The 142,643-nt window shown below is 53.2% G+C and overlaps 1 protein-coding gene across 1 annotated transcript; it reads right to left on the bottom strand.

Moving 5' to 3' along the window:
- Nucleotides 1-42,190: 42,190 nt before the first annotated feature.
- Nucleotides 42,191-105,837, bottom strand: TUBGCP3 (tubulin gamma complex associated protein 3). The gene is made up of 22 exons (XM_032881105.1): nucleotides 105,622-105,837; nucleotides 96,554-96,661; nucleotides 92,773-92,840; nucleotides 88,483-88,560; nucleotides 86,971-87,188; nucleotides 84,771-84,943; nucleotides 82,662-82,780; nucleotides 81,900-82,025; nucleotides 80,915-80,983; nucleotides 80,457-80,589; nucleotides 79,667-79,833; nucleotides 66,358-66,468; nucleotides 65,957-66,065; nucleotides 62,839-63,022; nucleotides 61,001-61,136; nucleotides 60,212-60,280; nucleotides 56,418-56,553; nucleotides 51,326-51,414; nucleotides 51,073-51,204; nucleotides 47,546-47,686; nucleotides 44,614-44,730; nucleotides 42,191-42,349 (listed from the first exon to the last, which is right to left on the bottom strand). Exons 1-22 carry the CDS (start codon nucleotides 105,695-105,697, stop codon nucleotides 42,191-42,193), a joined length of 2,718 nt encoding a protein of 905 aa, XP_032736996.1. The 5' UTR covers nucleotides 105,698-105,837.
- Between the last annotated feature and the right edge of the window lie 36,806 nt (nucleotides 105,838-142,643).

The raw sequence follows: 142,643 nt of genomic DNA, 5'->3' as shown, positions 1-142,643 counted from the left end.
AGAAGGAGAAGGAGAAGGAGAAGGAGAAGGAGAAGGAGAAGGAGAAGAAGGAGAAGAAGAAGAAGAGGAGGAAGAAGAAGAAGAAGGAGGAGGAGGAGGAGAAGAAGGAGAAGAAGGAGAAGAAAAGAAAGAAAGCAGAATTGAAATTGTAATTGTGGATTTGTTCACCCTTTCTTTTGGTTTTACCAATGTTCATTTCATGTACTTTGAATCTCTTTCATTGCATTTCATCTGCATACATAAAAATATGGAATTGTTATATCTTCTTGGTGAATTACTGCTTTAACATTAAGAAATGATTTTTGTCTAAAATTTAAGTAGCCCCTCTTGCTTTCTTTTGATTAGTATTCACCTGGATGATCTTTTCCGTCATTTTATTTTTAACCTACTTGTGCTTTATATTTAAAGGGGAATTTTGTAGGCCATGTACAGTTAGGTATTGCTTTTTTATGTAATCTGAGAATTTCTGCTTCTTGACCATATGGGATATGGTGTTAAGAGGAACTTTAATATCCTTGCCTTCTAATTCTATCAAGTATGTCATTTCTATGTCGGTTTTGATTAATTCTTCTCCTTATAGGTCATTTTCTTATAGACCGTACTTTATTGCTTGTTTTCATGCCTGCTCATTGTTGTTTGGATGCCATATACTATAAATTTCTTTTTTTTTTTTAGTGTTGCATATTGTATTTTTAAAATACTGGCAAGCTTTGCTCTTGAACCAGTTAAATGACTTTGAAAGGGTTGATCCTTTTGAGGTTCGCATTTAAGCTTTGTTAGGTAAGACCAGGCAGCACTCACTCCCAGGCTAACGTTCCCTGATACTGAAGCCATAAAACTCAGAGTACCCTCCCCTGTGCCTTGTGTATAACGAGGCTTTTTATGTGTTCCAGTGGGGAAGCCGTCTGTTTCTGGCCTGTGTGAGCTCTGGAAATTGTTCTGTCGCCCTTTTGGGGGGTTCTTTTCTCATCCAGCTTCCCATCGCTTCTCACTGACCCATACTCAGCTGGAGACTCAGGGCAACCTTCTGCAGGTCTCCCAGTTCTCTGACCTCACTTGCTGTTTTGGCCTCTCCCAGTTTCATCTCCTGGTGAGGCCACAGGGCTCTGCCTGTGTCCTCACTCATCATGCCAATGAAACTCTCCAGGCAGGAGCAGGAGCGATCATGAGGAGCCCCGTGTCAATTTCCCTTCTCAGGGATCACTGTCCCTGGCTGCCTGTTGTCTGATCTGTGGGCAATCATTGTTTCATGTATTCTTTTCTGGTTTTTAAATTAAACTGGGAGGATGAATCTGGTCCTTGCTACTCCATCTTTTCCAGGCATGAAAGTTCAAGTAGTGGACTTTCACCCATGGGCTTCCATGGGGAACGCTGTAGCTATGAAAGCCCAGGATTTCAACTCTCTCAGAAGCTTCAGGACAGCCTGGGAGGATTCTTTCCCAGAAGGGCTTCACACCATCTCAGTGACCTTACACAAAGCTGCTATGCCTCACTGGGGTCTCAACTGCAAATGGAAAGTGAACATTTCCCACAAGCCTCATTGGATGCATGGATGTTCAAATGGAACCACACCCCCACAGGGATGGTGTAGATGTTACCATTGTATGTGAAATCCTAAAGGCTACAGATTATACTCCACAAATAAGCAAAATTAAGTTGCAAAATTTTTATGCTTATTGATGAATTACATGTTTCCATAAGTCAGTCAGCCTAAATTGTCTGCCAAATTTTCCTAAGCAATTTCCTCTAAAAAAAAAAAATGTAAACGTGGCCTGAAACATTCAGGGAGAGTATGATGTTGGCAACAATCTTCGTGGTATGGATTTCCACTGGGATACACAGAAACGGAGGGCAACCGTGACCTCCAGGAGAAAGCTGGAAGTGCGGGGTCCACTGTCGGAAATGGCCTTCCTTTCTGCAGACATGCTTCTTCAAATTTTAAAATTCTACCATGACCTTATAATACTTATTACAAATATGAATTTGTTGCCTCAAAATACTTGAGAGTACTGTCTTAACAGCCTAAAGCAGCTTGAAACCTCTGCGGAAAGTTTCCCTCTCTTGTTGCTGGAATAACCAACCACCTGTGTGATTTCCAGAGGGTCTGAAAAGACTTCACGACCCAAAGCGCCACTCCTGACGTCTAGAGCGTGCCTGAACTTTGGGTTACCAGCTAAGTGTCCCATGGGACACATGTCATTCAGTGCCATAATCATTAATTTCCTATTGGCATTAGCCTTGACAAAAGACTCACTCACTCACTCAATGAGTGCCTTCTGAGGACCTGCTGGGTGCTTCCCGGTAGGTGAGGGGTGGCTCTTCTCTGAACACCCGCAGAGCAGTGGGAGACGCAGACCAGCCAGAAACAACTCGGGACTCACATGTGGGACCAAGATAAACATGCTAAAGTTAAGGATTTTCTTAAGTATCCTGGCTGTGTTAAATGGAGTTTTGGGAGAACTTCAAGGGGGTGCGGATCTCCTGGATACACCTTGAAAGTAGGGAAGGTCGGGAAGGAGAAGGGCGAGAGCACCCTGTGGGCCACAGCTATGGTTACATCCCAAGAAAAGGAACCTCACACACTGGGTGCTGCTTTGCATGGGTCCTCTCCCACCCCGCTCCGTGGGGCCAGCGTCTACCCCGGACCCGCCCCATGGACCCAAAATCTGCCCCTCTCCCCAGCGCTGAGACCCCACACAATATTGTGAGACCCCACACAATATTCACTGGTAAAAAGGCCTGGACAGGCAAGGGTTGGGGTTCATCCTTTTGAGGAGTGAAAGGTCTTCGAAAATATGCGCCCAGATGCAAGGACAGCATCCAAGGGACCAGAGGGAACCATGCAAGCTCATCCTCAGTGGAGAAGGAGGAAACAGAGAAAGTTGACAACACATGTCTCCACCAGTGCCCACGAGCCACACACACTAGCTTCTGGGCTCCCTGAAAACCTTTGAAGTTGAAAAGGAAAGTTTGGGTCACGCCTTCATGACTGACCAAATCTTGATCATTGTACTTCTTTTCTCCCCCAGGAAAGAAGAATTTACAAAACGAGCAATATAAAAAACTGTCAATTCTGGACAAAATCCTTCAAAACTTTGGGAAAACTTCAGGTAAACTGGAATAATAGATAAGTGGCTCCTTGCACTGGGACATCCCCTGCTGTGACGAGAAGTAAACCGTCTGCTCCAGGGAACCGCTCTCTGGAGGGGCAGGTGACTTGGTCCCTGGGCAGACTGGCAGGGAGCTCCCAGTGGGTTTCCTGTGTTGTCACTGCAGGGCTCCTGGCCCCCCGAGTCCAAATCCGAGGAGTCAAGGGCCACATCCTGGGCATGTGGGGCTGCCGACCTATACCCCACGGCCAGGCCTGGGAAGGTCCCCAAATCTCACTGCAGGCGGCCTCCCATCTGGGGCTGAGCCCCAACCACTGGGCATCCCCGACCCCTTCCCTTTCAGACAACTTCCTAGCTGCTGGAGTTGGTCCACGAATTTCCCCTGGTGGCTTCTGCCCAGGCCCCATGCTTCTCCCTGGAACCTTCCAGAACACCTCTGAGCCTCTTCTCCAGGTCCCCTCCTGTCCTCCCAGCCTCTCACAAGTAGACTCTGTAGTCACGCAGATGATTTGAATCAACTCCTCCAGCCTTCTAACCACCACACACCCATGATGTACCCTAAGACTGGCTGGTCTGGGGACTCATCACACCCTAATTTCGAGCTAGTATTCACGAGGACCTGCAAGGGTTCGTAAATGTGGCTGCTAAGCCACACGCATCGGCTCCTTGTAGATCCAAGCACAGGACCAAACGTTTAAACCTGGCCGGCTTCATGCACCTTCCACTAGTGTTTGCTGAGCACCCGCCCCGGGCCGGGCGCTGCTCAGGGGGCTCGGGATTGCACAACACAGACACACGCAGCCCCGCCCTCGCGGAGCCCACATTCCAGGGGACGGTTCGATGGCCTCTCTGCTCCAGCCTGTCGGGACACTGCTGGGTCTCCCCCCTTTCGTCGGCTCCTCCTCCAAGCTCCGGATCATGGTCACTGTGGCCAGCCTGCCCTCTCGCCCTCCGTGTAGATGCCGGCCAGGACGGAGTCCCAGACGCATCCCTAGAGACCTCCCGGTTGTGCGAGTGGTCACCAAGCACGGCAGGAGCCACCCTGACGCTGCGGGGCCAGAGCCAGCCCTGGGGCCTCGAGACCCCAGACCCCCCAGTCTGCACCTTCCCGCAGCAGGCCCCCCAGTGCAATCAGAGGTAGAAAGGGAGGTGAGCGGTTGCTCCACTCAAGGCAGATTCACCGACTGGGCCTGACACCAGCCAGTTTCTGCTGCTGGGACAGATTTCGTGAGAGACTTTGCCGAACTCGCAGTTCCCGGGGACTGGAGAGTTCTGTCGTGAGAACACAAAGTCTCCGAGGCCTCAAATGTCTCAGGCAGGGCCCTTCCACCCGACGACGCCCCTGCAGGCCGCCCCGTGCCTGGACTTCTGGGGGATGGGCAGCGGACGCTCCTCGAGGGCCGGGGCTGCTCCCAGCAGTGTGCGGACAGGAGGGCCCAAGGTCCTTGGCCTCTGGGAACCTGATGTCACAGGCGTGGGTCCACAGCGGGCTGCCCCCGAGGGGAGGAGGGCCCCGCCCCGCCCAGCAGCAGAGCTCAGAGGAGCCCCCACTGGCTTTGGGGGCAGAAGGCAGTGGCAGTGAGGCATTAAAGGGGGCAGTCTGGCCCCCCACCTCGTCCTCCTCTCTCTGCGCTGCTCCCCCGTCGGGGTCACGGCCTCGTGCTCCCCAAGATCCTGCCGATTCTCTCCCCCACCTGGCCCACTGCCAGCCTCACCTGAACCACACCTTCCTGCTCCCTCTGGCCGCGTTAGCCCTGACCTCTCCAGCTCTGTCTTGTGCCCTCCATCCTCTGCGTGTCTGTAGGGTGCTGTCCATCCCGCAAGCTCATCCTCCCCACACCCCACCCGGGACTCTCTCTACTCGCGGCTCCATCCAGCCCCCACAGCACCTACGACTGTGGTCCACAAGCCAGGGGCGCTGGAGGCCGGCTTCACACTTCTCCAGTCCCTGCAGAGGCGGGACTCCCCAGGAGGGTCCGAAAGGCAGGCTCGTGGGAATGAGCAGGGCTCCTAGAGTTTCAGAAGGAAACCTCTTCTCTCCGAACAGGGAACTCTCTCCAGTGAGCGGACGAGGAGGGCGAGGCTCTGAAGGGCTGCAGAGGGCGGTCAGCGCGGCCGTCTGCCCCGAGGGGCCCCCTCCACAGCACATCCGGACTCCGTGAGACCCCACAGCCCCTCAGGAATAAAGAGTATATATGTGCACATGTTGTTAACCACCTCGCACACAGAACCGTGTCTTATTCACGCAACTCCAGTAGGGTTCCACTATTCATTAAGTTAGAGGGGATGTGGGTTTCTTTCTTTCTTTCTTTTTTAAGGAAACAATAATTATTGAGTCTGAGAAAGAAGAGCTTCTTGAGGTTCTTCCTCTTTTTGAACAGGACGGGGTTTCAGGAAGCTTCTGAGAATTCTGTCCACGATGAGCCTGAATCAGCCCCCCACACCTCCCTCCCATGGCAGCACCTGGCAGACCGCACACGCACGTGCACGGGACACACGCACGAGGTCCATGCATCACAATGCATACCGCACACGGAAACACGGGCTGGGTCTCGGCGGTGTGGAAGGTGACCCACGGCAGTGTGGGGGGGACCAGAGCTGCTCTTGCAGCAAGCGCCCTTATGCAAGCCCCTCTGACTGTGGGTGGTTATCCCTCTGCTGGACTCCTGAGGTGAGGCTGGGAAGAGCCATTTGGGGCAAATGTGATCACCTCCTTTCCCCAGAAAGGCAGGTCTGTGGAGGCCACGAGTCATGTCTGAGAACAGGCTCAGGGAGAGAACTGCTCTCCCAAGTTACAGCTTTGGCGGCGGATTGGTATTTGTTCTAGAACACAGATGGAAAGTGACTTAAATGGAGCCGTCTCATTTGGGACTGCTGCTGCACGTGCTTCTCAAGAGAAACCAAAGTCCTCTCTCCTCTTTGATGTCCTCAAGTCAGCAGTAGCATGGAGGCCCGGGAGAGGGGGACCACAGGGTTGAGGCTTTCATAATCCTGGGATCCACACTGAGGAAACGGAGTCAGAGAGAGAACGCTCAGCTGCCTCATAGCCCGGCCAGCGGCAGAGCCGGGCGCAAGTACCCTGACTCCTGAGCCTTTCCCTCTCTGCACCAAACACCTTTCTGCCCCCGAAAAGTAAACAGATATCTCAGTGGGGTTTTTTTGGTTTGTTTTGTTCATATAGTTTTAGTTTTTCTGTTTTGTGCTTGAATCTCACGAAACATTCTCAGATTTCTTTGTGATTTATACGCCATTTCCGTGCTGAAATGCCAGTGCACACCCTCAGCACAGTGTGTGGGAGGGAAGTGTCCGCTCCACGTGTCTCCACTCAGAGGTGCTGGGAGTTTTCTTATCGCACATGGTCATGTGGACCCTGGTGGAGCCTGTCCCCAGAGGGATCTCCCTTCCCAGTGTGCTGAAGGCATCCTTGGTCCCAAGCAGGACCTCACAGTGTTTGTCCCCAGGGGAGCTTTGACAAAACAAAACGTAAAAACATCATTTACCAGCCCCACCCCCAACTCCTCTCCCTCATTCTCTTGGATCCCTGATTATAGTGATTTTCAAAAGCTGAAATTTTAGTGATTTAACAGTTTGAGCCCATCAGAACAGAACGTTTCCTCTCAGTGACAGCATCGAAGCCCTCCAAGTCAGACACTGGCTCCCAATGTCCCTGAGAGCCATATAGTGTCCAAGCCCGTGTCTGAATGCCATAGGGGAGGACAGTGAACTTTCGGGAGCTTAAAATGCAGCTGAGAACTAAATGTGTGAACAAAAACATAAATACCAGTATTACCAGCAAAAATCAAACGAGGAGTTGGTGAAAGGACACGTCCCTGTGCTAGAGGTGAGCCTCCCTCTGAGTCCAGAGTCAAGTCAGGCAAGCACTTCACGGACAAGATGGCGCCTCTGAAGGTAAGAAGCCCAGGGAGGGTGGGGCACAGCCACTCTGGGCACGGTGACCCCCTGATACATGTTATGGGTTGGAAAAAGTTTTAAAATAATGCTTTATCCTGTGATTTCAATTTTGGAAATTTATTGAGGCGTGTCTTGTAGCCAAGCATGGCCATTTTTGGTGACTCTTCCATTTCAGCCTTGGAAGAAGTGTGTGTCCTGCAGATGTCCGGTGCAGTTTCCTACCAAGTCATTGTATGGTTTGAATTTTCTCCTTACTGATTAATCTGCATCGATCGGGTCCATCAGTGTCTATGGGGGGTGCATTGAAGTCCCCGATTCTGACCTTTAGGGACTTAGTCTTTGGTAGTTCTGTCAGTTTTGCTTTATAGATTTCAAAGACTAAATTATTATATCTTTCTGTTGAAATGAAGCCTTCATTGGGTGACATGTTTCTCTTTATCTGTGTATTTCTTCTTGCCTACAAATCTCCCCTGTTTGATATTAACAACATGAATACACTAACTTTCTTCCGGTTAATGCTTGCATGGCATGACGTCTTCCAACCTGTAACCTCCAAATTTTCTGTGCATTGTATTTCATGTAAGCTCTTTAAGCACTATATAGAGGATGCATTTTTTTAAATTCCATCTATCTTTTGCTTGTTAATTATTTAATCCATGTATATTAAATGTGACATGATACAGCTGGATTTATATCTACTACCTTCCTATTTGTGTTCTATTTGACTCACATGCAGGAATTTTCTCCTTCATTACCTTATTTGAGTTAATGAAGTTTTTTTTCATTCTATTTTTTCTTTTATTGCATTGTTAACTATATTTTTTTAAATATTACTTCAACAGCTTTGTTAGAAATTATAATATGCATCCTAGACGTACTATAATTGAAAATAAATTAGCACTTTTACAACTTCCTAGGAAATACAAGGACAGGAGAACCTTTAACCCCACTTACTAACCATCTTTTGTATTTGTTTCATTATGAATCCATTATGAATTTCATTATGAAATACCACAGACATTGTAGTTACAGTTTTATACATATTTATAAATATACATATATTTATACATACTTACCTTTTCTCATACTCTCTATTCTGTGGTGGATTTTTAATGCTTCCAACTAACAGGATATTCCTATTACTAGAGAATTCCTTTTAGCATTTTAGTGTGAGTCTGCTGTGTATATTATCAGGCCTGTATTTTTCTGAAAATAGCTTTATCTTCATTTTTGAGGAATATCTTTTACTAAATATAGAATTCTGGGTTCACAGCTATTGTCTTTCAGTGTTTCCATTGTTTTGTGCCTTCCATAGTTTCTACTGAGAAGTCTGCTGTCTCCATCCACGTTCTTGATGCTCCTTTTCTCTTCTGGCATTTTAAAGAATTTCTGTCTACTGATTTCAGATTTACAATGACTTTGTCAGGGTGAATTCCATTGCATTTGTTATGTCTGGGGTTTAGAGTGACATTTGAATCTATGGCTTGGTTTCTTTTGTAAGTTTTGCAAAATTCTAGTCTATTTTTTTTTCCAATAATGATTCTAAGTGATTTCTTTCTCCTTCTCCAATTTTACATGTAAAATCTTTTTACTGTGTTTCATATGTTTCCTATAATTCTTTTTATTTTCCATTCTTTGTTTTCTTTTATCCAGATATATTCTACTGACATACTTCCAGATAACTTACTCACTTCAGCTGTGGCTAATCATCTACTTTTTACTAAATTTCAACCACTGTGTTTTTAATCCTAGAATTCCCATTTGATTCTGTTTTGTGGGTTCCAGTTCTCTGTGAAGTATGCCATCTTGTCTATTTTACTGAATTATATCAGTCATAGTTATTTTTTATTTGTATTCAGTAACTCAACAGTAACTGTAACTCAGTAACTCAACTTCAACAATAAATAAGTTGTTATCTAGGAGTCTATTTCTGTTGCCTCAACTCTTGGTATGATTGGTGCTTTCTGACTGAAGGCTGGACATTGTGTCGTGAGACACTGCAAGGACTCAGGAGGGCCTTCATTTCTGGCATCTAGTTATAATAAGACATGATCATCTTGAGTTGTTTTAACACTAGGTTTCAGTCTTCATAAGATGTGGTCTATTTCCAGTTTCTCTTATTTATTTCTACAAGAGTTCTGATTTGAATCAGAATTTACAGGGCCTTGAATTTTATTTTTATTTATTTTTATACTACAAAACTGCTTTTAAATACTCTCCTTAGCCACTTAACCTCTTGGCTACCACTTTCTACTCACCTCATCTCTGCATGTGCAGCTGAGGACTTAAAGAATGCTTTAGAGGGGCAAACAGATAAGATGTGTAGACTCACTACACTTCACATGCCTTCTCTCTGACCCACGTCCTGGATGCTTCAGAAGCCTTGAGCTCACATTTTGTATTCCTAACCCTGGGGAATTCCCGAAAGCCATGTAGAGCCTGATTTCTGCTCTGCTTCTCAGCCTCTCTGTGACTGTGTAAGAATTAGCAAATGCCTCATGGGGAAGATGGGCTTATAACATTTTTTAAAAGATTTTATTTAATTATTATTTAAGAAAGAGAGAGTACAAATGGGGTGATGGGGCAGAGGGGGAAGCAGGCTCTCCATTGAGCAGAGAGTCCAATGCGGGGCTCGATCCCAGGACCCTGAGATCATGACCTGAGCTGAAGGCAGAGGCTTAACTGACTGAGGCACCCAGGTGCCCCAGGGAAGATGGGCTTAGAATACAAAACTCACATCAGTGAATTGTCCTTCTCTCTGGAATCTTGACCCTTCAAGTTCTTAGTATGTTTCTGATGTACACACTTGTATTTTTAAACAGGCTTTCCCATTGTTTTCGGTGGGATACCAGGTCCACCGTCAACAGCTCACCTCCTCCAGAGGTGGACCTCTGAGAAACACTGACTGTCCTGGGCAGTAAAGAGAGGAAATGAAAGAAAAGGTATTATGGGTAAAGATTTACAAGACTTATTTATTTTTATATCTAGAAAAACAGCACAAAACAGTACTCCCTCTTGTAACTTGTGGTCTTTCTGATCTGAAAATAGTGCTGCTGGCTATCATGAGGAAGCACTTTGAGTACCTTCCCAGAGGTGGGGGGTGGACATTCCCTTGAGTCATTCACTGTCCCCCATTCAGACCAGTCTACCCAAGAACCCCCCCCCACCCACCTGCCAGACTTGGCATCATGCCTCCTGGGCCTTCAGGTTGTATAATTATCAGATTCCCAGCTAGATGTGTTTCAGTGCCTGCTCAGTATGCGTCTCAAAGAAAGAAGGAAAGGCAGACTCCTGCTTTGCTACTATGTGCCAACCTAAAGATGTGGAGAAAATTAAAAGAGAGGAACAAAAAAAATGAAAAAGACAGTAAAGAATCTATTTAATTTGTCATGCAGGAAATTTGTTGTTAACCAGCGACAGCTCTTAAAAGTGTGGAAAGAACCCTGAGGAGGCAGGTGAGGACTTTTGTCTCTTCTGGTACAAATATAAGTGGTTCCCCAGGTACGTCTGACCAAAACGCAATCTCAAGGAATTTTACCCTTATTTAGGTATCTATTTTGAATAGCATGGGAACGGATTCTAAATAAGGACAAATTTGATTGAGAAACCCAAACTACAGAATGAACAATGTTAGTTTACCCATAGGTAACCCAACCTGTCAGCCTGGAAGAGAAATTCCAGATCATGGGCAGGTGCGACTATCTGTGATGGTGGTGCTGAGTTGCAATCCCTCCTCCCTGGTTGAGCTCCCAGCCAGCAACCCTTCCAGGCACAAGGTCCGGCTCCATGAGTTCACCAAGCAGCTTCCTTCTGCACAGCACCTTGCGTCTCACCCTGGTCCCGAGTCTGCTCCTTGGGTTCTTCCGTCCCATCTTGGGGTTCTGCCCCTGGAGCACTTGCCCTCACCATGGCCCATATTGGCGCAATGTCCAGAGAACCCTCAGTTCATCTGTCGGCAACGAATGAACACGTTAAACCACGTAGAGTTCGGGGTACGGCTGACGGCCGCTCTCTCTGTATTGGTTTGTGGTGGGTAGTGTCCGGATCCACCAGTGTGGGGCTGTGGCCAGCCAGACACTGAGGTGTGACACCCTGCAGACAGGCTGGAATGGCTGCTGAAGACTTGGAGCCCCTTTGCTCCTGGGACACTCTCTGCAAAGGTAGTTCCCTTTGGGGTTGCTCTGCTGCGCTCCTCTCCAGCCCCAAGTGCAGTGAAGCCCTACCCTCCCTGCAGGTGCCAGGAGGCAGCTGCTTAACTCTGTGTGTCGGACTGGTTCCTCCAAACGAGGCTCCTGCATGAGCAGCACCCACTATCCTGGGGTTCCCGTCAGAAGCAGAAGCATGGGAGCCTCGGTCTGAATTATCCCGGGTGATCCTGGCTGCTGCCTCGGGCTCTTACACTTCCAACACATAAACCAAGACTAAATGCCGCAGACGGTCCGGGCACGAACTTGTGTCCGAGATCCCCCACTGTCCTCTCTGGTTCGGGGAGGGTGTCAGCTGCCCAGGTCAAGGCTGGGCTTCAATGGACACATTCCAAACCTGCATCTTCTGAGAACCACACATCAGAGGCCAGGAGTCCACGGTGTCCTCTGGGCCTGCAAAGGTGTTGGTGAGAGACTTAAGACTTGGGATGAGCAGAGGGGACACTTAGGAAGGAAGTAGCTGCAGTGGTCACTGGTCACGTGCACAGCCCAGACGCTGCCCAGGTGCGTGGTCTCCCAGCCTCTTGACTCAACACCCCACAGCACACCTCACTGGGTCACACAAGCACCTGCTTGGCAGATGGACCCATTCTTCCGGAAGGTGCTGTTGCTGTGCCCAGGTGTCCCCTGGGGCGCCACACCCTGGCTTTTGTACAGGAGAGCGATGGGGTGCAGGGGCCTACCCTGTCTCCTCAGCCTGGCAGCTCTGTGACCCCACGGACAGGGCCCCACCCACAAGTGACCGAGCTAACGCTTCCCAGCCTGTGGTGGCCATGAGCCCCCCAGATGTCGCTTGGGTCAGCGTCCCAGGACTTCACTGTCAGCACCGAGCAACAGCATTGCTTTGATTCCAAACGTGAGCCTGCCTGCCTCTGGAGCGTTTTCTAGAAGCAGCGCTGCAGGGATGGGTCTGCTCTCGATGGCGAATAAAGCACGGAGGTCGACCAGTCCCACTGCGTGGCCGCCTTGGAAAACAACCCGGAGGCCTTTCCCTCGTGGAAAAGGTCGTTTCTGCTCCTGGTGGTCCTTGCTCTCAGTCCACCTTGGAGAAGGAAGCAGCCCTGGGCAGCCCCGCCGCTGCCCGGCCGCACAGGGAGCGCACACACACACCGGGATGCCCGACGCACACGCGTGAGTGCATGCGGAGGCAGCCTGTCCCCATGGCCCATCCCGGCGCACTTTGGGACGTGAGCCTGAGCGGCTCGCGTGGAAATCCGCCAGGTCCCCACGATGGCCTGTCTCAGACCTGCCCACTCAGTTGTCCCCTCCATGAGGCCAACACTCGAGCACTGTGTGGCCGACACGCCCTGCCATGCTCGCCGACATGCCCGGCTCACCCGGACGCCGAGCGCTAGAGCGAGTTCAGCAACCGCTTTGTGTAAAATAGCACAGAAGACGCTCGAGGCTTTGCAGGTTCCACGGCTTCTCCTGCAGTCAACGCCGTGGCCGTCACGGCCAGAGACAGTTCACAAACGGGGGACTGTCCGGCAGCGCCGTCTTTCAGAATAAAGTCGGGCTCGGCCCCCAGGCTCAGCTGTCCCGCTTGGAGCCGCGCCGTCCAGCAGAAGATCGGGACAAAGGACACCCCCTCTGCGGACACTCCCCGGGGCAGGGACCACCGGCCCCACCAGCCCGGCGCCCGTGAGTCACCCATGTGAGTGAACGATAACTTTATGTTTCACTTAAGTCACATTAGTTTAACAGTGAATGACCGACGTGGCCGGTGGCTCCCAGACGGCGCGGCCGCCCGAAGGAGACTCCTAGGACTCGCTTACCGTGTCCCTGGGTGCCAGGGCCACTGTCCCCGTGCCCCTGTGTCTGTCATGTCTCCCTAAGGCCAGAGACGGTTCGCCGCTCGTGACAGCCGCAGCAGCTGCACGGTTCACGCGGGGAGCCCGGAACGCCGCATGGGTGTGCAAGAGGCTGGCGCAGGGCGCGGGGAACCCTCTTAACCCACTGAACCACCCAGGTGCCCCGGAAACCCTTTTTAAAGACGTTACTTTCAAGTGGCCAAATAGATTTGGAAAAACGTTAGAAAATGTTCTGTCGTGAAGCAGGCGTGTGGCGTTTCCAGCTCAGAACGACGGCGCGCGTGAGCCCCGCGCCTCACAGAGGCAGCTCTGAGCGCCCCGGGAGGCAGCCCCACAGGGACGCGCACCCCCATGCGCATGACGGCGGAGGACAGGCCCCGGGTCCTTGGCCATGCCCCGTCGCGGTGTTTCCCACTCAGAATAGGAGACGAGGGCTCGCCACTCGCAGGTTCTGAGGACCAGCCGAGACAGTGAGAAACGGGAACGCCCGGCTTGTGGGAACATCTGGAACCAATGGAAACTGACACCCCGTCCCACCGTCAAGGCCAACCACATGCCTGGTGCTGTCCAGGGGTTTCCGTTTGGCTGAGCGCAGACCACGCAACAGACCTGTAGGGACACGCTAACCCCTCCCGCTGTCGTGCCCCACCCCACTCTGTCACCCGACCTCACACACCCACAGTCACACACACACACCCGCTGTCCCTCCACCCCCGACCCCGCCGTCACTGTCGTTCTGTGAGGGACACGCACGACCGCGCTTCGTTACCTGTCCGAGTCCCCCAGCAGAACAGCCCGCAGCGCGTGTGCGTTAGAGATGCTTTCAGGAGACGGTCTCGCCCGCTCCAGTGCTGGTGCCTCTGACGTGTGCGGGGCGGCAGGCGGGAGGCCCGGAAGGGAACGGAGCATCCCAGCCCGGAGGCCACCTGCTGGCAGGACCCGTCTTATTTAGGACCCTCGGTGCTCCTCTGAAGGGTTTGGTGGGACTGCGCGGCCCACCCACACCATGGGGCCCCACCACCTACCCAGACCCTTCCAATTTACCCGTTATTCTCCCGTAAGAAGCTGTCTTCCCAGCCACCTTCCTACTGGTGTTGGACCCAAAGTCTGCATCCATGGCCCGGCCATGGACCCATAGAATCAGCCAGCGCCCGCCCGACTGCGGTCACCCCAGAGCAAACGGGGCCTGGAGGCGTGGGGAGGCGCTGGGGGGCAGGCTGAGCCTGAGGGACCACGGGCAGCACCCGGGGCTTGGCTCCGTCCCTGACCTCACTCTCTGTCCTGCGCTGCCTCTCCGTGGTTCGTCTAAGAATGACAGCCGCCCTGCCCTTCCGTAGTTCAGGAGTCAGCCCAGCTGAGGACGGCCACGTGGCGAACCCTGGTGGCTGGGGACTCGTACTGGACAGGCATCCTCCACTGCAAGGGACACATGTCCTCACCCCACACCGCCCACCTCCAGTGATGGGGTCAGACCACAGAGACGTCTGCCCCAGGAGCGGGCCCGGAGGAGCTGGCTTGTAGGTGGACACAGCCTGGATGGCACAGCCCCAAGGCTCACCCCAGAGGCTGAGCCAACGGGAGAGGGTCTCAGGGGACCCTGTCTGCCCTCAGGGTCCGTGTGACTACACATAGGGTGGTTACCCTGTCTAGGCCTTGAGCTCGTCATCTGCAAACTGGGCCGATGGCCGTTGGCCTGTGACGGGGGCACAGGGAAGGGGCTCGACACCCAGAATCACAGCCATTCATGATTCTGGACCGGACACAGTCACGATGCACAGTGTCAAACCTCTGGTGACGTTCTGCACCCTCCTCCTGTCTCCGAAAAGGCTGTCAGCCGGGAAGGGCCTCAGAGAGCCCTACGTGAGGCCGGCCCACCCCTGGCCAGCCCAGGGTGGAGTGTGGGGACGGCCACTCCGGCCAGCTGCTGAACACGCACCCTGCCCGGGTGTCCCTCCATTGCGTCCCAGAGGACATCGCAGAGCCGGACGCTGACCACAAATCCGTGGGGGGTCTGGGGGACAGACCCCTCCCGTAACCGCTACCTGCCAGTTTCCCTGTTTCCATGGGAAGTTGCTTTCTCCACATCCCGCACCGACCCCAGCCAGACGGCTCCTCCCCCGAGGGGCTGCACCGTCCCTGCTCCCTTCCCCTTCTCTCCAGTCTCTCCACCGCACGCGGGGACAGGCGAGGGGAGGGCTGCACACTACCAGCCCCTGACAGACCAGCTGCTCTCTCTGGAATCAGGGACCCATCCTGGAGGCAGCTCACAGGTCATCTCGCCTAGTGGCCAGGTTGACGTGGGGGCTGACCCACGGTGTGGCCCTCTGTCGCTGGCACCCAGCCACCCACCATCCTGTGGGGCTTTCTGCTGGGACCAAACTGAACTGCCCTCCCGTGCTCCAAGAGGTGTGTGACCTAAGGGGGCTGGTCACTGGAGAGGTGATACGTCCCCTCAGGCTCTGCTGGTCGGCGCACCTGCATGAGGGGCGTGGCTTCGGGTCTCAGTTGGTCACACATGGAGCCCCTGCTTGTCCGGATCCCAGCTGCCCCGCCAGCTCCAGCTGAAATATCCTCCAGAGCTCTACTTCCATACCTACGCACGCCGGCCGGGACAAGCGAAAAGCCAGGCCTGCATTAACTTGGGCCGACCTGTTCTTAGTCCTGTGTTGACGTCCAGGTGCTACAGAAACGTCTACTTTTGGGGAAAGCAGGCATCTCATCAACACAATAGCAACCCGGAGTGACGGACCACGCTCTGCACGTGGGGTCCTGCACGGGGGGCTGGGGGCGTGGGGCGTCTCACGGGGGGCTGGATGCATGGGGCGTGTCACAGGGGCTGGGGGCACGGGGCGTCCCACGGTGGGAGAGCATGGGGTTTCCCACAGGGGGGTTGGGAGCATGGGTTGTCCCACCCGTGGGAAGTGTCCTCATGACAAGATCGCAGGCCTGGGCAGTCTGTCAGCAGGGGGCTCAGCGGTCAGCAGGGGGTGGGCCGCCATCCACCTCATCCAGCCTCGGGTTCTGACCTGAAGAACAGAGTCCTGTCTACACAGGGTGACCACCACCTCCCGGGTGCACCTGCCAGAGCACATCTGGTGCCGCCTCCAGAGTGGCTGCCCAGAGCTGAAAGGACCCGGGAACACTTTAGGATGTGTGGGAACAAGAAGACACAAGGACTCAAGGTCTTGGCCGTGCAGAAGCAGGGGAAGGGCTCGTGCTGTTTGGTCTGGACCGAGACCACACGGGACACAGCGCTGAGTTCAAGTGTCTTCATAGCTGACAGTGGGGTCGAGCTTGACTTGCTGGCCCAAGGGGTCCCACAGACACGGGCACAGACACCCCAGGCCGCTGGAGACAAGGTCTTCCCTAGGACATCCTCTGAGCCCCACTGCACTCGGGGGGAGGGGAGACCCGTGCATCCTCTACTCCTTCCCTGGCCCCTCCCTGGGGGATATGGAAAGTGGAGTCACCCCCCTGCACCGCTCAGTCACCAGCGGAGGACTCTGGCCCCTGAAACATGCCAGCGAGCTCAGGGTGGGCCCGTCCTTCAGGCAGGACAGCAGCCCCTCCTCCTGAGGGGGAAGGGTCCTGGGGACGGCTGGGCCAGGCCCCACGGCCGCCCTCCCACCTCCTCCCTGCCCGTGGGGCCTGGCCCAGCCGTCCCCAGGACCCTGTTCCACTTTGTGTCACGGGCTGTGCCCACAGGCTCCTTATTACACCTGTTCTCCACCCGCCGGCCCCGCACGCCTGCAGTGGGATTGGGGTCCCTCCCGGGGCCTGGGTCTTAGTCATCCTTGCTCCGCTCAAGCCCAGCACAGGGCCTGGGATTTGCGTCTGGGTATTTCCCTGATTTTGGATAAGCTTTTCAGTGTCTGCAAACCTCAGCTTAATTTTTCTCATCCGTAAACTAAGAATCCATTATGATCAGAATAGGTATTTGTTGCTTTGCTGGTTTCAGGTGCCCGGGGTGTGGCTCCGCGCCGGTCACTGGGGACAGGCACCCACTGAGCGCTCCTTCGGGCACACTCAGCGTCCCCCCGTCTCAGCGAAAGCGAATCACGGTGCCTGGGGCAGTGATGAGAAGTTCTCCGCTGCTCCTTGGGCCTTCTGGACGGGGGCACCATCCCGGATGCTCGGGCTCTGCCAGGGGCCGCGCCGCAGAGTCCAGCACGTCCCTGTCCCTTGAGGGACAGAAGGCCCGACGGCAGCAGAGCCCGGCTTCTGAACCAAGAGGCCTGTTTCATGATCTCGTCTCCTTCCCGCGTTGGTGTCCCCAGACGCCCGGGTGTCTTGCCCGGGGACCCGCGTGGGCTTCCATGAGCCCCAAGCTGTAAACACCGGGAAACGCTTTAAATGGACAAATTGAGTTTTACCAACAACATGTCTTTCTGGCCCCGCGACGGCTGACTAGTGCACTGACTAAGCTCTGCAATCCTTGGTCTATTTTTAGACCCTGATTGACGCCTTCCCGTTGGATCTGATTCAACCCAACATGTGCGGCCGTGCGGCTGAGAGTGAGCACTTGCCCGGCCCGGCTCCGCGTCTGCAGGGGCCTGACTACAGCAGGAGCAGGGCTGAGTCCGCAGTCTTCGCGGAGCCGGCGAGAGGACAACGGAAGCCTCTAAGGAAGGAGGCGCGGAAACCAGACCTGAAGACACCAGACATGACCGCTTGTTCACTCACCAAATCGCACCTGCTCCCCAGCTGTGGCGGGAAGGGCGGTCCCGGTGGCGGGAACCTCGTGAACCAGGGTCGGAACTGGGTGGTAGGGACCAGGGCAGCCAGCAGACCATGCCATGTGACACTGACCACGGCGGGACGTGGGCATTGGCTGCCCATGGCCTGTGACAGGCAAGTCCAGAAGGTCTGGGCCGGGCTGACAGGGAGACCCCATAATGCCCAATTATTCCAATGGAGCCCCAGGGCTCCCGTGGCTTCCAGCTCCCGGAAAAGGCACAGACGCCGTGGAGAGGGGGCGGGAGAAGCCTCAGCCGCAGGCCGGTCAGGACATGCCCTCCAAAGGGAGCATCTCACCAAGACCGGCCATGGGAAGAGGCCGTGGGCCCTGGCAGTGCAGCAGGCTAGTGGGCGTCCCGACGTGGGGACCAGGATGGAGACGCACTACTCAGAGGGCAGACAGCGATGGCTCTGAGCCGCCCTCAAGCACCCACTGACCCCAAACTGCCCCAGGAAGGTCAGGGCAAGGCAGGGACACCGAGCAGCCCCTAAAAGGCCACGCCCACTACTTGGACCCTGGGATGCGACCTCTGTTGCAAGCTTTCCTGCTCTCCCCCTGGGGCCAGGTGCCCCCGGAGGAAGGGCAGCTCCCCCATAGCCTCGGAACCTGGAGTGGACCCCCATGCAGTGGCGGGCAGGGGGGTGAGAGCGATGGGGGCGGCGGGCTGAAGCACAGCTGGAGCGCGGAGGGCACGGAGACCACGGAGCCGCTACCGCAGGAGGAGCAGGGGGGAGCAGCCAGCCCCGGGGGCACGTGAGCACCGCTGGGGCGTAAGGACACGGCACCATCAACACCCTGGCCTCATCCCCCACACCCCTGCGACCCCCCACCCCACCCTCCCACCCTTCACCCTCCCTCTGCAGGGACATGGGACTGCCATTGGCCAAACCAGATGGGAAGCCGCGGGCACAGGCGTGGTTTCACGGGTCCCTGAAAGGCAGTGTGTCTGCAGCTGGGGCTGCGAGCAGGGAGGGCAGCGGGTCTGTGGGGCCAAAGGGAAAGTACCGGCAGAGTCACGTCATCGGCGTTCACTCTGTCCTTTGAAGAGCCACATGTCCTCTGTCAGTGTCCTGGGGCAGCCATGACAAAGCCCAGACCAGTGGTTGACAAGAGAAACATATCCTCTCACGGTCCTGGAGACCAGGAGCTCGAAATCGGGGGGGCCGCAGAGCCACGCCGCCCCCACAGGCTCCAGGGGAAGAACCTTCCCTGCCTTCTCCAGCTTCCCCGCTGGTGGGGACACCTCCTTCCTCAGGAGGACACCCACCCTGACAATCCAGACTAATCTCCCCTCAGGAACCTTAATTACACCTGCAGATCTTATTTCCAGATAAGGGGGCAGAGGACGCAGTAATTTCCTGGGGATGCGTCTTCAGGGTCCAGCATTCCACCCGCGCAGTCCCCACCGTGCAGGACACACAGATCCCCAGGGCACGTCAGCATGGTCCTGCCTCCAGCCACGGTGTCCTGCTGCAAGCAGGGGATGCCTCCTCTGACCTCCCGGCATCCAGGGAGGAGCCCACGAGAGGGGACGTCGCCGTCCACCAGGAGAACCGGCCTGCGTGGCAGCAGGAAGCCAGCAGCTGGCACGGGAGGGGCAGGAGCATGTGGACTGGGGGGCAGGGGCCAGCGGGTGCTCCCCAGCAGCCGGAAGAGACAGGGCAGCCACGTGGCCTCAGGTGCTCCCCATCGCGGCAAGAGCACCACCACTCAGACCCTGCTGGGAACGGCCACCAGCTCTCCGTGCGTGTGGACTGGCCTCTGCTGTTGGGACGACACGTGGATGAGCCAGCTGGTGGGCCTCGGCCTGGACACAGGCTCAGCAACGAGCAGGCCCCGCCGGGCTCCAGGGGGCTGCTCCTCCCGCGCCAACCTCCCCGCGCCCCGGCCTGGGCCCCCACAGCATGTGTGCACCCCTGTGCACTCCTGCCCGCGGGGCTCACCTGAGGTTAAGCCTGGGGCACGGGCTCCCGAGGGGGTGCCCAGGCAGCCGCCCCTCAGCGGGGCCGACCTCCTTCCCTGGGCTGACGCCAGTTGAACCGCATCTATAACCTGCCGAGTAACAACCTCATCAACGAGACGTGAAGAATGAATCGTTTGGGGACACGTGGATCCTGGCACAAAAGGCCACCCACGGGGCCCGAGATGTGACACAAGGGCACGCAGATGAGCGGGCCCCGGTGATAGCACACCAGCCCTGGGAGGCCGCGAGGCCGGGAGCGACATCATCTCGGACACGAGGCGAGCTTTCTCTTCCCTCTTCAGAGGAAATTAATAAAAATAGTTGCCGATTATTATGAAAAAATATATATTAGCTCCTGGAGTGAGAACTTAAAATCAGTTACTTGTGGGATGACGCGGCACACGAAGAGGGAGCGGCTCCACGTTGATGGGCTGTAGGCGAGGACAGTGGGGCTGGGGGTCCCTGAGGGGCCGTCGGCAGACGCCCCACGCGGGGAACCAAGCGGCCAGCTCCCGCCGCTTCACCCGGGGAGACTGCATCCGCGTTAGGCTGAGACCGCACCTTTTAATTCCATGAAGCCTAAAACACACAAACACTGCCCTCCGGGAGACAGAATGTCAGTCTACAGTCACCCACATGTGCGAACGACGACCAGCAGGTCTGGGCTCCCCTCTGAGAACCCCCAAGAGCCAGCCAGCGCCACGCCACTGTGCCCTCTGCTCGTCTCGTGGACGCGAACACCGGCCACGGGCCATGGGCGCGGACCACCCGGGCCTCAGCCCGCACCAGCCCACGGCCCTTCTTCCAGGTTGAGCCCCAGGAACATACAAGATACACAAGCCAGTCGAGGCTCAGGGCAGGACCCGTACGCCGAGGGAAAGCAATGAAGACTTCTCACCCCGGCCACCCAGCCTGCAAGAGGTCTGCCGCCAGCAAAGGGAGCACCCATCCTGGGAGCCCGTGGGAGCGCGAGGGGTGCAGCACATGCACGGATGCACAGAGACCTCACTCGGACACCCTCCTCCCTGCGCACAGCTTTGTCCGCAGAGCTCCTGGCTGCAAACTCGGGCTGGCAGGCCCAGCCACCAGATTCCATAGCCCTCCAGGGACGCCAGCGGGAGGTCCCAGCTCGGGGCCCCGGGCTGTGGAATCTGTTTTCCCAGCCGCCACGGGAGGAGGCCCCGCCTTCCTCCCCGCAAGCAGCCCCCAGCGTGCAAGCAGCCGCAGCGCCGCCAGGGGGAAACTCCGCATCTGTTCCGTTCACGGTCAAAAACGAGTCACGCGCTAGCTTAACAAATTATCTGCAACATCCCCCCGGAACCGAACTCCCCTGTTCTCCCAACGGTGCAGTGAAGGGCTGACCTAAAACAGTGATCTCTGAACTTCTTACAATGACAGCTGGGATGTTAAAATTCAGGCATGAATCCCAACAAGCACGTGCATTTAGTTACAAAGTATAAGTAAGTGTTACAATGTTATGCATGTTACAGAACAAAGAGGACATTCTAGAAGGACAGCGTAAGGATGAGGCAAATTATTTGAAAACAATTTTAAATGTATCAACTCGTTTGACTAAAATATGGTAAAGTCGGGTTTGAGTGAGTGCCCGGCTTTCGGCTTTCGTTAGGAAACACGGGGTTTGAGGCTTTGTGGCAGAAGCACTCGGGATGTTGGTTTTTCTATCACGACCGAGAGAAGACTCCTCGCGGGACACACAGGTCAAGCGGGGGGGGGACGCACCACGGTATTTCTAAACCGTATGCACGTGATCACGCCCACCGACCCACGCGGCCGGTGAGTTTCTACCCTCGGTCAGTCAGGCGCTGCTCCCAGGTCGTTAGAAGGCGCTGAACTTTAACGATTCTTATGAGTAAGCCCAATCTACAAACAGCCTTCATTTGAGATATTTTAAAACAAGTTTAAAAACTATGTTTCCGAGTTTAAGTGTTAAGTTAAACTTAAAAAAAAAAAGACAGACGTTCTTCCCAGCAAACGCCCCAGACAACCTCACATCCTCCCCCCCGCCAAGTGCGCTCGCCTCTCCTCTGAGAAGCAGCTGCTTCCGGAACGGGTCAAACATCCTTCACGAGGTTCTGCCCCGCAGGGGCTGCGGTTTAAAACTGCAGAAAATGCGAGCTCCAGAGTGCAGGACGCGGGCTGGTCCCCTCGGACACGACCCACCGCCAGCATCAACGACCCACTGCGTTGCTCGCCCGAGACACCCACCAGCTGCGGGCCATGGAACGCTCGGGACCACTGGCCGACTCCAGATGGGATGCACCGAGACTCCCGGACGGCTTCCACGCAGGACACGGGGCGCAGCAGGGCTGGAAATGACTCAGACACTGGAGTTTCTAGAGAGAAACTATGACAAACGTGTTCGAGGACCTGGACAACAAGGAGGCCAACGGCCGTAAGGACAGCAGGTGGGAACGCGAGGAACGTGACCCACGCCGTCAAGGAGGACACACCTGCCCGCGTGCGTCTGCACAGCAAGCAGTCCCAGGAATGGCCCAGACGGAAGCAGAGGAAGCTGGGGCAGGGCCAGGGTGCGGGGCCTGCACCTGCGGGTGACTGCAAGCCCGGGGAGTGTGAGGCACGACGACATCCAGGGAAGTCACAGGCATGGAGGCTGAAGGGCACCAGAGAACCGGGAAGCCACGGGGGAAAAAGAGGACATGGCCAGAGGCAGGGTGCGGAGTCCCCCACGCACAGTCAGTCCCGCAAACAGCCACAATAGAGAAGGGGACCCCGTGTGCGAGGGGACGAGGGTTCAGATCCCTCCTCTCCCCTCCCCAGCACCGGACCACGTTCACCAGGATCCTCCAGCGCCCCCGGGGGGACCGCACACTGCCGCCCGGGTCCTTCTGTGGCTGAAGTGTTCACACTGTAAAGCATTTGCATCTTGTCTTCTTCGCAGCACGCCCTCCCCGGACCGTCTCCAGGACACCCCAGGCATCCGCACGGCTCTAGGGACCACCTGGCTAGGGGAGCTGAGGGCTCTCAGCTCTCTTTCTGGGCCCTTCCAGATGTCACCTGTGGCAGCCTCGGTCACCAGGGTCCCTGTGGCTGGAGCACAGCACACACCCCTTCTGGAATCACCCTGTCGTCTGGTGCGCAGCACGTCTGGATTGGAGAGGGGACGGCTCAGGGCTCCTGGGCCCAGGGGTCTGATGCATGCGGCACGCCCACCAGCCTGCTGCCATGGCCCCAGGAGGCTGGGCCCCTTCTCCCAGCTGCACCCTTCCCAGCCTGTGCACCTAAGGGAGGGGACCAGACCCTCTGCAGCAAGGAGGGGTGGGAAGCCAGCTTTCCAGCCGGTAGGACACCCGCAGTGGGACTGGAGGCTGAGACGCGTGAACCCTGCCTCCGCGTCCCCAGAGATGTCCCCGTGGGCAGGGAACCCAGACCCTGCCAGTGACACAGCCCCAAGGCTTGGGACCAGGAGGGCAAGCAGCAGGGGTGGCCCACACTCCCTGGGGTGGACAGGGGGCTGCCGCGTTCTCTGGTGGCCCTTGAGGGTGGTGGGGGAAGGCTACCAGTGGTCACAGTGAGCCCGCGAGAGACAAGACGGTCTGAGACTCTTGTCAGAGGCATGAATCTCAGCTCCAGATAAGCTGCTATGCAGAATTCCCTCACTGCATTTTTATTAAAACCTTAAGCCCAGAATAAAGGCAGAGAAACACAAATTTATCTCTCTTCTTGAAGAGACACCTGGCAACACGTCCACAGAACAATACCCATAATCACTTCGCCGAATTTCCATACCATTTGACTCAATTTTCTGGAGAGCGGAGGGGTATTTTCGGAGCACAGAGATCTGTGTGTCATCTTCCCCTCCCTGCCTCCCGCCCGGAGCCCCGCGGAGCCCAGGCGGCCCCCTCCCGACAGGCGGCCAGGGCGCGTCCAGAGCGGCGGGGGCGGGGGGGACTGTGCTGGACCTGCTTCCCCCGACCCTGTGTCCCCACCAGGCCCCGTGCAGCTCACAGCACCGCTGGATGGCCCCACAGGCCTGGGGGAGGGTGTCGGCTCCAGCAGCCGTTAGCCAGATTATGAGGCATGAAAAGCCCCTCAGGGCACTGCACAGGGCACGTCTGTGACGACAGGTGCAGGACACCTTCCCTCCTGCCGGGAGGCCATGACCGCCAAATGAGTGCAGGGCGGGAAGACCTGTGCGCGCTGGGGGCCACGGGTGGGACATCTCGGGTGAGGCCAGGTGATGCCAGGTGCCCGCAACACACAGTCATCCCGCCGCTGACCCAATGGGTTCTTCGACCCCCAGGCCGCACGAGAGCCCCTGCTGCTCTGAGAGGGCGAGCCCCCCAGCCTCACCCGCAACCGGCCGCAGACGGCTCCCGGACAGGCTCTCCGGCCTTCACCCCGGGCTTCCCGTGCACCGAGCCGGCTGCGGGTGCAGGACACGAGCTCGTGACGAGCCTAAGGGGTCTGCAGAGAGTGGGCAGGACAACAGGCTGGAAACACACCCAGGAAAACATCATATTGTGTCTCGGCGCAGCTTGCGAGGTCTCACCTGAACCGCAAGCACATTCCAGAATGCGGGCAGTCGAGGCCCCGCGAGTCACAGCAGCCACCAAGGGTCTTCTCCAACCGCGCCCTTGGGAGGCAGCGACTCCGGCCTGCGAGGCTCAAGCTGCAGATACTCAGATCCCTCACCCAGGAAGGAGCTTTGGGCCATAGGGAAGACAGCGACATCAGCAGGGTGACTCCTGGGACTGCAAAATGGAAGGCCAGTCGCTGGCTGGCGCACGGCGACAGGGTGAGCTCACCCCACTCACCACCTCCCTTTGAGCCGCCCCCCGAGAGGTCTGAGCAGACGTATGTGTGGGCCGTGAGCATCTCAGATCTTCACGTCTGGGGAGGCCACTGATCTGAAACCCCCAATGCCACACTCTGAAACCCATCACGGCCCTCACAGACCAGCAGGGTCACATGGCTCAGCCTCGGACACAGGAACCCTCCAGCGAGTAACCGTGGCTCAGGAACTCCCCGGTGCTTTGTCAAACTTCGCCAGAACCGCGCTGCAGTCTGGCCCTTCCGCTCAACCTTCCTTCCTCCCCTCGGGCCTCTTCCATGAGGATCTGACCAGAATCCTGCCCAGCTGGCCTGACCAGGCTCCAACAAATCCCTGCCACCATGGTCACTCTCCAGCATTTCTCCCGATAAAGCTCTCACATGACCAACCCTGCTGTCTGCTCCTGGGGGAACCAGCACAGGTACAGAGAAAATCCAGTGAAGCGACAGATAAGCTAGTACACTTAGTGGACAATTGCCACCGTGGCTTGGCAAGACTTCTGGATACAAAATCAAATAAAACTTAAATGCATTTCTGTGTGTCAGTAACCGGTAAAAACCCTATCTTAAATTTTAAAAAAAGAAAAGAAAAAGAAAATACAATACCATTGCATTTTTACAATGAGGCTCCTAGGACTAAATCTAACAAAAGTTGAGGTAACGCATCACAGAGAAGTTTATAGGATGTTGAAAGGCATTAAGGAAAGACAAAAGTAAACATGGAGAGTTATACAATGTTCATGGATTGAAATAATCAATATTATAACTATGTGAACCTTTCTCCAAATTGATTTATAGACAGGACAACCCTAATCAAAACCTTATTCTTTTGGGGGAATTGGACCCTAAAATGTATATGAAAGGAAAAAGGTCAGAAAATGCGATTCTTAAAGAATAAAAGTTTGAAGCATTTTCCTCGAGATATCAAGGTCTATTACAAAACTATAGAAATTAAGACTGTCTTGTGTTGACTCAAGGAGGGACAATTGGACCAATGATTTTTGGCTTCTGAAAGAATAACATTTTAGATCACACTTCCCAATTGCTGGTGTCCTGAAACTGAATACATTTACGGAAAATAAATGAATTGGACTCCCACCATCTGTAAAAGCTCATTCTGGCTAAATTAAAAACAAAATGTGAAAGACACAACTATTACATGTTTACCTTCCCCGATTCCAGGATTGGGAAATGTTCTTAAACAAAATGCAGCATTTGCTAGTATAACATTTTTATAAAAGAAAGACTGACAAATGGGCCTATACTGAAATTTAAAATAAGAAAAGACAACACTGAGAGAGCACACAAGAAGCTGAGAAAAGATTTGTACAGTATCTCGGACCGACAAAAGACTCGTTTTTAAAACATGAGACCCCCATAAATCAGTAACAAAATGGTAAGAAACTCTCCAAAAATTACAGAAGACAGAAACAAGCAATTCGCACATGAGAAATCTCAGCGGCGAGTCTACACAGGAAAACACGCCCACCTCATCAATGGCAGAAACAGAGTGAAAGCATGAGATGCCAGCACACAGAGGACAGACGGGCGCTGGAGTCCGCCATGTCTGTTAACAGCTAAACACTGCAGACAACCCACTCACAAGCAATAAACTGTGGTGTGTCCAAAAATCGGAATAATACAAAGCAATACACGATCTTCAGTTACAACTGGAGGTGTCCATTGTCAATATGAGACTTACATTTTGGGTATCAATACGACCTCACATACAAAATGCTGAATTACATGGGGCGCCTGGGTGGCTCAGTGGGTTAAGCCTCTGCCTTCGGCTCAGGTCATGGTCTCAGGGTCCTGGGATCAAGCCCCGCATCAGGCTCCCTGCTCAGTGGGGAGCCTGTTCACTCCCTGCCTGCCTCTCTGCCTACTCGTGATCTCTGACTGTCAAATGAAAGAATAAAATCTTTAAAAAAAAAAAAAAAAGAGTAAAATGCTGAATTACAGATTCCACCAACAATTCGTCACTGTTGGCAATGCAAGCGCAGGTGGCAAAATTAAAAATGAAAAGCAGCGTGTGACTGACCCAAGTCAGGATGATTTATCTACACAGAGAAAGCAGGAAATGGGAAGAGTCAAAGGAGGCTCCCACATTATTAGAAAAGCTCATATTTTAAAGTAGGAGGTAGGAACCTGGCTTCTGGATTTATAATTAATCTTTACACTTGATATGTACAGGGGCGCCTGCCTGGCTCGGTCGGTTGAATGTCTGCCTTGGCTCGGATCATGGTCTCGGGGTCCTGGGATCGAGTCCCACATCAGGCTCTCTGCTCAGAAGGGGGCCTGCTTCTCCTTCTCCCACTGCCTGCTGCTCCCCCTGCTTGTGCTCTTTCTCAAATAAATAAACAAAATCTTTTGAGAAATAAAAAATACAAATAAACGATACGTAGAACCTAGTTATATAGGAAAAAACCTGTATGACTAAAAGCTGCTTCTCTCAAAACAAAAAACAAAGACCGATAGCAGCACTCCAGTGGAACAGCTCTCATCACAGCCATCTTCTTGCCAAATGCAATGATCAATCCTCCATCAGAATCCAAGTCTGCCTCCCAGCAGCGTTCAAAAGAACTGACTGCCGATTTCCCGCAACACTGCTCCCCTGGCCTCCGCTTCCACGCTCCTGCTCGGCGCCTAAGTGTTGGCGTACTTCCGGCTGAGTCACAGATCTTCTCTGTACCTCCTTCCTGGTAACCTCCATAAATCCCATGCCTTCAAATGCCCCTTATATGTTGATGACCCCAAATGTTCACATTACCTCAGGGTTAGCCCTGACCTCTACTGATTCCCAGACTTGTTAAGTCCGGAGCTAACCTGACACCCTATCCTGAAAATGTCAGCTGCTCTGGCTTCCCAGGATGACTACCTGCACGCTAGTTAGAGAAACTTCCATGCTCTGCCCAGGTTCGCTCCCCCTGCCCAGGAGACTGCAGACTTCCTGTAGGGCTCACCTCGGCTGTTTGCTGAATCTCTGAGACACCCTGGTTCTCCAGTGGAGATATACGTCGTCTCCTCCAGGACATGGTGTCTAGCTTCTTCAGTTGCGTTTGGTTTGGTTTGGTTGCTATCAGGCAGAATACATCTGGTCTCTATGATTCCATCTTGGCCAGAAATGGAAGCCCTCTCCAATAACATGGAGAGTGCAAATTAATAATGCTACATCATAAACACTTAATAATTATTTGGTGAATGAAGTCCCTAACTGTAAACTACCGAGTAAAGGAGAGGAGAGGCAAGATGGCGGAGGAGTAGGAGACCAAGACGACATCAGCAGCAGGCAATCAGCTGGACAGTTATCAGACCTTCCGAACACCGACACACTCAACAGGAGATCGAAGAGAAGAGGAGCAGCAATTCTAGGAACAGAAAATCGACCACTTTCTGGAAGGTAGGACATGCGGAGAAGTGAGTCCAAAGCGATGGGAAGATAGACTGTGGGGGAGGGGCCAGCTCCTGGCAAGCGGCGGAGCACAAAATCCGAACTTCTAGAAGTCGGATCCACGGAGGGACGTCGCTCCAGAGGCTAAGTAGGGGGGTGGAGCCTCCACAGGGACATCGTGGTTTCAGGTCCCACGGGGTCACCGGAGGATCGGGGGTGCCTGAGTGAGGCAGAGCTCGCAGGTATGGGAGCAGGAAAGCCGACTGCAGAGACGGAGCCAAGGAGTGGGTTCTCAGGTCGGGGTCACCTTAAACCGTGATCCGAGGCACAGTGGGGCCACTGCCCTTAGAGCAGGGACGCCGCAAGTGGCAGATCCAGGGACACTCACCTTCCTCCTCCGGGAGGAGTGGCTCAGGAGCCTGCAGCAGGAATGTGCTGGGTTTGGAGACTCCAAACGGGGCTGCGCGCCAGAGACAGAGACGCTCGGTCACAAACCAGAGGAGTTCAGAGCTCAGCCAGAGACCAGGGAGATGGGAGGGACTGACTCCTTCTCTCTGAGGGCACACAGAGGAGGGGTCCCCAAGCTCTCGCCTCCTCCTGGCTGGAGACTAGGAGTCCGCCATCTTCATTCCCGTCCTCCAGAGCTCTACAGAAACTTCGGGGAACAAAAGCTCCGAGCGCGAACCCAAGCAGATTGCTTAGCCCGACCCCTGGCAAGGGCGGTGCAATTCCGCCTCAGGCTAAGACACTTGAGAATCAGAGCAACAAGCCCCTCCCCCAGATCAGCAAGAACATCCAGCCACTGACCGCGCTCACCGATCTAGAACTGCGAACTCCAGAGCTAGGGGAGAGCAATGCATAGAATTCATGGCTTTTCCCATGATCCATTAGTATTGCAAAGTTAATTTTTTTTAATTTTATTGTTTTCCTTATTCTATTTTTTTACTTTTCTCTTTCCTCTTTTAACATTTTTAAGTAATTTATCTTAACAATACCTTTCTAAAAAAAATCTTTTTAAACCTTCATTGTTATATTCATATTTTATCCTTTCATTATATTTAAACTTATTTTTTGAATACATATACATTTTTTCTTTTCTAAAAAATTTTGGAATACAATTTCTTCTAACACATCAAAATATACCCTAATCTTGCACAGGGCTTTGTTCTAGTCCTCAGCCTGAGCACATTCCTTTTTTTTTTTTTTTTTTCCTCTTTCCAACCAAATTATCTTATCAATTCCTTTTCTAGAATTTTTAAATTTTCAGCTTTATAGTCATATTGCATAACTTAATCATATTCATCCTTATTTTTGTTTATATATATGTTTTAATTTATTTAAAACTTTGGAGATAGTTCCTTCTCAGAGACCAAAATTCACCCAAAATCAAGTAGGTAGCTCTGTTCTATTCAACAGTCTAACATGTATATATATATACGTATATATTTTTTTAATTTCTTTTTTCCTTCTCCCCCCAATTTGGGGTCTCTTCTGATTTGGTTAGCATACATTTTTCTGGGGTCTTTGCTACGCTTTTAGTACTTTATTCTCTCATTCATATATTCTTATCTGGATAAAATGACAAGGCAGAAAAACTCACCACAAAAAAAAAATAAAATAAAAATAACAAGAGGCAGTACCGACAGCTAGGGACCTAATCAATATGGACATTAGTAATATGTCAGATCTAGAGTTCAGAATGATGATTCTCAAGTGCTAGCTGGGCTCAAAAAAGTCATGGAAGATATTAGCCAAACCCTGTCTGGAGAAATAAAAGCCCTTTTTGGAGAAATAAAAGGACTAAAATCTAACCAAGCTGAAATCAAAAAAGCTACTAATGAGATGCAATAAAAAATGGAGGCTCTTACCAATAGGATAAATAAGGCAGAGGAGAGAATTAATGATATAGAAGACCAAATGACAGACTATAAAGAAGCTGAGCAAAAGAGAGACAAACTACTGGACCATGAGGGGAGAATTCAAGAGATAAGTGATACCATAAGACGAAACAATATTAAAATAATTGGGATTCCAGAAGAAGAAGAAAGAGAGAGGGGAGCAGAAGGTATATTGGAGCAAATTATAATAGAAAATTTCCCTAATATGGCAAAGGGAACAAGAATCAAAATCCACGAGGCACAGAGAATTCCCCCTTAAAATCAATAAAAATAGGTCCACACCCTGTCATCTAATAGTAAAACTTACAGGTCTTAGTGACAAAGACAAAATCGTAAAAGCAGCTCAGTACAAGAAGTCTGTAACATACAATCGTAGATATATTAGATTGTCAGCAAACCTATCCACAGGGCCTGGCAGGCCAGAAAGAGCTGGCATGATATATTCAGAGCACTAAACGAGAAAAACATGCAGCCAAGAATACTATATCCAGCTAGACTGTCATTGAAAATAGAAGGAGAGATAAAAAGCTTCCAGGACAAACAAAAACTAAAAGAATTTGTAAACACCAAACCAGTCCTACAAAAAATATTGAAAGGGGTCCTCTAAGCAAAGAAAGAGGCTAAAAGTAGTAGACTAGAAAGGAACAGAAACAATATGCAGTAATAGTCACCTTACAAGCAATACAATGGCACTACATTCATATCCTCAATAGTTACCCTGAATGTAAATGGGCTAAATGCCCCAATCAAAAGACAAAGAGTATCAGAATGGATAAGAAAACAAAACCCATCAATATGCTGACTACAAGAAACTCATTTTAGACACAAAGACACTTCCAGATTTAAAGTGAGGGGGTGGGGGCGCCTGGGTGGTTCAATGGGTTCAGCCTCTGCCTTCGGCTCAAGTCATGATCCCCACATCGGGCTCTCTGCTCAGCAGGAAGCCTGCTTCCTCCTCTCTCTCTGCCTGCCTCTCTGCCTACTTGTGATCTCTGTCAAATAAATAAATAAATAAATAAATAAATAAAGTAAGTAAGTAAGTGAGGGGGTGGAAAATAATTTACCATGCTAATGAACATCAAAAGAAAGCTGGGGTGGCAATCCTTATATCAGATACATTAGATTTTAAGCCAAAGACTATAACAAAAGGTGAGGAAGGACACTATTTCATACTCAAAAGGTCTATCTAACAAGAAGATCTAACAATTTTAAATATCTATGCCCCTAATATGGGAGCAGCCAACTATATAAGTCAATTAATAACAAAATCAAAGAAACACATCGACAATAATACAATAACAGTAGGGGACATTAACACTTCCCCCATTGAATTGGACAGATCATCCAAGCAAAAGATCAATGAGGAATAAAGGCTTTAAATGACACACTGGACCAGATGGACATCACAGATATATTCAGAACATTCCATCCCAAAGCAACACAATACACATTCTTCTCTAGTGCACATGGAACATTCTCCATAATAGATCACATCCTGGGTCACAAATCAGGTCTCAGCCAGTACCAAAAGATTGGGATCATTCCCTGCATATTTTCAGACCACAACACTCTGAAGCTAGAACTCAATCACAAGAGGAAAGTTGGAAAGAACCCAAATACATGGAGGCTAAAGAGCATCCTTCTAAAGAATGTATGGGTCAACCAGGAAATTAAAGAAGAATTGAGAGGAGCCTGGGTGGCTCAGTGGGTTAAGCCTCTGCCTTCGGCTCAGGTTATGGTCTCAGGGTACTGGGATCGAGCCCCACGTCGGGCTCTCTGCTCAGCAGGAACCTGCTTCCCCCTCTCCCTCTACCTGCCTCTCTGCTTACTTGTGATCACTGTCAAATAAATAAAAGTTGAAAAAATTGAAAAAAAAAAGAATTGAAAAAATTCATGGAAACAAATGATAATGAAAACACAACTGTTCAAAATCTGTCGGACACAGCAAAGGCGGTCCTGAGAGAAAAGTATATAGTGATACAAGGCTTTCTCAAGAAACAAGAAAGATCTCAAGTATAGAGCCTAACCCTACACCTAAAGGAGCTGGAGAAACAACATCAAAGAAAGCCTAAACCCAGCAGGAGGAGAGAAATCCTAAAGATCAGAGCAGAAATCAACAAAATCAAAACCAAAAGAGCAGTAGAACAAATCAACGAAACTAGGAACTGGTTCTCTGAAAGAATTAGTAAGATTGATAAACCTCTGGCCAGACTTACCAAAAAGAAAAAGAAAGGACCCAAATAAATAAAATCATGAATGAAAGAGGAGAGATCACAACCAACACCGAAGAAATACAAACATTTATAAGAATGTGTTATGAGCAACTATACACCAGCAAATTTGACAATCTGGAAGAAATGGATGCATTCCTAGAGACATATAAACTACCACAACCGAACCAGGAAGAAATAGAAAACCTGAACAGACCCATAACCAGTAAGGAGATTGAAGCAGGCACCAAAAATTTCCCAACAAACAAGAGCCCAGGGCCAGATGGCTTCCCAGGGGAATTCTACCAAACATTTAAAGAAGAATTAATAACTATTCTCCTGAAACTGTCCCAAAAAATAGAAATGGAAGGAAAAGTTCCAAACTCGTTTTATAAAGCCAGCATTACCTTGCTCCCAAAACCAGACAAAGATCCCTTCAAAAAAGAGAATTACAGACCAATATCCATGAACACATTTGCAAAAATTCTCACCAAAATACTGGCCAATAGGATCCGAGAGTATATTAAAGGGATTATTCACCACGTCCAAGTGGGATTTATTTCTGGGCTGCAAGGTTGGTTCAACATCTGCAAATCAATCCATGTGATACAACACATTAATAAAAGAAAGAACAAGAACCACATGACACTCTCAATAGATGCTGAAAAAGCATCTGACAAAGTACAGCATCCCTTCCTGATCAAAACTCTTCACAGTGTAGGCATGGAGGGTACATACCTCAGTATCATCAAAGCCATCTATGAAAAACCCACAGCAAATATCATTCTCAATGGAGAAAAACTGATAGCTTTTCTGCTAAGGTCAGGAACACGGCAGGGATGTCCATTATCACTGCCGCTATTCAACATAGTACTAGAAGTCCGAGCCTCAGCAATCAGACAACAAAAAGAAATCAAAGGCATCCAAATCAGCAAAGAAGTAAAACTATCACTCTTTGCAGATGATATGATACTTTATGTGGAAAACCCAAAACACCCCACTCCGAATCTGCTAGAACTTGTACAGGAATTCAGTAAAGTGTCAGGATAGAAAATCAAGGCACAGAAATCAGTTACATTTCTATACACCAACAACAAGACAGAAAAAAGAGAAATTAAGGAGTCGATCCCATTTACAATTACACACAAAACCATAAGATACCTAGGAATAAACCTAACCAAAGAGGCAAAGAATCTGTACTCGGAAAACTATAAAGTACCCCTGAAAGAAATTGAGGAAGACACAAAGAAATGGAAAAACGTTCCATGCTCATCATGGGCTGGAAGAACAAATATTGTTAAAATGTGTAAGCTATCTAAAGCAATCTACACATTTCATGCAATCCCTATCAATATATCATCAATTTTTTTCTACAAAATGGACCAAATAACCCTAAAATTTATATGGAACCAGAAAAGACCCCAAAGCCAGAGGAATGTTGAAAAAGAAAGCCAAAGTTGGTGGCATCACAATTCCAGACTTCAAGCTCTATTACAAAGCTCTCATCACCAAGACAGTATGGTACTGGCATAAAAACACACATAGATCAATGGAACAAAATAGAGAGCCCAGAAATGGACCCTCAAGTTTAGAATAAACTAATCTTTGACAAAGCAGGGAAGAATGTCCAATGGAAAAAAGACAGTCTCTTCAACAAACGGTGCTGGGAGAATTGAACAGCCACATGCAGAAGAATGAAACTGGACCATTTCCTTACAACACACACGAAAACAGACTCAAAATGGAAGAAGGACCTCAATGTGAGAAAGGAATCCATCAAAATCCTTGAGGAGAACACAGGCAGCAACCTCTTTGGCCTCGACCATAGCCACTTCTTCCTAGAAATATCGCCAAAGGCAAGGGAAGCAAGGGCAAAAATGAACTACTGGGACTTCATCAAGATCAAGTGCTTCTGCACAGCAAAGGAAACAGTCAACAAAACCAAAAGACAACCGACAGAATGGGAGAAGATAGTTGCAAATAACACATCAGATAAAGGGATAGTATCCAACATCTATAAAGAACTTATCAAACCCAACACCAAAAGAACAAATAATCCAATCAAGAAAAAGGCAGAAGACATGAACAGACATTTCTGCAAAGAAGACATCCAGACGGCCAACAGACACATGAAAAAGTGCTCCACATCATTTGGCCATCAGGGAAATACAACTCCAAAGCACAGCGAGATCCCACCTCACACTAGTCAGAATGGCTAAAATTAACAAGTCAGGAAATGACAGATGCTGGCGAGGATGCAGAGAAAGGGGAGCTTCCTGCACTGTTGGTAAGAATGCAAGCTGGTGCGGCCACTCTGGAAAACAGCATGGAGGTTCCTCAAAAAGTGGAAAACAGAGCTACCCTATGACCCAGCAATCGCAATACTGGGTATTTACCCCAAAGATACAAATGTCGTGATCCGAAGGGGTATGTGTACCTGAATGTTCATAGCAGCAATGTCCACAACAGCCAAACTATGGAAAGAGCCTAGATGTCCATCAACAGATGAATGGATAAAGAAGATGTAGTATATGTATATATCCATAGACATACACACACACACACACACAAACACACACACACAATGGAATACTATGCAGCCATCAAAAGAAACGAAATCTTGCCATTTGCGATGATGTTGATGGAACTAGGGGGTATTATGCTGAGCAAAGTAAGTCCATCAGAGAAAGACAATTATCATATGATGCCTCTGATTAAGAGGCAGAATGGGTGGCTATGGGGGGTAGGGAAGCAAAAAATTAAACAAGTTGGGATCAGGAGGGAGAAAAATCATAAGAGACTCTTAATCTCACAAAACAAACTGACTGTTGCCAGGGGGAGGGAGGTAGAGAGAGGGTGTTTGGGTTATGGACACTGGGGAGGGTATGTGCTATGGTGAGTTCTGTGAAATGTGTAAGGCTGACGATTCACAGACCAGTACCCCTGGGGCTAATAATACATTATATGTTAAGAAAAATAATTAAGAAAAAAAAAAAACTACTGAGTACAAAGCAAGGTCTTGTCTCAGCAGTGAAGAAAAACAAAGAGCAAAATGGTAGACTTAAAGCCAACCACATAAGTAACCACATTAAAGGTAAATAATCTAGATATTCCAATTAAAAAACAGAAACTGTTCAAGTGTATTAAAAACAACAAATACTGTTACCAACTGTGTGCTGTCCACAACATGTCCACTTTAAATATAGTCACAGGGGCACCTGGGTGGATCGGCGGGTTAAGCCTCTGCCTTCGGCTCAGGTCATGATCTCAGGGTCCTGGGATCGAGCCCCACATCGGGCTCTCTGCTCAGCGGGAAGCCTGCTTCCTCCTCTCTCTCTGCCCGCCTCTCTGCCTACTTGTGATCTCTCTCTCTCTGTGTCAAATAAATAAATAAAATCTTTAAAAATAAATAAATAGGCACAAACATGTTATAGATAAAAGAAAAGATATACCATGTTAACACAAATGAAAGAAAGCTGAGGGCGCCTGGGTGGCTCAGTCAGTTAAGCATTTGCCTTCAGTTCAGGTCATGATCCTGGGACCCCGGCCAGCAAGGAGTCTGCTTCTCTCTCCGTCTGCTTCTCTCTCCTTCTGCTTCCCCCTCATCACCACACCCTGCTTGTGCTCAGTCGTTTTCTTTCAAATAAATAAAAGATAAAAGAAAAGAAAAGGAAAGGAATGAAAAGAAAAGAAAAGAAAAGAAAGCTAGAGTGACAGTAATATTGACAAAATATATTTCGAGGCAATGAATATTACTAGAGATTGTGAGGGTCACTTTACAATTATAAAGGAGGTCCATTCATTTAGGAAATATAATAATCCTAAATACTCATGAGCCTCACAGCAGAGCTTCAAAATATATAAAGCAAAAATGGAGAGAAATTAAATAAAGAGAAAAATTCATAATTATACCAAAAAGATTATAACCCTCTCTCAACAATCAAAAGGAAAAGTAGAAAAAAATTAGTGAGAATGCAAAAGACTTAAATCTTATCTTAATGGACTCCACAGAACATCATGTAACAGGAGAATAAACATTCTTTTTTTTTTAAAGATTTTATTTATTTATTTGACAGAGAGAGATCACAAGCAGGCAGAGAGGCAGGCAGAGAGAGAGGGAGAAGCAGGCTCCCTGTTGAGCAGGGAGCCTGATGTGGGGCTCGATCCCAGGACCCTGGGATCATGACCTGAGCCGAAGGCAGAGGCTTAACCCACTGAGCCACCCAGGTGCCCCTAGAATAAATGCTCTTTTAATGTGTACCCAGAACCTTTACCAAGATACACCCTACCTAGGGTCATAAAACAAATCTCAATAAATTTAAATGAATTCACCTCATATGAAGTATGTTCTCTGACCACAGTGGGATTACAGTGTAAATCAGTAACAGAAAATTATCTGCAAAATCCATAAAAATTTGGAAATCAGATGACAAGCTTCTAAACAACCCCTAAGTCAAAGTATTAACCAAAAGGAAAACTGGAAAGTATTCTGAAAAGAAAAAAATGAAAGAACATATTAAAATTAGTAAAATGCAACAGAAAGATCATTAATCAATCACCTTTGTCTCAAGAAAGAGAGAGAGAACTTCAGAGTGAGCAGAAAAAAGGAAATAATAAAGATCAGAGTAAAAATCAATAAAAAATAAAGCAGAAAACAATCGAGAAAAATCAACGACAACAAAAGCTTCTCATTTGAAAAGGTAAATAAAACTGACTAATGTCTGGCCAGAGCTAGGAGACAAACCTCCCATGCAGAAGAATTTCCCATAATTGACGTAGCTGCTCTCCCCTCAAGGAGATGGAGGGCAGCCCCTCTCCCCTAAATACGGGCTGCACAAGGGGGCCACTTCCTCCAGAGCACAGGATGAGAACCCACCCAGCCAGGTGACCTGCGTCGGCACCCACAGTGACCGGCCGCGCTGGCAGCGCGCTCCCCGGGCTCCACGTGATGAGAAAGGCACTTTACATCCGTGGTCTTCCTCCCCAAAGCTCCTAATCCCAATATAATCACGAGAAAAACATCAGACAAAATCCAACCAAGGGGCATTCTATGAAACATCCGACTAGTACTCCTCAAAACTGTCCAGATCATAGAAAAAAGCCTGAGAAACTGTCAGAGCCAGAAGGAGCCTGCGGAGACAGTAACAACCAAATCGTCCCAGAGAACGATTCCTATGGTGTCCTGAGTGGAATCCTAGAACGGAAACAGAAATACACAGGACACACAGGTAATTTGCAATTTTCCAGTAGAAACACTAAAAAGTAAAAACAAAACAAAACAAAAAACCCTCGCAAAATTAAATTTTAATATATTTTATTGATGCAAACACACAAAGTATCACCTCAACATGTAACGGTATGAAAAAATATTTAGCTACTTTACGTTTCTTTTTTCATACTAAGAATCTGGAATTTGCGTCATGTTACACTCTACAGCACATCTCAACCCAGCGGAGGCACATTTCCAGTGTCCCAGCCACGTGTGACCACAGGCAGCCCCAAACAAAAGCTGTGGCTCCCAGGCGACCGAGGAAAACTATACAATCGCGGCGACAATCGCAGCGACGACGCTTGTTGACTACAGGCGAGTACAGAGATAACGGCTTCCTCTGACGAGTTTCCGTTTGTGGTGAAAATGACAAGAAAGGAGTCGCAGCTTTGCTCGGACTCTCTACGGGTACTCGTGGGCCTGGAGCCCTGTCCCCGCGAGCTGCACCTACAGGAGACGCGGTCCATGCCACGGCCTGAAATAAAATCCCCACGCTCTCGAGCAGGGCCTGATGGAGGCTCGAGGTTGTTAAAAAGACTTAAACTGGGAGAAAACATTTGCAAATCACCTCTATGATAAAAGACTTCTATCCAGATATATAAGGAATTCTCAAAACTGTAAGAAAACAACCCCCAAAACACAAGCACATATTTTAACAGACACAGTGTCACGGCAGATAAGCCAAGGAAAACATGCTCGATGTCAGAGATGATGCCACCGCGGCCCCCGCCGGACCCCCTGCCCCGGGAAGAGCTCCAGCTCTGAGCGGGCACCCGGGGGCGCGCGGGCAGGAGGGACGTGCGCTGACCACAGCAGCCCGCTCAGGAGACGTCCGTCGTGAGCGCACCGTGGACGCTGCAGCTGTCGCCTCTCCTGGTCACAGGGGAAATGAAGGCATTACCCGCGGACTCCGCGCACCCGCTCCCGCGGCTTTCCTTCTGCACACGAACGCTAGAGACAGCGCGCACGGCCGCCCACAAGGAGACGGCCTTCCTCGTGTGGTAGGAGCCAAAGCCCTCAACTCTCTTTCCGAACAGTTTCCCCAAAGAAGCTGCCGAGTCATCAGCTAACGCACCTCTGAAGAGAAGCTTCGCAGGCTCTGGAGACCCACAACAGCGGTGCTGGGCACTTGGTCCTGAGGCTTCCTTACGCCCTCGCGTCCTGCTCTCCACATGCGCTGCTGTTCTGTTTTTCGATACATGCTTTGACACATTTCTGTGTATTTTCCTATTACTCCTCTCTTTCAGAAAAAAAAAAAAAACTGAGAGTAAAAAGAAAGCAAACTTCCTAGACACTTTGCGCTGTGACCACATCCACGGTCAGAAGACGGTAAGAGCCGTGGAGGAGGTAGGAATTAATGACGCGGGAAAAGGCCCCCCGCAAACCTGCGGTGTGACTCAAGCTAAAGCAGAGAACGATTCCGTCAGAAACACGAGAAAAAGAAGTTCCATAAGCATTCAGTTTGGGAAAAAATAAACCAAAAGGAAAGCGGAAGGTATTCAATACACAATAGGAGTTTACAAAGGCAAGAACGGCAGCTACACATGTGGGACGAGGACATCGAGAGTAGTTCTTGGAACGCATCAACGACACTCGCACGGGCAAAGGGCGCAGGCAGAGAGAAACACGTGCTATCAGGAAGGAAAGGGCTGGAACTCAGCTACGAGTGTTTCAGTAACTGCAAAGGCATCGATATAAAAATGCCAACAAATTTAAAAGCACTAAAAGAAAACATACAACTTTCTAGAAACAAAATGAGCTCGGAACTCAGAAATCAGTCGCCTCATCTGCAGCGCAGGGAAGGAAACAGTTGTTTATAACCCACCCGCCTGCCGGCATCCAGAGAGCGGACGCGGTTGGAACAGAGCAGGGTCACGGAGGACAACCACTCCTTCCAGACAGTGTCACAGCCGCGCAGACCTGAGCAACTCCGCCCGAGTCACCAACACAGAACTGAGCGGCTCTGCCTCTCACGTGCGAGCTGCGCACACCGGGTCGTTCCCACACACCTGCCAATACGCGGATCCTGATTCCCAGTTCCGACAGGCGAACGCACACGAGCAGGGTGGCGCGAGCTCTTGCCCGCCGAGGCCCCGCCGGCCACGCTGAGCTCCACTCACGTCTTCCAGGATGACGGTGGCAGGAGGCCTGTCCTCCCTGCTGGCGGCCACAGCATTCACACCAGCGTTCCTAGCCACGAGGAGCCACGCTCGCCCCGGGCCACCAGCTCGCTCGCCAGCTCCGTGGTCCAAACCTCCACGGCTAACACTCAACACTCCACGCAGACTTTGTGCCTTCGGACCCACCTTGAGCATGACCGTGGTGATTTGATAGAAGTGGGAGGTTCGTGTTGGCTGTATGTTCTGTCCCATCAAGCCAGGACACCTTCTCCATAGGGCTGGGAGAATCACGCCACCGTGAGTTCTGCTGGTGACATACACGTACGCAGGAGTGAGAGGCGCCTTCTCCTCCCCTCTTCAGTCCAGCCTGCCACCCCGCCACCCCAGTAGGACTCGAAGGAGGGAAGTCCTGGCCAGGGGTGATCTGTGGCTGCAGCCACAGTACCAGACCTTCCTGGGCAGTGAGAGGCATCTCGATGGCAGGAAAGCGGCGCTGGGCAGGCGGGCAGTGCCCCGTCCACCAGAAACACAAGAGCTCCGTTTAGGAAGAGCTGCTCAGAGCCGGACCCAGTGCGTACAGTGGTCTCTGATCTTCACGACGACCGAAAAGCTAGCACCACTCTTTCCACAAAGCCACAGCAGAGCAGAGCGTTGCCTCCAGAGAGGACTCAGCCCTGCAATAGGCTTTCCCACCTCAACCACCAAGTGGGAAGCCCCAGCTCCTCACCGCTGAGACCCCGCTCCCATGACAGGCCTGCCCGTTCAAGGGGCATCTCCAGTGAGGTCTCAAACGAGCTCTGGCAAGGCCTCGTCCACAGACACACCACCCTCTGGGTGCCGGGGCCCTTCTGTGGGAGGGCCTCCCTCCCTCCGTCAGCCAGACCTGCAACTCTTTCCCGAGACCCGCCAGAGCTGTCCTGGCCCCGCTGGGAGGACCCTCTCGGAGAGCACCTCCAAAACCCACAAATCATACCTACTTATGTGATGGCTCCTCAGCTCAAATGGCATTTTAGTCCCAAATTAGCATTTTCCAGAGTGGTTTCTACTGAGGACTAAAGGGGAAGTGCTTTAAAGAAAATAAAAACAGGCTCCAAGGTCAAAAACCCTTGGGAAACTTCCCAGGGAGACAGAAGCGACCCCTGCTTTTCCGAAGTCCACATTATGCCACTGTGCCGTCACGGAAGAGCCCCCCAGCCCCTGCCCCGAGGGGGCCTGCACTGCAGAAGAGCTCAGTGCTGGTTCTGCGCCCGGCGGCCGTGCCTGCCGGCACCTGTCCACTGTCTGCCAGATGTGCCCTAAGAAAAGCCCAAGACGGGTCACTTCGGGGTCTGGGAGTGTGCAAGCCGCCCCCCACCCCCAACAGAAGTTAATGGTGGTCGCTGCTTTGCTCTCCTGGCTTTGGGCTGGCTGGAGTCCACACAGGTGCACCCGCTTGGGGCCGGTGGGGGAAACCCGTGCGCAAGACACCATCCTTTCTGGGACACGGTCCGGTAGAGATACATGCGTCCAATTTCCAATTTTACAAATCTTTAAAGTAAGACTAAGCTGGTATCCTACGAAGTTCTATCCTTTACCACAGATGCATCTCTGCAGAGCCAGACTCCTAACCGCCCCTCTGGTAGGAAAGGGACCCAGACGGGAACCGCCAACAGCTGATGGCAGGTGCCCCCCACCCTCCACTCTACCCCAAGGCCACACACAGGGCATTTCCCAGGTCTCACCCATGCCCAGCTCGTGCCCGGACGCGCCTCCTGGCCCGCAAACCTGACAGGCGACCTCGGTCTCTCCAGAGCATTCATTCCAGGAAGAACGGATACGTCAGAAAGATAACTGCTTTTAATTCTCTAAGTTTCACTTATGCAACATCATAAAGGCAGATTTATGTGACTTGATATGACATTTTTACAAAAAACAGTTTCCCCCACATCTGGTCAGCAGTATATAAATATTTACAATGAAAAAATAGGCAAGGAGAAAGGAAATCTTCATTATTCAAGTCAGTTTCTTCCCGATGCTTATCAGAATTTGAAAATAAAATAGTTTGTTAACTTTCTAGTCATCCGTATTTACATACCACTTCGGCGGACAGATGGAGAAATGGAGGCTCGCGGGTGTTCAGTTCATGCCCCCCCCACTGAACTAGGTCTACACTAGTTTAGAAGTTATCTGAAGGAGTAAATTAAATATAAAAATGTAAACTTTGAAAGAAGATAGACTCTGAAAGAAGGATAAGCGTTCTTACAGAGGTTAGTATTTACACACTACAGACCAAAATAAAATGCTCTATATACTTTCTTAGCAGGGACATTCTGTTTCAATGTAATTAGATTATGTAACAAAACTGCCTCTAAAGAGGAGGTTAAAAGAAGAGCAGTGACATCAGCGTCTTAACTGATGAACAGCCACTCGCTCTAATTTTCTCTCAAAGCAACTGCGAGTTCTCAGAAAGTGACAAGTACAAATTGTATCGCGGAGAGCTTCCGAGGCCTCGACAAAGTGTGGTGTCTCTTCACTATGACGATTTCAAAAAATAAACCTGATCGTGCAAACCAGCGTCATAACGGGTGAGGTTACGAGTCTCTCCGCCGCGGCTGTACGAAAACAGGATTTGGCTCTATAGAGGCCATCGAAAATGCTGAAGGACACGCGGGCAGGAAAGGCGGACAGGCCAGTGGCCTTGAGGATCTGAAAGTGTGTGTCTCGGAACGCAGGGCCCAGCGCGTGCAGCCCCCCGTGAGGACAGGGAAGGGGTCACGCGTGGGAGCCGCGCCGCCCTCGAGAACCCAGAGACACGCGCAGTCTCGGCTCTCGGGCTTCGTAGTGCTCATTGAAGTCCAAGCGGAAGCTCAGAAACCGAAGGCTTTCATCGGAGCTGGTCGTCAGCAACACCAGAAACTGCTGCACGATGCCCTGAGAAGGAGAAAGAGAACAGCCGTTTCAGGAGGGGCCTCCACGGCACAGGCCGCCCCCCTCGCCGCCGCAGCCTCATCTGGGCTGGTTTCTCCTTCCAGACCGACCGACTTGCAGAAACACGCACCGCGGCAGGCGTCCCAAACGGAAGACGGCTGCCCCAGGAACCCAGGTTCACCAAGCCAATGGCAGCCGCGTCCACAGACACGAATGCACAATCAGTAAGTTTTACGTAAGAGAACATCCTTTTTGCCCTAAGTTCTATAAAAATAAGCAAAACTTCTGACATTAAAAATAAAAAAGGCCTGTTCTTTGTCTTTTCAATGTAAAACCACGACTACGCTTTCCATCTTTCCTTTGAGCTAAAGAGCACTGAATCCCAGTGCCCTGCCAGAAACAAAAATGAGAACAAGAGAAACGATGCACCTCCAACCCGTAACCACAGGGTCCCTGCTCCTTGCAGATGTGGGCCGAGTCACTGTCCTGAAGAGCAGGCAGAGTGTGGCTAAGCCACCTCCTCCTCCTCAGGGGGCTTTGTAGAGACGCGGGGACATGACAGCAGTTTCCTCCAGCTTGCACGTGACCGACACCGGCTGCTTCTCTGCAGGGCCGAGGTACTTCTGGGCACAAACCCCATCCCTGCCGGGCTCCTGAGTCACAGCCGGGGGTGTGTGGCTGTCCAGAGTAGGGGGAAGCTTGTCTCCCTGCCTGCACACCTGGAAAAGGTCCCATCTGCAGAGACGCTGCCACTGAAACACCACAACCCATGAGTCCTTCCAAACCCTAACGGCACCTCAGTCCCTCTCCGAGCTCCGGGGACGCGGGTACGTTGCACTAGAGAACTCGCGCCTGAGCGAGCACAGAGTGGGGTGCCATGGACATCCCCTTTGTCCTTCTGGGAAACCGACGACTTCGGGAACAGGCCCTAAGGAATCTGAGTGCTAAGCACCCACAGCCAGTGGCTTCCTGTCAGGTGATGATCGTGGCCGCGGCTGCTAATCCTGGGCTGCTTCAGCCACGAAGTCAAAGAGAACAGAGAAGGACTTCATTTCTGTTAAGGAAAAGATACCTCAATGGCTATGACTGAGAAACATGAAGACCATAATTTGAGTAAAACTGGGATTATACAGATTACTTTTCAAAAATGAATTAAGTCTCAGGGCACCTGGGGCGCTCAGTCGTTAAGCCTCTGCCTTCGGCTCGGGTCCTGATCTCAGGGTCCTGGGGCCGCTTCGGGCTCCCTGCTCGGCGGGGGTCTGCTGCCCCCTCTCCCTCTGCCCCTCCCCAGCACTCGTGTGCTCTCTGTCGCTCTCGCAAATAAATAAGTCGAATCTTTAAAACAAATGTGTTAAGTGTCTCAGGAGAATGTGTAACCATCCCCACCTCCCTCAGAAGTGAGCACAGGGACACACGCTGTAGGCTGCAGATCACCCCTGCGGACGCACTGCCACCTTCGCCAAGAGTGTGGAACTGTTACGCTCCCGCTGTAAGAAACGGGGACCCAGATGGTGCGTACGACACGTGCACTGAACGAAATCCCGTCTTTGCCACCATTTAGGAAGCATTTCGACAACAGTGCTGTGGTAGCTAATGTCAGAGGAAGGGCGCCCGCGACGGGGACCGCGCCCGCCCACGCCCCGCTATGCTGCAGACAGCCACCGTGGCAAGCGTGAGCACCCGGGAAGCAAACCACACGCTGTGGAACAGGGACGCGGCTTCGTTCTAAATCCCGACCCACATGGAGACGTCAGTGCCCAGAAACGTCATTTCTAACGGTTTCAACGTCGATGCCTGTGTAATTAGTTACCAACAACCGAACGTAAAATTCTTCGTAAAACCTTCTCACCTGTGTGTCCATCACTAAATCACGCCGGAGAGAGAATCAGACCAAACGCACAACACAGAAACCCGCAGCAGCGCGCACCCTACCTGCTCCTCCCCCAGCCTCCGGGGTCGCAGGCCGAGTGAAGCCCCCGCCGCCTCGTGCGCTCGGCGACCCCGCAGCAGCTCCCGCACACCCTCCCACAGGACCCTGAGGCCGCACAGCTCTGCCCGGCCCCTGCAGGGCTGCCACCCACCGCTGACAACACCAGAACCGGCCCGGGACAGCCCGGGATCCCTGGGAAGGTCGCAGCCGAGACAGGGCCCTGCTGTGGGTGGGGGGTGCACTGAAAGGACTCCTCTTTCTTCACCCTGAGAGCGAGGGTGAACAGCAGAAAATCGGCGGCGTGACGTGGGCCCCGTGCCGTGGCGCCAACACGCACCTGGTAGAAGTGAGTCAAAATCCGCAGCTGCGAGCACATCTTCGGGATCGATTCTCGGAATTCTTGAATCCTCTTGCTCTCCTCCTCCTCCTCCGCCGCGGTCACTCCCCACCGGCCCTGAAGAATCGCAAGGACCAGATTCCATTAAAATCTGGGCACAAGAAGCTGCCACGGTAGGACCGCGCTGGAGGGAGAGCGGGGGAGATGGGTGCTGTCCACACCCTCCGGGCTGCTCGGCGCTTGCGCGAGAGTCTGCTGACGCCGAACTGTGCTCTCGCTCACTCTTTCCAGTTAGTGAGACCCCCCAGAGATGCTCCGTATCAACACACAGGAGCACAGAGAACCCCGTCCTTGTAGTAACAACTACAGGACCATGCTGCAGAGCACGTAACACCTTCCGTCATTCGTCACAAGCTAACCAGGCTTTAGTTAGTGAAGGCGATGCCTTGTGTCTCTCCCTCATCACCGACGGTTTCGAACCCAGACCTGCCACGTGAAAGCAGACCCAGATGGCTCCAAGTACCGGAATCCCTTCACCCTGGACTTCGGCGGGAAAGCTTCTTGCCACTTGTCCAAGCACGGCTCATCTTCCTGTACTGGAGAGACGTCTACTTCGATTGTTAGGATGGTTCTTAACGAATGGTGAGTCTAAATGCCTTCTCGGCCAGCCTCTACAGGAGTCAGCACGGGATTCCTGTCTTTTTATCAACAGCTGCCTCGCCGTTGACACGAGGATAAAACTTCTACTTCTCTTACAGCTATTCCTTCTGGCACCCTCTGGAAGCTTAAGCATGTCATCCTTCACGCGCAGATTCACAGCCCACCTCACGGTGGTCGCGTGTGTGCCAGGCAGGGTCGAGACAGCCGCCTACCACCATCTACCAGGCTCCATTCCCCACTGTTCTCAGTCGAGAACAAATGACCCAGAATGTGCAGGGCTCTTCCTGGATGTCATTCTGCTCCCGACTGTCCTTGCTTGCGCCAACACCACTGTTCTCACTGCGGTAATCTTGGAAACCTTAAGGGTATGTGTGTACTCAAGCACAAATGCATACCATCTCGCTTATCTTGTCCAAAATTCTCCTCCCTTCGAGCTGCGTCCTTGTATTTCCACATAAATTTTAAAATTATCATTTTCTACCCCTCCCCCCAAAAATTACACCCACAAGAAAACCCGAAACTGTTGGGGATTAGAATTGGGACTTCATTGAATCTATGAGTTCCTGTGAACACCGTCTACGCCTCTGCCTCCCGAGGGGCCCTCTGCCACCCCTGCGATGTGCCGTGAGGGGCCAAGGAGCACACGTTTTGGGCTCCGTGTGCCATGTGATCTGTGCTGCTACTCAGCGCTCCCACACAGCACACAAGCCACCACGGACAGCGTGGAAATCACTGGCACGGCTGCTCCCGCCACACCCCACCTCCGGAGACACATGGGAGGCCAGGCCCGGCCCGAGGACCGTCGGCCGCCAAGTCCTGTTTCACAGTTTCCTGAACTGGGGCTTTACCCTTATCGGTACACTTTAATGCTCTTTTAAAGGCATTTTTAAAAATTTTATTTTGTTTGTGGCTGATAAAAATAGAATAGATTTCTACATAATGACCTTGTTTTAAGCCACCTTGATAAAGTCAGTTATTAATTCTATTAGTTTACCTAAACATTATTTTAGATTTTCTATATCCACAGCCATGACTTTTGCCCCCCCACCCCAAAAAAGAAAAAGAACGAAACTGCTCGCTTGCGTGTGTGCACCTGCATTTCTTCGTCTCAGCTGCTAGCACGGGCGGGCCTCCACGGCCACGGCCACAGCTGTGCTGAACGGGGTGACAATGGTCTGGGTCTCAGTCCCAGGACGGCACCATTAGCATGAGGTTTTGACTCGGGCCTTTTAAACAAACCTATCAGACTCTCCTCAGTGTCCAATGATCTTATCCATCCATCGAGAGACTGCGTGATTTTCTCCTGTACTTTGTAAACGTGGAGACTTACAACATTTCATCAGAATGATACATGAACTTTGTAATTATGGAACGAGCCAAAGCTTATCTGTAATGTCCCATCCTTTGGTACATCCCAACTTGGTGACATTGTCTTTGGGCTGCAAGACACAGACTGGTGCAGAGCAGAAAGCAGCAAAGATTTGGGTCATAGATTTGACTGCAAAACCAGGTAACTATTTTACAAGATTAAATTCAATTTTGTTTTATAAGTTAAAAGCCGAGCTAAAGCCAATTAATTTGCCTACTGAGCAGGGGTGTACCGTCCAGGGAGTCATAACTACGTCAAGTGCACTAGAACCCGGATTCCGAGGTGCACCACGACTGTGCGCCCCACTGCCAGCCTGCTGGGGCCCGCCGTGGAGACAGCTGTGTGCACGTCCGTGTGCCCTGGGGGAGGGGCTGTCAGACAGCAAGTGACCGCCTGCTAACATTCAAAACCAGGATTTCCAGTGCAGAAGATAAGGAAAATGAAGTCCCTTTAACCCCAAACTTGAACTGGAAACATCATTATGAACCTAAGAGAAAAGGGAAAAGGAAGCAGAGAACCACGGTGGGGACATCTTCAACAGCCCAAGGTCATGGATTCCACAAGGTCACTAACAGCAGCCGCAGTGTGGAGCTTTGGCTGCCATGTGTCTGTGTGTGTCCACCGGCCAGGTGACCGGGCGGCGCAGAGCTGGGGCCGGTCTGCAGAGCCACCAGCGCCCACGGACGCAGCAGCCACAGGCTCACTCACGGGACGCCGGGGCATGCTGTCGTCAGGTCACACAGGGTGACAGCGAGGGGGACCGCCATGCCTGGAACAGAGCCTGCTCAGGACTCCAAACGTAGGTGTGCGCACCGTCTCCAGGACCATTTCAGCAGGAAAACTACCTGTGCTGGTGATAAGCTCATTATTCAAACTGAGAAGCCCCTGGTGGAAAAGCCGTACCTCGACTTCGCGCTGTTTCCTCTTCTCTTCAAACTGCAGTCGTCGCTGCAGCTCCCCCAGCGCGGCTCTGTATATGGCGTCCTGCGTGTTCTGAAGCTCAATGATCTGGTCAAACACGGCTCTGAGCTGGTTTAAAAGTGCCTGAGGACAGACAGGAGACGGAGAGAGACTATAAACAAGCTGTCCGCTCGCGTTCTCCCAGCGCTCTCTGCCGGCCCCGTGCTGCGCACTCAACACCCAGCGGCCCCCCGAACCACAGCGCGGCCCCAGACCGCGGAGCCGTCAGCGTCAGAAAGGACGTCCACCGAATTCACTGTTTGCAGCCACACACACCAAGACCAGCCACGGAGGATGTGAGAAAGGGGATTCGGAACGTGATAAAGGACAAATTCAGCACTGAGTTTAAAACCCAGCGTCCAGCAGGAACGCGAGGACAGTGTCACGCTGAAACGCGTCGCTGGCGCCGGCCACCCGTGCTGCGCAGTGCCCCCCCGGGCATCTCCCGTAGTTCAGTCTTGCTTCCCCGGTGCAGCACGGAAGAGGGCGAGAGAAAAGGGCCTGTAGCAGAGCTCACTGGGGTGAGGCAGCGCACATCCAGGCACAGCACCAGACGCGCACACGCTGGAACGGCCAACTCCAAGACAGTGGTGCGCCGGCGGGGCTGGGATCCCACGACGCGCAGGGACGGCAGGGACGGACGAGGGCGCCCCACGGCCGAACAGCAGGCTCAGCTCCACCCTGCGCTTCGACTTAAAAACCCACTAACGATTTGAGGAGAAAAGATAATTTCGAAATCACAGGAGAGAAAGTCACGTGTTAAAACTTAGCAGCCACTCACGACTGACACAAACATCCAGACGCACCCGGACGACAAGGCCCTCCTTGATCTAAGTCCTACGAGATCTCCTGGCAAACATCAGAGCGAACAGTGAAAGGATAAACGTCCCCTTATCGTCGGGGATGGGCCAGGAGCCCTCCCATGCTGCCGGGGGGCCCAGCTAACACCCCGAGGCAAGGAAAGGCAGGAAACAGACCCCCGGAAAGAAACAAAACAGACTTTCCTTGTAAAAACAGGGTCTAGAAACAGATCTAGAAACCCCTGGGATGAAAAATACTGGATAAAAAAAATCAAAGTCATGATATGAGTAACATTCCTCCAAACCAGCCACATGCCACAGTTACGGTGCTAAGAACCTAAAAAAGACTTGCAAGAGGTTATGGGAGAAAGAGGACAGGACTTTACCGAGATGTGTAGGAGAGCCGGGGAAACGAGAGGGGCTCCGGGCTCACGGACAGGAGGCAGCGCCGAAGCCGGGGCAGCGAGGACAGGCAGCCCGGCTCGCTGCAGGGGGAAGGCACTACGGCCAGTGGGGACACGTGCAACACCCCCCGCAGCCCTGCCTGGGCGACGCGCTCTGCCCAGCACGAATACGTCCCCTGGAAGGGTTGGCAACACACGGCCACAAACGTCAGTAACTTGCAGCCGCGGAAGCTGGGGTTGGGCGGCCCAGGACTCAGGAGAACACCGGGCTCGCCGCAAGGCTGCTGCTTCTTTTGGAGGGGCCTGACCTGACAAGCAAAAGGCAAAACAAAAGACAGAGGTGCTCTAATTTTTTGGTTTTTAATGAAGCCCATTTCTTCCAATTTGTTTATCGTAATCAAGTAGGAATTAGCATTTCTGGAGCAATCAGCTCATCCACAAGCTGACTGCTCTGGCTCTGTCCGCAGTGGCTCGGGCGGGAGGACTGGAACGCGCATTCGGGGTGGCAGCGGTGGACAGCGGGATGCGGCCTCCACAGCAAGGCACAGGCGGGACTCACAACTGTGTGCGCCTGCACCTGTCCGCCACGGCCGCCGCCGCCTGTCAAGCAGCCTTGTGCTCCCAGGAAGGGAGACCCCAAACGTACTTCGCTTCTGTCCAGAACGGCGGTCTAGGGGCCGCTTCAGGAGGGATGATCCAGCCCTCAGCGCCGTGACTCCCTCCGCGCTCACGGTGACTCGGGGCACCCCACACGTAAGCATCCACGACCACAAGAAAACGGTGCCAGAGGTGAAAACGCTTTCTCCTTGGATTCTGTTCCCAGCAAGGGAAATTTTCTAGAGGCAAGAGGTGTGGCTGTTCTGTCCAGAACCGCCACGCGCGCACGTGGCGGAAAGCCAGTGTGGCCAGCCGCTGACACTCCTCACGGCCCACACGCAGACCCACGTCAGCGCGGCCGTGATCCTCGCACGTGGCCCGGTCCCCGAAAAGCCCAGACTCTAAAGACGCTAATCTCTGTAAAACGCGACCCGTGGCTCCGAAGCCTCTAGGAACAGAGGTGGCGACCGCTGCCGCATCCCTCACTACGATGACAGGCTTCTGTGAACCACAGCGTTTACCTCTCGCAGCCTGTCACACCTCTTCCAATGTGACAGCACTGTGCCGTCCCTCTGTACCCCCTGAGCGCCTCCAGCGCATGCGCCACCAGCCTTTCGGCTCACCGAGACTGCGGCTACGGCTCAGCTGACACAGACGAGGCTCACTGCGGCCAGGGTCAAAGGCCGTGGGTGCGCGTTTCTTGAATTATTAGTTCCATCCAAAGTGTTTCAAATTACTTGTGTGCCACTGTTTCCGTACCTTTCTGAAAGCGTTCTACACTGCGGCATCTCTGAGCAACTGTTTTGCACAGACGAGGGACAGGTTCAGCAGCAAATTCGGGCACACGGAGACAGCGCGTCCCAGCCGCGGCTGGGAGGCAGCGTGTTTCCCTCGAGGAGGGCGCAGGGAGAAGCAGAGGCGGCCCTCCGCGAGCTGGAAATCTCTGTGAAGTCACACATTTCATGTCTAAAATGCACACAAAATTTTGGCTCTTACATCACAGTATCTTCCTTTCAAAGGAAAACAATGTGCTCGCTGCTTCCCCCGACGTGGGAATGGAGTCAGAACGCACAAGGCTCGGCCGCACGGAGCAGCGATGTCCGCAACAGGGTCTATGGGGAAGCAACGCTAGCGCCCAAGCTGGGACCGAGGACCCCGACAGTTTTCTAGACAAACAGCCGATCTTCTGACCCGTGCAGCCAGACACGCCCTTAACCAAGGCAAACACAGAGAAGACCCTGGTCCCTGGATAAGACAGCAAAGGGACAGCCCGGAGCGCTCTGCGCGTGCTCACGCCGTCCGCCTCCTGAACTCACAGATGGGCGCCGTGTGCTGTGTCCTCGCACCGCCCGCCTGGCTTACTCCGTGCATGACACGAAACCAGCCGGGGGTCGTCTCTGTCTTCTGAGCCCCACGGATGACACCGCTGTCACACTGAGCGAACGGATAGGTGCGGTTACGTGCCTCGCCCGCCTATACCCACTTCAGAGCATGTTCTGGCTCTAATTCCGCTCGGAAACAGCCCACCCAGAATGTTAAGCGATTACTAAAACAGCCCTAGTTACTACTAACGTGGCCTTTGGGCAATTCCTAAGATGTCCCGGGGGACAGGAGCCCCAGAGGAGAGGACTCTCACTGCTCCTGCTTCCCAGCAGCCCCCGGGGCTTACTCTGGAGTCAGCGTCCAGCAGACAGCGGGAGATGATGGTGTCCAGGAAGCCCTCGTGCGCCGCAATGATGTGGTCCAAGTCTTGGGCCTGCTGCACTTTGTTCCAGAGCTCATCCCAGGAACACTCCAGCACCTAGGAGACACAACCGCGACACTCAGGGGTAAGGTGTGTCTTCCCCGTCCCACATCCCCGACAACGTACGCCACACAAAGACACGACGTGTTTCAGCGGGCAGGAGGGGCGCGCCGGGTACCTCAAACGTGATGTAGTACTGCATCTGGTGGATGAAATGGACCATCTCGGACGCCAGAATGTGGCAGTGGTGCAGTACCCCGGAGAACTCTGCAAGCGAGCCGAAGAGCCGTGTCAGACGCCGCGGGCGCACGTCAGCTGCCACACGCTCCCCCCCAGCCCCGCACGGCTGCACGCGCCCTCTCGAAACCACCGCCTCCAGCCTCCACGGTCAGCGCCTCCGCACAGGGAGCGGTCCTTCCGTGGCCGGTCTCGGGCCCTCTGAGCTACGCAAGGGCTTGGCTGTCTCGTCACGTGCGCTACTTCACATAACGGAAGGACCTGATTAAGGGACGGCGTAAAACACAGTAACTGCATCTGAAAATTAGACACATTTCACTGCGCGAGCCTGACTATTTGCTCAGCTCTGTGGCTTTTTCAGAACACGCCTGCCGCTGTGTAAGACCTCATGACCCCCAGAGATCTGGAGACAAAAGTGACCTTTCCTTGAGGGCCCGAAAGGGACCTCGTCCCCTGAGAGAGACATGACCCAGGAGGGAGATGGGCCTGTGCCCTGACTCTGTTCCGATTCTTTGAAAGATTACAAAACCATCGAAAGGCTTAGAGGTCACCACAGATAGCCACTCTCCGTTCATACTTTTAATTTTTTGATCAAAGACTCTCTCAGAGTATGAGGGGACGACACCACGCAGAGGAGGGCTCAGGCAGATGGGGCCACCAAAGGAACGGTCACAGGCACATTTCAGTGTGGGTCAGACTGGGCGTATTTGGTTTCCAGCCCAAACGCCTTTAACTAGCTCCGCGGGCAAATGACTGCCGCACGCATTTCTCCGAGCGCCGCCTTCGGCCCCCTAAGTATGACAAGGGAGTGAAACAAACGGGACAGAGAGAACTGCGGGACACAGACTTTAAAAACGGCCTCAGTGCCCCGTGGGGACTCTGCTGGCTGGGTCGGCGTCAGGCCCTCGCAGCTGCAGGCCACCTCAGAGGACTAGTGCGCGCTCCAAACCCCCCGACGTCCCCACCGTCGGGAGCCCCGGTGTCCCTGGGCGGCGTCAATGCTCCCGTGAAGGACGGTCATCTGCGCTCTTCCTGCGGACACTGCCCAAGCGGCGGACGGGGCTCCCTGACACCCAAGCCCGCTCACCCAAACTGCTTTCGGCATCAAAGAGCGTCACAAAATGCTGTTTTACGTGGGAGTCGCTTGCGTCACGGCATCAGGAAGCTTCTAAAAGCAAACGAGGGCCACGTACAACGCCACTTGGGGGCTTCACCCCAGAGCCGGGAGGCAGGGACAGCTCCACCCTCCCCTGAAGGCTGGGCAATGGCACCTGCAGAGACCGCATGTACTTACCACCAGGCGCGCGGTGGCCCCGTACAAGCCACACCCGTGAGGACCCCGGGTCCGACAGGAACCCAACGCCCCGCCACTGGGCTGGCTTCAGGGCAATCGGCTGCACACACAAAACCAGAACCGTCAGAGCGGACGTGAGGTCCGTCTGCAAGTCCGTGCTGCCCTCGACGGCCACTGCGAGAACGTCACGGCCGACGGAAACACCGCGGGCTCGGGAGGGACCTGACGGCACTGCCGAGCACCTCGACGGGAAGCACCCGCGCGTCTGGAGATGCACCTTCAACAGCGCCGGGTTTGTTACAAGTTATAAAAAGTTTATTTAAAAAAAAAAAAAGTACCCTAAAGCAGTTTCTTCCCAATTGCCAATCACCTCCTTGAAGCTGTACGTGTAACCGAGGCTACGACACTTGAAAGCAACCCGACCGAGTCACCCGTCTGATTTACTCCTCAAGGCGAAGGGCTCCAAGAAGTTGGCAAGAAGCAGGATTCCTCGGACCCCGTATGCAGAACCGCTCATCAGCACGAAGGCCCTGCAAACGCCATCCGCCGTCCTCTGCGCGGCCAGGCCCCCAGCAGGGATGCCTGCGAGGCGCCTCCCACCCCCACCCCAGGCCACACTGGTCAGAGCCCTACACAGACCCAGGATCCAAGACCCCAGGACGGGAGCGCTGCGGCTACGACCCTGCCCCCAAATAGGGAACCGAGGCAGAAGACAAGGAAATGGGCTCCTGGCCACAGCGTGGTGCTGGCGGACGGCAGACCTGCCTGGGCAGAGCCGCTCGGCGTCTGTGCTGACCACGAACCACACGGTTCGCGGCCCGGCACAGGGAACTCCTCATAAGGGTCTAATCACCGAGGAGCCTCCTCATATACGCAAACTTGATGCACACAGGGAGATGCTTTAGAGAGAAAAATGTCTACTCCTTTTCTAAGTTATCATTTCTGCGGTCCAGAACACTGTCCACCGTACGATGAACATTAATATCGTATGAACCAAGAACGAAAACCAGCCACCAATGACACAGGCGGGACGCAGCAGCACCCGCGGCCGTGCGTCCCCTACGGGGCCTGACCGCCCCTCCCACCGCCACCACGCTCACTTTCATTCCTAACAGGACCGAGAAGGAGATCATTTTAATAGCACTTCTCCGGGGAGGGGCCTCCATTCACTGCCCCGCCCGCCGCCCCGTACACCAAGGATGAGCAAGAACACAGCTCAGTGCACGGCTTATCTATTTCATTTTGTGAGCTGCTCCGTGAAACACAAACTTAGTCGCCACTAACTGTGATACTTTTTAGATTAACTGAATCCAACAACCAAAACAACACGACTCCGTACCACTGGAACCCGAATCTTTCAACGATTTTTCTAACAACTCCTTCTGTCTAGCTGAAAGACAGACAGACAGAAACGGGCATCAGCATCGCGGCAGACGCCGATCAGAAAGTCGTGCACCAAACACAGCATTTTCCAGTGTAACTACTTATTCCAAAAAAGTTCTTTCAACAAGTATTACTGCAATGGTATCTGGGTACTACTGACCCTGCGCGTGGGCACGCCTGCTCCCCGCCCCGTACAGGAGCAAACAGCTGCAGAAGTGGTTTACAGAAGCACTTTATACGATCGCTCTGTGTTCTTGCCTCGGATTTACGGTTGGCAGGATGTTTCTCAATTTTCTGTATTAACAAGACCTAATGAAGTAGCTGATTGATTTCAGCTCATTAAGTCACCTGGACACTAACAACTTTGAAATACTCCTTATAACTGAAAGAAAGAACACACCCCAACAGAAACAGGAGCAAAAAACCAGTTTCCTGAAAAATAAAACACAAATGACGAAAGCATTTACACTCAACATTTAAAATGCATTAAAGACATTAAAACAAAGGGACAATCTGCTTGAAGGCAGCATCCAGCTTTCAGCTTCCGCTGATCAAGAGCAACACAGCCACCTCGAGGCAGAGGGCTGGGCCCGGGGGCCGCGCCCTGAGCCAGCACCTCGTCCCCGAAGTCATCTGTCCCCGAAGTCATCTGACGACGCACACCTAGAGCTGAAATCCCAGTACCAGCTTCGCAAACGTAAAGTAAGATGAGAATCCGTGCCTGTCCGCCCAGCTGTTCCATCCCTAACCATCTAAGGAACCATTCAGATGCAAACAGACGGATCCTTACCAAAAAAGCTTATCCCGTTAGCTACATTCATGGGAAAAAAGAAAACCCCCGCAGCCGAAGATACAGGACAGGACGCTCGCTACAAACACACAGGCAGGAGCCGACACTCTGCTAGAGTCCAGGGGAGGTCTCAGCGACAAGGAAAGGGTCAGTGACAGAAGCAAACACAGAGCTCTCCCTAGCGGCACAACGTTCTACTGGCGTGATTAACGCCATGCAGGGTAAAGCCCACTTCTCCCACATGCAGAAAACTGATCAGAGGTCTGTGACCCTCGTGTCGAAAGCAGAGCTTTCGACAGAGTGAGGTCCTGCAGACCCGGGTCACTGCCAGCTAACAGTGGGACCTGCTACAGAGCCGGGGCTGCCCAGACGCCTCCTGCGAAGGCACGGCAGCACGGAGCCCGTCCGCATCAGGCAGGAAGGGGGACACGGGCACCCCTCGCACTGCAGCACCAACGCCCCCCAAGGAGACCGCAAGGCCAGCCACAGTGGCCACCCAGCAGACACAGCAAGTCACCCCGAGCATACCGTGGGAAAGGGGGGACAGGCGCAGAGCCAGGAGATTGCGAGGCTCTCTGATTGACAGATGCCCCTTCTAACCTTCCCAAACAAAGCAGCCCCTCCGCCAGGAAGCCCACATGCACTAGAGACACTCAAAGGCAGTATCTCCTCTCCACGAGCTTTATGGTAGTTAAAAGAAAACGTTCCCTCTCACTCTTTTTACAGCCGTGTCAGAGGGTCCTTATTACCAATTTTCTAAGAAGTGAGTCCAGAGGAAGCAAGGCCAGGAGCATAAGGGCATCCTGATCCCCAGGAAAAGACCAGCTATGAATACAGAAGGCGTGGGACAGCCAACACAAACTGCCCGTCGTGCCAACACACCGGCCCCCAGCTTCTGGGGTGTCATTTTTCTGGAACTCTGGGAGCTGCTCAAGGATCAGCCTTGACCTAGTACATGTGGAGGGATCACACCTGCCTGTCGTCAAACAATGGCTCCTTTCTCAATAATCACTTTCCCCAAAGGATTAAGAATCTATCACTGCTGTTCCTCTTGAAAGACACACTGCTGAAACACCTTCTCAAAGGTTTTGAACAGATAATCGAACGTACTCAGTACTTACTAAACCTTAAAATAAGCCTGGCTATCTGACATGAGAAAGTTCATAACAGCTTATAAGTATAAAATAATATTACCAAATGCTTCCATGTCCTGGTTTACGAACCAAAACAAACATTCAAGCAATTTCCAAACAAACTAATCAACACACTAAGTGAATTTCAAATGAACCACTCATTTATTAAACAGCTTTCACTCCTTAAAAATCAATTAATAAAATCCCTATGTGAACACTAGAGTGCAAACGCACGGAGCTCTGAGAGAGACCTCGCGATCTGGAACAACCCAGCGTGACGCAGTTTTCTTCCCGATCTGCACAGAACCCCAGGTCCGCAGTGTTACAGCCTTCCCACACACAGCACGCCCGCAAGCACACAGGCGTCACTTCTCAGCCGGGGGACGGCACTGCCAGTCCCTGCGGGTGCGGCGGCCGCCCGGGGCGGGCTTACCGGGCATGTTTCTCAGGAGCTTGGCGTTGCACATGTGGCCCTTCCGAATGTCGGTCAGGATGTACTCCATCCGCTTAGCCCTCCACAGGAAGTTAAACACCCGCAGGTAGTGGCTCATACACTCGCGAGTAAACACCTGAAAAGAGCACGACACAGGTGAGTAGTCCTCTGCGACAGAAGAGCCTCCCAGGACAGCACTCAAGCTTTCTGCATCTTTTTCTTTTAACACAAAAAAAGCCAAGGAACACACAATCAAGTCTCATAAGTGCTAAGTAGCACGTGAGCAACGAACACGTCCTAGGGAGTCCCGTGACACTGAACCGCAGCAATCGGGGACCTGCTGAGCAGCGCGTCACTCTCACATCAATGCCACAAACTGAGAAACGTGGCTGGTGACTGGTGTGTTGGGACCTTTAAACCCAGCCTAACCCTTAGTCGAACACACAGACTCTTAACTCCAGCTCCGGCTCCAGCTCCGCGGCAGCTTCCCGGGCCCGACCCCCCGAGGGAGATGTGAGGGGGATGAATCTGGCGGAGGCAGGGCCGGGAAGGACCCCAAGGCTTAAAGGGGCTGCGGGTGGTCTTCCAGGAGGTACATCTTGCTCTTGAAGCCATTTCACTGCAACTGGCCTGCAGGGTCCCACCCCGGGAAGATGCGCCCTGTGGGCAGGGGTGGGAAGAGGCCTTCCTTCCACGCTCACCTCCCTCCCATGGGGGCCGGTTAAATACACATGTCAGGTGACCCACAAAGAATCTTCTAGAGTCTGTCTGTCCCATGCAAACACGGCTCCAACCCTACTGCGTATGTGTGCACACAGATGGGGCATACGTTTGCCCTTTCCTAGATGCCGTGAGAAAGGGATGCATCTTCTGTGTCCCCAGCGCCCCCCTTGGAGCACAAACCGAAAACAGGCCACCTAAGCGGGACCTCTGCCGCCAGCAGTGCTGGGTTGGGGGCGTTCCCCCACATCACCCTCTTGCAGCCCCTATGCCCCAGCAAACCCACACTCTCCTCCAGCCCAGACCCCGCCTGCCCCTCAAGGACGAAGGCCATATGCCCTTCCCAGCCCCTTCTCCAGACAGGACACTTTTCACTGAGCTTGCAATCGGAGCACTTCGCCGTACACTGCTGGACCGGCTTCCCACCGTGTGTGTTCGGGGCACTGCCTACATGTAGTCCTTGCAAGCACTACCCGTCTATCTCCCGCCGCGCTTCCTGTGCCGGCATTTGGCAGGTGCACGTCTAAAGCACATCTAGGGACTGCTTTGCAGGGGCTCTGAAATCAACCCTGAAGCGAGGGGCACCACCTCTTCTGCGGAGCCGCACTACTGCTCATGCCATTATGGAGATGAAGGTGATGGGATGAAACAACTTTACAACTGCATTAAAGAAATGTGGGGGTACCTGGGGGGCTCAGTGCATTAAAGCCTCTGCCTTTGGCTCAGGTCATGATCTCAGGGTCCTGGGATTGAGCCCCGCATCGGGGAGCCTGCTTCCCTTCCTCTCTCTCTGCCTGCCTCTCTGCCTACTGATGATCTTTCTCTGTCAAATAAATAAATAAAATCTTAAAATAAAAAAAGATTTTAACAAATAAAAAAAGAAACGTGCCACACAAATGCCATCGGGAGGCTCCTGTAAGCGCCAGGCTCCCAGAGCACGCTCCATGGGACCCGGTTCACAGACATCCAGTCTCCTCACAGTCCTTCACACTCCGCAGCTGTTTCAGAGAGAAGAGTCGTACCCACTGCACAGGCACGGGGACACCCTTCACCTTTAGTGGCACTGCACATCTGGGCTTTCAGTCCACTGTCTGTGTAGAATAAAGTTCAGAAAAATACTAAATAAGCTTCTGACACCTGACCTCAATGCCCTGGAGATCCATGACCGACCCATGGATTTTATCCTACTCAGCACCCAAATGAGAGGATCGGAGATAACCCTCCACGTCCTTCTTCACAGGGTTAGCAAGAAGCTACAATCACACTGCGCTACAGCAGATAAAATTATGGGACTAACACAGGAGACATTCTCATCATAATTAAATGCTCTACAAAAATGACAATCTCAGTCACTGAGAACATAAAAGGAATAGAGATAATATAGTAAGTTTAACAGGGAAAAAGCAGACAATCCATTTTCTTCCAAAATTTGACTTTAAAAAGTGTACCTTTCAATAAAATATTCCAAGTAGCGGAAAATATAACAAGCCAGGACACAGTTAACCCAGGACGGGAACAGCAAAGGCCAGAGGTGCAAGACGTCCCGCCCTGCACAATGTCCCCAGCACACCCTGCTGATGCGTTCCAAGGCCCTGCTCCCCCTCTCCGAGGAGCCTCCCAGGCGTGCCCTCCCCCCGCTGGCGCTGGCATGGAAGTCAACACCTGTTAGCCACAGCTAGAGCCATTCCAAATGTGTTCTTTAAATAAATCTGAGACACAAACTTCTTCACTGTTGCCACTAGAGCTTTCAAAAATCTAGACTTTGAAAAACAGACGGCCTAAGCGAGTGTTCGCACACAAGCGGTGCCGCACCTAACTGTGCACCCTCAGTGAAGCCCGCGGTAGCACCAGAACCCAGCAGCTGCGTCTGTGGCCGCGTTCAATTCACCACGACTCGAGGCACTCCTCCTTCGAAATAAGATACGGTGGTCTCTACTGCGGTGTCTTTCACGCCAGGAACAGTAATATACAACGTACTCACAAACTAGGTAATAGGAAAGTTTCTGATTTCAATGATAATGCACAGAACAGATTTTCTTAAAGTAGGCTCCATGCCTAGCGGGGAGCCTCACGGAGAGCTTGGACTCGGGACCCGGAGATCATGACCTGAGCGGGATTCAGGACCCGGACGCTAATGGACTGAGCCAGCCAGGAGCCCTAGAACAGAGCATTTTAAGGAGTAAGAATTTAAAACCATTTAGGATGGGAGTCAAAGGAGAACAAATGAATTTGACTATGACAAAAAAATTAAACCTGACAGCAGTCACGCGTTTACGATACAGAGGCTTCGACCTGGTAACGTTTCAACACTGGGGAGGTGCATGAGCTCCCGGCGCTCCCGGCCCGCGGCAGCCGCGCCAGCACCCCACAGGGCGCACCGGGACAGGACAGCCCTGGGGGAGTACCCCAGCAGGGGCGGCACTCATCCCTGGAGAAATTTTAAAGCCAAATTATATTTCTTCTTAATGGAGTATTTTCCCCGATAATTAAAAGAAACGCATGTCCTCCTCCAACACTTCAGCTGTGGAAGGACTGAAGTGGGTTCAAAGAAGCTTCCCGGTGAAGGAGGCTTCACTCGGGTCTGAACAGAAGCGCAAGCGCTGAGGGGCCGGGCTCGCCGCAGACACACGCTGACGGTCAGTCTCCCCACAGCCCGCGACGGCGCTTCTGTTAAGTGCGGCAAACGCACTCCATACAACACTACAGCTATTTCCTGTCGGTTTAAGCGACGTTTTCCCCAAGAGTCCAACCGGGACTCCCCTGAAACACACTTGCTGTCCTCTGAAGGACTCGCTGCCGTCCACGAGCAACGCAGCAGCACCGGCGATGCACTTACTAAGTCCTCGCTAAAACCCAAGATGCAACAAAGGGTATTTTTAAGAATTCTTAAAATTACAGATCATTTCAGCTAAAAGACACACACAAGTCTCGCTTGTTTTCACTCAGTGGGTCTATCCCAGATGTTGTGCCGGCTTTCTCTAGAAGCTCCCGGAGAAGACAGCTGGTCGCAAACAAGCGACGGCCAGCAGCGTGAGGGGCTGTGGCCGCTGTCCCGTCACTCAGCACGGCCTTACCGTTGCGATGGGCCCATCGACGTGGTAGTCCAGGCTGAACACGTCCCACCCGGTGTCACCTGGAGAGACCTGGGGACAAGCACAAACGCTGCAGGCTTTCCCGCCAGCACTCTGCTTACTGCCAGGGGACAGGTCCGGGCCTCGGAGAAGCAGCAGTAAAATCAAGCCCAACTTTTGCAGAAGGTTCCGCAGTTCAGAGTGTCAGCGACATGAGAACTGCACCCTTCTGTGCACTCCTGTGCCCTCGGTACCGCAACCCCAGCCACCCAGGAGACACTCTGCAGACACCGTGCAACAAAGGGCGTGGTTCTGCAGAAGCACCATAAAATCCATTTAGAATTACTCACCACACTCTGCTGACAGAAACTCACTGCCTTCTATGTCCCAAATCCTTTAAAAGACCACATTTTGAAAACCTAGTAGGTCCCTGCTAGTGGTCCTTCATCAGAGCAAACAGTATATGATGTTTCTCAGACTCATTCCCTAAAGAAAAGTCATCATCCAGCAAACTGAAACTAAACACACTGGTGCTCGCCGCGTTACTATTTTGCTCATAAGCATCGTCATCGCGTCTCATTCCTGTGGCTCCTGCCACGTTACCAGAAACAGGAGTTACTCCACGACGAGCTGCCAGGCACCCTGGGAGCGCTGCAGGCTCTGGGCCCAGGGTCCCGTCCAGCTCGCCCATCTGAGCACAGGCCGAGCAGGCAGCGACCCCCCGCCCACCAGGCTAGACCACCTGCCCTCGAGCAGGGCACTCCCTGCCACGCAGGCCTGAAGCCACGGTACCTCCAGCAGCCTCACGTCCAGCCTCTTGAGGATCTCGGGGCTGTCAAACTGGGCGTTGGTGGCCCGGACGGCTGTTTCAAGAATTCCAGTCAGGTTGTGTTGATACAAAGTTGTAGCTGGACGGACAAGTTCCGGTCTAGCAGATTTTTTAAAAATAAAAGAAAATGTTATTTGAATCCTTAATGAGCTTTATAAAAACTCAAAATCAATAAAAGGGTTCAAAATTATAAAAATTAAAAAGGAAAGAAACCACTACAACACGGGAACAAAAGTTTCACAGAATTAGGGACACCTGGAGTCAGTCGGTTAAGCTCCTGCCTTCAGCTCAGGTTCTGATCCCAGGGTCCTAGGATCAAACCCCGTCTCAGGCTCCCTGCCCAGTGGGAAGTCTGCTTCTCCCTCTGCCCTTCTCCCTGCTCGTGCTCGCGCTCTAATAAATAAATAAAATCTTAAAAAAAAAAAAAAAGTTTTACAAAATTAAATGTCAACAGGATTTCACCAAGTATATGAGGAGCAAAACAGTTCTTTAAACCTCAAAAAAATTAATTTTGACTCCGCTTGAAAATACTTCCATGTGCCACACATGTTAAAAACAGACTTTTCAACTCAAGTCTGGTCTACAGTGACATGAACTACTGTGACCTCCTGCACAGCTCCGATGGGAGGAGAGCTCCTGACACCGGAGCAGCCGGACACAAGGACATCATGATCCTAAAGGCTAAAACTTACGGCATCATCAGCAAACACATCTTCAGGGTTGCTGATGCCTGGGTTTCTCAGGAAGAAGCTAACATTCGGGGGCGGCTCCGGTGTTCAAGTGAAGAACAAAGCCGTGTGGGCAGAGGAGCAAGGGAAAGTGGTCGGCCGGGGCACACTTGCCGTGGTAAGGGACAGAGTGTACCACGTGAGGACCACGGCCAACACCCTGTGTGACCCACAGGGCAGCCGGTAAGAGAGCAAATCCTAGGAGTTCTCATCACAAGGAGAAAACCTTTTATCCTTTTTTTCTTTTCTTTTTGAGTGTCTGTACGAGAAGACAGGACGTCAGCTGAGCCTGCCGGGGCCTCCACGTCACAGCAGGGGGACAGAGCCATCGTGCCGTATGCCTCAGTCTTACACCATGACGTAACCCAACTACTTCTCAGAAAACTGGGGGGAAGCCCTGCCAATCACTGGCGGTGTGCACCGCAGCTCTGCAGCGGCAAGTTCGCAGGGCGGCAAAGGCCGGGGCAGCGAGAAGCGCCGGACCACAGCGCCATCACTCGCACTCGCACATGGGAGCCTGGAGATGAGCAGCGTTGCCCCCTTTCAAAACTGCAGCCCTAAAACACGCCTTCGAGAAGGAACACATCTTCCGGGGCGCTGGGTGGCTCAGTGGGTTAAGCCTCTGCCTTCGGCTCAGGTCATGGTCCCAGGGTCCCGGAATCGAGCCCGGCATCGGACTCTCTGCTCAGCGCAGAGGCTGCTTCCCCCTCTCTCTCTGCCTGCCTCTCTGCCTACTGTGATCTCTGTCAAATAAATAAATAAGATCTTTAAAAAAAGAAAAAAGGAAGAAACAGTATATTTTTTGGACTCATTTCAAACAGGAGCCAACTGTGACCCCGCTGCACACCCTGCAGACACTGGACGGTTGGCACCACAGCACTCCCCAGGCCCACGGGCTCCTCCGTGAACGAGGCACAGAATGAGCACAAAGGGACTTCAGGGTGACAATCTCTTCAGATGGCATCTCACCAGTACGCTCTACAAGAATTCAGCAAGTCTCCCCGTAACGCCCTCTACTCTTCCCGACTGCGCCCCACCAGCTGGCCGCGCGCTCTCGGGGCCGAGACGCTTACTTGAGAAGGTCCATCAGGTGTCGTATGAAGTCGCCCTGTCCGAGCAGCAGGTACCGCCTCACGGCCTGCATGTGGTCCAGCAGGCTGTACTTCTTGTTCAGGACGTCCAACAGGTACTTGCTGGTCTCAAAGTAGGCCGCGTCGATTTTCCCCCGAAATGCGTTCTCCAAATCTGTGAACAAATCTGTAGCCATAAAGAACAAGAGAAGTACACAGACGTACATGATTTGCATTTCAGTGAACATAAAACGAAAGCCCCCACGTACAAAAGCCATTGCCAAAACCCCCAAATGGCACTGAGGGCAGACCCAGCGGGATGCGAGCCCCGAGCCCCAGGCCGTGACCTGGGAAGGGGCCCTGACAGAAGGCTGGCGCGTGCTGACCTCTGGGTCAAGTGAGTGTAACAAACCCGAAACCGCCCCCACCACACCAGTGAGCTGTGCAGTGCAGGGTGGTCACGACTCAAGGGTCCACACGCACCCACGGGACGCCCTGGGAAGTGGTCACGGGACGGCCCGTGTGAGGACGGGCTGTGCGGACAGCAAGCCTGGCTATAGCGTCAGGGCCCGCCACAGCAGCCGCACCGGGAGATTTCTGGGCGAACGCGGAGTAAGAGCAGACTGTCCCCAGCAAGGAGACCTAACTCTCAGCAGTAATATATAAAAAACAAACGTTTCCACAGTTTTACACTTAGCAGAAACAGCACAGGGAGAAGACACACGTACGGAGCGACATGCTCGCGGTGAGACAAGACGAGGCAAGGCCTCAGCAGGGCACAGTCTTCCCCTCGAGCCACTCCCAAGCCTCAGGAGCCTTCGGGGCTGTTTTCTGTTTGCTGCTCAGAGTAACAGTCCCAGTAAGAAAGACCTGCTTTGATCACTGCTGTTCAGACCACACGTCACTGTGGGGTGGAATCCCATGATACAGTAACGTGCGGACACGACTCATGAGCGGGACAGCGGCCACGTTTTAAGGGGCGGTGGGGAGTGGGCTACGTACTTCTGCTTGTCTGTATTGTTTTAAAAATGTAAATGTTACCCCAGAAATGCTTTTAGGGTTAGGGTTCGGGCTGGGGACAGTGGCACAGCAGCGGCACTGCAGCCCAGAGGCGCACAATCCCCCGCGCCCCCCGCACGTGAGCACGGCCCCACGGCCAGTGCCCCGAGCCGGCCGTCTTCTGTAGGCACCAGAGCACTCGACCCCTGTCCGCACCATTCTCCTGGCTCTTCTTCCCTGTTCTACCTCTTAAACACGTACCTCCGGAACGTCTGTACTCGGACCACACCTCTCTCTGCTCTAAGAACTAAACCGGGGTCCACGAATCGCAGAAACGTACACGCTAAACCGTGTCTAAATGCACTGAGGGTGGGAGGAGAGGCGTCTGACCCCAACAGCCGGAGCACCCGCAACACCACGGAGCCCTGTCCCAAGCAGCACGGTGACACGGGTACCTCCCAGAGCCCAGCAGCAACCGTGGCCTCCATCTGGATTCCCGGCACAGCGCTTCCAGCACGCGCCGGAGACCTCCTCCCACGAGTCCTCTCAGACACAAAAAACCAAACTGGGCCGAGAGGCACGTGAACAGATGCTCGCCACCCCTCATCGTCGGGGAAACGCACATCAGACCAGAGAGGCACCGCCTCACCCTGCCAGAATTGCCAGAAACGGAAACACACCCCTGGGCGCCAGCGAGGCTGCGGATGGAGGGGAGCCCATGGGCACAGCTGGCGGGAGCACGAGCCGGAGGAGCCGCTGTGGCAAGCGCATGGAGGGTCAAGACATGGCAAGGACAGCGGCCGTAAGCTCCGGGACATCCGTGACCAGGCATCCACCCAAGAAGGTGGAAATGCTCATCTGCAAAGACACACCTCACGTTCAGGGCAGCGTCCCCTCAACACAAGATCCGGAAGCAGCCCAAGCGTCCCCAACAGACGGGAAGTCACAGGAAATGCAGGGTCCGCACACAAGGGAACGGGACGCAGCCTTACAAGGAGGCAATCCCACTGCGGCCGCACAGACAGACCCCGAGAACCCGGAGCCAAGGGAAGGGAGGCGGCTCAGAAACACTGCGTGGAGCCTACAGCCGTCCGAACTAGGAGCAGCGAGCCGAGCGGTGGCTGCAGGGCTGCGGGGAGGCGAGGATGGTCCCAGGGCACAGTCCTGGTGATGCCAGGTGAGAAAGGTCTGGGGTCTAGCTCACGCCCAGGGCCTACAGCCAGCCCTGCAGGGTCGTACGCTTGCCGCACGTCCTGCCTGTTACTGCTGGTAATCGTGATTTCATTTGCACGTTTCTCTTCAGGAAAGGCACAGCCATCACCATGAACAAGAACTCGTACTGTCTTGCCTACACCTGCCACACCGTCCCACGCACAGTCAGAGGGAGCCCGTGAGCAGGAAACGCAGCCACGGCCAGAGAGCGGTACATGCCCGCCACCACGGAATCACAGGGCGGAGGGGCAGCCGGTGGGGAAAGCGGGAGAGAACAGCACTGAAGGGAGACAGACGCCGTTCAGAGCAGGTGGCAATTCCACGCGGCACTCGGAACGCGAGCCACACGTGTAAGCCCCTGCTGACCCCTGACTAAGCCTCCAGGTTGGCTGTGGCCACCATCAGCAGCAGCTGTCCTTCCTCATCCCAGCAAAGCATCGCTACAGCAGTTAAAGAAAACAGGAATATAAATTACTACGAGTGGTTAGTAAGTGTAAAACACCCAGACCTCGTCTAAAACTTATTGTTTAAACCCACATAAAAAATGGAATTGAGGGCGCCTGGGGGGGGGGCTCAGTGAGTTAAGCCTCTGCCTTCGGCTCAGTTCATGATCTCAGGGTCCTGGGATCGAGCCCCGCATCAGACTCCCTGCTCAGTGGGGAGTCTGCTTCTCCCCACCCCCGCCTGCCTCCTCTCTGCCTGCTTGAGACGTCTCTCTCTGTCAAATAAATAAATAAAATCTTTAAAACAAAGGGGAATTGGAAATTTGCACAGTGGTATTTCATACACATCACACTATGTATGAAGGTATTTCGGACAACAATTCAGAGCATCCGTCCGTCCCCCTGGAAGAAGGCGGCTCTGGGCAGTACATACACGCGCAGCCCCTCCACCGCCAGCGCCCGCGTACCATCCTGGGGGGAGTCTGCAGACTTGGTCACTGCTATCATCTTTGCGGTGGGCGTCTGGTCATGACAGACCTGGTGCAGGAAATTTATTGACTTTCCTATCAAAAGGACCTAAAATGGAAAATAGCCTGGAGTTACCTTTACATACAAATGATTAATCGTGCGACTACTACAAAGATTCATAAAAACGAACTACGAACTGGAAAGTAAAGAACGAGACGCCTAGAGCAGCATCGAGCGAATTCCAGAAACTGGAAAGGCCTCACCAGCTGACACGCATTAATAGATCAACGGATTCAATTCCTACGCTTCTAACGGTAAAATGCAGTAAAACCGCATTAAGAAGATTCCTCCTGCCACATGGTGGGCAGATACAAAGCCCAAGTGTGTCTCCCGGCCTTACCTTTCTGGACTGGTCCATCGTGATGAAGGAGGGAATCATGGATTTCCGGAGGGTGTACTTGTCCTGCCACAGACGGTCTGTCTTCACCGCTGGGTCGGAGGCTACAAAAAACTGAGAGCAGAGACAGCCGTGTCAGACAGTGACCCTCATGGCAAACGACCCGCTAACAGCAACGCCAAAGGAGTCCTGAGAGCCCAGCCCTCCAGACACAGGAGAGTCGCCCGTTACAGAGCAAAACTCGTCTTAGAAAGCATTTTGGACACGTCACCCTCTAAGCGGAAATCGCATCATGTCCCAGACTCCTTAAACGCAGTGTAACGGAGCAGGCTCTGTCCCCAAGACGCCCAATGTCCGTGGTGAGCGTCGCAGCGGACCCTGCAGGCAACCTCGTGGTCTGGGTGGGAGGGCAGCGTTCTCCCTCAATCAAAACGTGCGGCCCGCTGCAGGGGTGCGGCCCCTCCCGCCGTGCGCAGCCCCCGCAGGCTCTCGCTCGCAGAGCCCCCCGAGCCCGGAACACAGGGACTGAAGAGGACATGCTCCACAGGGACCGAGGGCTCCGGGCAGACCTGGACATGCGGGCGGGCGGCACCCGTCGGCCAAGCAGCGCTGCCGGACGCGACCTTCCGAGGACAACCTCGCTCAGGGCTCCTCCCCGATCCGCTGGGCTCTTCCCCTCGCGACCCCCCACACAGTCCGCCGTCTGACCACAGAAAGGGCATGGGTGTTCGGAGCTAACTGGGCCCGACTCCACCTCGGCCGCCGCCACCAGGCCGCTCTCGTCCTCCGGCGGGCGTCCCAGCCGGCTCACGCTCGTCTCCCCAAGCTGCGTTTCCAACGGAGCAGCGGAGCTGCGTCGAGCCTTACCTGCGGCAGACAAGCCAGTCTGCAGAGAGCCGCGCCCACGGCACTCCCACGGGCAGAACGCGCCACCTCCCCGCAGGTTTTGCCGGTTGGTCGGCGAAAGCCGGGCTGCCTGCACCGGTACTATCCTGACAACGGAACCTGGGCCCGCTCTCCGGTGCGAATGGCCATTTGCTCTTTTTCTCCCGTAAACTGTCTTTTCATCCCCTCAACCCATCTTTCTCTGGGACTTTGTCCTCTTCTCGTCAATATATGAAAACTGTTGCATTTGGGATAATGCCCATTTGCGGGTCCAGATTACAAATGTTCGCAAGCGAATCACTTACCATCATTTACAACATACTCCGGTTTTGCTTTGTTCCATTTCTGTTGTGCAGGTAACTGACTCCCTGATGGCTCCTGCGTTTCCTGGCTTCCTAAGCGCTTCCCGTTCCCCGAGGACAGATATCCCGCACCATTTTCTCCCAGCATTCCTGCCGTGTTGTTTCTAGGACTCCAGTCCTTCATCCCTCTGGAAATTATCTTGGACGGAATGCAGGGGTCTGGCCTTCCTTCCAGACAGCATCCGCCTAGCGGCAGAGTCACCCAGCGCCTTCTCTTAAATGTGCCATTTCTTCCTCTGGGCTAGGACACCTCATCAGAAACCCTCACTGTCCTTAATTGTGTCAACAGGTCAAAACGGCAGAAAGTTGACTAGACCGAGGCTGAGGCGGCACCGGACAGCATCCTCCTCTCCCGGCCTCCAAGGGGGACCAGTGGGCTTCGTGTTTCATCATCATGGACCGGACTTAAGCACATCTGGGTTCCAAGCCGTGCACGGAGTACCCTTCCCAGCACTCCGGGGTTCCCATTCTGGGGTGACAGGAGCCTCTTCCAGCCAGCTGTGAAGTGCTTCAGACTTGAGCCGTGCTGTCTCCCTTGCTTCTGGTATGGAAGGCGCTCGAGGCTCATCTTCTTCCTCTCTCCCGCAGACCTAGACTCAGCCCCTCCTCCAAGGAGCCCTGGTTCCTTTCAAAGGGCACTTGCACCACAACTGCAGCACTCGGTAGTGTCTCCCGTTAGAAACTGGGCGGTTCGCGACTCAGCACTGGCCATGTCACGCGTGGCACCCTGGCTCCCAGCAGGACTGTCAAATCCACTTAAGTCACAACATACCTGAAGGGCCTCCTCTGGTGATTCTGACACAAGTTCCAAATCACCAGGTGAACCAGACACAGCCCTCCCCAAGGAAAGTCTATCCACAGAGACAAAATGTATTTAAAGAATTCTACAAATATTTTTAGTCATCATACAGCAATACAAAATGAATGGTTTCCTAGCAGAACATAAATAACCCAAATTAACCCCAGACGAGAGAAGCTGAACGGTCACTAAGGCACACAGCCCACTTAACTTAAAAAAAAAAGAAAAAAAAAAAGACATTTTTATGTTGAAGAATTCTAGATCACAGAAAAATATACAGAATGCTTCAGTTTATTTCATGGGTCCCGTACAGCAAAGCCTGATAAAAATAATACCCAAAATGGGCACGTGGGTGGCTCAGTCGATTAAGCGGCCAACTTGGTTTCAGCTCAGGTCATGACCTCGGGGTCCTGAGAGCGAGCCCCGCGTGGGGCTCCCTGCTCAGCACAGAGTCTGCTGAGGATTCTCTCTCTCTCGCTCTGCCTCTTCTCTCTCTCCCATAAATAAATCTTAAAAAACAATAATAATACCCAAAATGGAAGGACAGGTCAGATGGAAAAATTAGGAAGAAAGTAGTGCCCCTGCGTGACTGGAGGAGGATCGTTTTGCTCAGGGTACGTTCACTACCTGTCTAACGACAAGGGAAGAGACAACAAATTATAAAACAGTATCATGTAGATATTAAAACTAAAGTTTTTCTTAACTATCCTAAACCCTTCCAAGAACCGGGTGGAAAAACGCGCAGCTCTTCTTGCCGGGGAGCAAACAGCGCACATATCCACAAACCCACCTCCACGTGCCTCTCAGGACCTGCAGGGATCGCCCTCTACCAAGCCTCGGTACAGGATAATAAAATTCAATGGCATGAAATTTTCATTACTTAAAAAAAAAAAATTACTATTTGGTAAAGCAGGAATGCAAAATAGTATGTTTCAGAAATATATTCAATGAAGGCTGAAAAGTTTTTTTCTTATTCACTTCAAATTAAAATGAAGTAAAAAGGGTTACAAAATACCATGCATGCGCCGTATCGGACACACAGAGAAACATACAAAAAATGTTAACAGGTTATCTGTTCAAGATGGGATCACTAATAAACTTTCTCTGTTACTATGCTCAAAATTTCTTAATTAATAAATATTTTTAAATCAGAAAAAACACTGTCCAAAAGAACTGAGTACTTCAAGCCAGCGAGTGAGCATAAGGTGCCAGGAAAAAGAAACCCTCAGTAACATCACTTTTCCAAGGCAATCAAAGAAAAGGATATATTTTTTTTTCTGTTCACAGAAATCTACTCCCAAGGATGAATCTTTAAGGCAACATAATTTTTAGTGGCATGAAGCCAGGCCTAGGTGGTATCCGTTACACGTAGCCAATCTCCTTTGTAAGCAGGTATCTGAATAAATGCCATATTTTTATGACCAAGAGGATAAGATCACTGTATTTATTTCAACTCAAATTTCTTATCTTTAGGTACAAATTGAAATTACCAAGGTATTTATTGATCTTTACATTCTAGGTTTTTCTGACTTATATTCCCTTTCTAATTTTAAACACGTAACTAGGGAAGGCTGGCAGTATAATCAGTACTACGATAGCTAACCTACTGTCACTTTAAGACACACGTCAACTATCCCTCATAGAAATTTTTTTAAAATGTCATCAGCCCACCAGGAGTAATCCAAAAGGTCGTCAGGTCACCGCACTCGCTGTGGCCCACCTCTCAGCAGACTAGACGAACTGCGCGTAAACGGTCTTGATCAGTCACTCACTTAACAAAAAGAGCTCGTTTCTACAAACACCACACGAACTCGCCTGATAGCGGGAGTGTATCCGGGTTTTTATCAGTAAGAGCAATAAGACAATTTATTTTAAAAGATAAAAAACTCAGACAATTCAGTTATCTTTAGAAATTAAGAAAGCATCACTTCAGCTGGGGGCAGAGCAGCGTGCAACCCATCTGCCAGCAAACACGGAGAGGAATAGGTGCATCCCCGCATTTAATTAATCCTCTGAAAAATACACCGTTACAGAGGGAAAAAACCAAGGCCAGAACATAATTGCTTTTATTTCATTGATGCATTTTCCACTCAAGGTTCTTTAATTTTCACAATGTGTCAAACACAGAAAGAACTGAGAAAAAAATATAACATAATTGTACCATGATTTCTCATTAACTGTTGGACAAATGCCAAGGCCTCCCTAACTAAAAACAGAAATGAAGAGGGTAATTTTCTTAGCAAGCAGCATAGCTTCTAAGAAACAGATCCATTATTACACACAGACCCCCACCCAACTGTCCATGGACAGGCAACTCCCACGAGCCCCCACTCTGAGAGCCACCCGGAGAGCAGTGACAGAGGCTCTGGGCCTGACCGGGGCAGGACCTGAACCCGGAAAAGGTAATGGGCGAGGTAAACGGGTGCATCCCACCACGCCAGCGGCGGGGCACACAAGTGCCAGGACGGCAAGATATCGTACGTGGTAAACTGCTACGTTCAGTCATTCCTGGCAAGAGCACGAAAGAAACTGAGTGCCAAGAGTGCAGAGTGCATCCGCGGATACCCCGAAAGCAGCCACTGCGTTCCCTCTGGCTCAGTCACTGACCTTCCAACACAGGGTGCGGATTTTCAGTTTTACAGCATGTAAGCAAACATCTGAAGCAAGTTTGAAAATTTTCAAATTCTGAAAGCAAAAGACCTTTTACCTTTGCCCTTCTTTTCTGGCTCCAAGTTGAAGCCCCTCACCCTTTGACAAGGATTATCCAAAAGGCAAAAAATAAAAATAAATTAACACTGAACTATCTTGGAGCACCTGGGAGCACCAAGGGACGTGTCTGCCTTCAGCTCCGGTCACGATCTCTGGGTCCTGGGATCGAGCTTGGCGTCCGGCTCCCTGCTTGGCGGGGTCTGCTTCTCCCTCTCCCCACCTACCTCTCGTGCTCGCTCTTCTGGCTCGCTAGCTCTAATAAATTCTTAAAAGAAAAGAAAAAAGAAAAAAGGAAAGGAAAGGAAAGGAAAGAAAAAAACTGGAACTATCTTGTTCTTACCTTAAACAGGCATAACTTGCTCACCGCACACTCTGGGGAGAAGACCCGTGCGAGGTACGGAAGGCCTAACAGACCAGCTTCTCCAGGCAGCACCAGCAACAAAGCGAAAACCAAATGCTTTCATTTGCACCACTTTGTAACACCAAAAATAATCAGAAACTTCTTCCAAGGGGCGCCTGGGTAGCTCAGTTGGTCGGACGACTGCCTTGGGCTCAGGTCACGATCCTGGAGTCCCGGGATCGAGTCCCGCATCGGGCTCCCTGCTCCACAGGGAGTCTGCTTCTCTCTCTGACCTTCTCCTCGCTTATGCTCTCTCTCACTGTCTCTCTCTCAAACAAATCAATAAAATATTTTTTTAAAAAAAGAAGGAAAGAAACTTCTTCCAAATGTTGAACGTACTTGCTAACCACTACCGTACCTATCACCTCTTCGAAGCTCTCCCTGGTCCGCCTTTGCGTTTCCTGACAGAAGATGAACAAACGAAAGCTGGACAGCAGTTCCTGCGGCTGGGCTACAGGGGCCTGTATTTCGGTGACAACTCCCAGTAAAGCCCCAACTGGCGGAGCCAGAGGCAGTCTGAACGATTCCCTATCAGAAACAACAAAGCTCGGAGGCCACTTGGAATTTGGGGGAAAAGGAAAAGAAACTCACTCCCGGGTTGCAAAACGGCCAGCACCAGAGCAGCGAAGGCAGGACGCCGAGCCCTGAGCGGCAGGAGAGAAGCCTTTCCAGGGAGCACGGTTCGGTCCCGGCAGGTGACAGAGCCCCCGCAAGGACAGAACCAGAGGGGACACAACGTGAGTGCTCTAGGGCCAGACAGATGTCCTGCTCCAGCAGGAGCCTCGGGCGATGATGTTCCCGAGCAGTGGACGGCTGGGTCAGAGACGGAAGGTCCAAAAGCTCCAGAGGGACAGGCACAGGCAGAGAAGGTGCCGGGTCCCCCACGTGACCCGCACCCCAGCCCACCCCCCGCCCCAGGCAGGAGAACGGCGCGAGCCTGGGCTAACCTGCAGGAAGCCGGCTCCCACCCGCGACTTTCCTTGAGCCGAGGTCCGTGAGCCCCGACTGCAGAAAGGCGTGGGCACGTGTGCACGGGAAGGGAAGGGCACTTTGGCACTAACTTCGGAAATTCAGCTGTCCCTCCCATTGTAAATGCGAAGGACAAACTACAGTCCCCGCGCCTTCGTCCCGGAAACCAGCCGTTCTCTCATCACCTGTGAAAAGCTCGGGCACAGATGTCCAAGTCACTAATCGCTTCTTACTGAACATGTGGCTGAAAACACACAGTCCCGTATAGCCCATTTAGTATTAAACCCGGAAGCACACGGAAGGTTACACAGAGCCCCGTACCTCGTAATTTCGCTCGTACGCAGTGTTTCCCATTCTTCCTTCCTGGTTACGCTCCCCCCAGCGCCCCAGAGACACCGTCCTACAAGCGAGAGTGGGTGTGCGCTGCGGAGGCACTCGGGACTCGCCCCCCTCACCCCACCCTTGACCGCACGCTCGGCACATGTCCCGCTCGAGTGCGGCCAGGGCTGTGGAGGCTCGGGCTTCATCGTGCTCCAAAACCTTCCCGTGCCCACGTCACAGTCCACGTCAAACCTCCCCATGAGGTTCCCAAGGCCCGCCCAAGGGACCCAAGACAGAACGGCCGGGCCCTCCCCCGCCTGCTGAACACATGGAGGGTATCGAGGACACCCTCAAGCCGGCAGAGAGGCAGAAGCAACTCAGCAAAGCAGAGTTAAATCTTAGGAGGCAGCTTCACGTAATGCAGTCCGCATTTTAAAGTGGAATTCAGTGCTTTTTTAGTATTTTCCATAACAAGGTGTGTAACCACCACCGCTACGCAATTCTAGAACATCTTCTCCACCTGCAAACTGCGTACCCGTCAGGCAATGACCTCCCCGGTCCCGCTCTCCCCGCCCAACAACACAAATCTTCCAAGGATTCGCCTATCCTGCACGTTTCACGTAAACGAAAGCATCCAACGTGTGACCTTTTGTGACTGGCTTGTTTCACTCAGCCTAATGTTTTCAAGGTTCGCCCATGTCAGGGCGCGCATCCAGGTGTCAGTCCTTCTGCGGCTGACTGTTCCATTCCAGGACGCGGACAGACGGCATTCCGCTGGCCCACCCATGAGCTCATGGGCGCTGGCCCTACTTCCGCTCTGACTCTACGGTAACGAGCAGCGCTTCTGTGATACCCCGTACCGGTTTTCAGTGACTGTGTGCCAGTTCTCTGAGCACCGGGGACAGCCCGGTCCGCGTGGGACCTCCGAGGCACCGGCAGCTCCGTGCCCCAGCGGCCGCAGCACTCCGTTCCCGCCAGCACGGCGTTAGGCTCCAACTTCTCGGAGTCCTCACCGACACTCGTCACGCTCCGGCTTTTCTTTCTTCTAACACCATCCCAGTGAGCGTGCGCGCCGGTATCCAACTGTGGTTTCCCCGTTCACACTTCCGTGACGACCCACGTTTCCATCTTTTCCTGTGCTGCTTTCAGGCCGCCTGTGGATCTTCGGGAAGATCTCGGGACTTGGCCCATTTCTCTACTGGGCTGTTCATCTCTGGGCTCGAGTCGGCACAGTTCTTTACACACGGGTGCTAGACCCTTACCACGCAGATGACCTGAAACATCTTCTCCCAGTCTGTGGGTTTTCACTTTCTCAATGTCTTTTGAAGTACGTAAGTTTTTAATTCGAGGAAACCAATTTATCTTTTTCTTTTGTTGCTTAAGCTTTTGGTGACGCATCTAAGACACCACTGCCTGATCCAGAGTCACAACGATTTACACCTGTGTTAACCTCGAAGCGCTCACAGCTCTCCGTGGGAGATGGACTTTGAGTTACTTCTTATGTATGGTACACATCTGAGGTCCAACTGAGGTCCAACTCGTTCTTTCGTGTGTGGATGTGCGGCCGTCCCTGCACCACCTGCCAAAAAGACTAATCCTTCCTCATGAGTGGTCTTGGGGCACTTGTTAAAAATCAACTGAACAAAAATGAATACATTCATTTCTGGAATCTCAATCCTACCCTCTTGATCTACCCGTCTATACTCATGCCAGGACCACAACTCTGACTGCCATGCCTTGTCTTACGTCGTGAAATCAGGACGTGTGACTCTTCCAACTTTGGTGGTGGTTTTTTCCAGAGTGTGTGGCTCTCCGGCCACGGACTTCCACAGGGCTTTGAGGACCAGCCTTCGTATTTCTGCAAAAAGGCCACTGAAATTCTGATAGAAATGACGTTCAATCTGCAGTCATCTGGGGAAGCACTGCCGCCTTCACCGTACGCCCTCTCCCGACCCAGGAACACGCGCTGCCCTGCGCTCACGGAGGTCTGCTTTCGCGTCTCCCCACAGTTCTGCGGTTTCCGGCGTGCACTGCTTCCACCTCTCCGCTCCAGTTTCTCCCCACGCGCTGCTCAGTTCAGACACGATCACACATGGGATTATTTTCTTCATTTTATTTTTGGAGTGTTTATTTCAAGCATTTAACAAAGTGACTGATTTTCGTGTGTGGATCCTGCACCCAGCTCATGTGGAAAACGTGTTTATCAGATACAAATTATGAACACTTTAGTTTTCTACACATAAAATTTTGTCATCTGTGACAGAAATTATTTTATTTCCTTTCCAATCTGAGAGTCTTTGTTTTTTAACGGTTATTCCCTGCCCTGCCTAGAGCCTCCAGTGCAATGTTAAGTAGAAGCGGGGAAAATGGAGCCCCTGTCCTGATCGTGGGGCTGGAGTGCACACCCTTTCACCGCTATGATGTTACTGTCGGTGTTTTACAGATGCCCTTGATGAGGTGAGAAACTCCTTTCTATTCCTACTTGGTGATGAACTTCATCAAATGCATTTTCTGCATCGACTGGGCTGTGTGTGTTTCCTTCACTTTTATCAGGATGACATGTTATATTACATGGATTTTAATTTTGCTGAACTACCCCTGCGTTTCTGGGAGAAGTCTCACGTGCTCAGGGTGTACCATCCCCCCCTCCAGCCCATTTTAGTGCTCTGTGAGGACTCCTGCAACAATACCCACAAAGGACACTGGTCTGCAGTCTTCTTGGGTTGTCTTTCTCTGGCCTTGGGATCACACTAATACTAGCTTCACAAAATGAGTTAAGAAGTGTTCTTTCCTCGATTTTCTGGAAGACTTCGAGAAAAATTAACGCTCACTTTTTACTTATCTGGTAGAATTCGCCAGTGAAGTCATCCAGCCCTGGCTTTCCTTTACTGGAAAGTGCCTGAGACTATGGACTCAATCTCCTTACTTGTCATAAATCTGTTCGGATTCTCTGTTTCTGCAGGACTTGGTGCCGATGGTTTGTGTTTCTAGGAACTCTCAGGTTTTATGAACTGCAAATGACTCCGTTTCTCCACTTTCGGAGGTGGCATTTGCAGGATACAGAATTCCTGAATGACAGTTTTTCCTTTCAGCGTTTTGAACATGTCACCCTACCACCTGCTGGCTCGCACGGTTTCTGGGGAGAGATCAGCTACTGACCTACTCAAGGACCTTCTCCGTGAGGACTCGTGTGACGCTTCTGAGGTTCTCTGTCCTTCCACGGCTTGGTTACAGAGTGGACTCCTGTGGGCCCTGATGAGTCTTTCTACTTCAAGTTCCTCAGACCAGACTACCTGTTAGCCTACTAGCAAGGCACCTTTCTTCTTCTTGTTCGAATCTGCTGTTGAGCCACTAGCGATGTTTTTTTCATTTCAGTTACCGCACTTTTCAACGCCAGAATTTCTTCTCTGGTCCTTTTTACAATTTCTGTTTATCTACATTTTGTGCTTTCTTTGATTACAGAACAGAGCATTTCCATATACAGGTACTTAATACACTACTTCCGAAAGAGCGGTCATAAGACTCCCATACGGCTACTTACATTAACCGTACACTTGAAGAAATCTGATTTTAAAACTAAGTTGTAACTCCTTACACAGAGGAGGGAAAATGAAACAACGCAGGAACTGAAGAGACAAAAATACTCAAATTTTAATCATCTAAGGATCAAACGCAGAACGCAATTGTCTAAATAGCCAAATTCTTATGGTAAATATATTATTTGAAGCAAAGAAAACCTTCCCAAAACTAACCAAAGACTTGAAAGAACATTTACATACGTGTGGTCCGACAGGAAGCAGAGAAGCCGGAGATGACCATGAGCCACAGAAAGGCCACAGACATGTGAGGGCCAGCGGGTCCTGACTTTACCTGGCGCTCTTCTTCTGTCAATTACGAGCGAACGACGTAAGCAGGCGTACGATGTGCCTAAGTCACCCTCCCACATCGGCACAACCCACGACCCGGCACCACCACCGCATGCGCAGGGAAGGCTCGGAAGGGCAGGCCGAGCCGCCTGCCAGGACAGAGCCCCGTGAGAGGCTGACGTGGAGCCACGGGACTCCAGGACCGGATCCCTGAGGCTCTGCCCACCAGTGGTGAAGCAGCGGAGTTGTAGTAAGACCCAGTGCGAGGCAGTGTGAGCCCACCGGCGTCAGAGTACCAGCCACAGGGGGCCCAGAGCCGGGAACGTCACGCACTTTACGTCAAAAGGATTCATTTTGGCTCTGTCAGTCACGATGCACTTCGAGAAACCCAGCGGCACAACCGGTGAAGCAAACAAGCTCCTCTGGGGCGTGAGGGACAGGCTGGGCAAAGTCACCAGCGAACGAAACACTTGCTGATCCTGAAGAGCCCAAGCCCTTCTCTCAACTCCGACCCCAACTGAGAATACCAGGAAATATGAAACCTTTAAAAAGAAAAAAAAAGGTAAATCTACCACAGTACAAGGTCAGTACTCAGTCTGAGGAGTGTTTTGTACAGTCCTTCCGACGTTTCTAGAAGTGTGAAGTTACACAAACAGAAAAACATGTAAGAAACATGATATCCAAATACATAAAACAAAAAGCAAAAGTATTACAAATTAGAAGTCAGGTACTAAATTTAAAGAAGATAATTAGCCAGTCTGCAGCTCTGACTTCTCATGGGTGGCAATATATACATGCCAGGAGATCCGGACGATTCCCAACCAGCCTCCAAGAAAATCAAGTTCGTCGGGTCAGCTGGTGGCTATTAAGAAAACGAGAATCACCAAGTTCATATACTTTCTGTATTAATTACTAGGTGGAGAAGAACGTGGAATATAAGTTCTTTATTAATAAAAAGGGACAATTTTTCATCTTTTCGTAATCTTAATTTTTCTCCCTATATAAATCTTTTATTTCTGTATGTCATTCCAGGAAAATCTTGAGTCCGTGTTATCAGAGAGTGAGATAAAGTCCAATTTCAGTAAGAATCTGGGAACACCTCTATTTCCTGCCAGGTGCTGTGCGCTGGAATGTGCTACATACACACGGTACATGTGGCAAAAGGAACATCGGGGAGGGTCAGCAGTCGAATCTGTGACTCTTGTACGACTCTCACAACTTTCCTCTAAGTCTGAATAATGTTAACAAAACAGTTAAAAATAATAATTTTAAAAATGCAATCACATGGGGCACCTGGGTGGCTCAGTGGGTTAAAGCCTCTGCCTTCGGCTCAGGTCGTGATCTCAGGGTCCTGGGATCGAGCCCCGCATCGGGCTCTCTGCTCCGTGGGGAGCCTGTTTCCCCCCTCCCTCTGTCTGCCTCTCTGCCTGCTTGTGACCTCTCTGTCAGATAAATAAATAAAATCTTAAAAAAAAAATGCAATCACAGACCTAAGATATCCAAATACATAAAACCATCCCAAGATTCAAGTCTAGAAGAACGGACAAATGCGCCGGGCAAAGAGGAAACGGAAGACACAGCAACAGCAGGACAAGAACAACCCATGAGCACGAACACTGGCCCGTCCCACTAGGAACCAGTAAAACGCATCACAGGAGGCGCCACGCATCACGCCCTGGAGCAAAAGCCGTTCCAAGACCGGAGTAGGGAGAGCTGCGTGGGCAGGAGCAGCAGGAACCACAGAGGGCCATCGCGGGGGGACGGGCAGCACCACCCCAGAGCTGGAAAGAGCAGGACCAGATTTAAAGGATGCCCTCCCCAACAGCGAGCCATGCCACCTCCCAGGGCTGACCTTAGACAATCCGGTCAATAGAGAGAGAGGCACAGGAAAGTACGTTCTTCCCAAGGCCGTTTAAAAGGTCGGCAACCGTGAACACCAGCAGCCGCACAGAGGAGCCGCGACACATAAGCGGGAAGTCCACGTTCAGTGCGCGCCGCAGTACGGCCACCGGCAGCGCCGCCACGGAAGGGGCTGCGGGACGCGATGAGCCGCCCACACTGGCACCTGCAGACGCCTCCCGGGGGCTTTGAGGGCACCACAAAGTCACGCCCCGCCGTGGGCTCCGCAGCCATGCCCGTCTGCAAAGGCCCGGCTCCAGCACGAGTATCAGGAAACAACGTGAGCGTGACACGAAGTTCATGACCGCTCCCACCAAGTTCATCCACAAGACACCAGGTGAGCCCACAAACCCAGGACCGGGGGGCACAAATCGCAGGCACCCCCCCACACTCACCAGCGGCCTCCCTCCACCCCACACATCCGCTGCCTCGACCCCCTCTGCCCATGAGCCCCGGTGGCGCATCCGCGGGGTAACCGCCCTATTCTCTCCGGAACCCAAGGGGGACCAAACCACTTCACGCGTGTCAACGGTGCCACGGCCCCTGCAAGGCTGCGGCCCGTCGGAAAGGAGCGGCCCTGACGAGGGCTGGGAGTGGCCGCGTCCCTCCTCCTCCATGTCAGAGGAGGATATTACCATGCGGTCCTGCGGGGTGCACAGTCCTCGGGAGCACACGTGCGGCCTCCCCGCAGGATGTACCGCACCTACACCGCGCAACAGGAATGCAGACTCCGTCACCAGCACTGCAGGCACCGCGGGGCCCACGTCCAGCTCACGTGGTCATCTTGCGGCGCCACAGGACCCGTGATGCTGCCCCGCGAGGACGAGGGGAAGAGCACAGGAGACCCAGTCCCAGTCCCGTGCAGGGGACAGGACCTCCTGAGTTTCCCACCATTAAAAGCGGGCGCTAATTCTCCGCGGAGCTCCTGCAGCACCGCTCAGAGGGAACTGGGGTTCCGAGCTCCGTGCACACCACGCGCGGCGCTCAAAGAAGCGGGCTGGCCTCCCGGGGAGGGGAAGGCCACGGCCACGGGGAGCAGCCCAGGAGGGCGCGGGCGCCCCTACCTCTGGGAGCCAACCCGAGGCCAGAAGGGGTTCCTTACTTCGTGGTACGTGTCCTCAAGCTCCCCGTCGTAGATCCAGCGGTACAGGAAGCTCAGCACGGGGTGGGACACCAGGCTGAGGATGTGCTGCACCAGCGACCTCACGTACGGGTCTCCCGTCTTTGTGTACGCGTGCACAGCGGAGGCCAGCTCACCCCCCTTCCTTCCTGCGGGACACACAGAGGACACCCGAGTTGCGCTCCGCACGCCCCGCGAGCGCGCCCTTGCCGGCACGCGCTTCCTCACGTGCCTCACTCAGCCCTCCCGACCCTGAGACGGGGCGACTCTCTGCCCGCGCGTGACAGCCCGAGAGAACGGACAGAGAGCTCTTGGCCGAGGGAGCACAGCGAGGAAACGCGCTGAGAAGACAAGCAGAGACGCAGACCAAGAGCCCAGGAGAGGCCTCGGCCGGACGTGCACGCTTGAGAGTGTGGGACACACGGTGGGAAAGCCGGGCGCGAGCCATAACCTCGGGGGGAAGAGACCCCAGGAAAGGCTGCCAGGTCGAGGCAAGCAAGAGAGGCACAAACACGAATAGTTACAGCCCGAGGACCACGAAAGCCTGAAAAACTAGGCCCTCCCTCCTTCCTCCACGTCAGTGAAATACTAAGCTTCCACAAATGCAGAGACAGGGCCGTGTTAGCAGCTGGTTATCCCCCCGCAAGTCATCTACGCGCCTGGACGTGACCGGCATGCGGAAGGATACCCACGAGCGGGCACAAAACAAACGTAGATGACGTCCCCGAAAACTCTCTTTGACTTAACAGAGGTCCAGGAGACGCAGAACCACCTTGGCAATGGTCCACCAGGGCCGCCAGCGTCTTCAGTCTTATCTTGGGGTCATACGTCCAAACCAGCAGGCGCCGGAGGGTCAGGCTACTCTCGAGGCCCAAATTCACACCCTGGTCGTCCTCTAACTGCAGCTGAGAAACCACAAAGACGAAACGTGTAAGTATGAGCTGCCAAATGCGTCCATCGGTTCTCAACCCACGTACAGAGAGCGCGACGCGAACGTCCCTCTGAGAGAAGAGCGGTCCCGTCAGGCTCCGAGGGATGCGTTTACGCGGGAGCCGGAACCCTGACAGCGAGAGCACTCGCCTCCAGGAGACACTGGAACTTCACGGACAGCCACCCCTTACAAATACCAATTTTATCTTTTAAGAGTAATTATGAAGAAACTTAAGAAGTCGATGGAGTTGCAATTGTGTAACACTGCAAATCGCAAAGACGTGAGAAAGCAAAGCTCACCTGGGAATGGAGAACAGAGAGCAGCCGGTAGTACTCCTTCAGCTCCTGGTGCAAGGCGGCACAGAAACTCTGTGGGGAAAAGCAGGTCCCATGAAGCACGACCTCGTCCTCACGTGCCACACAGCCTCCCACACCAGCCGGCGCGGAGTGTGCGGGCACCGGGCTTCCACCACTCGGTCCGCTGCAGGGTTGAAATGCTGTTGACGGGCCTGCACGGGCTCAGCCCCCACCACGTCTGCAGCTAATGTCAGGGACGTGTCACGCCTTAGCACGAACTTTGCAGAAAAGAAATGTAAAACACAGATGACGGCTAAAAGTGTATTCACTTTAGACAATAATCCTTTAGGATTATATTCCTGCCAAATCTTCAGTTAAAATCTGTTTCTCCAATGTTTTTAATTAGCAGCATTGGAAAACTGGCAACTCCATGCCTGTTCCTCCCAATTTTTCACTGTTGCTGTTTTGACACTCACCTTCCACACCTGCATGATTAAAACCTTCGTTGTACGTCTGCTATCTTAAACACTGCAAAGGTGACAAGTCAGAAGCTGTAAGGAAGACCTTCCCTTAGTCCTGAGACAGGAACTTTCCGGAAGGAGCCAGGATATAAACCAAGGTGTACCCAGTGGAACGAACCTGCAAAGGGTAACACCTGCTTCTTTGAACATCAGCCTGCACACCTGTTTGAAAGTGGCCCGCAAGCCATCATGTGGGGTTAATTTTAATGCATTCACGCACTCTCCGGTGTTCACACTCCACCAACAGCGACCGTGAACGACGTGCAGTGCTTGGTGCTCTCGGTCCACACACACTGTGGCCTCTGTCGTCCGGAGTGGACCGGGACAGCTACAATGTTCTATTATCAAAACTTCTCTATTTGAGAAGAAACCTCTTTTTAAGAATTACCTTCATAACAAGATTTTAAGTACACTAAGTACTCCCCAAATGAATAGTGTCCTAAATGTTCTGGTAACAATGAACATACCTGACCCACAAGTCCAAATGAGCGGTCTAGACTCCTCTGGTCGGTGTATTTTCTGATTTTATTGTGTAACCATCCCAACTCCGCAAGTCTGACTGCCGTATCCCTCAAAGATCTACTTAGGTTTGCCTAAAAGGTAAATATATCAAGAGTTAAAAGTTAACACTAGAATTTTAATTATTATTTTTCTCAATCATTTGTACTTTCAGTTAATTCTAAGGTTCCAACACATGGAACTTAAAAGTGACTAATACACCATCAATAAAGACAAAAAGAGATTCTGGGAAACAAAGGCACCAGGTGCTGGCAGGGAGATAAAACCTCTCTGTGGAAGTGTGAGGCTCAGGGCACCTCCCTGAGGCGCGACTGGAGGAGCCCCCAGCGCGGCCTGTGCCCTCAGCCACTGCTTCCAACAGCCGGGAGCTGCAGAAGGCTGTGGGAGAGCAGGTTCTGGAAGGTGAATGCAGGTCAGCAGAGGCACCTTATCGGGAACCGTCTGCCTACAGCCGAGATGCCAAGCTGTACCGGCCCTTGGGTGCCTCTCTGACACCACCACACAGGATGCAGGGGGCAGATGAGGAAGGAGAAGGGCCCAAACACGAGCCCGTGAGCCCACGAGCACACGGGGACCTGGACCACGCAGCTGACTGGCAAACCAAGCTCTGACCCCAGTCACCCCAATCCCACCTCGTCACGGCTCCCACTGGCCTGGCGGGCGTCGGCCTCTCCTGCTCACGCAGGTCTGACGGGGGCTGCATCCTGTACCTTGGCCTCCACTTTGTAGCAGTTCTCCGCGCTGCTCATCTTGATGTTCTTGCCGTCTATGCCCTGGAAGACGTACAGAATGTCTCTGACGAGCGCTGCCTCCGTCACTTCCGCAGCACCTGAAAGACGGTTTTTGTAAGAAAGTAATTAGCAAACAACACATTTTAAGATGGAATAAATTTTAGGACACGATTAGTTTTACGTTATGCATGTGCAACCACAATAAAATTTAAAAAAAAAAAAAAGAGCCTAAGATGGAAAAAGTATGAAGTTCTAAGAAACAAGAATTCTCTAAAAAGGATATGGAGAGCGTGTGAGTACTTCTACAAAAAGTCTTAAAAAAAAAAAAAAAAGGCAGTGGGGCACAGGGCTGGCTCGGTCGGTGGAGCGTCCTCTCTTGTTCTCGGGGGCGCACGTTGGAGCCCCACGCTGTATACGGAGATGACTTAAAAAGACGGTCTTCATTAAAGAAAGAAATGCACACACACAGCAGCATGTGGGGACCTAATACACAATCCAGGCGCGACACGCACAAGAAACAGCAGCACAGGTCCATCAGAGAGACGGGTGACGCTTTCCTAAGACGGGGTGTGCAGAGCTGGGTGTTACACAGCGCGCAGACAGACACAGGTCCGTCCGCAACCACATGAAGAGGAGTGCAGAGAGCGGAAAAGTTAGGATTTCCACGAACCCTGAACAAAAACTAAGTCAGAGTTTAGATGTCACCCAATGACAAGGAGGCGATGCCCAGAAATTCAAGTCATCAGTGGGAGGAAAAGATGCAACATGTATACAGTCAAGGTCGGCCCTCCCAGAACCTGGGCAGAGAATCAGAAGGTGAGGACAGGTTTGTATTTCAGTCGTGGAGAAAATATTCCATGAACATCGCCGACATCAAACTGCTGGTGGTACTGTTGGAATGTCGCCCACCTGTCATTCCGGACTGTTCTGTCTACTCCTCTCCGTCGATTACCGTCAGACAAGTAGGCACACCAGCTGCAACCGCAGGTGTCTGCTCCCTGTAGAGCGCCTGGTTTTCCTTGGTGCATCTGAAGCTCTGAGACCAGGCGAACATACACTCAGCAGCATTATTTCTTCTGAAGAACCGACCCTTTCGTTGTTATCAACGTCCCTCTGGCCCTGGCGACACTCCTGCCCCGGCCTCCTGCCACAGTGACGTGCCAACGAGGCCACCCGTCTTCCTACGGTCAGTGTCTACGAGATGCACTTCTCCGTCCCCTTACTTCTAACCGACCTGCGTCCCTACATTTAGGACACATCTCTTCTGAGAGTACGTAATTGCCTCCACAGAATTTTACGTCCTTTAAAGGAAGTGTCTAGTCCATCCACACTGCATGAGACCCTGGATGTGTCCGGCTTCAATCTGCCACCGCAGCTTCCTGTCCAGCCCTTCCTGCGTCCCTCGCACGTCCCCTCCTGCTCCTCTGGACTGACCGGCAACACCGTGACATATTTTCATGTTAGCTCTCACATTACACGGGCTTGAAGACGCTGCTTAGAGATCGGAAGCCACAGCCAATGAGCATCGGAGAAGGGCACTCTCCCCGTCTGGGCGCCAGCCTCCCAGCCAGAGCCTCCCAAGCCGTCCCGTGTTACAGGACGGACAGAGGCAGGAAGTGCAGCTGCACGGGCCGGGCTCCGCGCTCTGGGCCGTGTTCCCAGGTGCACACAAGACACGCCTGGCCCTTGCCTTCTGCGTAAGCAAAGACACAGCCAGCGGGACTTCCAAAGCTACAGGGGATAAGCCGACAACGCAGCCATCCCTCTGTTCGCAGACACTCATGTTCCGAAGACCGCTACTATCAGGCTCTCTGGAAACTCATTTTTTTCGGGATCTAGTGGAGTTTTAAGACCCTCCAGGTATCCGCTTAACCATCAAATAAATCTTCAATAGGTTTCTCCAACGTCCCAGGCACTGCCAAACCTCCCAAGGCACGTGAGACCATACTCTGACTCCGAACCTCAGGTCATGAGAACCCCCACCACTCGACAATCGTAAGCAAGGACTCCTCATCCGTATTTTAAGATAAGGGAAGCATAAATTCCAAGTATCAAAGAAAATCTACATTAAAGTCTGTCCTTACTCACCACCTGCGTCCCCTTCCCTCCTTGGTCTTGTCATATTGCGAGAAAAAGCGTTCGGGAGACCTTTTGAGGTAGTGGTTTGTGAAGAAGGCTGGTTTGCAGCCAGAGTCCACGCGAGACGTGACCCCAGCTGCTGCCGCAGACCGTCCCCCACTCCGGGCGCGTGATGAGGCTGTCTGAAAGAAGAAAGAGCGTTTCATATCTCCAAACACCCAGGCTGCTCACTCGACAGACAAACCACTCCTAGAAATTCTGCTTCTATTACTATATCGGATGATGTAATGTTAGAAATCTGGGCTGGGCGAGTGACACCACCTACGCAAATCCGTCAGCTGACCGGTCCGGGGGCTCTTCGGGGCCTTTAAGCGGGCACTCAGGCTCTTGCTGGCACCTCCCACCTATTTCTTAGCATAAAAATCAAAATCTATTTGGCTTTTCTTTACAAACACATAACATACATAACTGAAACCACTTTGAAATTCACCACTAATTTTAACTTCAAACTTAGCCAGCACTGGCAGACCACAGAAGTTAAAAATCTGGAGTGCTGTCCCCTCTCTGCATGCTCAGTCGTCTCCCAGCATTTGCAATGTTCAATACAAAACAAAACATCGTAATTTGCAATTAATTCCAAAAATGTACAAATGGAAAGTCAAAGACAAAAGCACAAAAGTCAGGACAGCTTTTGATGATTTGGAGAATAAGGCAAAGCTGTTCTATGACGGGTGCCCGGGTGGCTCAGCCGGTGAAGCGTCTGCTTCGGCTCAGGTCATGATCCCGGGGTCCTGGGATCGAGCCCCGCACCGGGTTCCCTGCTCAGCGGGGAGCCTGCTTCTCCCTCTCCCTCTGCTGCTCCCCCTGCCTCTGCTCTCTCCCTCTCATTCTCTCAAATAAATAAAATCTTAAAAAAAAAAAAAAAAAAAGCTGCTCTCTGAAATTCTAAAATCCCAACAGCTGATTTCTGAGGACGTATGTTTCAACACTTGCAACAAAAATACCACTTCTCGGGCTGCAGCACACAACGAGCCTCCACAAGGCGGACTGATTCACTTGGTGCCACGCGGACAGCCCCATCTGTCCCCACCGACGCAGTGAGCAGGGAACAGCCCTTTCTCTTTTCTAGCTTCAATGGGAAAAGTCCTCCATGGCACTTGTCGAACTATGACCTTTAATGCAGTTCTAGATTTAAGAGAAAAATCCAAAGGACCATTTCAGTTCACAGTTCTCTACACAGTTTTTTTAGTATCAGAATTATTCAAATTCTAAAGCAAAAGTGACGAAGTCTGTTGACTCTTTTAGCCAGAATACGCATCAGAGAGTACATCTCCAGAACCTCTTCCGCTGTCTTTCTGGAAACCAGACGGCATGTATAACCCACGTGTGGCGCATACATTCGAGGTTCTAGGGCCGTGAACCTAACCATATTTACGTCACACATTAACTTCCCAGGATGCCATGGTCACGCGGAACACACGCAACCCCGACTCTCTAGTCACTGGTCTGGAAAAATACCCACTTTATGACAGTCAGCTTCAATGTGACTGCCAGGAAGGAACCACACACAGAAACATGTAAAAAGACAAGAAAAGCAAAGTTTCGAGTTTACTACTCTATGAGCAGCGGTTCCATTCCCAAGCACAAACTGTGTCCCCAGAAAACACGGCACGCCGGCCGCGCACTCCCGGAGCTCACCCTCAGCACCGAGCAGCACATGGCGCCGTGACGCTCGGTCGCAGGAGAGCCCAGCACTTGAGGACAAGACAGCTTTATTTCAGTTCACTTATCTCTTCAATAATTCAGCAACGAGACCAGCACGCATCAGTGAAGGAGACGATATTCACTGAGAGGTAAGTCCAGAACACAGCAAGGGAAATGTCTACGAGCTACCGCACAGCGACAGGCCCATCCTGTCACACTTCTGCACGGGGCCGTTGCTAACACGTACTTGCGTTAACAGGGTGAGAGCAGACCAAGCATCATCACGGCCAACCACAACTAGAAGTGCAAAGAATTCCCGTTGGAGACAGTTTTTGGAAAGAATAAAATCCTAAGAGGAAGCACATCAGATACAGTGCCTAGAACATTCACGGCACACACGAGGCTCTACAGAGAGTTTCAGTGAACACACAAAATGCCTGATCAAAGCCTGAGGATTCTTCCGTCTCTACTGGTTAAGCGACGTGCGTGTGCAAGCTGGATTTACCCTGGAAGGAGAGACTGTGGCGTTGGGGTCGGGCCATTTAAGGCGTACACACTTATGCTGCTGACGCCACTGCTTCCCATGCTACCGGCGCTCTGGGCCGACTGGGTGCTGCGGTCCTGGTAGTTCAGCGGCAGAGTCTGAGGCCTGGCGTAGTAGTAGGGAGTCGAGTGAGCATCTCTTGGTAACGCTTGGGCAAATAACGCGGCATAGGTGGAAACCTGGAAAGGAAATCCATTAAGAACAGAGACACAGGGCCACCTGGGTGGCTCAGTCGGCTCAGCATCCGACTCTTGGTATGAGTTCTGGTCATGACCTCAGGGTTGCGGGATCAAGCCCTGCATTGGGCTCCGCACTCGGTGTGAAGTCTATCTCTCGCTGCCTCCCCTCGCTTCTGTGCTCTCTCTCTACCCCTAAAATAATTAAATAAAATCTTTAAAAAAATACAAAAATTACAGAACACTTCCCAAATTAATAAAGGTAACGTATATTCAGATGTTGGTTCTATAATCGAGTTCGTACTCAGTAGCAATAATTTGTTATACTCTGAAATATGGCAGAACCGACTCAGTTGCAGAATGTTTTCTAAACTCCAAACTGCCACATGGTCTGACAACTGAACACATTCTTCAGAATCCAAGCAAACTAAAACCCAAGTAATTACTCAAATGTGTCTGCAGGGGTGGCACTACTCTAAAATCAAAACGCGCTCGTTACTCAGACGGAGGCTTTCAACACAGAGAGCCCCCCGCGGGAGGCACGCAGGTCCCTGCGGTAGAGCACCCCTCGTAGCGGACACCTTGGGTCCGCGGCAGCCCGACAGCTCTTGCGGACACCGCCCGGGCCACAGACGGAGCCCGCGTGACAACGAAGTTCACACGGGCAGGACAGTAGTCAATGTTCATGATGACACGTGAAGACACCAGAAAACCTGAAAGGTCCTCTAACCCGCACGGAACTGTGCGGCATGCTCCTGTCAGTAACCTGTGAAAACCGTTTTCCCGCTCTATTCCACGGGACGCGGTCACATCGGAGGCAATGACGTAACTCCGGAAAAGTGAGTACCCGGTCTAAAGAAAGAGGGGCGCCTGGGGACCCAGTGGGTGAAGCCGCTGCCTTCGGTTCCGGTCATGATCCCAGGGTCCTGGGATCGAGTCCCGCATCGGGCTCCTCTTTGCCCGGTGAGGAGCCTGGTTGTCCCTCTGCCTGCCTCTCCCTCTGCTTGTCCTCACTGGCTCTCTGACAAATAAATAAAATCTTTTAGAAAAAAAAAGAAAAAAAGAAAATCTCCTGACCTGCCACGAATAGCAAGAAAACTAGACAAGTTGTTTATTCCCTTACTATTTTCTGAAGCACAGAAGCCAATTCCTATCAAAACTTGGTATCGTTGTCCCAGCAAGACCCTGGGATTCCCGCCCTTCCTCTGCCCTCCCGCCCCGCACGCAGGCGCGCGCTGTGACACGGGAGCGGATCTGCAGAAGAAAAGGCACGAGCCGCTGAGACTGAGCCTCTCACCTTGTTCGGCTGCTTGCGTGGATCTTCACTGAGGCTTAGCAAGAGGTAGAGAACTGACCATTTATTTTTCAAAACTCCCTGTTTAAAAAGAAAACATTACAAGAACAAGTTTGCACTACTCTCCGGTTTTACCTACCTCTCTCCTAAATTACATTTCCGAACTAGAAACGCGTTCTTTTAATTCGCAGGATACCGAGTCTAGGGACGCTCATTTTTTGGGGACTGCCAACAGCACTGCCCACTGAGTAAGGCTGGAAGTAACGCTCTCGAGGGGTCATCCCCCGCCGAAAACGATTCTGCAGTCCCTAATGGGAACGTTTTTGAATCACCCTATTACGGATTCCAGATTAACAGCAGTTCCCCCTTAGAATAATTTTTAGAATAACCAACTTCCTAAACATAGCAATTATAAACAAAATGCCATCATAAAACAGGGGATTGCGTCCCGCCCCACCCCCAACAAAGTGCCGTTTGCCATGAAAGAGCATTATAGATAGAAAGAAAAAGGAATTCTAAAGCACGCGCTGTAAGCCTCAGCGTCGTGCATACCTAAACCCAAGGTTCTGAAGGAAGAGCTGCCAGACAAGCTAACCGCCAGGTTTCTGCGTGAGGCCGCCTTCGGGATCTCATTTGCTCCCAACAGTCTATGGCCACCCCCTGACTCACCCGGGAGCAGCCCACCCTCGATATGTTTCTTCCCAGATTTACAGAGTGTTTCTACTCTATTCATATGGCCTTACCTTTGGATGCACAAGCTAGAGTACATAAACACCTTTTATTTACAAAACTGCGACGGTTATATTCACTTTACACAAGTTCTTTGTTATAGAAAATATGCCTTGGAAGTTTCGTAAAATAAAAAGCTCATCTCAGGTATTTAACTTATGATCTAACTTAAAAAACCAATTTACTGGGGCGCCTGGGTGGCTCAGTGGGTTAAGCCCCTGCCTTTGGCTCAGGTCGTGATCTCAGGGTCCTGGGATTGAGCCCCGCATCGGGGGTCCCTGCTCAGTGGGGAGCCTGCTTCTCCCCACCTCTCTCTCTGCCTGCCTCTCTGCCGGCTTGTGATCCCTCTCTGTTAAGTAAATGAATAAAAATCTTAAAAAAAAAAAAAAACTGATTTACACATAATTTTCCAGAAATAATAAACTCACCAGCCCCAACATTCCTCACTCTGGTGGCAAAAAGACAAACGAGCAGAGGTACTCTGGTGGGACGCAGGACATCTCAGACCTGGGGTGGGGGTCACAAGTGGCCCAACGCTTACAAAAGGACCCCAGAGAGGACAGGGTCTCCTAGAGAAACGGGCGATGCGCACACAGAGGAGGGAGCAGGAACGGCCTTTTCAGGGAAGCGGACACAGATGAACCCAGCTAACGCCAGGCAGGAGCATGGACACTGGGAACGGAATGCAGCCTCAGACAAAGGGGTCTCCTGTGTGGGACCAAAAAATGGGACAGCAGGAAGGCTGCAACGGCCTGAATGCACCTGCCGACAGTCCCTGAAGGCTGGACTGCGGAGGAGACAAGACGAGACGCACAGGAAACTGCAGTCATTTGGGAAGACACGGCCAAGGGCAAGGTGGGCACTTGGTGACCCAGCATCTACCCAGACAACCTTCACAGCCCCCTGTGGGCAGACCCCGGGCTTGGGGACTCCACGGACACAGGAGCAGGGCCTGAAGCCCGTCTGCCCGCGTCCGAAGGGCCGCTCCTCACCGGATCCCACCTCCTTCAAGGGTGGGAGGCGATCAGCTAAGGGCACTGCGGCTGACAGGAAGCCCGTGGGCGACGTCCTCCACACATGGCCTCCGGCCATCGGCGCACCCGCGCGGGGACACAGGCTTTACTCTCTTCGCTCCACACACCACAGAGCCAGAGGTGGAAAGCTAAGCGACCTCTGTCACCGTAAGCTGGGCTGCAAACCGAGGCCCGCCTGACTCCCGAGGGAGAGCGGAGAGGCCCGCCTGCGAGGAAGCGCGAACACCGCCTGGGACACCGTGGAAGGGGAGAGAGGCGGAGTCAATGTGACACTCAGGCTTCTGGCTGCCCCTTAATAAACAAGGTCATGTTCACCAAAAAACGAAAACACAGAGGAAAGAGCAGGGCGAGCCTGGACAGCGGTGGAGGGCCCCTGGGGCTGTGAAACAAGAAAATACAGAAGAGCCCTTCAGTGCGGGGGAGGGGCCCCCGGGTGGGGCTTCGGGAAGGCGGCACAGGCTGTCCCGGTGCAGCACGTGGCCCGGGATGGACCCTCGGCCCTGGCCTGGAGAAACCCAGACGACACGCAGGGCGGAGCAGAGGACGCTGTAAAAGCATATGGAACTGGGCACCAACCGCCCAGCAAGCGGCGCCTGTGCAGGAGGCACCGCTGTCGGCAGAAGAGCCTGAGGGCGAGTGAGGCAGGGGCCCTGCAAAGGGGCGCGCGCTGCAGGGAACCCAGGACCCTCACCAGAGGCAGGCCCGAGGGGCCGGGGGGGACGCGGCTCCCCAGAGCCAGGGAGCAGCGCATGGCCGTGCTCTGGCCTGGAGCCAGCACGGAGCCGCCGCCCGGCAGGAGCGGGGGAGCAGCAGGGCCTCACCGCCTGGAGCCCCCTCAGCCCCGGGGGCCCAAGCAGGGGCAGCCCCCCGGCCCTCAGGCCCCCAGAGCCCAAAGCAGCACACAGAGGGCGGGGCAGTCAGCGGCACAGCCTCAGACGTCTTCGATGCTTCTGACCCGCTGCAGGCCCTGCTAGCCAGCGCCTGACGTCTCAGGGCCCCGACTCCAGCGTCAACCTCAGACGCACAGCCTGGGCCCAACGGCAAGAGGACGCACGGGGCCCGGAGGACCCAGAGGGACTTCAGAACCAGCGGCTGAGTGAAGCGGCTACGACCCGACGCGCCAGCGTCAGGCGGCACTCTCCCCTCCCGACCAATGTCACCCCTGCACGGCCGGCCACCCGCCAGCCCTGACCCTCCACCTGCCCCGCGCCACCCTCACCCCGTGCCCCTTTTGCTTGGCAGGTACCGCGGCACACTCGCCGCGCCTCTATCCGGCTCAGCGACATCGAGACCGCCACCGGGGAATTCCGGATCCCCTTCCCCAACGTCACTCCTGCCACGCCCCGAGTCCTGCCCGCGCCTCACAGATGCACAGCTGAGAAGGGCCCTCAGTGGGGAGACGGAAGAAACATCGACGCTGGACTGGACGCCTGCTACTCTGCGGGGATTCTCCTAATCACTTTAGTTCTAGCGTTATACTGCTGTGTCCTAACACCGCCCGTCCCCTTTCAGCCGCGCAATGAGCCACGCTGGTTGGCTGTTAGCCCCAGGAAGCCGGCTGTCTAAACTGCTTAAGAATGAGCATTCAGTGTTCCAAACAAAATTTTGGAAAACCACCATTTTAAATTAGAAATAAAGAGAGGGGCGCCTGGGTGGCTCAGTGGGTTAAAGCCTCTGCCTTCGGCTCAGGTCATGATCCCAGGGTCGTGGGATCGAGCCCCGCATCGGGCTCTCTGCTCGGCGGGGAGCCTGCTTCCTCCTCTCTCTCTGCCTGCCTCTCTGCCTACTGTGATCTCTGTCAAATAAATTTTTTTTTTTTAAATCTTTAAAAAAAAAGAAAAGAAAAGAAATAAAGAGAGAAACTTGAAAGACAAGTTCAATCACTAAGAGCCTTAGGCACAACTCAGTAAAAACCACTGTACTTGAAGAGTCAAGCGCGAGGCTTCTGTGGCCTGTCTTCTCCGTGACGGGGGAGGGGAGGGCTACATGAGCTACACTCCTGTCCCGGCAGAACACAGGACTCTCACCCCCGGTTAATCCGCGTGTACAGGAGGGCAGAGGCTTCTGTTTAAGGGGAAAAAACGGTTTAAAAAAAACACAAACCGCTTGTGTGCAAGTTATCAACGTCCAATCACAAAATGTTCAAAATCAAAATTTTTTTCAGTTATTCACTCGAACAGCCCCGATCGGGGTCTGATCCCAGAACAGGAGCGCGGATCTAGAGGACCAGCTCTCGGTGTGATGTGCAGTGAAGACTCGCACCGGCGAGCTCCCTCCCCGCGAGGGAACGGAGCCCTCTACCCCAGGAGCTCAGCCGTCCCTAATCCCCATGACCCTCCCCACACGGCTTCCGTCGTCTTCATTAGCAATGTGCCATTAAATCCATCTAAAACTTACTTTTAACGCTGAAAAGCTCTTAAGAAGCAAACGCAATCTACCGTTAGAAGCCATCACTCAACGCAGACAGTGAAACGCGGCGCCCAGCCCCCAGAGCGGCCCGCCAGCCGCGGCCCCGCAGGACGTGCAGTACCTGTGAGTGCAGCTTCCTGTGCAGCTCCGAGAACAAGGCAGCGTCCGCTTCTCGTCTTTGCCGGATAACTGGGAAGTGAGAAAAGAAAAGGAGTGTGTTAACCGTGTACACCAAAATCCCTTCTACGGTCGTTTCACCCACGGAAACAGGTAACTGACATCTGCAAAGAATCCCGAGCTTAAGAGTCGAAATAACTCGTCAACAGGTGACGTTCCAGCTCTACAGCCTCAGTCCGTGCCTTTAACCTCTCTGACGTTTGTAAGATCTGCATAACACGAGGCTGCAATCAGAGTTTACGAGAAAGTTGGCCAAAGCAACAGAATGATGGGACCTTCGGGTTCTATCTGCAAACATCAACGAGCAGTCCGGTGAGGCCAAGTCCCACCAGTCTGACTCCTCAGCGACTCCCTGGAGTGAGGCGCGGGTGAGAACACGGCGGCAGTGCTGAATCCAGACAGCAATGAGCGAAGCCTTCACAGCAGCCAGACTCGGAACCGCACGCCGCAAGCGCTTCTGCAGACACGGAGCAGACACCAGTAAGTGCCTTCAGACACCTGCGCTACACTCACCGGCTCCTGGAAGCCAAAGAACAAGCCAGGTGCCCGTGCTCTGATCCGTTCCACAAAGGATGAGGCTACGGGCTGGGCCCGGGCCCCGAGGGAGGAGACCCCACCACCCACACCTGCCACACTGCACACAGCAGCTGTGCGCGCGCCTGCCCCGGGAGAAGAGGCGCCACCTTCGCCGAGCAAACAGCAGCAGGACTGCTGTCTGGAGATCCCATCAGCCAAGTTCACGGAGCTCTAAACGCTCCAACCGGTTTGCAGAAAGACAGTAACTAGCTTGACGGCCGATCCTCCCTCACGCACACCAGCTGGGAATGGGTCTTGGTATCACGTTCCGACCTCACGAACCACAGACCAGAGGTTTTGTCACCCCGGTCCCATCTGCCCTACCAAGTCGTCCTATGCAGAAAAGCAAAGCTGCCTTTAAGGGGTATTGCTACAAAATGCTTTCAACTAAGATAACGCAATTAAAATTCAACTTATTTCCTTTTCAAATATACAAAAATACTCCAAATAAATACCGTCATTAAGTTAAGCAAGAGATGTTCTTTCTATAGAATGAGACCCACACTAATCCACACAGGCAGAACAATCACGGAACAGCAAAACTGTACATAACACAAATAAAAATAAACAGAACATTCACCAGAAAATGATGTTTTATCTGTCAGACTGCAAAACAAATCTTTACTTACAATGTATCCCACTCACTAATGTGAGAAATTCAGAAATCATTAGGTGTTAAATTTCGTCACATGAGTTTTGCAATTTGTTTCAGTATAAAATGTGCTAGTGTTTTGCATTTTAAGTCCACCATATAAAATGGAAAATGACTTTTGTATTATTCCAAAGGACAGAACTACCTTAATTCAGTTCATCTACTGAAGACTGTACGCAAGTATCAAAAAACTTCTGTGTAAGATTTAATGAAACCGGGAAGTCAGTGGTGACCATGACGCGAGAGAAACATCAGTAACACTGCACTGCCAGCAGCTGGGCCGCCTCAGACCCCGAGAGGGGTGCGGACAGCGTGGGGTGCCCAACAGAGCAATGGCCACCTGGAGGGAAGAGGCAGAAAAGGCGTGCTGCGTCGACACACCGGTCTTCAAAACCGCAGAAGGTACACACACCCCAACTATGCACGACCACAGCTTTCTTCTTAAAGGAAATCCCAAGACTTCTTTGCAACATCCACTCCAGCAATGTCGCTGCCAGTCCTGTAACTCTGAGTTCAGACAAACTTTTTCTACTCAATGAGCCAGCAAAGAGGACACTAGTTTCAGACGTAGTGCTCAACAATTCGTGGGCTGCGTACCACGGCCAGTGTTCATCACACCATGGGCCCCCCTCACTGCCCGTGATAAACCTGATTACGCGTTCGCACACACACACCAGGAGGCCTTGAGATGCAAATCTGCAAAGGGAACAGTCTGTTAACACAGTTCCTGACGGCCGGAGATGTCACTAATCATCCAAAATGGAAAATAATCTAAAGTCAGAAATGCTAAAATAATCCAGGATGTGAGAGTGTTACAGCTCCAGGAGAGCGGGGCTCTTACGTTCAGCTTTACAGACAAGAAATGTAAATAAAAATAAGATTTTAGGAGTGCCTGGGTGGCTCAGCTGGTACGGTGCCTGCCTTCGCCCCAGGCTCAAGTCCCGCATCGGGCTCCCTGCTCAGCATGGAATCTGCTTCTTGCTCTGACCTTCCCCCTCTCATTCCCTGTCTCTCAAACAAACAAATAAAATTTTTTTAAAAAAAAAATAAGATTTTAGAGGTTAACAGCAGGATAAATCCTCCATTTGTGTCCCTCCCCTAAATAATACATCACGCTCAGTAACACCAATGGATGGGTCACTTCAGGGCTGTGCCGAGGAGAGGACGGCCAAGCCAAGGTACCCGAGGGCCACCGCCTCGCTAGCAGGGCCACCTCCCCCGAGCTGGGCTCCACAGCAGGGCGTGCAGACCACGGGCCAAACGCAGGAAAGGGCGCAGCGGCTCGGGTGACTACGCCACAAAGAAGGGAAACCCTAGAAGGCATCATCACAGGGTTGCCAACACCGAAGTCCATCCGAAGCCCACTTCGTCCGGGCGGTTCAGAGCCAGGCCAGGCCTCAGCAGGGAGAAAGCGGTGACCTTCACAGCAAGGCTGCTTCCTGGCAGCCGAAGCGGGGCTCGGATAGCCTGGAGAACCGCAAGGAGCCGGCCTCCAGAGAAAAACCACCCTCCAACGGGCACGAGAGAAATCTTCCTACGTGGGCTCTTCTGTGCAAAGCGCCGTTCCTCACACAGAGCCGGGGCCCCACCTCGCACGGAGAACAAACACGTCAGCCACCCAGAGCGAATAAAGGAAAAGCTTTCTTCTCGGAGGTGATGAAGTCTACGAGAGCTTTCAGTATAGCTCAGAATGAAAATGTTCACAACTTCTAAAGTACCAGAAGTCGGACGCGGACAATCAGCAGAGGCTACTGCGCCGCTCCGTGGTACCTGGTCAGAGCGGGCAGAGGGGGCAGAGGGGGCAGAGGGGGCGCACAAGCCCTACAAGCGGCAGGATGCCCCGGAGCTCGCAGCCAGCTTCATCGCCCGCACCCACACATTCTGCTGGTGCGCCTGGGGCCGCCTGGGGGCTCCCTCTGTGTGGCGTCTGACTCTTGATTTGGCTCAGGTCATGACCTCAGGGTCCTGGGATGGAGCTCCAGGTCGGGCTCTGAGCTCAGCAGGGAGCCTGCTCCTCTCCCTCTCCCTCTCCCTCTGCACCTCCCCTCATGCTCTCTACTTCAATTAAATAAATCTTTGAAAAAATAAAAAAAATTTAAAAACCCTCTTGCACTATGTTCTAATAAAAGACACAATTAAGTTGTCCATATTTTTTTTAAGATTTTATTTATGTATTTGACACACAGAGATCACAAGCAGGCAGAGAGGCAGGCAGAGAGAGAGGGAGAAGCAGGCTTCCTGCCGAGCAGAGAGCCCGATGCGGGGCTCGATCCCAGGACCCTGAGATCATGACCTGAGCCGAAAGCAGAGGCTTTAACCCACTGAGCCACCCCGGCGCCCCAAGTTGTCCATGTTTTTAATACATGTTTTATATACATGCGAACAGCACCTGTAATCACACCGTGCCTGGAGCCACAGGCGAGCACACGTGTGCATGTGTATGCACGCACACAAGTTCAAAAATCCTACACACCGTGACACCGAAAAAAATACGTACGTTCTTTCTTGATTTTTTCCGCTACAAGAAATTCGTCTCTTTCGACCGTCGGGGCGAAGTTGCTGCCGATGACGCGCACGGCGTACTGGAACTGCTGGGCCACATCAGCTGCAGGGAACAAGAGGACGCAGGTCACTGGCGCTCAGGGAAAGCGCTCGCCGCCTCGCGCGTCAGGTGGGAACCGCGCACGCCCATCTAGCTCCCACCTCCCCCAGGTCTTCACTGAGCGGACAGAGGAGCTATTAAGAGACCAAAGCAAATGAATGAATAAAATACGGTTCCACAAACCACGACAAGGAGACGGCAGCAGGGCCGCAGTGTGAAGAATCCTAGGACAAAGATGGTGACCTTGGCTGGTCACCACAAAAAGGAGCAGGGAGAGTCAGAGACCAAACGCGGCCCGTGAGAGGCAGGCGTGTCCCGGAGAACCCCAAGATGGTCCAAGGCTGACTGGATCCACAAACGGGGATCACCTAAGGGGATCTTGAGAATCAAAGCACGCTGGCACCCCGGATCGGGACGACGGCTTAAGCACTGATGTCTGCCTCCACTCCCGCCGAAGACCTCACTGAGAATCAAGAATTCTGTGTTCGTTTTTACAAAAGCAGAAACCCACGGGGCAAAGAAAACAAGGCAGAAACCACACCGAAGAGAAGTCAACCAGTGTGAGGAGCGGAGAGGCAACTGGACCGGTGGGAACCGGTTCAGGACAGTGAGACTGGAAGTTCAGTGTCCGCTTGAGAGGGGGGCAGGGCGCACGACACAAATGCCAACAAGGAAACCCAGGGAGGCTCCAGAGAGGTGGGAACGCACCGCGCAGATGGTGTGAATGAACTGGAGCAGAAAAGGACCGGCGGGAAGTCTGGCTGGAGAACAGACTACCGGGTCCTCTACCGCTTCCCACTCACCCAGACAACCAGGGAGGACCTCACCCAGACAAACCACAGAGGGTCTGGCTGGACACAGGACAGCAAAGGGCATGAAGTAAAAGCAGCAGACTGAACTAGAGATCCCAGCCCTCCTCCCCAGGCCCTGGAGTCAACATCCTTACAGGGTAACAGCAGCAACAGCCCTACCTTTCCCCAGAAGCACAACCACCCCAAAGGGCGCACCCCAACCTACACCCGCAAAACCACTAACACAACAAAACGCCAGACAGTCCAACAGGCACCATGGGCAGAAGTGCCTTTTCTCCATCATCAGAAAAATCAGCGATGAGAGGACGAGCAAGGATGCAGACCTGAGCAGCCCAAAACCAGCCAGGCCTGGCTAAGCCCACGCGGCACTTAGGGAACGCACGCACGTTCTATTCAAACACACGGGGAACACGCACCAGGACAGACTGCGCTGGGGGTCACAGAACAAACCTTATTAAATACAAAATAACTAAAATTACTCCAAGTGTGTTCTCCACCAAGAACAGAATTAGGAATTACACCTGAGATCAGTAACAGAAAAATCCTCCCCCGTCTGCAAGGCAACCAACATGGCCCTACACAGCACGATGGCCAGAGAAAGTCTCAAAGAAAATAAGAAAACATCTTGAACTGAATGAAAATGGAAATACAACACATTAAAATATGTGGGGCTCAGTTGAAACAGTGTTTGGGGGAAAAATGTAGAGTATAAAATGCTTTTATTAAAAAGGAAGACAGGTCTCAAGTCAATAATCTCGGCTTACAGAATAAAATCTAGAAAAAGAAAACCAAACTAAACTCAGACCGTTAAGAAATAATAAAGATAAAAGCAAAAATCAATGAAATTTTCAGCAAAAATAGGAAAAACAAAATCAGTAAAACCAAAAGTTGGTTCTTAAAAAAAAAAAACTGGAATTGAGAAACCAATTTGTGATCAAGAAAAGACAAACACAAATTCAGGGATGGAAGCGGCAATACTGTCACTGATCCCACAGGAACTTCTGAAAACGAAGGTCAAGTCCCCTCCGCAGCCGCCCGCCTCAAGGGGAAGGTGCGCCAGGACGCCCCGCGGGTAAGCATGGGCCCCGCGGCGTCTGCCCAGCCAAGAGCGGAGCGTGGGAGCGGGAAGGGCTCCGGCAGAGGAGACAACAGACAGGCACACCTCAGCCGGGCGGTCCGGGTCAAGACCGCGTGGCCATGTGACGGGCGCCCTGACACCATACACCCCAGATATAAGGCGATGAGAAGGGCACTCTGGACTCTGGGGCCTTCTGCCCAACAGACAGAATCGCAGTCTAGTTACAGCGAAAAAAACACCAGCTAAATCCCAACTGAGATGTTCTATAAAGTAACTTTTAATCCTCAAAACTGTCAAGGTCATCGAAAAAATAGTAATTTTTAAAGTCTGAGAAACTATCAGAGCCAACAGGAGCTCCAGGAGACAGGACAGCTCAAGGTCACACAGTGCCCTTGCAGGAACCCGATAGGAGCAAAAGGACATCAGGCAGTAGTGAGGAAATTGGAAAGTAAGTAGTGACTGTGTTGTGACAGTTACTAACCGCACGACCGTACCATCCTACTGTAAGCCACCAGTAACGGGAAAGGTGTGCAGTACAAGGGGACGCTCTATGGTAGTCCCCATTTTTCTGTAAATCGAAACTCATTCTAAAATTGAAGTTTATTCTTAAAAACATACCGATTCTAAACCCCATCTTTCATCAATCAGGATGTACTGATCTGGAATGGGGCCACGGTATCACCATGTTTTCAGGGGCGCCTGGGTGACTCGACTCTTGACTTCAGCTCGGTCACGAACTCGGGGTCCTGCAACCGAGCCCCGAGGTGGGCTCACATTCAGCAGAGTCTGCTTCAGATTCTCTCCTCCTCCCTCAGTCCCACCACCTCCCCCCGCCCTGCTCACTCTTAACAAATAAAATCTTTTCTTAAAAAATAGGTTTTTAAAGCTGTCTTAAAAACTTAAAGAATAAAGCAAATTAAATGGGGGGATGGGTTTCTTTGGTAAACTCAGAAAAGAATGTCAGCACACAGCATACAACAGATACAAGAATCAACACAAATTATGTCACAGTAAGCATAAAACATGAGCCTACAGCACTCTGAGAGGGAAAAAACCAACAGAAGATATCTTTGGGACTTGGAGTTAGACAAAGAGATTCTACATAAAATACCAAAATCCTGAACCATAACAAAATGTGATTACTGGAGTCCATCCATGATTAAACTCTTGCTGTGCAAAGGAAATAGACTGTTTCAGCGGAAACCTAACATTAGCGAGTGGTTTTAATTTTCTCCCTCATACTTTCCCACACTTTTAAAGTTTTCTAAGTAGTAAATGTTAATTTTATACATATAAAAAGTGGCACTGGGGTACTTGGGTGGCTCAGCTGGTTATGCGTCTGACTCTTGATCTCAGCTCAGGTCCTGATCTCTGGGTTGGGTTCGAGCCCCCCAGCACTGCTCAAAGAAAAACAAAATGTGGCATTGGAAACCACTTGCTTACAGAGCGGTACCCGTGCAACTATTCTACTTAAAGAATACTTTAGATTCCCAGGATCCTGAGTTCCACAAAAACACGGTTTACTAACCACCTATTCAAGTACATCAGACTAACATCTCTACTCCAAAAAGTCTCATTAAGTTTTGGTTTTTCTAACAAACACTCAAACCTCCTCCACACCAGAGGTGCGCGCCTGCCACCGCCCCCTCCCCCCTCGCCCTTGTCTCTGCACTAGGCACCCGTGGTCCCCTGCAGCATCTCACCCCGCCTCGCTGGCCACCTTCCATCTCCCCAGCTCCTTGCCGACCTAGTTTGTCGTCTCGCGCTCCTGCTGACATCAAACATGTGCAAACCCATCCACTGGGTCTGGGTAAAACCCACCTAGCTTCCCAGGGCAGCCGCGGACCGCGGACTATTGAACGCGCAGCGGTAATTAGCTGTTTAGCGAGCCCAACCGCCGAAGATGAGATTGCGAAGTATCACACAACGTTCGCTACGGATCTCCAGGCTAACACTCCCCAAATCCTACTCGGTTTCTAGAGCAGCGCTAAGCTCAGTCGGGAACTGAAGAGTAACTCCCAAGCGCCCGCTCCACGCCCCACAGCAGCATGGGAACAGAGCAGCAGCTAACGAGGCCGTCTCGGTGAGGATCCGAGAAACGAGGCAAGGAACTGCACAGGTGATGAGCCTGTGGTCAGAGCTGCTCAGAAAACGGGCAGGACCCCACGACGGCAAATGACAGGGGGGACCCTGTAAGGTGGGCCGCTTGGGGAAGGCCTCTCTGAGGAAGCAGCCCTCAGCCAGGAGGAGCCGCTCGGCGCTACCGTGTGCCACCGTGTGCCACCGTGCGCCCGGTTTCCCAGAGGATGCCGGCGCCGGCGGGTTCAAAAATCCCAATCAGACAAGCTGAAGTCAGTCCGTTGGGACCCAGGTGAAGAGGCCAGGCTGTAGCTCTTTGATGACTGGCTCCGTCCAAGATTAAAAGAGTATTCAACTTTTTTTTTTTTAAGCCACAACACACCTCAGGAATGTCTTCTGTTCCCACTTCGGAACCACTCTGGGCGCCGGCAGCCTGGAAGGGAGGCCAGGGCTACTCCACCCAACCTCTGAGAAGAGCTGTTTGAGAAGACCCGGTACCAGTGACTCCGGGACACAGCGTCCGACAAGTCCCAGAGAGCGGACACTGCGCTGACCCCACACGCCGTCCCTAGAACAAGCAGGTGAGGCCAGAGGCAAAAAGCCATGCCGCGGGCAGGGCCAGCACCATCTGCCTCCACTCAGCTCACAAACAGGGAAGCTGTCAAGTGCGACACAGAAGAACAAGAGGGAGTGACTTCAAGACATCAGGTGCTGGACCCAGAGACGTGGGTCCCCCCAGCTCCGAGAGGAGGGTACTAAGTACCCCAACCCCCCGCGCCACTGGGAGCTGAACACACGAGCTCACAGTGCACACGTTCTTCAGCACAGAGTAAGCACTTGAGAAGCATCAGCTGTTCTTATGGCTGTTGTTATTAATCTGAAAATGTCATTTCAAGGCATGTCATGTCTACTACCACCATCAGAACCATAACTCAACAAAGCACCCAGATTTAACCTCTCAGCAAGGTAACCTGCCCTTCATCCTGTAGATGACACACAGGAAACAGATTCTCTTCCCCCGGTGTGATGAGGCTTCTTCTCCAGAAAGAACCCAGAAGGATTCCACGCACACTCAGATCAAGCAAAACTGCACGCAGACTCAGGGAGAGGCGCGTGCGGCTCAGGTGAGCGCAAACACCGCCGCTGGGTACCCTCGAGGGCTTCCCAAGGTGACCAGGGCAGACTGAGCTGACCGGTAAGGCTGGACTCTGTGCCTCGATGCTCCTCCTGCCTGCAGACGACGCTGCTGTCCTACGGGACTGGCAGACAAGGCACCAGCTGAACCACAGCTGCTTCGGGGCTTGGGAGTCAGCTGCGCCGCGTCCCTCCAGCCGTGGGTCTCTGTGACCGCGCGCTCATATGCGCTCCCACAGAATCAGCACGCGGAGCCAGGGCCCCAAGATTAATTCCGGATAAGCATCCCATGTGCACAATTCAAAGGGACAAGGCACGAAGACTCAGACGCAGTAAGACACTGTCGACACAACAAACAACAAACAACACAACAAACACAACAAACAACAAACGCACCGCTAGGCCGCAGGGGCCCGACCGTAAGCCAGCGGTCGGGCTGACACACATCGCAGGTGAGCCCGTGCACAGCGCCCACCGAATGAGACGCGGTGCTCCCCGACGAGAACTAAAATACAAACACATTGCTCTGGATCTTTGGTTCTCAGAATGTTTGGTCTCAGGCCCCCTTTACACTCCTAGGATTAAGGATCCCCAAAAGGGTCTGGTTATTTATACAGGCTAAACCTATCAACACTTACTGTATTAGAAATTTAAATCAGGATTTTTGCATATAAACTCATTTTAAAATGGTAAGACTACTAAGCACAACTTTAAAATGAAGCCTAAAACTCTGGAATTTCAGTATGTTAATGGATATTTGGTGCACATTTCAACATACATTTATTATAAGTTTTATTATTTTTAAAATTTTTATTTATTTAAGAGACAGTGAGCTGGCCCGTGAGTAGGGCAGAGAGAGAAGGAGCAGCAGGCTCCCTGCAAGCACAGAGCCTCACCACGCAGGACCTGACCCGAGCTGCAGGCAGACGCTGCACTGAGCCCACCAGGCACTCCTGATGTAGGTTGTAATGTCTAGTTAACACACACCGATTTCCCTAAGTATATGTAATCAGGGAAGACCATAACTTACCGGGAACTTCATCAAGAGCTCCACACCATTTCTGGAAAATCATGACACCAACAGCAATACCACCTGAGGTACAAGACCCTGGAAGACAAGACTCCTTCCTTGGCCTGCTCTGTGGCTCAGGACACACTCCCAACGCCACTATGTGGCAGGGCGGTCCCCTTAACTCAAGGCACAGGGTACTGTCATCACACCTGAGCATTTGCGTGGAAATACTCACCAAAGAGAAACTCCTGTATTTGTTATCTCTTGTGAAAAAGTGAATTCCAAAGTATGAAAAGGAAAGTTGTCCCTGACAGAGGTGCAACACTGTAACATCAAGAACATGGTTTCCAGACAGAAAGGACTCTCCAAAGACATAATACGCAAAACGTGCTCTGGGAGAGAGGCAGGGATGTAGAGAGAATTTTCCAGTCACTGGCTGGCAGTATGCATTTCTAGCAAATTCTCAGGCTGGGAAAGGTGAGAAATAATGGTTATACTAACTTTATAAAAATGTCAAATACCACCACACTTTGGTGCTTTGTTTCTGAGGGTCTCTTGAAGCCAACTAGAAAAAAATTTTTAGTACTCTATGAAAAACTGATTCATGTTAAACTCATATTAAAAGTGACAAGGGGGGGGCACCTGGGTGGCTCAGTGGGTTGAAGCCTCTGCCTTCGGCTCAGGTCATGATCCCAGGGTCCTGGGATTGAGTCCTGCATTGGGCTCTCTGCTCAGTGGGGAGCCTGCTTCCTCCTCTCTCTCTGCTGCCTGCCTCTCTGCCTGCTTGTGATCTCTGTCAAATAAACAAAATCTTTTAAAGAAATAATAAATAAATAAGTAAGTAAAAGTGACAAAGAGCACCTGGAAGCCCAGTTAACCAAGTGTCCAGCTCTTGATTTCAGCTCAGGGCTCAGGTCATGATCTCAGGCTCCCGGGATGGAGCCCTGCATCAGGCTCCTGGCTGGGCTTGGAGTGGCTCAAGACTCTCTCGCATCCTCCCTCTCTCACCTCTTCCCCAGCTCCCCCTAGCTCGCTCACTCCCTCTCTCTCTCTCTCTCAAAAAAAAAAAAAAAAAAAAGTAACAAGTAGGGGAGCCAGTGGGCTCCTCTGGAGTATGCAAGGTCATGAGTTCAAGCCCCACATCAGCGTAGGGCTTACTTTAGGGAAAAAATAAAAATAAAACAAGTATCAATTATTCCTCAGTATGACAGCACTGAAAAAGCAATACTACAAAAGTATACGGCCAAGTGTTTGTGACAGGACAGTAAAGAAAGGGTTAACCAGAAGTTCTTAGTGATCAGATAAAACACCACTAGTGAAACAATGTTTTCAGGGCACCTGGGTGGCTCAGACCTCAGGCAGCTGCCTCAGGCTCAGGTCCTGCTCCAGCTCCCTCTCTGGCTGGCGCGCACACGCTCGCGCTCCGTCGAATAAATAAAATCTTTTTAAAAAAAAGAAACATTTTTCCACGTCAAACACTGTAAAGTGAGCAATTAATATGCTCCTTTGCTCACTGAGGCAGAACAAGTCAGAACGAGGCCATTCAGGGCCTGCAAACTCCTCCATCAACAGCATAATCTGGAATCCCGGACGCAACCGGCAACCGGGTGCTCAGAACCACCCCGGGAACCGTCTCACTCGGAGGCCCCCGCGGATCTCGGAGACCCCGTTTGCTCCTAGTTTCAACGCGGCTCTGAGTAGAGGGAGAGGAGGGCGCAGAGTCCGCGGAAGCTGGTGCTTTTACGTCCTGGAAGGGCTCAAACAGTCCATCAACAGGAGCCTCAGATTTTTTTTAGAAAAGATGTTTTTCATGCAGAACGGCATGCTACGTCACGGCGAGTGGCCGTCAGCGTCCAGCCGCGAGGACGGGAGCGGAGGAGCGCGGTCCGTCCCGAGGAAAACCGCGGACCCGCCGGGACAACGAGGCGCGCCGCATCCACCCCCGCCCCGACTCTCCGCCGTCCGCCGGCCCCGCGGGAGCGTCTCCGAGCTCCCCCCGCCCCGCCGCCCCACTCCACCGCCGCTGCGGCATTTCCCGCTCACCCGCGCTTTCCCTCGGGCTACGCCTCCGCCCGGCACGCAGCGGCCCCCGGGGCTCGCCCTGCGCCCCGCATCCCGCCTGGCGGCGTCGAGCCCACAACCCGCCGACGAGTCACGCCCCAGCGCCAAACCGCGGAAAACGCAGCGAGAACCGCGCGAAGTCCGTGTCCCTCAGCGGGGCCAGCGTGTCCCCCTCCCCCGCCCGCCCGCCCGCCGCGCCAGCTCCGGCCGCGACGCTCCCGCAGCGAGTTCGCGGAGGGTCTCCGGCCGCGTCAGGCGCTGACGGACGGTCCCAGCGTCCTCGACCCCCCAGAACCCCCCCCCGGTGCTCCCCGCCCGCGCGTCCCGCAGGAGAGGCCGAGCGGCGCCGTGTCCCGAGGCCCCGCGCCTGCCCAGCGTCTTCCCGCCCCGTCCGGGCTGCGCCCGGGACCGGCGTCTGCGGGGCGCCCGGGAGGTCCGGGGCGGCGTTCGGGCCTCAGGAGGGAAACGCGGCCGGGAGCGGCCGGGTCCGCCCGAGGCGCAGGGAGCGGGGCGGCTCGCCGCGTCCCTCCCCGGAGACAGCCGAGTGACCCGCGCCCCGCCGGTCCGCCCGCGCGCTCCCCACCAGGCGGGCGGAGGCCAGTCGCCGGCCCCGGCCCCCCCACCCGGACCGCGGCGCGGGGAGCGGTGACTCAGCCCCGCCGGGCCCGGCTCCCTCCCGCCTCCACCCGGGGCTGCAGCGCTCCGCCGGCCCGCCCGGGAAGCCGGTCCCCGCGCCCCGGTCTCCCGGACGCGCCCCGGCCGCGAGCCGCCGGCCCGGCCCCGCTACCTTCGCTCCTGCCCAGGATCCGGCAGCACAGGTTCTGCAGCAGCACGTTCGGGGACTTCTGGTCCGGGGTCGCCATGCTCGCCCGGCCGGCCCACGGGGGCCCTGCGGAGCCCCCGGCCGTGCCCGGCCGCCCCACGCCTCGCGGGCTCCCGACCTGCGGGACAGGCTACGGCCCCGCGGGCAGCGCCGGCGACGAGGCCGCCATTTTAACGGAACCCGCCGAAACCGCGCGCCCTTCCCACAATGCTCCGCTTCTTCCGGCGCCCGGGGCGGCGGGTGCGCCCGCCTGAAAGTCCCCCGGTCCGTCCGCGCGCGGCCCCCAGACCACAGCCGCCGGGCCTGGAGGGTTCCGGCCCCGGCGCCCCGGCCGCCCCTGCCCCAGCTGCCCTAGGATCGCGGAGCCGCCACACACGTCCGCGCCGCAGCGTCAGCACCGCACCGCCCCACCCACGTCCCCCCGGAGGGTCCCGACGGCCCCGCCCCCCACGTGCCCCCGGAGGGTCCCGACGGCCCCGCCCCCCACTTGCCCCCGGAGGGTCCCGACGGCCCCGCCCCCTGCACACACAACGTCGCCGCCAGACGGTCGGTGGCCCAGGTCTCCAGAAGGCCCGCGCCCCGCACCCGGGGCCGAAGCGCGGGGTCAAAGGGGGGCACCAGGCCCCGCGGACCCCGCCCGGCCGTCCTGCCGCGCCCGCTGGGATCCGGGCCGCAGAGCCAGTGACAGTCCTGACGGCAGCGCCGCGGGCGCTCAGACGGGCCAGGCCCGGAGGGAAGGACGCGAGAGACGCTGGCCCAGCAGAGCAGACGTGCGGGGGTCGGACGGTTGCCCCCGTCGCTGACATGTGCAGGGACGGGCCTTTGCTCTTCCAGATTCAAGACGGAAACACGACCGACGGGTGGACAAGTAACAGGGTGTCCCGAGAGTTGGTCACTGGGATACAACACGGAGGACCCCGCACTTTAAAGAAAGCCCGGAAGATGGGAGGCCGACGCCCCTCAGGAGGACGAGGCCGCAGCTGAGCGATCACTGCTGACCCCACCGCTATCTCCCCCATCCCAAAGGTCCATCCCGGCTGCGCAGGTGACCGCGGGGAAGGAGGGGGTCCCGGAGGTCCTGAGACGATTTCAGGGACATCGGGACCTGCCCTGCCAGGAGACCGCGGAGGCCAGAAGCCCTGCGGGGAGCCCTCAGGAAAGTCTTGTGTGTGTCCCCCGGAGGACTGGCCTCGGATGCCCGCACAGAGAGGGCGCTGATGGCCTTCGGCAGCCGATGTGAGGGCCACTGACAGAAGTTGTGGCCGCGTGCAGAGTCGGCCAGAGGACGTTTGACCTCTGTCTTCATCCCTCTGTCTGGACTCCAGGTCAAGGAGTTAGAGAGAGCAGATGTCACCTTGTCCCGTCATCAGGCGCTTATAGGCTGGTGAGGTCTGGCTGCACAGGGTTGGGGAAAAGCCATGAGCTATAGGACAAAAAGACCTTGGGTTCCTCCGGTGTCACTAAGGACAAGACTGGACGGGCGGCCTGCCTGGAGGGTTCGAGCGTGGCTGTGTGTAGGACAGGCCGACGCTGCCCGGAGTGCTCTCAGAGCCACCGACTGCCCTTCCCTGATCTGCCCCACGTTCTCGAGAACGCTGTCGCACAAGCTCCCGGGACTGCTGGCCTCCTGGCAGGCTCAGGCAGGCGAGTCCCTGCCAGGGAAATGGAGGTCAGAAGGAGACGACCGAGGCTCTCACCCTAGAGCCTCTGCCCCTCGCCCAGCCCACGCCAGCAGCCGAAGGTCCTCTGTGGCAGCGCCTGCGACCTGCCCGCCCCTCCCGTCATGTTCCAGCCTCCTCCGTGCAGCTCTCCTCACAGACCTCACTCCCGTCAGAAGATTCCAGAACACGGGACACAGGGACATCAGCTCTTCTTACTGTCTCTTCAGCCCTAGGCAAAGTAGCCACTTCCTGCCCCGCTCCTCTGAGTGCCTCCCCGCCAACTTTGACCCCACGTAACCAAGTCCTGTGTCGGTCCCTGTGCTGAAATTGCCTGAGGGGTTTCCGTTTTGCAGACTCAACCTCACTGTATAGTTCATGCTAATGGGAATGGTCCCAGGGAAGAGATCCTCCGTCGGGATCCCAGGAGTAGGTAGCTCCCACGCCCGAGCTCAGACATGTTGGGATTTCTTTGTTTAAGATTTCATTTGTTTGAGAGAAAGAAGGTATGCGGGGGATGTGCAGACAGAGAGGGAGCGAGAGAATCTCAAGCACACTCTACCCTTGAGCGCAGACGCGGGGCTCGATCTCACGACCCCGAGATCATGACCTGAGCTGAAATCAAGAGTCAGAAGCCCAACTGACTGAGGCCCCCAGTGTCCCCAGTTGGGGATCTTTCTGAATGTGAAATCCGTTCATGTCGAAGCACCAGAGCTGACTGAGAGCAGGGCCTAGGGAGGGAAGCGGCTGCTGTTGTCCACTGTCTTGGCAGCAAGGATGGCATCAAGACGGCAGCGCGGTGGCCCGGACTGGGGTGCGTCTGGGACGCCTGGGTATAGCTTAATGCGCAGCCATAGGGCCATGGAGCTCCCAACAGTGGCCCTAAGAAGAAGCTCTTATGTTTTTTTAATTTATTTAAGATTTGATTTATTGAGAGGGAGAGAGAGAGAGAGTGCGTGAGTGGGAAGAGGGCCAGAGGGAGAAAGAGAAAGTCTCAAGAAGACTGTGCTCTGAGCAGGGAGCCCAAGTGGGGCTCGAACTCACGACCCTGAGATCACGACCCAAGCTAAAACCAATAGTTGGATACCTAATCAACTGAGTCACCCAGGAACCCCTCCTTTTTTTTTTTTTTTAAGATTTTTTACTTATTTTTAAGTCATGTCCATACCCGACATAGTCAGAACTGAGGGCCAGACCCCAGACTCAACTGTTCAGGTTGTAAATTATGACGTAAGTTGGACGCACTGTCTTGCCAAGACTCTTCTATTAAGGGCAGGTCATTAATTGAGAAGAAGAGGGACCCTGAGATGTGGGGCGGAGACATCAGAGTCACTGTGAAACCGCTAGTCAGCGACTAGCTAGCGGGACCTGCAAAATCCAGAGCGTAAAACCTCCCCTGCCTGCTGAGAATGGCCTTGAAACCCTTGACTGCCTGAAACAATTAGAACAGATTTTTCTCGTTAGCAAGCAATTAAGCTGGAATTCCACAGGATGCAAGTAATCCAGAGGAAGGAATGAAAGCCTGCGACAGAGACACAAAAATGAAAAATGACCTTCCAAATCAACCAGGCGGTCCGTGTAACTAAAGCCTTCTCCTCATGGGGCGCCCGGGGGACTCAGTGGGTTAAGCCTCTGCCTTTGGCTCAGGTCATGATCCCAGCGTCCTGCGGGGAGCCTGCTTCCCCCTCTCTCTCTCTGCCTGCCTCTCTGCCTACTTGTGATCTCTGTCTGTCAAATAAATAAATATAACCTTAAAAAAAAAAAAGTCTTCTCCTGGGGCGCCTGGGAGACTCAGTTAAGAGTCTGTCTCTGGCTCAGGTTGCAATCCTGGGGTCCTGGGGTCGAGTCCCGCATCGGACTCCCTGTTCTGGCAGGAAGCCTACTTCTCCCTCTCCCTCTGCCTCTCCTCCACGTGCTCTCCCTGTCCCCACCAAATAAATCAATAAATAAATCTTAAGTAAGTGTTCTCCTGTCTTCAAAATGCCCTGCAGAGGCAAGAGTCCTAATTGATACCAGATTTTGATCAATCAGACTTAATCAAATCCCAGTAACCACTGCAGAACGTGTTGATGATTACCAAACCGCAAAAGAAAGAATATAGAATGAAAAGTTTTCCTCCACAAAAAGAGATAAAAATGACCAGAGAGCAAGAGGAACAAGAGAAAATGTACCACGACGGTACACTGAAGCCAAAACGTCTCCCGGGTTACGCTGAATGGAAGGGCCTCCTGTCCACACGGTCAGGCCCAAGCCTAGGTGCACCGCGTGGTGCGTTCTGTGCACCTGCTCCGCACCGTCGGTATGGACCCTGATGGCGAGCCTGAGGTCATGCTGGTCCAGCTTCTCCAGGGCAAAGTCACTCTTCTCTTCCTGTCCACATGTGCTGCCCACGCTTTCGGCGTGGGGAACTAGGCTCTGCGTCCCTAAGTAGGAGGTGTCTGCGTGGACTGAACGAGACCGGTGTCCGCGGGAGATCTCTGTGTTCTCCCCATTCCGTACCATCTGTTCAGTCCAAACGTGCCCCTGCGCGTGGGCTTCACACTCTGGGCTGCATCCCCACCACCCCACCCACCCACATCGCTCCGGCCTCGACCCCCCACACCTCTCTCCCTTGGTTCCCGTCTCCCTTCGACACCCGCTCATCATCGTGAGGTTTTAGAAATTAACGGGTTTGGGACGCCTGGGTGGCTCAGTGGGTTAAGCGGCTGCCTTCGGCTCAGGTCATGATCCCAGCGTCCTGGGATCGAGTCCCACATCGGGCTCCTTGCTCGGCAGGGAGCCTGCTTCTCCCTCTGCCTCTGCCTGCCGCTCTGTCTGCCTGTGCTCGCTCTCTCTCTCTCTGACAAATAAGTAAACAAAATCTTTAAAAAAAAAAAAAAAGAAAGAAATTAACGGGTTTGCTTCGTGTTTTGTACTACCGTTTTAGATTTGTAAAAATATTGAGTAGAGGGCACAGGAAGTCCCACATGGGCACCCGTCCCTGGCACGCCGTGTCTCCTGCTAGTAATATCTTGCCTCAGTGGGTGTATTTGTTACAGCTGGTGAGCAGCGCGGACACACTGTTAATAACCGAGGTCCACGGCTTACTCGGTCCAGGGCCCCGGGTGACGGCAGAGCGGGAGGAGACTGTACGTTCCATGGTCACGTACCGGGCTCTCCTCTTTCCTGTGAAGAGGGCCCTCGTCTGACAGGGCTGTGCGGGATGCTGTGGCCCACAGCTTCTGCCTGTCGCCCTTCGGTCCGCTTGTCCCCTGTGCGCAGGCTACTCCGCACGAGAGGGCAGGTCTGTCTCCCTTCGCCCCGACAGAGACTAACTACCTTTCACGTCCCATGCGACGCTGCGGGAAAACTGCATTCGGGCTGTCTACATCGGAAGCCTCGTGGGCAGTGCGATCACAGGGACGCACCGCTGCTGCTCAGATCTTCTCACGCCTCATTGACTGAGACTCATGAACGAGCTTTCAAATTACACTTAATTTATAAATTGATATTCACGTTTCTTTTTTGAGGTCATAATGATTTATTGTTCTGACATCAGATCAACAGAAAGAAACTCCAATTAGGCTTTGAAAACTCATATATTTCAGGAAAATGTCATTTTAACCATTGTACGTGGATGGATAAATTACTTTAGGAGTCAAGTCTTTTGAGACACTGTCCCTTTGTTACCTTGTTTCATGTGCACATAGTGTTTCTTCTTAACACTTTTTAAAAATTGGAATTGACTCTCAAAGCTTGACATTTGACAGGCTTTGCTATAAATATCACTGGGATTGAAGACTATGTCTGCTTCTCTCCACATAGGCAGGAGCCCTTACCCCTCCCTCTGAGAACCGTTTTGGCCTGTCGTCGTTGATCCTGCTGCTTGGGTCTCTATTTACAGTTTGCGAAGCACATTAAATTTCTTAGGATGGTGTTCAACTGGAATGTTCATCCTTTGATTCTAAACGCATCCTGAATTAATTTTAAAACACTGTAAGGAAGGGACTATAAATGGTTCTTCATGATGGGGATGAAACATCTGTTTGAGCACAGAATTCTCTTTCTGCACCTTACAACTCCCCACGGAAAGGTGCTCCTTCCACGGACTTTTTTTCCTCACAAACTGGTTGAACGTTGCCATTCTCTCAGCTGGGGGGTGGGGACCGGTGGAAGACTGAGCTTCGTGGGGAGTGATAAGGGGACAGGGATGGGGGAGAAGGCTGCGTCTCCCAGCTGATGAGTAACCTCTGGGATGTTGGGGTCCCAGGTCAGCACGGGTCTGGCTGATCTATTTGGAAAATGAAACCTACCTCGGAGATTAAGGACAGGACAGCACCTTTCAGGCTAAGGTGACAGTGGGTCTGGCCCTTCTCAGGGGCCCCGGGACAAACAAGGAGGGTGTGTCTTCTCCTTTCCCAGCTTCCAGCCTTTGCTAAAGCTCTTGCAGGGCCAGGCTCACCCCCAAACCCAGTTTGATGTCCCAGGCGGGGTCCCAGGTGCTGAGCTTCTAGGACCCAGACCCACTCTGTCCAAACTCGTGACCCCCCAGGCTCCGCGGGGAATGCAGTGTCCTTGAGTTGTGGGGTCATGGGCTTCCGTTGCGCCGCTCCAGTCACCTCGGGCGGGTGTCCTGGCTCCGTGGCGGGAGCAGTGGCGGTTGGGGGACAGCTCTGTGAGCCCAGGGCTGCGGGGGGCACTCGCCTCCACAGGTCGCACGCCTGTCCGGGGCTCGGCTTCCTGGAGGCGGAAGGGAAGCTGCAAGGGGAGGTTGCAGGTAACTTGCCCAAGTTCACAGCCAGGGGGGGACCCAGGGTTCAAGTCCACAGTGAATCAGCGCCCCAAAGGCGCCCCCGCATCAAAGACATTTTTGACGGCTTCATGGACTTTGATAACCGCTCGTCTGCCCCGCTTCGGTCCCCAGGAGCTCAGGGAAAGCGGCGCAGGAGAGATCTGATAAGGCATTTGAAGAAAGAAGTTAATTAGTTTTCCGGATGATCAGAGGACTTATTCCCCTGTTGCTGGAACAAATGCTTCACCGCGTCAGTAATGCAGACATGAAGAGCCTCTCTCGGCCACAAAACCCTCAGCTGCGAGCTCTTGAAGGAGCCGCGCGTCCGCCCGAGGCCTCGCAGACATTGGGAATCAGGGAGCTTTGTGCTCCGTGATCGATTTGGAGCACAGGAGTCGCTGGCCGGCGCGATTATTTCTATAAATACCCTGGCATCAGCGGAACTCGGCTCCTCTCTGCAGCGGGGAGAAAAGCATTTGTTCTCGGTCACGATCTCCTGTTCGCTGGGCCGCGCAAGACAGCTCAAGCGGCCATGGAGCCCCACGCCCAGCCGCACCGCTCTGTCCCTGGAGCGGAATGTCGCCTGGACGCATTGGGGAAGGGACCGCTGTGGCTGGCGGAGGGCACAGAAGCCGCACTGAGGGACTTCACCGGGTGTGTTCCACCAACGCTTCGATTGCACCAACAGCCCCAGGACGGCAACCAGTGTGTGAGGTCACAGTGAGATGACGGGTGGCGGCAGGAAGCCCCCCAGGCGAGGTCTCATGGAGCACAGCCCACCCACTGCTTCAAAGCCCGGTCATTGTCGGGGGTGTGGGAGGAAGGCCCCGAGGCAGAGCCTGTGGAGGACAGCGCTATGGTCTCTGCCCCAAGCAAGGGCAAGGGCCAGTCAGTTCACTCCCCAAACTCCTTCTAACCCAAAAACCCCAACTGCAGTTATGTTACTGATTTCTGACCCTTCGTCCCATGAAACCTGACCTCACCTTGCCGGTCCTGCAGCATCGAGGACCTGGGACCCCTGAGCTCCGGGCACAGCCCCGTTAGCCTCTGTGTTAGCAGTGCGTTGTTTCCTCTGTTGACACATCTAAAACCGGGTCTTTGTTTTCTCCCGACAATTTCATTTAGTAACTGATTCTCTGCATTTGGTAGGTTTGTTTTGCTCCGTTTTTAAATTCAGAAGCTGTTAAGAATTCAACATAACAATCCTAAATGCTAATAAAACCCACAAATTGATCACAGTTAACTTTATCTTTGGTTGACAGGAAGGGGTCAAAGGTCACGGGCGCTGCAGCAGAGGAGAGACAGGAAAGCCGGAAAGGACGGGAGGGAAGGAATCCTTGGTCAGCTTTGGGGATTTTCTCTGGCTTGCTCTGCTCCGGGATGACATCCCGATGCTGATCCCAGCTGTGCAACCGTCCGCCTTCCGGGTCCTGCAGCGGACTGTCCTGCAGTGGGTAAAAGCTGCTTAAGCGTCAGTTCCAGGATTCCTGGAAGCGTTTCAGTGATGAACGAATAGGATTCCCCACCCTATGAAGAAAACCCAGTCCAAGTCCAGTGCTCTAGCGTCTGGGGGGTTTCCTTAGCCTTCCCCCACCCCCCCCACATCCACCTCCCCACCTCCGCTAACTCCCCCACCTCCCCCATCCCCACCTCCCCCACCGCCCACAGTCCCTGGGCTCTGAGGCCTTCGGTTCTCAGCTCACTTTCTAGGGCTTTCCTTTGGCATGTTTTACTCTGGGAAACAATCTCCATATATTTACCTACAAAATTACTTTGATTTTTTGGCAATGTTATACATACACAATTCTCTAAAAATTCATTTTAAACTATTTTAGTTAATTAGCTAATTAAATTAAAGGCAAAAATAAACTATATACACCAAAATCAGAAGGTTTTGCACACTGAAGGAAACCATCAATAAAACGAGAAGACCGCCTGCCAAATGGGAGAAGATACTTGCGAATGACTTATCCAGTAAAGAGTATCCAAAATGTATAACGAACTGATACAACGCCATACCAAAAAAAACAAACAAACCACAAATAATCTGATGGGAAAATGGGCTGAAGACCTAAACAGACATTTCTCCAAAGAAAACATCCGGATGGCCAACAGACGGATGAAAAGATTCTCAACATCACCGATCATCAGGGAAATGCAAATAAAAACCACACCAAAGGGCGCCTGGGTGGCTCAGTTGGTTGGGGTCTGCCCTCAGCTCGGGTCGCGATGTCGGGGTCCTGGGGTGGAGCCCCGAGACGGACTCCCTGCTGAGCCAGGAGCCTGCTTCTCCCTCTGCCCCTCCCCCTGCTCCTGTTCCCTCTGTCACTGTCTCTCCGTCAAGTAAATAAAGTCTCAAGAAACAAACCACAGAGAGATACCACCTCACACTGCCAGAACGGCTAGAGTCTAGAAAACAAACAACAGGTGTCGCTGAGGAGGAAAAGGAACGTTCGGCGCCGTGGGTGGGAGTGCAAGCGGGGCAGCCACTGTGGGAAGCCGTGCGGAGGGGCCTCCAAAAATTAAAACTAAAAGTATCCTGTGACCCAGTAATTCCTCTACTGGGTGTTTATCCAAACCCCTACTTTGAAAACATACACGCACCCCGTGTTTACTGTAGCTTTATTTGCAGTAGCCGAGCTGTGGAAGCAGCCAGTGTCCATGGTGGGTGGACGCATAAAGAGGTCATGGTGTGCGTGTGCGCACACATGAGAGATACAGATCATGTGCGTGTGCATAGATCTATGTGACGGAAGATCTCTCAGCCATAAAAAAGGATGAGATCTTGCCATCTGTGACAACATGGCTGGACCCAGAGGGTATTTTACTAAGTGAAATAAGCCAGAGAAAGTCAAATATCATGATTTCACTTATATGTGGACTCAAAACAAAACAAATGAACCCACGAAAACCAGAAACAGACTCAGAAGTACAGAGAACAAAGTGGCCATTGCAAGGCAGAGGGGGATGAGCACCCAGGTGAAGGACTAACGGACACAAACTTCCAGTTACAAAACAAGAGAGTCAGGCAGATGAAAAGCACAGCGTCGGGACATCGTCAGTCCTGTGTGGTGACGTCGTATGGTAACAGATGGTGACTACACCTACGAGGGGCATGGTATAATGGGCAGGATCGTTGAGCCCCTGAAACTAGTATTACATTGTATAGCAACCATACTTAAATAATAAAAACTAATTAATTGTTTTCTGTTTCCGAGATAAGAATGTACACTGAAAAATTGAGAAACCGGGGTCCCCGGGGGGCTCCGTGGGTTACAGCCTCTGCCTTCGGCTCGGGTCATGATCTCAGGGTCCTGGGATTGAGCCCCGCATCGGGCTCTCTGCTCCACGGGGAGCCTGCTTCCTCCTCTCTCTCTGTCTGCCTCCCTGCCTGCTTGTGATCTCTGTCAAATAAATAAATAAAATCTTTAAAAATAAAAAAAGAAAGAAAAATTGAGAAACCAGGAAACACTGCGCAGCCCATAATGATGGACATAATCTCTGCTGCAGGGGTCGTCACCACAACTTGTTCAGCATCTACACACCCAGGCTCCTCCCCCCCGGTGCGTGTGTGAACCTACACCTAGACTTGTACCACACGCACTCTCTGCGACCTCCCATCTCATCCAGTGATCTACTTCATGTCTCTGTCATCACACAGGACTGAGCCCCATTAACGGCCGCATCGCGCTCTGTGCCGGTGGACTCTTGTCGTCTGTGCTATCCATTTCCCTCGTCATAGTCTTGGATATCCAGTTCGTTTTCAGATTTTTATTTATTACATGTAAGAAACATTAAAGCCATTTAAAAGTAGCTTTGGACCCAAACCATTGGGAAAGCCTATTTGTAAAGCCCTGAATTTGGGTTGAACAATTGCCCTAAGTCTTTACTGAAAACGTCAACTTGAAGCTGCGTTTCTCACTTAGCCAACCTGATGGAAAGTTCGTGAGGTTTGGGGATGGCCGTGGTCTTTATGCCTCCACAGGCCCCTCCGCAAACGTGACAGGGTGGTACCAAGAGGTGGAAAGGGAATGGGTTTGGAGCCGGAAGAAGAGCTATAGGTCTTGGCTCTGCCGTGGGCCATCTGGGCGACTGTGGCAAAGGCACGGACGCACTCGAAATCGTGGCTTCCTGGCCTGCAGCGTGGGTGGCCACGATAAATACCGGGGAAGGGGCTACATGAGCCAAAGTCTTACAAACCCCCGTACGTCTGCCTGGGGCCGCAGTTATACTCGTAACAGACAGTTCTAAGTGAGACCGTTTTCCTCAGCAAACCTCCCTGATGCGAGAACTGGGGTCCCTGTTCTAGAAAGAAGGAGACCAAGGATCAGAGAAGTTGTGCTTTGCCCGAGCTCATGTAGCAGGAAATGGCCAGACAGAGGCTAGAATTCATGTGTCTTCCTGCTACAGCTCACGAGCTCACTACCTAAGTACAGATTTGTAATAGAAGTTCAAGGTGCCACTTGAAATTTAAATTTAAAATCCTTATTTGAAAATAAAATAAAATAATAAAATCCTTATTCGAGTAGTAATGGTGTGTAAGATGCATTCATACTACTTACATTAACACCGTCAAAAAATTAAGAGTAAGAAGTCAGTATAAAATTGTATATTAAAAATCTCAATGGAAAATTGTAATATACAATTGCATAAAATTGTATATTTAGAAAAAAGTTACTAATTGACTTTTACGATGTCACAAAGCTGCTCTTTCCCTACGGCGGGCTGGTTGGTTTGTTTTTGTGGCTCTCGGGACACGATTTGGGACTCCTGTTGCAGGACACACAGTCAGAGATATTTCCGAAGACAGCGTTCCGTGTATTTGACGCAGGAAAATCACACTCTCAATTACGGACAAGATTTCCGATGGAAAATGTAGTTGAGAAAATGTGTATTCGGTTCAGAATTTTCTCCCCTCCATCCTGTAAACACGCAGGGGACGGGACTGACTCCTGCCGCTGACCCTGCACGACTTTTTGGTGCCAGGACCCCGGTGCCCTTCAGGGCCCAGGATGGGCTTCAGGTGACCCGGGAGCAAGGCCAGGTGATGCCCCTCACGGCGCTGAGCGTCCTCCTTGAGCCGGCCTCGTGCTGCCCTCTGCCGGCAAGATGGCTGAATTGCTACCTGAGTCGGGAAATGCATTTTAGTTGAATCATCCAGTTTCACAGAATAAATCTAGTGAGCATTATATCATTAACATAATTCCCATAGTTCCACAGATAAATCTCTTCTATACTGGCCACAGGCATCACCTTCCTGAGAAAAGCCACGGTTGGAATGGCCCGGCTCGCTTGCCGAATGCTGGCAAGACTGTCCCCTCGGCCAGGGCTAAGAGAAAGCAGGAGGTGGCCAAGTGTCCTGCAAAACTCCTCAGAAAGGGGGCGCCTGGGTGGCTCAGTGGGTTAAGTCTCTGCCTTCGGCTCAGGTCATGATCTCAGGGTCCTGGGATCGAGCCCCGCATCGAGCCCCGCATCGAGCCCCGCATCGAGCCCCGCATCGAGCCCCGCATCGAGCCCCGCATCGAGCCCCGCATCGGGCTCTCTGCTCAGTGGGGAGCCTGCTCCCCACCCCACCCCCCACCTGCATCTCTGTCTACTTGTGATCTCTGTCAAATAAATAAATAAAATCTTTAAAAAAAAAAAACAAAACCTCCTCAGAAAGCCTGGCAGCATGCCCATCGCTGGCCATGTGGCTCCGGGAACACTAGCGCTGCCGCCGTCAGCTTTCTAGTCCCTAACGTAGAACAAGCATCTTTCCCTTGTACAATTTGGAAAAGTTTCAACCAAGTTAATGTTTCAAAATACCGGGTGAACTTTAGAAAATCACGGCCACGAACGAGGCTATGGAAAGTCTATTGGTAGATTTCAGCATTTTTTCAGGATTCCACTGGAAGACCAGCAGAGAGACTCATTTCATTACACTGAATCTATTTTAAAATGAAGCCTAATTCAACATTACAGGTGTGTGGGAAACTGTATTATTTCACGTATTAAAATTTAATCAAGGATAAATCGAAAAGTAGCAAAGGGTCGAAATCTATAAAACATTCCAGCTTCGTAGGCTGAAGCCCTAACTTTGCCTCCATCTCTGGCCGCTGAGCACACAACACTTGGATGCTGGAGAGCGCGTCTGAGAGGGGCACATCCTAACCCAGTGGGCACAGAGGCCGCACACAGGCAAACTGGCGCTGCCTGGTGTTAGGGCAGACCGGCCCGCTCCCCCGGCCCTGCCAGTCCTGGCCAGAGGAAAGACCACTAACTACTGCGTGGGTCATTACCTTGACTCTGGAGTTCACATGCATCCCGGTGCCCTCCAGCCTCACACATGGGATATGAAATACACATCCTTACCGAGTTTTCTTTTTTCTTTCCTTTTTTAATTTTAAAGATTTTTATTTATTTATTTGACAGAGATCACAGGTAGGCAGAGAGAGAGAGGAGGAAGCAGGCTCCCCGCGGAGCAGAGAGCCTGATGCGGGGCTCGATCCCAGGACCCTGGAATCATGACCTGAGCCGAAGGTAGAGGCTTTAACCCACTGAGCCACCGAGGTGTCCCGAGTTTTCTTTTTTCGAATTAAAAAGTAAATTTATGCTTATTAAAATTTTGAACCTTGATGAAATGTGAAGCAGAGTTTAACTGCATTGAGAGAGGCCCCCCCAAACTAAGCAGTCTTGAAAGGAATCAAGAATCTTCTAACAAAATATCCAAAGTATACAAGTACAAATCACTTGTCTTAACAGGAAGCAGGAAAAGCACATGATTTTAAAAAAGAGAAAGAGGATGAACTTGTAATTGAACTCTTGGAGCGCATCATATTGAATACAACCCAAGGACGCACGGAGAGCAAAGAACGTTTCATCACTTGTTACAAGGAAGGAGACAGGGAGGTCACTCTTGAAGCCCCGTCTCCCTTGGGCCAGTTCAGGAAGCTTTTATCTGGTGTTTTAGGACACTGGAGCTGGGAGCTTGTCTCCAGGCTGGTGCATACACTGTGCTCAAAAAATGGTGGAAAACCCCACCCGCAGGAGGAGATCTTGGTATCATAGTGAGCTAAAGGCTGCTTGCGGATGTCTTGGGGAGCTCTGTGCAGGTCCTCAGTTCCAATCCGGCGCAGACTGGCTCACGTAAGGGGTTATCAGGTAAGACAGCGAGCTGGGAGATTCCTTGGCTCGAGCCGTCTGTTCTACGGAACAAACCACATTACCTCCCTGCTTCTGTCCCTTCCCCTCCTTCCTTCTGCTGGAGCTTTCGGCCTCTGATTTGAGTAGCTTCCCTGCGTCCCAGCTAATAAACTCACATAAACACCAAAATAAATCAGGTAGTAAAATTGTCTGGCAAGGTTTTTAAAGCAACCACAACAAAAATGCTCTAAGAAACAATTATGAACTGTTTCAACAAATGAGGAAAATAGAAAATCTCAACAAAGAAATAGAAGTTTTTTTTGTTTTGTTTTGTCATCAGAGTCCCTTAAGGGAGGAATAAAGACTGGGGGCTGAAAAAAGCACTTATAGCCCAAACCACCCAAATTTGACCGAAGACATCACCCTCCAGATTCAAGAAGCTGAGTGAACACCAGTCAGGATAAACTTAAAAAAGAAAAAATCCACACCAAGCCACATAAAAATAAAATGTCTTAAAGACAAAGGAGAAATGACGCACAGCCTATTAGAAAGAACCAGCGTGGGTGACAACCGATGTCTTATCTGAAACTGCGGAGGCCCAGAGAAAGGAAGAGCTGAGTGAGAGCAAACCGTCAACCACAACGTTTGTTAAAGAGAAAACCACAAGCTGAACCTGGCGCCACATAGGCCAAGTCCCCAAACCAGGGCTTAATGCCTCCCGTGACCGCAGTTCCCACCCCCTCGCCCCCGAATTTGCTGACAGGTGCCAACGAATCCGCCTCCCCAAGCCCCTGCAAGGAAGATGAGGTGATTTGCACAATGGGACTCCTTGCCTGTCCCCCTAGGAAAAGACCTTGCCTGGAATAATCCTTTTCTTTTGCTTCTAACTTTTTGCCTGCCCTCTGTCTATAGAAACCTTCCATCTGTACAAACCCCCAGAGTCCCCTCTACTTGCCAGATGAGAGGCGGCCCCATCCGTGAAACATTTAATAAAGCCAATTAGATCTCCACATTTACTGAGTCAAATATTTGTTATTTAACACCTTACCCCCGGCAAAACTATCCTTTAAGAATGAAGGGGAATGGGCGCCTGGGTGGCTCAGTGGGTTAAAGCCTCTGCCTTCGGCTCAGGTCGTGATCTCAGGGTCCTGGGATCGAGCCCCGCATCGGGCTCTCTGCTCAGCGGGGAGCCTGCTTCCCCCCTCCCTCTGCCTGCCTCTCTGCCTGCTTGTGATCTCTGTCAAATAAATAAATAAGATCTTAAAAAAAAAAAAAAGAATGAAGGGGAAATGAAAACATTCTCAGACAAAGAAATACTAAGGGAATTTGTCGGCGGCAGACCCAGCTTAAGGAATGGCTGAAGGAAACTCTGCAAATGCAAAGAAAATGACCAAAGAAGACTGGGAATTTCAGTATGAAAAGCTGCACGGGAATAGTAATAGTAATGGTAAGGGTGACTGTGATAAACTATCCTTCAGCTCATGAATGTCTGAATGGCCAAAACAAAAATCATAACATCATCTGATGTGCTATTCTGCACATGTAAAAGAAAGACTTAAAAGAATCACATCTTCTAATGGAGACGGTAAAAGAATCCAAATGGAAGCCCGAGTCCAGCCCTTGACTTGAAGTGGTACAACCAATGACAGTAGTCTGAAGTGACCTATACCCTGTCCACACTCGCACGCGCCGTATCCACGTGTGCGCACTGTACCCACAGACGGACACACTGTAACCGCTAGACCAAGCACTAAGAAAACCGTACAAAATGGCACACTAAAAAATGCTGGAAACAAAATCAATGTCCAAAAAATATTCAGGGGACTCAACCTAAGAAAAGAGAAACAAAGGAACAAGGAACCAAAAGAGCAGACACGAATAATGAAATGGCAAAGCAAAGCCCTGAAAATCAATGATGACCTTAAATGTAAGTGACCTACACACTGAGTATTAAAATTAAATTAAATACAGAGATTATCAGAGTAAATAAAAACACAGTCCGATCACACGCTGTCCCTAAGAAGCTCAAGTCAAATGTAATTACAGAGGTGACGGAAAGAATAGAATGGACAATGATCTTCAAAGCCCACATTAATTTTAAAAAAGCAGGAGAGGCTCTATTAATATGAGACAAAGTGGACTGCAGGACGAAGAAATCACCAAGGCCAGGAGGGGATTTTACATAATGATGGAAGGATTCATCAACCGAGAATATATACATATAATCCAGTCAGGCAGATGCCAGACAACAGGGTTTCAACTCAAATGACAGAGCTAAAAATATGTATAGGTAGCCACACCCAGAATTGACCTGGGGACTCCAACGCCCTCCTCAGCAAAGGGACAGAACCTGCAGAGGGAAACTGAGGAAGGATGCGCAGAGCCAACTAGCCCTGGCAGCCAGCAGCACCGAGCTAATGATCTTAGGCCCCCGCGCTCGGCAGGGGCGGGATATACCTTCCTTCTGGTCACCGCGATGCGCTAACGGTGGCCCGGGTCACCGCGACGTGCAAACCGCGGTCCAGGTCGCAGGCTCGACGGGGTTGAAATCGCAGAGCATGCCGTCCGAGCACAGTGGAATCAGAGCAGACATCGGTTACAGAAAGTCAGATGAAAAATCTCTGACCCGTCGGAGCCAGACAGCACTCTTGCAGACGATCCATGAGCCGAAGAGGCAGCTGCAAGAGAAGTATTGAAACTTCGGAAAGCTGGATGAAAACCCGCGGGTCGCGGCCAGAGAAGGGCCGGCGGGGGAGGGAGCGCGCCAGGGTCCGCCTCAGAACAGAAGCAAAGCTTCAAGTCAAGCACGTGAGCTCCCACCCAGAACGAGACAAACGGGGCCAAAATGAATCCAAAGCAAGAAAATTGTGGAAATAATCATGATAAAGGCAGAAATCAATACAACTCAAAGCAGAAGAAACAGGGAAAATCAGTGAAATGCAAAGCCAGTTAATTCTTCAAAAAAATCAACAAAATTGATAAACCTCTGGAAAGACTGAGAAAGATAAAGAGACGACAGAAATCTCCAATATCAGGTATGACACTAGTGAGAACTACAGTTGCAGACTCCACAGTCATCAGGAGTGACCGAGGGTTGCTGGAACACCTGACATTCTTGCGTGTGAAAACTGGGAAGAAAGGGCCCCCTTCTTTGGAAACCACAAACTACCAAGATTCAGCCAAAATGAAAAAATAGATAACTTGAATAGGCACATAACCTTTAAAAAAAAAAAAAAAAAGATTGCCATTGAAGTTTTCAAAAAAGAAATATCCAGACCCAGATGGTATCACTTAAAAATTTTGCCAGCTTTTAAGGATGACAAAATTATGTCTAGAAATGGGAGAGAAAGGAAGATTTTGTGAGTCCTGTATGACCAATTAATATTCAAAATGTACCAAGAACTGGTGCAATTCGAGAGCAAGGAGTCATCATTATCGTGTGATTGAAAAATAGGCAAAGGCCTCGAACAGACATTTTCCCGCAGGAGACACGGGCCGACAGGTGCATGAGAAGGTACTCAGCCTCCCTCAGAATCAGGGGAATGCGACTCAATAGCCACAAGGAGATGTCACATCGCACCTGGCAGATGACTGTTACAGGAGAGACAAGAGGTAGCAAGTGTGGGCGAGGGCGCCGAGACAGGGAGCCTCGTGCACGGTGAGGGGAACGCCAGCTGGTGCAGCCGCTGCGGAAAACAGTCTGGAGCTTCCTCCAGAAATTAAAAGAAGAACCTACAATACGATCCAGCAGTCCCAGTCCTGGGTATAAATCCAAGGGAAGTGAGATCACTCTCGCAAGGGCCTATCTGCGCCCCCGTGTTCGTTGCAACATTTCACCGCGGCCAAGACACGGAACAGCCGACGTCCCCATCAGTGGATGAACGCAGAAAGAGGATGCCACACACCCATGCGCGCACACACACACACGCGCGCGAGCACGCGAATATTACTCAGCCACGAGAAATAAGGAAATCCTGCCATTTGCAACAATGTGAATTAACTTGGAGGTCATCAGCGGGTGGGAGTGTCAGGGAAATGGGGAGATGGTCAAAGGATACAAACTCCCAGTTTCACGATGAGTGAGTTCTGGAGATCTAACGCCCGACGAGCTGATCACAGTTAACAACACTGCGTCGGGTACTTGGACCTTGCGAAGACGAGAGATCTGACGTGTTCTGCCGTACAGCCACAGAAAATAGTGACGAGGTGAGGGGGTGAGTGTGTGAACGAACCATAACCAGGTAAGCATTCCACAGTGTGTCTCAGGTCACCACACTGTACACCTGAAACTTACACAATGTTGCTGATCAATCATGAAACTGCAAAAAGTAAAGGATACGTGTAGAGGAAACAGGCAAAATGTGTCCTTCAGATTTATTTTTCTCATTTGGAATCTTACCATCCCAACACAGTTACACGTTCTTTTCTATATATAAAAAGTGCAACCAAGATATTTCAAGCAAAAGGAAAACGTTGTCCTTTGGGTTAGGGGAGAAATACGTCGTCAGGAAATGCGCATCCTATCCTCCTCACGTTGCCTTCTGCTGGAGACGAGCAGAAAATGATCTCCTGATAGTAAATCAATATCAAAGCGGGATAGAAAGAGGGTTTTAGATCAGGTTTCCGTAATGCCAGCGTCGACAATGCGCTAATGCTGAGAAACGACGCCAACAATAGGCTCAAAAGTGCAATTTTGGCAAAATAAAGAAAATGATGGTTTAAAAATGCTTTTCTCCTGCAGTGATCTCATAGGTCGCAACACTGGAATCAAGGACATGTTTCTCGTAGACTGTATGGGACACGGCGGGAGAGAGTGGAAAAGAGAAGCCATCGGCCCAAGTTACATGCTGTCCAAGGAGGCGGGGGGTGCCTGGAGGGCTCAGTCCCTGAGCGTCTGCTTTGGCTCAGGTCATTCCTGGGATCGAGCCCCGAGGTGGCTCCTTGCTCAGCGGGGAGCCTGCTTCTCCCTCTGCCTCTGCCCCTCCCTCTACGTCTGCCCCTCCCCCACTCACTCTCTTTCTCTCTCAAGTAAGTAAATAAATAAAATCTTCAAAAAAATGCAGCAGAAGGAGATGGAAGTGACAGGCAGGGAGCACAGTTTGTCGTGTGCCTACACCTGTGCGCGTGACCCTCACCGGGGCCCGAGAACTGCCAGCCTCACTGTAATCCCTGCTCTCAGGTCCTGGTGTGACGAGTTCTCCCAAACACCATCTAGATCTTCGGGTTTGCCCGGGCTGGGTGACTTCACAATCTCCCCAGGTGGCCTTACTCTGCACTCAAGCCTCAGCCCTGGGGAGGCATAAAGGTGCACCCCGCCCCCCCAACCCATCCCAGCCTCAGGCTGGGGGTCCTGCTGCTTCTCTCCTTCCTGGGGCTTTGCACTCACCGGACTGCTGGCGACCGTTCTACTCTCCAACCTCTGACTCAGGTCACTAAAGATGCGTCTTGTCTTCATGTACCTGGGGGCCCTCGATGTCACCTCCGGAATCCTGGAGCCCTCTCACCTCCCGCCAGGGCCCTGGCCCAGGGTGTGCCCCTCAGGGCCCTCGGAGACCCACTCCTCTCTCGCTGATGGCCACGGAGCGAGCCTCAAACACCCTCCCATCGCATCTTTCCACGTTTGGGTAGATCACTGAGATTTAATGGGACAAAGAAATACAAAATGCGACTGAAACGACAGCCAGCGAGCTTCTTGTTTCTCATTTGGCGTTCTTGGTTTATGGTGGACCGCCCACACGGAAACCGGGGGTAGAAACAGCGGCCTGGCCACTTCGTCAGGTCGTGGTGCGCACGTGGTAGGGCACGTGCAGAATGTTGTGGGCAGGAGGGTGCTGGGTCCTGGAGCTGTAGCACTCGCTCTAGGGCACAAGTCACCACGGGCTTTGTAACGGAGGCGTGGGTGTGTGCGAGCCTCCCCAGCTCTCCTCCTGCTCCCAGCCTTCCAGCCAGCAGCGTGGCGCTGTCCAGGCCAGCGTGAGCTCCGAGCTGTCCCTCTGGAAGCCCGTGCTCCCTCCTCCGCCAGCCCGAGCTCTCCCCGCACGGGACCACAGCCTCCTGGGAAACGCCCTCCGCTTGGCGTCAGGGGCCACACTTCCTGTTCCCGGGAAATGGGCTGATTGTTGTTTTTGTCCCCTTCAGCCTCTCCTTCCTCTGTCAGCCTATGGACGGGGTCTCCAGTGCGCAGGGCCGGCCAGAGCTGACGCAGGCAGGCGCCCAGAGCACCCTCCTCACCGCCCCCCGCTGCTCATGTGATTTATCTTCTGACTGTAAGTCCTGGGGGGCAGGGGCCACGGTTTATTAATACTTACAACCCAATATCGATATATTGCCTTTCAATAAGGGTTCGCTATGAATAAGTAAATGAGTTCTGATTAAATACGACCCAAAAGGCACTTAGGGGAGAGGCCGGTCGCAATTCATAAATATTCAGAGGAAGGGCCAAGGAGGCAGCATACTGGGGCCCTTCACAGGGCTAAGAAAAGGTACCTCGACCCCTAACTCGGGCTTGGGAGACCTCAGCGACGCCTGACAGTCGTTTCTTTGGCAGAACACCAGCAATTGGGAAACGGTTCCGGCTCCAAATGGACGCGGAGCCCAGGGTGCCCTGAGCGCACACAGCAGCCTCGCTGGCCGAGGCCGGCTCCGCAGCGGCTCCCAGGTCACGGGCACCTGATGGAACCCCCCCTCCTGCCCCAGGGTCCCCTTCCCACAATGAGGGCTTGAGGGCACCTTTCGGGCGGCGTGCTGGGCCTCACTGCTGACATGAGAGGGTTAAAACCCCCTTTCTTCACTGCATTTTGGGTCTTGACCACCAATTCAGTGATTCAAGCCTTGTCAATCCCCCCTGCTGATTGGAGGATAAGGAGTTTCATGAATTTACTGACTGGACACGAGTGTCTGCTCTGAAAGTAGCAGACGTGCCTCTTCCCGGTGAAAAGCAGCCCCCCCCCATTCAGTTCCTGGGTCATCCGTCTGCTCACCTGTTCAGATCTTTGTGGTTTTACAGAACTCCGTCTTGCCCTCCAAGGTAAGAACGCGTAGCCTGACGACGCTGTCTTCCTGGCAGACTTTGTTCGAGCAGCGACGGCCGCGATGCGCCTTCCGTCTGCGCGAGCCCCGCCTCTCCGTGCCGGGAGCAGGGCTCCGAGCTCGGCGGGGACCTCACCGGACTCGTCCCGAGCGCACTAGCTCACTGCACGCGTCTTCAATCCCTTCTTGGACATCGTGAAGCATTCTGCGGAGCTCAGTGCGCCCCCGAGCTGGGCCTGCTAAGACACCAAATGCTGGCCGGCTTCTGTCACCCGAGTAACCTGCAGCCACGTGTGCAAAAAGGTCGCACTCGAGACCGGGCAGAGCCCACCTGGACATTTCAGTTTTCCAAAACGCACTCTGAGTCGTCCCTTCCTGAGCACACGTGGCGAGAAACCACAGCATCACGGGCCCGGGGAGGGTCATGACAATCGCGCTGATCCCGTTTCTTCCCTCTGAAGGAACTATGTCCCCGACCCAGAGAGGACGAAGTAACCCTACGTGCAAGTCCTTTGGAGAAGGTGACCGGGTGTCTTTCTCCCGCCTCCAGTTCTTCCTAGAATTGCTCCTTCATGACTCCTGCTTCCGGCAAGCCTGTCTCGGAGGAAACGTCTCCCTACCGTCACCTGAATCCGTGTTTATCCCCTTTATGCCGCGATAAGTCAAGGTGCCATGCGCGAGACCAGCCACGTGCCGAGTCCAAGCCTGTCAGCTGCCTCTGGGGCAGGTGCTCGGAGCTGAGCTGAGCACTCTGACCCTTCCTGAGCTTGAGACACCACACCTGCCCGATGAGGCTGTGGCCCCCAGACGTCCCTCAGAACCCGCTGCTGCCTTCTCTACACACAGTCATCCCAGAGTCTCACCCTCCGTCCCGCACACCGGCTCTGGGAAAGGCCCTCTCTCGGCACAAGTGCAAAAGGACCCGCTCAGGGCAGGACAATGCTGGATATCGGGGAGTCCCTTAGTAACGTGACTCAGCTAGTTCGTCCCCAACACAATGCTTGACACACTATTCCTGCTGTAAACTCTCAGCCCGTTGTGTCCCTGCAAAGACGTGAACCAGGAACTGAGCAGGTGGCCGGGAACCCGTGAGTGGCGCAGACGGGGAGCACACGGGAGGGTTCCCTCAGAGCTGCGAGCCTTTCCCGGTGCTCCTCCTGGGAGATGCTCCCGGAGCTGCCCCCAACGCTAGAATTGGCCCCCGCGACAGGAGACCAGATGGCATGTCCCTGGACAAACCCACGCCCGGTCCCTCTCGGTCTGGGGTCTCCCGGGCTGCATAGTAACGAGTGGACAGGGGGCTTGGACCAGGCCCGGGGTCCTTTGAAGTCTGCGCAACTTACCTCTCTGGCATGAGTGTCCTCAGCTCTTGAGTTTGAAGTCACAAGGTTGTGACAAGTGACGATGGTTTCCTCTGCAGTCCCTTCCAAAGACGCCGCTGGCTGCTGCTTAGAGCCCCCGGATGTGGTCGCTCTAGGCTGGGGATTATCTTCTGGGCGCGTCTGCACGGTCAGCCTCCGATTTTCCTAACCCTTCAGAGCTCTTGGCAGCTGAGCTGGTCGTTCCATAGCGCAGGTAACGCTAGCACGCGGACGGGTCTCTGTCCTGGCCGTGTTTTTATGGGAGTCACTTTAAGGAGTACTTTTGCATGCAGGACTCGGTATTCTTTATGGCGACAAAGACAAGAATAAAGACCCTCATTTAGGGAAGACGTGGGCAGCTGTCGCCCCCAAGAGTGTCCTATGTGCCAAGCACAGCTACAGGTGCTTACAGACACCAACTTCCCGAGTTCTCATAAGGATCCTGTAAGGTCAGGACGATTAGTGTCCTCACCTTAAAGATAGGGAAGCAAAGATGGAGAAGCAGAGAGCCCAAGGTCAGACAGACGGACGTTCCAACCTGGGGAAGACGGGCTTGGCGTCCGTGGCGGTCATCAGTGCCTTCCTACTTACAAAGTATTGATCTTTCTTGAACTATGGTGCATTCCTAATAAAATCCTCTAAACTTTTAGATTTTTTTTATATTTTATTTTTAAGTCATCTCTGCACCCCATGTGGGGCTCAAACCCACAACCCTGAGACCAAGAGTCGCAGGCTCCCCTGGCTGAGCCCGAGTGCTGACTGAGTACAGTGTGATACAGACGCCACACACGTAACAGAAGATACAAAATGAGCGCAGACCGTTCCATGCTGCCTTTTCTCAGGCCTGCGAGCGCGCGGAGCTCACCAGAAAGAAGCATCTGTGACTCTATAGTTTCCGCAACGCCCTTGTAAAACACACTACGACTTGCGTGTGCCCGAGTGTGGAAGGACGCGTGAGCTTCTGCACGTACAGCCCGTTAAGTAGAACGAAGCGCTGAATCAGAAAAACCTGAATTCACAACATTTCTTCACAACAGGGGTGCTTTCGGTTTATCTAAAACACGGATAAATCTGCATGTCGTGTGCTCCGTTGGAGCAGCTCGTCTCCTGTGAGCGCCAGACACCATCGTTCGACCGTCGTGATGACGGCTCTCGGCTCTCTTTTCCCCAACAAGCCCATTTAACCACTGACACAGTGTTCAGATGAGCTAAGCATCTCATAACGTACCATCAAAGCTCAATGCTGAAAATGAAAATAACTGCTTTTGGGGCGCCCGAGGGGCTCCGTGGCTGGAGCAGCTGCCTTCGGCTCGGGTCACGATCTCGGGATCCTGGGATCGAGTCCCGCACGGGGCTCCCTGCTCGGCAGGGAGCCTGCTTCCTCCCTCTCCTCCCCCTGTTTGTGCTCTCTCTCAAATAAATGAATAAAATATTGTAAAAGATAAAATAAAATAAAATAGCTGATTTTATGAACGTCAGTAAAGAAAACAGAAATCCACACAAGATCTCTACTTGCAAAAGTCAATGTTACAAACCGTATGATGCAGTGTTTAGAATTTTGGCTGTTCCTGCCCATTTGTGACATAACCTGAGCCAATCCTCCGTCAGGTTCCTGTGACACCGCGTCTCCCACAGCGCACCCCCAGTCTTCGGGCCTCTGTCGGAGGATGGACGTGTCGGCTGTATCTCCGTCCACTCGTGAGCCCTCCACGTTCAGGGAGGTGCTTGTCCTCCGTCAGTGTCTTCGTCATGTCCGAGGTCGGCAGTCGTTACCCTGACAGGAGAGGGTCTCATTCGAGGAAAGGGTCTTTTAATCATGAAAACAACTTCTGATTTTCTTTTCTTTTTTTTTTTTTAAGATTTTATTTATTTATTTGACAGACAGAGATCACAAGCAGGCAGAGAGGCAGGCAGAGAGAGGGGGAAGCAGGCTCCCCGCTGAGCAGAGAGCCCGATGCGGGGCTCGATCCCAGGACCCTGAGATCATGACCTGAGCTGAAGGCAGAGGCTTAACCCACGGAGCCACCCATGCGCCCCGACTTCTGATTTTCTAACTTGATAAAGGTTTCCGTGTGAACACGAGGCAAACAGGGTCTTCTTGGTTCTGAGTGTAGGATGTGTGGAGTGGGGGCGAGAAGCCACGTTCGGTGCGCGTCGCGAGCAGGTGCCGCTGCCTCCGGGACACGCCCTGCCCCCCACTGCTGGAGGCACGGTCACACGTGCGGGGGCGGTGCCGGGGCGGAAGTGCTCCCGCCGTTCGGATGGTCCTCGGCACGCTGAGTGTTTCCAGATTCGCGGGGAGAAGATCACAGCATCACTCAGCGCGACGGGGCCATGGACCGCAGAACGCTCTCTCTCACCGATCTGAGCAGCCTGTCCGTCTGTCTGTCTAGAACGTTCATGTTCTACTCTACCTTTGGGGGTTAACAAACCTGCACATTTTTTATTGCTGAATGTATTAAATGACACCTACTTCGCTCGAAGGTTGTGGTGGCCACTAGTTGGGGGGACAAGCGCGACGACTTGCTGAGATGCAGGCCGCACGCGGGGGACGCTGGGGTGTTGGTGCCGCTGCCACAGGGAGCGGGGGAGCACTTCGTCTTGTGACAGGTATGGAAGGGCTCCAGGGCCGTGGTACCACTGGGCTCCCGTTGCGTGCAAGTGTGCAGGTGTTACGGAATCGCGCTACGAGTGTAGCCACTGCAGCCTCCACGCGTGCCTGCGCCCTTCCTCTCTGGAGTTAAACAAGAATCTGCTTCATCTACGAATCACATTACATTTTCCTGAGATCTCTTGTTTCATTTTCAAACCGATAACTAACACTTTTCCTCCATCACGCTTTTTGTGAAAATCTCTGTGTATTCTTGAAAACAGGAGCTCCTCCTGGGCTTTTCCGAGCCCGATCACTTGTTTCTCGAGTTTGGCAACCACAGGGATATACAGATTTCCGGGTACGGACATTGGTAGGAAGACACTTTCTGTTCCGTCCCAGCACCCCCGGCGGCAGGACGCGGCAATATTTCCTTCACGTTTTGTTGGCCACAGCAGGACGCTGGGTTTCGATTTCATCACCCGGGCCAGACGCTTCACTGAGCGCTCTGCTTAACCTGAGTCCCCTGTCCGCACACAAGCATCATCTCCCACCTGCCTTCCTGCCTCCTACCTTCGTCCTCCCACCACTCGGCGCGGACATCCTGGCCCCACTGTGACTCCTCCTTGCCCACTTCTTGTCACCGGGTTTGTCCCTTTCTCCTTCCGAGCCCACCTCCCCCTCCACTTCCACTGCTTTCCTCCGGGTCATCCGTCCGTCCCACCAAGGTGCGTTTGCACCGGTGATGGGGTCGGACGCCGTGCTGGTGCCACGAACCCAGATAGAAGCGAACCGATGTCTGCCCCCAGGGAAGCAAGACGACGTCCAGCCGCGAGCAGCAGGATAACTGGTCTGCCACGTGTGCAGGGGGTCCCTAGCGGGGCGGGGAAGTGTCAGCAGCTTGGCCTCTCCGAAGATGGACGCCTCACTGAGGGTTGCGTGATGAGGGAGCAGGTAAAAGGGACAGAGCACGCATGCGCGGGGGACTCGGCCCCACTCACCTTGCCCTCCACTCTGGGCACTAATGCTCCCGGCTGACCAGGCTGGCACGGGACGGGACGGAGCCAGCACTCAGGGGTTTTGCTGTGACTGTCCGTTAGCGGCTCTTATCATCCAGAGCACACAGTCTTAGTAGGAAAAGGAGCTCTAAAACCACGAAAAGTTTCACAGAGATAAAAACAGGGAGGGGGCACCCAGGGGGCTCCGCCGGTTAGACGTCTCACTGGATCTCGGCGCAGGTCGTGGCCACAGGCTCGTGAGCTTAAGCCCCGCGTGGGGTCTGATGAGCACACCACCCCGGTCCCTCCTCTTGTTCCTCCCCCTGTGCGCGATGAGAAGCAACACGACACACGTCATTTCTCACAGGCCTGCAGTGTTCCGCCGACTCTGCTGGATGCTTCCCGGTTGTCCCAATGTCTTCATCGACGGCTCGGGGCCCCACTTGCTGCGGAGGAGTTAGCGATCAGGACGACAGGGGCCCGTGGAGGTTTGACCCCCGGCCTGTCTGCCTCTAGAGCGTGGCTCACTCCACCTGCGGGGCAGAACACAGGTCGCAGGTCATCCCTGCCCCTCCTGCCTCCCCCTGGATTAGCTCAGGGGTCACCACGGGCTCCTTCGTCCAGACGATTCATGAAACTATGAAATGCAAGTTGGTATGAATGGGTCCTGGCAGTGACCTTTGGGAAGGACAGAACACGGCTCGGTCAGAAATGGACCAGGCCCCTCTGGGAACAGCCCAAGGGTATATCAACATCTCCAAAAAGGCAGAAGCAGCAACTGGGGACGTCTCCAACAAGGACAGGGCGAGTCTGCACAGCTGGGCAGACGGGCGGGTGGGAGGAGGGTGTCTCGGGTGAGAGGGGCCACGAGGCAGCAGAGCGCTGAGCGCTGGGGATGGGCTGCTGCCCTCGGGGTGGAGCGGGGGGCGTGAGCACCTTTGCAGGAAAATCCGGGTCACACGCGAGGAAGACTCGCGGACGGGCCTGGCATCACCCACATCCTGCGCCTGGACGCCCCCTCTCCTGCCAGGACCCTCTCTTCCTCCCACATCCGTGTCCAGGCCTGGGCAGCTCGCGGGACCACCCGAGTCTCAGGACACTCAGCGGGACTTTCAGGAAAGCGTTTGCTGAGGAAACGGAGGGAATCAGAGCCACCACAGCAGCAAAGCAGGAAGGCGTCGTGACAGTTTCCACAGGGGTGGCTCCCACGGGGGCGGCTCGAGTCACACGCCGGGTGCACTTACAGACGGAGATCTATGCCGCCGTCGTCTGTGGCGGCAATAGCACGCTCATCCTTGTGTCCCCCGCTCCCCCAGCATCAATGGGACGCTGGCAGTACAAGTGGCCATCCTCTGGGGCTGGCGGGCTGCTCCCGTGTCTGCAGGCCTGAGACAGGGAGGGAGGGGAGGGACGGGGAGGGACAGGGAGAGCCTGCCCACGTCCTGGCCACACTCGGTCCCCGGGAGGCAGGCAGGCCCCTCCCTGAGCCTGCTCCTACAGTCAGTGACACACTGAGGACACGCAGGGAACCAAGACAGTGGCCTTCCTGGACAGAAGGGCGGGGAGCCTGGCTGCAGAGGGAGGTATGAGGCCGGTGCGGGTGGCCGCTCACGGAGTGCCCGGTCATGGACAAACTGAGGCAGGACCGGATCCCCGCCAGGGACATGCTGCTGGGGAGGGACGGGGAGCGGGGGCAGGAGTAGGTCACACTCATGGGAAGTCAGGCCTCAGTCTCCCCTCAAGGAAGCCCTCTTCCCAGGACGGCTCCTGCCTCCGAAGGGGCCCCTTTGTCCGGGAAAGTCAGCGGAGGGCCGTGGCAGCCTGCGCGGACTTGTTCTGACTTGGAGGGACAAGGACAGAAGACGACTCAGGCAGGAAGACGTTTCTGGGCTCAGGACTGTCCCGGAGGCCAGGTGAGCTCCGAAGTCAGGCTGAGGTTGTGCGGATTGGGCTGGTTTCGGGAGTGCCTAGACCTGGCCCACAGGTTTTGAGTTGACCTATCCTGCTCGGTATTGCGTGCGAGGAGGGGAGGGACACCCTTCCGGGCCTATCTGGAAAACAAAAGGCTAAAGAATTAGCCATGTATGGTTAGGACTGTCTGACTAAGGGACTCCCTTCTTCTCAAGGGCGATCCTGGCCTTGACCTACGTCGATTAAGGAGAAGAGCGCAGGCCAAGCAGGACATCCTGGAAGCAGCCAGGGACCGTCCAGCCCCACCCGCACCCCAGACAGAGGACTCCGGGCGCAGCCGGTGCCGCGTCCCAGACACGGCTTCCCCGGAAACGCGCATGTGGGTTCTGTTTCACGACTCTGCCCTCATTCCACGTCATGGGAGAGCGTATCCATTCGGCGTGACCCCACGGTGTTATATTTCTTGAATATTCAAAGTTGAGGGCATTCTACTGAGCCTTAACGACTCACCAAGCACCAATACCTGGGAGGCCCGTGGCAGGGCAACAGGGTCCTACATCTGATTACAGAGCCTCCCCCCCCGGTCCCGTAGGGACCCCCAAAGATGGCACTCCCTACCACCCACACAAGTCTTTCCAAGACTAGCAAAGCAGCAGCTAGAAGGGCAAAGTGCAGGACGGGGAATGGAAAGAACCCGTCCGCTTTGGCTGTGTCGGCTCCCGGAGAGCAGCTTCGGGAAAACCGCATTTGCAGCCGTTTCCCGCCGTCCCCGAAGCACCGATGGCGTTCGCTTCACGGTGGCCTTGCTGGGAGCCCGGCTCCTGGCCTCGGAGACAGATGGTCCTAAGGCTCGCCCCACCTCGGTCCTCGTCGGGAAGAGCAGGTCTGTGCTTCGAGCGGGGTCTGGGCGGGTCCACACCTGACCCGCGCGGGCTGAAGGAACACGTGCTCAGAGGACAGACGTCCTTTCGCTCCGGAGTCTAAGCGCCATGAGCTCCGCGAAGGACGAACATCTCTGCTTACTACAGGTCAGGGTGGGGAGCTCGTTCCTATAATAAGTTGTGCAGGTGACATATTTTCAGAATCCTCAATGCAGTGAGAATAGGAATTTCTTCTTTCTTGATCTTAGTGTGTCACCTTCTATGAGGTCAAAGGAACTTTTTCAACAAATAATGAGAAAAGATCAAAGACGGTAAAAAGAGGCCCGGCACTTGGTCTGCTCTTTGCCCGTGTGTATTTATAAATCCGCGCTTTCAGAGGACCCAGCGGCGGCTCCAGGAGGGAGGAGGCTGGACGGCGGGTGCTTTCTCCTTTCCGCAGCGCCCTGGGCTCCCGCCCCGCGGTCTCCCTTCTCTCACTGGGCCCCTTCCAGCCTTCCAGCAGCCCTGCACGGGCCGGCCACCCCCGCAACGAGTCTCTTCTGGAGGAGCAGTGCTCTGCGGCCAGGCTAGCGTGCGCTTGCACGAGTCACACGATCTCACGGAAAGGGGTGTTACAGGTAAACGTTACCACGGCTCCAACCGCAATAAATAAATAAAATCTTAAAAAAACACAACAAAATAAAAACACTGGAGGCTAAAGGGGAGGAAGCACTTTAAAAAAAAAGATTTTATTTATTTATTTGACAGAGATCGCAAGCAGGCAGAGAGGCAGGCGGAGAGGGAGGGGAAGCAGGCTCCCCGCTGAGCAGAGAGTCCGACGTGGGGCTCGATTCCAGGACCCTGAGACCATGACCTGAGCGGAAGGCAGAGGCTTTAACCCACTGAGCCCCCAGGCGCCCCAAGGAAGCACTTTTTTGGTTCACAAAGTACTGGGTTTCGGGAAGTTGCCTTTGGCAGGGATGCGGATGCAAAGGGCTAGGCAGAGTAACAGGCCGGAAGCAAGCACACAGGCCGCGAGGCCGTCCATCCGCCCGGGAACCAGGTGCTGCACTGACGCCCGCTGAGCGACATCTGTGTGTGACACTGGGATCCCCGCTGCCTCCGTTAGGGCCGAGCGCTGCTCACAGACAGTGCGGACGGTTCCAGAACACTTCCGGGCCCCGCAGCTAAGGCAGACATTCCTGCCGGAGCCTGGTCACGGCGGTCCAGGGAGCCGGTGGCCCAGCCCGCTCTTCCCGGAGCCGCTGGGGTGGGTGCGTCTGGGGTCTGGGGGGTGGGGAGCACACTGGGCTCGAGGGTCACTGTGGGGCTGGGCGTCCAGCTCCTCCTTCCATGGAACATCCTACGGGCAGGGAAGGTCCACCGCGGGACGCCAGCAGGTGGGCGCCGGTCCAGGAACCCAGCTGCTCCGCTCTGGTTCTGTCTAAGCTCCCAGATCAGCGACCTACGCCTCGGGGCGCAAATGATCCGCTGGCCGACCCCGCCATGGGGCTTGCGCGGCTGCGTGCTGAGAAACGGGGCGATGCACCCGCAGCCCCCGGGTGGGAAGGTGGGGGTAGAGAGCCCGCGAGGGCAGGAGACAGCGGTGTCTGGGAGACATGCCGGGGGTCAGGGGTCCACTCCGCCCTGAGACGCCAGGAGGCCCAGCCACGGTGGCGGTCTGATCGTCGTCCTTGTACCTGAGAACTCTGCCCGCCGACTGCGTTGTACGCAGCATCTGTTCCATCAGACGGGCTTACCTGACTCCTCTGCCGAGCCCCGTAAGTCATGAAAGGCCCCTCCGAGATGATGGCTTTCTCGGACCTCGCCCTGGGGGCACCGCTCTCAATCCACGCTGTTTCCTCCCTCGAGAGCTTCAGATTTTTGGCAGAAAATCCGTGAAGTGTGGGGCCTTGCCACCCAGCAATGGGGAAGAGGCCAGGGAGGGCCGGGCCTGTGGCGGGGTTGGTGGGGGAGGCCCGGGGAGACCCAGCCTCACCGCCTCGACCTCGGCTCAGAGGGTCCCCAGACGAGGAGCCTTGGGCCCCCAGCAGGGGCGTCGGGACATAATTGCAGCTTCCTCAGGGGCGCGCACACGGCCAGCTCAGGCCCCTTGGCTGCGGGCGCTCCACCGCCGCAGGAGCATGGCCCGGGGCACCGCAGGGCCCTGCAGGGCTCGGTTAGGGCAGGGGGAGGCCACACCTCACGCTCAGGCTGTCTCGGGAGACGCGGGAGAGCCGGTAGGGCAGCGGATCCGCTCGGCCGCCCCTGCCCCTGGCTGTGCTCCCAGGATGTCCTGAGGCCCAGGCCCGGAGCCGGCGCAAACGGGAGTCCGAGTGTCCATTTCTTCTCCCTGGGGCCCCGGCTCTCACCCGGGATCTTCCCAAACCAAGCTGGCAGGACTGGCCGCGGGGTCTCGGGGTCCGGCCTCCCTCGACCCGGGGTCAGTGTGGTGGGCCGGGCTGAAGAGCAGCCCCGTCCGGGAGCGTCCGTGTGACTCAAGCAGCTCCAGGGTCTGGGACCCCGACTCCGGGGAGCCCTCGGGCCGTGGTCTTCCGCGTCGACAGCTTATCCTCAGTCCGCCCAGAGACCGCACGGCCGGCCCCGCGGCCTCCCTCACCGATCCTCCCCACGAGGCCAGGGGAGACCCAGGGGGCTCAGACCGTCGTGGGACAGCGGCTGGGTGCCCAGCCCTTTAGCCGCTCGGCACATCGAGGGCCTGTTCAGGGGAGGGAGATTGGGGGGAGGGGCCCTGCGGGAGCGGAGGGTCCGAGCCTGGGGCAAACCCCGCCCCCGCCCCCCAGGACCTCGCTTGCCTCTGGCCTTCCCTGTTGCCTCGTCGGCGCGAAGCCTGAAAACGCCGTCGGGTCAATTCACGGCTCTTGATGCCCGGCCCTGCGGGCAAGCGGCGCCCATCCCACCCGGGGCGGGGCCGCGGTCGCCTCAGGACTAGACGGCCCGACGGCCGGGAACCGCGCAGCGCAGCCCACCTGCCCAGCGGCCTCCACGCCCTCCCCCGGGCTCAGGCCCCGCGGCCTCCGTTCTGCCCCTTGAGTTTAGCTCCTTCACCTCTCAAGGTGGCAAAAGCCGGATGAATCACTTTTCTTTAAGAATAAGCGAGTTGTCGAGGCCCGCTGTTTGCTTTCCCAGGGGCGTCCGGACCCGGCAGTGAGCAGCCGGCCCAGCCTACACTGTGGGTCCCGAGACCTGCCCGTCTAGCCCTTTGTCCCGATTGTCTTCCCGGAAGGCCAGTGTCGCTAACAGCCGCGAGACACAGAGATGGGGGCTCCTCCGGAGTTGGGGGAGGCAAGCCCGCTGCCCCACTCGAGCGTGGTCCCGTTCCCTGAGCTCGGGGACCCGCCGAACGGCAGGTTCAGGACGGCCATGTCCGGGACGGGGAGGGCACAGGGAGGCTCGGGCTGAGGAGCCCCAGCTTCCGTTTGGGCTGGTGGGTTACAGACGCTTCTCACATCATCACACGTAGTAACTAGGAAGTCACTCCCGTCCGGGGGGTGACCCCGTCCATACGTCCGAGCGTGGTTACAGAAATAGCTCGGGAACAGATTAAATTAATGAATTAAGGGGTGGATGGATGAATCAATGGATGAGGGGCTCCACGTGGACGGATCAAGCGTCTTCCTCGCGGCGGTGACATCTGGAAGACAGAGCGAGGACCTCTCCCAGGGGCACCGGTTTAAGGTCATCGGGAGCCAAAGCCACGCGGCAGGCCTCCCCCCAGAGCGACGCCTGTGGGAGCGACGAGTCACGCCGCAGAAGTCAGAGACGCCCCGGTCCCTGGCGCGTGCTGTCTGTCCCCACGCACCCTTTGTCTGTGCCCACGCTCCCGGGAAGGGGACGCACAGGTCTCCAGGCACGGGGTAAACCCCCCGAGCTGACGTCCTTGAGGGGCAGGACGGCTCTGGGCTGAGAAAGGCTTGTGCGATCCTAGAGCGAGGACTCAGGGGTGCGTCTTCATGTTCCTTATAAAGAAACACAATGTTAACCTTGAAAAGTGTAATTCCAAGACCTCTGCTGCCCAGAAACTTGCTGGGGACGTGGCAGTAATGAGCTCAGTGACCTCGGGCAAGCCCCTCGTCTCTCCTAGCCGTCTGGCCAGAGACGCGCGAGGATGCCGGCGGACCCTCCTACAGCCCTTCTGGCTGGGACCGCTGCAGCTCTGGCCCTCACGGCCGGTGGCATTCCCTCATGCGAATGCAGGGCTCATTCCCTGGGCCCTGGAAGAGGGGTCAGACGCCGCGGCCCCATCTCCGGCGTGATGACCTGCTCTCTCTCTCCTCTGCATCCGCCCAGCCATCACGGACAGGTCTCCAGTGTTCTTCGAGGGGGTGGCTTCTGGATAACAATACTGTCACCCACCGGTCTAGGAAGATTCATTAGGTAACGTCTGCAAAGTGCCTGAGCTCATCGAAGGAAATGGCTCTATGAATCCAAGGTATTAAAAATAGAAGTGAAACCAGAGGAGGTTTGAACTCAAGGATAAAAATGTCCTGTGCACTCAATAAGCTGTGCCTCCGGGTGGGGCCAACGCGGTCCGCCGGGCAAGGACAGCGTTCTGAGAAGGGGAGGCCGCACGGGGGGCATCAGAGGGACTGGCAGCACGGTGGGTAGAAGCCCACTGTCGGTGAGAGCCAACACAGGCGGCCGAGGATAGGGTCCCACACCAGGCTGTCCGGCTGCTCCGACAGGCAGGCATGGCAATGTGCCAGGCGGGGGGCGGGGTGCAGACGGCCACGCCAAGCCGGGGACGGGTCCTAACCCTTCCCAGATCTCGAGCAAGTCACCCTGTCCCTGAGGTTCGCCTTACCAAGGCCGGGTGGACCAGACAACTCCTCGGCCCCACCGAGTCCCATGGCATGTCTGCAGAAACGACCTGCTCAAATCCTTTAAGCGCCTGGGGTCCGACTCCCGCTGCTTAAGAGGAGGAGCCCGCGATGGCCGAGCACCTGGGCTCTGGAGCAAGGCCGCCTGCTCTGCGTCTCAGTTCTGCTCTTTCGAAATATTTCCCTCTGTAAGGGCCTACTTAGCCAGAGCGAGCCATTTTGTTGTTTCTGCAGTAAACTTAGATTGAACCTGCCCCTTCCCCCAAGAGGAAAGTGCTTAGAAGCAGAACTGGTGAAATACGGCCAAATAGCCCCCGATAACGGAGCCCAGATTCAAGGACGTGTCCGGCCAGGTGGAGACGTCCAATCAGGAAAGCACCTCCCTAACCACCCAAGAATGTGGGCCCTGCCTTTTGGGCGCCAATTCTGACCAGAGTGATAGGCTAGTTCAAATAACTACTATAGGGTGAATTGTAATTCAGTTGGCCGCCTGTGTGTGGCCAGGCCCAACCACATGGCCTTTGCTCTATAAAAGTTAGTCTGCGAGACTGGGAGGGGTCGCCTCTTTGCAAGAGACGGCCCTGGCCGGTCAGTTTGATTCTTGATGCTTGGAGTGAAATAAAGCTTTGCTTGACCTTCGCTTTCTATCAGTCTCGTCCTTTTGTCTGTGGACCCTTTCACCCTCAACATCTGATTAAAAATTTTACACTCCGAGAATCTGAATGAGTTGTTTGGTGAACACCCACCACCTGGATTCTCTGCGACCCACACTCTGGACACATCTGTCCGTCTGTCCCACCATCCACTCGCCAATCCGTCGTGGTATTTACACTTTCCAGAATAAAGCACAGACATCACCAGGCTTCTGCTTCTGCTTCTGCTCGGTTCTGCGGCTTTTAGCGGTGAGGTCTTGGCCGAGTCGATCCCTCCTCGCCCGTCCTCTGCCTGTCAGATGGGCTGTGCGTGGACTGAGCATGTTAACCTTGTGGGGAAGTTACCGGACGCAAAGCACCAAGTGCCGTGGTGTGTGGAAGCGCCGGCAGGGGGTGAGCCGTCAGCGCCGGGAGATCGAGACGCTGTGGGACTCACGCCCTTGCTCCGAGGCAACGGTCTCTACGCCGGCGCTTTCCCAGGAGGACCAGAGTCGCACAAACGGGACGCACGATTACGGAGAAACTCACAAAAGGGACCCTCCCAACGTGCCCGAGCACCTCGAGGGTAGGTGCTGGGATTGCCGCTACTCTGGCTGCTCTGGGGTTGCCCTTGGGCCCAGACAGCCACACGAGGACTGCTCTGGGCCTGCAGTGGAGACATGGACCTTCACCTCCTGCTCAAGTCGTCTGCTGAGAACTTTCTCCCTGTTTTTCCCATCACGAATCGTCTCAAACATAGAGGAAATTGGAAGAAAAAAAAAAAAAAAGACCCCATCGCTAAACTTAATTATTTGCATAATCTTTTCCCCTGATCTGCTCACACAGGCCTGGCAGTCTCTGGCCCGGATGACCTCGGTGTGTGCCTGAAGATGGAGGCTGGTCCCCCACGCAGAGCACACGGGTCCCCGCACAGAGCTCCTTAATACAGTGTGATCTGCGGTCCGAGGGCCTGCAGTTCTAGGATCCTAAAGACCTATGCACTATCTTTTGTTCTTCTGTCTCTCCTGCCTCGTCCAGTTCAGAACAACCCCCCACAACCTCCCCCTCCTTCATTGAAACAGCTTGGGCTTTTTGGAGAGGTGGCCCGTCTTCCCCGGACACGTCCCTGTTCTGTGTTTGTCTGATGGTTCCCGGAAGCGTCGTCTCCATCTCCTGCATCTCCTGAGAACTGAGAAGAATCTTTGTTTTAATCCCAAGGGCTGGATATAACAGTGTGTTTCTATTTTTATTCTCTAATATTTGAAGATGTTTCTCCTTCCTCTTCATGGGGAAGGTCAGGGAAGAGCCGACCATGGCCGCGGCAGGGGGATGGAGGCCTGGTCTGCGGGTGAATCCGCCTGCTCCAGCCGCTGGGGACCAGGTCACCCTGCAGTTCTCTTTAGGGCATAATTTCCTCTGGTGGCAGCAAGTGTGGGCTCCGGGGTCCTGCTAAAAGTTGGTTTCGCTGCAGCTCTGAAGCCTCCCTCTGTGACAACACGGTGTGTGCAGTCCAGGAGCCGGCCCCGGCCGAGAAACAACCAGAACCTCAGTAAATCCAATGCCCCGTTCCTTCCCTTTCCTTCCCTTCCCTTCCCTTCCCTTCTTCCTTTCCTTTCCTCCCTTCTTTCTTTTTTTTTTTTAAGAAGATTTTATATATTTATTTGAGAGAGAGCAGGAACAGGGAGGAGGGGCAGAGGGAGAGGGAGAAGCAGGCTCCCCAGTGAGCAGAAAGCCCGGCCTGGGGCTTGATCCCAGCACCCGGGACCATGACCTCAGTCGAAGGCTGACTGACTGAGCCCCCCCCGGCGCCCGGCCCATTTTATCTTCAAGTAGAAAAGAATATCCCTGTGAGCTTGCTCTTCTGTAAAAGGTGTGTTTCCCTTTGTTTGTAGCTTGTTTTGTAACGGCAGCCCCGCGTTCTCATCCTCCCCTGCCCAGTGACCCTCAAAACAAACAGAAGAGGAACAATTTGTGGGAACTGAAATAACGAGCCTCTGCCCGGTGGGCCTTCTCAGCACGGTCTCCGTCACTCCTGCAAGTCTCTACTTTACCTTGACGTCTGCTGGGATTTGGTCGGAAGCAGGGACGCCGCCTCGGTGCGTCCGTCTCAGAGGGACACAGACCCTCTTGCATTCACGAGCAAGACAGCACAGGGTTTAAACGTTGCTTTATCGAAACTTGGAATTTACTTTTCACCAACCCAGTCTTGAACAAAGCTAGAATACAAGCGTGTTCTTCGTTTAGGAACAAATAAGTGACCCCATTTGGATTAGTCAAGGGTACGGCTCCACAGAGCTGCCGTCTGCAAGGCGCAGCCGCACGGGGAGACTCTCGGAACGCCCCGTGTGGCCTCGAACCCGCAGCCTGGTGGCGTCCTCGGCCACGGCGCTGCAGGAGGGAGGCGGCGGGCTCTGCGACCCGGCCCCGGACAGGGACGTGCCCCTAGCCCCCTCTGGTTCAGTCTGTGGTGTGGGCAGCGTTCAGAAACGGGGAGTTATAAGACAGCTGCGCAGTCCAAGGCGGAAGTAAATCAAATAATGTTTCTTTTGGGGGTTTCTGCTGCTTGTCATTGTGCCCCAAGCCCCTGAGAACAGGTCCTCTTCCTCCCTAAGCTGTGTCCACAGCCCTGACCAGGCCTCCTGCCTCGGGCATCTACTCTCTGATCTCTGACGTCGGACTGGAAGGACTCTGGGACTGGACGGGGTTGGGCAGTGTCCCCCAAAAGTCTTGTGTGACAGAAGCTGTGAATCGGACTTTATTTGGAAACACGGTCTTCGCAGACACAATCAAGTTAAGAGGAGGCCATACCAGGCTGGGATCCTGACCCAATGTGACCGGCGTCCTTCGAGGATGAGGGAGATTTGGACACAGACAGGTCAGAGGTGAAGCCAGGTGAGGACAGAGGCAGAGATCGCAGGGACCCCTTCTGACTTTCTGCCTGAGGGAGCGCGCCCTTCTGTGCTCTGTGGTCTGCAGCCACAGGAACCGTCTCTGGGAACGTGCAGACCCCGCCTGCCTGGGAGGAAGGAGATGCGGGAGGAGGGCGTCCCCGGGGCCTGCGTGTGCACCCCCGTCCCAGCAGGGGCAGCGGCTGGGACCCCAAGAGGCTGGTCCCGAAGCCCTCCTGAGCAACCGGGGCAAAGCGGGAAATTGGGACTTTGTATTTCCTGGTCCGGTTCCCACCCACGAGCCTCCCGGGCTCCCAGCTGGGGG

The sequence above is a fragment of the Lontra canadensis genome, unplaced genomic scaffold (assembly GCF_010015895.1).
Source record: "Lontra canadensis isolate GAN:19392208 unplaced genomic scaffold, GSC_riverotter_1.0 scaffold73, whole genome shotgun sequence".
NCBI lineage: Eukaryota > Metazoa > Chordata > Mammalia > Carnivora > Mustelidae > Lontra > Lontra canadensis.
Note: the sequence above shows the minus strand (reverse complement) of the source record. Positions and strands in the feature narration are given on the sequence as shown.

Bases quoted from the DNA above. Each gene is read 5' to 3' on its own strand.
- TUBGCP3 (XM_032881105.1), bottom strand. From the start codon at position 105,697: ATGGCGACCCCGGACCAGAAGTCCCCGAACGTGCTGCTGCAGAACCTG. The intron at 92,841-96,553 runs GTACGTATTTTT...CTCACTTCCCAG, and splicing joins GGAAAAAATCAAGAAAGAAC to TTATCCGGCAAAGACGAGAA. The intron at 79,834-80,456 runs GTGGTTCTGCGT...TGTGTCCCGCAG, and splicing joins CCTGGTGGACCATTGCCAAG to GAAGGAAGGGGGGTGAGCTG.